The following is a 126,518-nucleotide window of genomic DNA, read 5'->3' as shown; positions in this document are numbered from 1 at the left end:
CTCCGTAAGACCACACACCAGGAGTGGAGCAGCGAAACCTCTCTTCTTGTGTGTTTTGAGTATCTTTATTTAAAAAAAAAAAAAAAAAAAAAAAGATAGGGTCATTTATTCACGTTATCCTACTGGGTTACAAGCCCTGGCCCTTCTCCCCCACCCCCTGCAGCACACATGCGCACCTCACAGTGGTAAATACACACATTGCATCCATGGGAAATCAAAAGACACAGCACAACAGGTCTCTAGACATGGAAGCTGTCCTCGGGTCGTGCACACCCCTGACCCACCCCCAGGTTGGCGGAGACCCAGGCCCAGGAAATGCAGAATGTCCTTTACCCTCCTGGGTCGCCTCTGCCCACAGGCCACTTGATACTAGGTTATCAGCAATAGGGGAGAAACAGGGAAAGGCACAGCACAGGACAACGTGGTGTAACAATGTGGTGAAGGTACCAACCCCGCAGCTCTGAAATTCCCATGAGGAAATGGCCTACAGCACCTCTGGCCCAGGCCAATGTCCAAGCCTATGGGCACAGGATACCTATAAAAGGTTTATTTTTATTTATTTGGAAGGCAGAGTTAGAATGATCTATCCACTGGTTCACTCCCCAAATGGCCGCAACAGCCAGGGCTGGGCCAGACCAAAGCCAGGAGCCTCCCAAGTGGGTGCAGGAGCCCAAGGACTCCAGCCATCCTCAGCTTTCCCAGGTGCACCAGCAGGCAGCGGGATCAGAAGTGGAACAGCCACTCGAACCAGTGCCTATATGCGATGTCCACATCACAACATAGCTCTACTCTACCATGCCAGCCCCTTGAATATCTATTTTAAGTCTATTGATAGGCAGTGAGAGAGAAAGATCTTCCACCTACTGATTTACTCTCCAAATGCCTACATAGCTGGGGTTGAGTCAGGCTGAGGTCAGCAGCCAGGAGGCGGTTGGTACTTGGGCCATCATCTGTTGCCCCCCAAGCACACTGACAGGAAGCTGGATTTGAAGTGAGGGTGGGACTGGATCCCAGGCACTGTGATAGGGGATGCAGCTGTCCCAGTCGACTGCTTAACCTGCTGTACCACAATGCCTGCCTCTTGAAAATGTTTGTATTCTGTGTCATACTGAGAATTCTGCAGTGAACACAGAGAGGAGGTTCTTATGGAGGACAAACAACCAAACCCAGATTCGTAATCACAAACTGACAAAACCCTGTGAGATAAAAAGTACAAGTCCTCTGATAGTACTGGATTAATCAGGATGGGATGGGAATTAGGAAGGCTTCCCTAGGAACTGTCTTTTTGTTCGAGCTCCGGGGGAGTTACACAGGTGACAGGGAGGCAGCAAGTATCCTAGGCAGCAGATAATAGTGTGTGCAAAGGCCCTGGAACACCCTGGAGCTTAAGGAGCTGAAGGGACTCCAGCTCGTGAGCGGAGAGCATACGGATGGCATGGGGCTGCAGAGGCAGGGGAGTCCTGAGCAAGACAGCATTGCGGGCCGGCGCCGTGGTTCAATAGGCTAATCCTCCGCCTTGTGGCACTGGCACACGGGGTTCTAGTCCCGGTCGGGGCACCGGATTCTGTCCCGGTTGCCCCTCTTCCAGGCCAGCTCTCTGCTGTGGCCCGGGAAGTGCAGTGGAGGACGGCCCAAGTGCTTGGGCCCTGCACCCCATGGGAGACCAGAATAAGCACCTGGCTCCTGCCTTCGGATCAGCGTGGTGCGCCGGCTGCAGTGGCCATTGGAGGGTGAACCAATGGTTAAGGAAGACCTTTCTCTCTGTCTCTGTCCACTCTGCCTGTCAAAAAAAAAAAAAAAAAAAAAAAAAAGCAGCAAAGGCTTTCGGCTTTACCCTAAAATCAAAGGGAGACTGTCCGCCGTGTGAGACGCTCAGAGGAGAAAACTGCTGGCCAAAGGCGGGGGCGCGAGACACGCTGAGCCTCTGTGGTCATCAGGCAGATGATCACACTGTGACGACAGATGTGGACGCAGTTCCGAGGCCTGGGGGCCGTGGGCGGGACTGACAGTGCTCAATGACTCTGTCAGGCCTCCTCCTCCTCCCTCTGCTCTCGGGAGTGCTCTCCCTGCTTCACTTGATGTCCTCACCCTTCAGGTAAGAGCTTAAGGTTCCATGACCTAGGGCCGGCACTGTGGCTTAGTGGGTAAAGCTGCACCTGCAGTGGGCCGTATGGGTGCCGGTTCTAGTCCCGGCTGCTCCACTTCCAATACAGCTCTCTGCAATGGCCTGGGAAAGCAGTAGAGGATGGCCCAAGTCCTTGAACCCCTTCACCCACGTGGGAGACCCTGAAAACGCTCCTGGCTTTGGATCAGTGCAGCTCCGGCTGTTGTGGCCAATTGGGGGAGTGAACCAGCAGATGGAAGACCTCTCTGTGTAACTCTTTCAAATAAATAAATAAACCTTAAAAAAAAAAAAAAGGAAGGGCAGCAGGAGGAAGTCCAACTGAAGACTTCCCACTATTCTGCTAGATGGGCAGAGACAGAGACCTGTCATCCAGTCCCCACAGATCTGCCAAGGCCTAGGGGAAGCCATGAGCCGGGAATTCAATCCCAGTTTCCCGCCTGGGTGGCAGACGCCCGGCTCCCTGAACCTTCACTCACTGCCTGCTGCGCATTAGCAGGAAGCCGGTACCGGGGCGGAGTCAGGACTCGAACCCGGGCACTGCCCTTCCCAAGGACATCACCACTGTGCCAAGCATCTGACCCTTAAAAGTTTTTTTTTTTTTTTTTTTTAAAGATGGGGCAGATTAAGTGTGTTAAGCCACCGGGGTCCACCGGGCGAGGAAGGATGGGGCTCGGCAGGGGCGCCCCCCTTCAGGAGGGGAACCTGCTGTCAGGTGGCCTGGGTGAAATCCCGGCCCTGCCGCTCTCCCTGCCTGTCAGGGCAGTCGGGAACGGAGCGGGTACGCTGTTCCTCCGGCCCCAGCGCGCTGGCCGAGCTGGGCACCCCGGGGCGTGGGAACCGGAGGCCGCCCTTACCCAGTGTCCACAGTGGCGTGCTCGTGGACCTGTCCCCCGCACGCCTGTCTCCCTCAGCTCCCCGTCAGTCCCGGAGCTGCCCGGGGAGCCTCCGCTGCGCTCGGGAAGCCCAGGTTCGTCTGCGGCCGTCACGAAGGGGGCCCACCTGGCCAGCTTCCTCACCAGACCCCCTCGCCCTGCCACCCTCCCTTACAGCTTCTCATACATTCTGAAGCGAAGTCAGAAACTCTGACGGAAACTCACGGTTTCTAGTCAGAGAACTCCGCGGGGGCCCCAGGGCGGAGCGGCGAGCGCCACCTGCTGGTCCGGAGGGCAGTGAGCAGGGCTGGGGAGGAATTGCTCGTGCGCCTTGGAGTCTCCGAAACCCGTGGGCGTGTCACCAGGGGGCACCAGAAAGTACAACCGAACCGAACGCGCATGCGTAGTCTGCGGGGCGGCCTGCAAGCTAGGCGCATGCGTGGGGCTGCGAGCCACGCTAACGGCGGCGGAAGCGACATTCCTCAAAGTCAAGTCCCTGGCTGTGGCGCCACCTAGGCGGCGGGCTCGGGAACGGCCGCACAGCCCGGTCTAGAACTGGGTCTGGGGTCACTGGGAGCTGGACCGAGGGGCTGCTGAAGGATTTGAGGGGCTCTCGGATGACCTGTGCAGGCCGCAGGGACAGCTGCACCTGCCAGAGCTGGTGGCCCCCCGGCAGGCTGTGCCGGCCGCTGTGGTGAGGCGTCCCGCGCCCCCCAGGCCCACCCAAGCCTCCTTACATCCCCCTGCTCCTGGGGGCAGGAGTCTTAGTCCGTGGACAGCCTAGCTGTTTCCTGATCCTCGGTTTCCCCATTAGTACACAAGACCTCAGTTTACCTCTTGCAGGGAGGTGGTAAAGTGGGCCCCAGATGTGAACCCTTGGCCCAAGCATGGCACCCCTTGGCACCCCTTGGCGCCTTGTGACTTGCCCCAGGCTCCTAACACCTCCGGTTTGGGTTTGAACTCAGCTGCGTCCCCTCTGTGGCCCCACTGTGGTCACTCAGGAGTGACCCCTCAACCCCCGCTACTGTTGAGTCCCCCAGGCCTGGCCCATCTGTCCAGCCTTGGCCACGGCGCTGGACCCCAGAGGCCCAGCCCCGGCATCCTCCACAGCTGCAGCTTTGGGATGTTCCTGCAGCCGCGGGTGACTGGCCGCGTGGCAGGCGCCCGGCCCTGGACAGCCGCCTGCTGCCCAGCCCTGGACTCAGAGAGTGGAAAACGGGGCTGGAGAAGGGCTGGGTGTCACCTTCCCTCCTCCATTTGTCTTGGAGGCTGACACTGGAGAAAACCCCAAAGGACCAAGTGTGCCCTCACAGTTTCACCACAAGTATCCTGACCGGGTGTCTGGTGCCGAACTGATAGTGCAGGCCCTGGCCGCAGCCCCGCCGGAAACCCGCGCTGCCAGCGGTTGGGGGCCGCAGGCTCTGACAGGAAACGCCCCCAGGGTGTACCCCAGGGCCCATGACCTCCACAAAGGCCTGCTGCTTTGGACGAGGCCTGGCGCCATTTTGATCCTGGGCCTGCCTCTGGGACGGGTGGCTTGAGACCCAGGGACTGCTCTGTCACCTGCCTGAACAGGTTTGGAGGATGACAGAGGGGAGAGACAAACTCCTGACTGGACCAGGCCTGAACTGAGCCGGGGGCAGCCTCTTCCCCTACCATGGCCAAGCTCTCCATGGCGCCCCCAACCCAGCCCTTCAGTGTGCCAGCTTGCATTAGGTCGTTGGTTCTGTCTGTGCCCTGCCAGGACCCAGGACCAAATGCAGAGAACACAGAAGTGTGCGGAACAGCAGAGGTACCAGGCCTGGGGACATGCAGCCCAGCCGCGGGAGCTGTTAGGAGGTGTAATAGTGGGGTCTGAAAGGCTTGTGGGGGGATGGGGGAGGAGCCAAGGTTCCAGCTGGCTTTTTTTGACTTCCACTCGTGAGATGGAATTCCTTTATATAAAGATGGATGTCGCCTGTTTGAGCTGCTATAACCAACTACCATGGACTGGCCAGGGACTAGGTTTCAGGCTGAGTGGGGGCAGGAGTGGGACTCAAGCATTCGGCCCGTAGCAATGGCAATGCCAGGAGCCTGCTGAGGCAATGGGGAGGGCACGACTGTGGAGCCAGGAGAGAAAGGTCGATCCGCGGAGCCTGGGAGAGCAGGGCTTGGGGGGGTGGAGACTCAGGGTCGGCTCTTAGCACCAAGCCCGGGGCAGGCTTTGCCTCCGGGGTGGCCTGCTCTGCTGCTCAGGTGGGGCCCAGGCATCCCTGCCTTCCATCGCCAACACTGCTCTCTGCTTGCCTCCCTCCCTGGGAGCTCGTTCTCAACACAAATCTTCACTTGGTGTCAGGGCAGCAGACACGTTCCAAGTCGGAAAAGGCTCATGGAACTTTCAGAAAGACAAGAAGCTGCAAAATCCATCCTTGTAAGTAGCAGTAACTGCTGGGAAGGAAATACATACAGCAGGGTGGTTTGACAAATGGATTCGGTCTGAAGGATCAGGCACTCGTAGAAGCCAAGAAGTGGGCGTGGGGGTGCAGCAGGGTGTGGGCTGTGACAGCCCGAATCCTGCTACCTCCTCCCCACCCACACCCTGCAGAGCCTCCTGCCTCCAAGTTGGGGTTCCTCACCTGCTCCAGGCAGTCCCGGGCTACCCCAGCCTGGGTATGAGGGAGTTGTCACACCCTCACCAGGCCTTGTTTCTCATCTCTCAGCCTCACGTGGCACATCTGGAGAATGGGCATTACGGCGAGATGAGGCCCGGAAGGGCCGTGTGACTTGATGTCCCCGAAAGCCTCACCCAGTACCAGCTCCGGGAGCAGACGTCTCTAGGGTGACCAGCGGAGCCTTTGCTCTGAACTGAGCGTCACTGGTGACACAAGACTTTATCAGTGTCTGTGGACTCACTGGTCCGGACAGCAGACGAGGATCTCAGGTGAGGAAGGAGGACCTGGGGCCGGTCCTGCTCCGTAGCCAGCACCTGTGTGACCCTGGGCAGGTCCCTGACTTCTCTGGGCCTCAGATCTTACTGTGCAATGACAATGTCCGGAGGGCCTTTGGATACTCTGGAGCCAGCCACACAGGGAGAATCCTTGTAACAGTCTCCGTCCAACAGGGGAGGAAATTTTTTTTTCCCTCCAGATTCTGGTTTCTTCCCAGAGCTGAGCTGAGCTAAAGCAGGTCTGGAGTCCCTGCTGTGGGTTTCTTGTTTGTCAGGGAGCCAAGGGGGTACAGGATGTGATGGGCTCCTGGCTGGCCCCGTGACCAGTGCGTATGCCGGGGCCCTCTGTCTCACCTGCACCGTCGTCATGGGGCACAGGGCTTTACAGCCACACACAGCCATTCCACTAGTTAGGTGTGTACAAACACTCACACATCTGTGGCCATCATGGAGCAGAGACGTGTGTACCCGCAGGTGAACACACTTGGCACGCTGCTGCCAGGTAGATTCACGCATGGCAGGCACTGACTAGGCAACTGCTGGGTGCTGTCCTTGGCCCTGGGGATACAGAAGGGAGCGGCCACATCCTCACCCTCAGGGACCTTGTGGAGCTGCAGAGACACCTGCACATCGTAATGATGAACGCTTACTCTGCCAAGTGCTGCTCTGGCCGCCACTGGCTGAGCTGAGACTCTGATTCCCTACATGCATGGCAGTGACCTTGGCTTGCTGGCCCCACAGGCTGTGCTTACCCCTGGGCTGTATCCATCTCCCACAAACTGCTCACGCACACATACCCACTCCCAGAGCCACGCAGGGGCACACAAGCTGCTCCCCGGGCAGGTGTGTGCTTCCTGCATCTCAGCCCCAGCTCCTGGTGCTCTGAGCCAGCCAGCCTGCTTGGGCCTGGCAGCGAAGTCCCCATGCCCGCTGGTCTTTCTGACCACCTCCCTCTGCCAGCCTGGGTCCCAGGAGCAGGGCCTGGATCTTGTGCCCAGCACAAAGTTCTGGATCTGAAAAGACAGGGTCTGGGCACAGAAGGTGCAGCCTCCCGCCCTCCAGCCCTTAGGGATCCCAGGGTTTCCTGCTCCCCAGCTGAGAGGGTGCTGTGGGGAGCCAGGAGGGAGTGGGGCCAGAAGCCAGGTGGCTGCAGCAGCATCGGGTTGGTGGGATAGGTCAGAGATGGGACCCTGAGGAGGAGACACTGTGAACTTGACAGGGCTCGATGGGGGCAATTTGGGAAGTGAGGCACGGGCTGGCAGATCTGTGCACACCCAGGAAGACGCTATACTGGGCTGTGACCCATGTGTCTGTGTGCACGGATGCATGTGTCTGGGAATACTTTGTGTTTATGCACATGTGTGCCTCTCTGTGTCAGTTCCACATGTGCATGTCTGGGTATCTGTATGGTGGTGGGAAGCCACCTGGGACGGTTGGGGGGGGGGTCAGCACCCACAGGGATTTGAAGCCTGCTCCTGCTGGCTGGGAGACTTTGAGGCCCAGCGCTTGCTGAAATTCTTCCCACCTGTTTTCCCAAGCAGTGGGCCTGATGTGGTCAGGATGCCAAACATATGGGTAGCCACGTCGGCTCCACCACTGTGCTTCAGGACACAGCAGCGAGGATGTCTCTGCCAGCATCCGTGTGGTGGTGGTGGGGAGGGGGGAGTTCATCAGCATGTGGGAATCCCAGGTCCAGGTAGAGCCTGCCTCAAAGGCCCATCCCAGCATGGCTGTCCTGGGACTCCAGGGATGCTGCCCACCTGTGCACATGGAGCCCGCAGTCAGACACAGGCATGGGGGAACATGGAGATCCCACCCACAGGAGCCCTCCTGACAGACAGAGGCACCAATAACCCAGCACAGCCTTCCCAGGGTTCATTGCTGGGCCAGGGAGACACAGGGATTCACAGCAGGCGCTGTGCTGGGCATTCAATTATTTTCTCTGCTTTCAGCGTTTCTCTCACTGCTGTCTGTCCTCATGATACCTTCCTTTACCCTGGCCCTTGCTGTCACCTCCCAGCCCACTGACAGCCCATCCTGTGTATGTTCATAGACACGTGCGCTCCCCAACAAACTCTGTGCTGTGTGTTCCTCTGTGTGTGTATGTCTGTTTGGCTGTGGCAAGTACTCCTTCTGCTGGTTTTCTTGGTCTGCTCTGGTTGCAATAGCAAAATACCCACGACTGGACAGCTTGTCCCACGAGGTATCCATTTCTCATCCTTACAGAGGGTGGGAAGCCCAAGAGCAGGGTGCTGGCACTGTCGGCTTCTGTTAAGGGCCCTACTCTGGATTCTGGACATGGCTTCTCACTGGGTCCTCACCGGTCCGAAGCGACCAGGTAGCACTCCAAGGTGTCTCTTATCCTGATGCTAAACCCAATATTGAGTGCTCTGCACCCATGGCTGCGTCACTTCACAAGAAGCCCCGCTTGCCACCACTGTCACCTTTGGGTTAGTACAGTCCTAACTTAGGATATCAAAAAAGGAATTTTGAAAAACGTAAGATTCAGAAAATGCATGTCTCAAGTACTATCCACATCCCCATTGCAAATCCAGGCAATCCTCTGACCCTGATAGATCCAAGAGTTTGCCTTCCACCTTTTTTTAAAAAAAAATTATGTACTTCAAAGGCAGAGTTACAGAGAAAACACACACACACACACACACACACACACACACACACACAGATCTTCCATCTGCTGGTTCACTCCTCAAATGGCAACAATGGCCAGGACTGGGCCAGGCTGAAGCCAGGAGCTTCATCCATGTCTCCCACGTGAGTGGTGGTAGCCCAAGCACTTGGGCCATCTTCCACTGCTTTCCCAGGTATGTTAATAGGATGCTGACATGAACTGGTGTCCCATGGGATGCCAAGGTCATAGGCAGTGGCTTAACCTGCTGCTCCACAGTGGCCGGCCCCTCGTCTTCCACCTCTCGCATCTCACCTCTCACTCCCCAGGGTGGACAGCCTCACCTCTGCTTCCCTCCCATGCCCACTACAGGAATGCAGGGACAGGGAATAGGGGAGGCGGCACTGGGTTGCAGTGAGTCAAACCCCAGAGGCAGAGGGGCAGCTTCCAGGAAAAACCACCATTGGTCTGCCCCCTTTGACATGTGTCCAGAGCACCAGGCTCTCCAGGCAAAACAGAATAACTTTATTTGATTTAAATTCGATTTGCTTTATTTAAAGGCATGGGGCGTGCAGGTATTCATTAGGAAGTAAATTGAAAAAAGGAAGAGCTAAGACTGAAGGTAGTCATTACAGCTGCTGGCATGGCCTCAGACTCCAGGGCTGGGCTGCCTGCGCTGATGGCTGGATTCACACTTGCTCTGTGTGTGACCGTGGGAAAGACACAGCCCTACTCTGAGCCTCTATTTTCCATCCATAGGCGCTGACGCATGGAAGCCAGGCGATCCATGTACATAGGGCAAACGACAGCGCCTGTAAGGACAGTTCTGGCTTCTTCCTCCAATTTGTCGGCAGATACGTTCTGTGGCCCGAGAAAAGTTACTGTCCCGGTTTTGGAGCCTTGGTTTCCCCTCTGGGCACCTGCTGTCCTCACCTGGCTGGAGACTGGCAGAGGCAGTGGGGCCCTGGAGTCCTTGGGCACCAGAGGGCGCCCCTGCCTAGGGCATGCACACCTCTCCCTGCTGAGTGGGGAAGCAGGGGACCTGCACGGAGGGGCTGGGGGTGACAGCCTGGGCCCTGGTGCTCAGACCTCAGAGGCTGGGTTGCCTTGCTAGCCTTAGTTTCCTTATCTGTAACCTAGCATCTTCCCTGGAACTTCCCACGGGCTTCTCTGAGTATTGAACAGGTTGGTGGCGATCAAGAACTTGGTGCTTTGTTACTGGGCTCCTGTTCTGAGCCAGGCCATGACGGGAGGTGACGTCCCTACACCACCGTCCTCCCAGTTACTGTGTGAGTGGAGGTTCCTCTTCAAGAAGCTGGAGCTTGGAGAAGGCATTTAAAGTCCCCCTCAGGGCGAGGAGCACAGCCTGGGCTCTAACCCAGCGACCAGGGCTCCGTCACACTGCAGTCAACCGCCAGAGCCATGGGCCCAGCTGGCTTTGAGACTGCAGCGTCTGTGAGCAGTGGTGGACTGCTGCTCCTGGTCCTCTGAGCGGTAGCTCTGGGCCAGGTCCTCTGGGGGACCCAGGAGCGTTCCTGCCTGAGGTCCCTGTTCCGACGTCACTGTGGTACCAGAGCTGCCACAGCGAGGCTTGAGCCCTAGGGTGGTGTTTGCGCTCCACCTCGCCCGAGGCCTGGCTTCTCGGGGAATCTCTCCCAGCTCCCAGGCTACGTCGGCCCTGAGTGGGGCAGTGAGGGTCCCACTTGCTTGCTCATCAGCAGCTCCTCAGACACTGTCCCAGCCAAGATTAACACTCCCCGCACAACAGAGGAGCAGCGAGGCACAGAGAGGCCAGGTCCAGGGCCACACACCATATAAGCGGCAGCACTAAGACTGGACCCCAGGTCCCTACCCAACTCTGCTGGGTGGCTATGGTCCAGAAACAGAGTGAGCTGGCAGGAGAGGACCTTCCTGGAATCACTCCCACACTCCACGGCTCCTACACATCTCCCTCTGCATTCACCCCCTCTCCCATCCAAACCTCCTCCACCCTCCAAGGCCCAGCTGAGGTGCCCCCTCCATACTCCACAAAACCTTCTCCAGGGAACCCCACAACCACCACAGCCTTGGCCTTCGACAAAGCCTCCCTCCTTGTCTGTCTGGCAAAACCCCTACTTGTTCCCTAAAACCCAGCCCCCAGAGTTGCCCCTGGGAAGGTGCCCCTCCCACTTCCACTGTCTCTCCTAAAGGGAGACCCTCACTGCCCTGCTGTGCATGTGGGGGTTACAAAACGGCAATTACCATGTGGCGGCAGCATGGGTTCTGCATTCAGGTTCATTCACAAAGGTGTCTTAAAAGTGGCCTGGGTCACAAGCTCACAGCAAGCCGTAAGCGATTGAGCAGATCGGGGCGGGGGGTGTCACCGGAGCAGTGGCCACCCCCACTGTCCCAGCAGCCCCCAGATGCTAGCCTCCCTCCTGGAAGAAAGCATTTTTGCGCTTTCTTCTGAACTACTTAGCAAATCCTCCACGCATAGACAGCATGTTCACACTGTTTCATTTAATTATCTCCCTGTGCTCGTCCCCACGCCTCGTTCCCTGAGGCCTGGGCTGTGGCCTGACGTAGCCTGGCCCCAGAAAACATGCTCAGAAAATGCTGCCCTGGACAGTTTGACTTTTTTTTTTTTTTGACACTGCTTGGCAGGGGACAGCCTGGGTGCTGGTCAGTCTCCTTGCTCTCCTTACAGAATGCCAAGAGCCGAATTCATCGCAACGTTTAAAATTCAGGAGGTCTTCCTGAAGACTGGATTTTCTATGGCTTTTGAAATGATCCAGGTAACAGGGCCACGTCTGGACACTGCAGGAGCAGCTGCTCCCCAGGGGACCCTGGGCGCTTTTCTCTGCAGCCTCAGACGGGCCCCACTCCTGTCCCCACCCTGAGGTCCATCCCCTGCCTGGTCCCCAAGCCCTCTTAGTCTGTGACTTCCGTCCTTGGCAACCTAATGAGGAAACAGATGTGCATGGGAATGGTCAGTGACAACCAAGTGTGGCAGCTGAGTGCCCGAGCAAGGTGAGAAGAACGACTGAGAAGGAACCTGATCCAGAGAGGAACGTCCCTCGCCCTGGGTCACAGGGGGTCCAGCAGGGGGTCCTCCCCTTCCGGCCTGTGGCACTCAGGACAGACATAGTTAACATCCTGGGGCCTCGCTGATCCATGGGTGGTGGCTGGCAGCACCTGCCCAGCCACCAAGGCCTGTGACCCTTGTTGGCCTGTCCCAGCCCCAGGGCATCTGTGCACATGTCTGGGTTCAGAACACACGGGGGCAGTGGTTGAGGGCATGAGGAGAGGACTTGTTTGAAGGCCTGGGGAGCAGGGACAGGGGACACACCCTGGGGCAGGGACAGGTGTGTCGTTGCCGGCTGTCCCCTACACTGGTGAGGTCGGCAGACAATTACCAACCAGAAGTCACATTGGCTGCAGAACATAGCCCGGCAAGGCAGTGCTGGGCCTGTGGCAGGGCAGCTGCTCTGATGCAGGGGTGGGCCGTGAGGGACCCAGGCTCAGCGGTGTGGAGCTGCGAGAGCAAAGTTAGGGATGCAACATGGGAAGGGGGCCCTGAACATGCCCCTGCGAAGGCCCTGTGGTGGGCCCTCTCTGCGGCCTACACCCACCTGGCGGCTGCTTGCTGGTCCCACCCTTTGTTCAGAGAAGAGGTTGCAGCACGGCCCTGACAGGGAATGGTGTTTGCTTTGCGGGAGGAACCCTCATCAGCCTGAATCTGTCCAGCGCTGTGTCGCCCCCAGCGGTACCAGCCCAGAACCACCCCGCAGCCTTGCTCTGCAGTCCAGACCTGGGGCCTCTGCCCAGTGACCGGAATAGAGGGATGAGCTACGGCCCTGCGAGGGGGTGCGAGCCACGTAGAGAGTGGGACCCCCGTGCCAGGCAGCCAATGGGACTGGGGAACGAGGCCCAGGGTTTGCAAGGACGCTCAAGGGTCAGTTCTAGCCGTGCGAAGTTGCCGGGCAGAGGGGACCCAGCTGGCTCCCACCCACCTGCCCGTACAGCCAGAGCCTGCTGGGGAATACAGTGGGCCACCTTGATGCGTGCTTGGCCTTGCTGGCTTCTTCCTAGCGCCCGCCAGGGCTGGGCTGCAGCAGGCTGGGGCGGCCAGGCCGAGGCTGGATGGGCAGGGGTGCACCGAGCTGCCCTCTTGCCTATCTCTGGCTGAGGCTCTTGTGCCCTTCCTTTCCCAGCCGTGCCCCACCCCCCTCGCCCCTGCTCCGGCCCCGCTGCCCCATGGGGGTGCCGCGTGGGGAGGTTGTTGACAATTTGTGCATTAATCTCTCTGCCTGGGGCCTCCTGGTCAGGTGGCGCTTATCAGGGCAATGCTCCTGTCAGATGGGCCTTCCGGAGCCCGTGGGCGAGGGGGGGGCAGCAGAAGCTCCTGCTGCAGGGCCTGGAGGCCACCTCCCCATCCCGGGGCCTTCACATCCCCTCGACCCCTCCCGCGGGCGGCCCTCTTTACCACATCAGGATACAGAACATTGCATGAATTCCGGTCTCAATGGAATTATTTCAGAATTCTGGTCAACCGCAAGCTCGGGGTATTTCACAAACTATCTATCACTGCTGTGTGGTGGGCAGAGCCTGGGTTGGGGGTCAGTAACGGATGCAGGGAGGCCTTGGCTGCTGTCTGTGGGCGTGGCCCACCTCTGCCCACCTTGCTGTCCCCCATATTGGGAGGAGGGCTTGGGTCTGGGGTGGGGGCTCAGGAATAGCAGCGTGACACTTAGGCTCCCGCCCATCCCTGGCATGGGAGGGTGGCTGGGAGGAAAAGTACCCAGGTTGTGGCTGGCTCTGCCACCTGCTAAAGTCTCAGTTGCCACTGCTGCAAAATGGGTTGCATTGCCCACCCTCTCGTTCGACAGATACTGAGAGCAGCAAGACTGGAGCTGCTGCTTGTTCCTGTCACATGCTTTGGGTCTGCGGCAGGGAAAGCGTCAAATACTGGCTAGCGGCCGGCGCTGTGGCATAATAGGTAAAGCTGGTGCCTGCAGTTCAGGCATCCCATATGGGTGCTTGTTCGAGTCCCGGCTGCTCCACTTCCGATCCAGCTCTCTGCTTTGGCCTGGGAAAGCAGTTCAAGAAGGCCCAAGTCCTTGGCTCCCTGCACCCACGTGGGAGACCTGGAAGAGGCTCCTGGCTACGGATTAGCGCAGTTCCGGTGGTTGCACCCATCTGGGGAGTGAACCATCAGATGGAAGACCTCTCTCTCTTTCTCTCTGTGTAACTCTGCCTTCCAAATAAATACATAAATCTTTTTTTTTTTTTTTTAATTCTGGCTAAAGGGAGGTGCTCAGTGGCTGACAGTGACAAGAATGACAACAACAGCTCTCCTATGCCCTCTCCCCAGCTCTCTGCAGAGGGTCATGTGTGCAACTTAGGGCAGGCAGGCTCTGCCCCAGCGTGGTAAGCTGTGGTGGGCACACCGCGTGTCTCCCGTGTTTCACTGTGGCAGCCAGCAGATCTTCCATGTACACTCCTTCCTTCAAGCTTGGAGAGGGCCTCAGAGTCCTTCTCATCACAGTGCCAGGTGCACTAGCAGCCGAGCAGAGTCAGCACAGGAAAGGAAGCCGCTGCGTGGTTCTGGCCCCTGCTGACGAGAGTGGCCATTCTCATCATCGCCTCGGCTTCCTGCTCCCCAAAATCTTCGGAAAGTTCCAAGCTGCTCCTGCAGATCCCTGGGGCCCCACTCAGCAGGGAGCAGCCACTCTAGCTGGGCAGGGATTGAGGGGCCAATCTCGGCTCTCCCTCTGCAGGCTTTCCACTGACCACGAGTGATTAGGCCCCGGCACTGGCACTGGGTGGGACTTGATAGAGGGGCCTGGGCTGGCACAGCCGCCCTTACCACAGAGTCCGGGCCCTGGGTCATCTGTCCAGCAAGAGGCTTGCAGGCAGCACTGCCCAGGTGGGGTGGGGGCATCTGGGGCCACTGCAAGGGCTGGAGCCAGGAGGAAGTGGGCTCTGGGTGCTGAGTCTGGGAGAACAGGCCTGTCCCCCTCATGCAGGGAAGCTATGAAAGCCAGGCCAGCAGGGGCCATGTGGCTGCATGCCCAGGCAATGGCGAGATCTTTGCCAAGCCCTCCCTGGGGACTCCCGGCTGACTGTTCTGGAGGGGATCAAGGCAGGTGGGTTGGGGGCAGGTGGGTCAGAGATCTGGACCCCCATCCTTGTTGTAAGGATGTGAAGGGCCCTAGACTTTGTGGCAATTCCTGAGGGGTGATGACCTTATTCTCAGTGCCCCACCCCAACCCATTTCTTTTTTCCCGGTGATGACCCCCCCAGTCCCACTCTTGCTGCCACCTTGCCAGCACTGCCCAGCCCATGCTGGCTGGCCTTGCCTGGCTTTCTGGAGATGGTACACATAGGTTATATTTGTCTGCCATTTTTTTAACTTTTTATTTAGGCATATATTCAAACTTGCACAAAAGTTACTAAGCAGCATACGGCGGTCCCTGACCCAGTCCTTGTTAACATTGTGCTGGCCGGCGCCGCAGCTCACTAGGCTAATCCTCTGCCTAACGGCACCAGCACACTGGGTTCTAGTCCCGGTCGGGGCGCCGGATTCTGTTCCAGTTGCCCCTCTTCCAGGCCAGCTCTCTGCTGTGGCCCGGGAGTGCAGTGGAGGATGGCCCAAGTGCTTGGGCCCTGCACCCCATGGGAGACCAGGAGAAGCACCTGGCTCCTGGCTTCAGATCAGCGCGGTGTGCCGGCCGCAGCACGCCAGCCACAGTGGCCATTGGAGGGTGAACCAACGGCAAAGGAAGACCTTTCTCTCTCTCTCTCTCTCTCTCTCTCTCTCTCCACTCTGCCTGTCAAAAAATAAATAAAATAAAAATAAAAATAACATTGTGCTGTGTCACCCTCCCGCTGTGTGTGTCTGCATGCTTGTGGGTAGGTGTCGTGTGTATTGTGCACACATCACAGGCAGATTTTGGGGGGCATTTGAAGATAAGCTGTGTACAGCCTGGTTCTTCACTCTAAAGACTTCACTGTGTATTTCCTAAGAGCGAGGGCTCACAACTCAGCTGGAATGTCTGTACACCACTTCTCTCTGATCTACCAGCTGCTCTGTCACTCACCCCAATAATGTCTGTAACATCACGTTCCCTTGTCAGACACAGGACCCAGTGAAAGTCAGGTATTGCATTTCATTATCATGAGATTAAAGAAAAAATATTTACTTGAAAGGCAGAGAAATACACACAGAGAGCGAACTCCCATCCTCTGGTTGACTCCCCAAGTGCTGGCATCAGCCAAGTCTTTGGTAGAGCCAAAGCCAGGAGCTGGGACCTCAATCCTGGTCAATGACCTGAACCATCACTACTGCCTCCCAGGGTCTGCATTAACAGGAAGCTGGAGTCAGAAGCTGGGGCTGGAAATCGAACCCAAGCACTCTGTATGGGATGCAGGTGTCTTAACTATACCCAGATTCCAGGACTTTTTAAAAAAAAACATTTATTTATTTATTAGAAAGGCAGAGTTACAGAGAGGCAGAGGCAGAGAGAGAGAGAAAGAGAGAGATAAAGAGAGAGAGGTTCCATCTGTTGGTTCACTCCCCAAATGACTACAAAGGCTGGAAGCTGGGCCTACCAGAAGCCAGGAGCTTCTTCCAGGTCACCCACATGGGTGCAGGGGCCCAAGGCTTTGGGCCATCCTCTACTGCTTTCCCAGGCCATAGCAGAGAGATGGATCGGAAGTGGAACAGCGGGGACTCCAATCGGTGCCCATATGGGATGCCAGCACTGCAGGCGGCTACTTCACCCGTTACACCACAATACCAGCCCCTGAGTTTTTAAAAGTTCTAGATCATGTACAGCCCTCATTGCTGGAATCATCCTGGTGATGGACATTTAAGATGTTCTCTGGGGCCAGTATTGTGGTATAGTGGGCTAAGCTGCCACCGGTAGCACCAACATCCCATGTAGGTGTCTTCAATTCCTGGCTGCTCCACCTCTGATCCTGCTCCCTACTAATGTGCTTGGAAAGCAGAAGAAGTTGGTCCAAGTGCCTGGGCCCCTGTACACATGTGGGAGACCTAGAAGAACCTCCTAGCTTCAGTCTGCCTCAGCCCTGGCTGTTGCAGCTATTTGGGGAGTAAACCAGCAGGTGGAAGATCTCTATCAAAAAAAAATCTTTAAAAAATAAAATAAAAACCAGAACATGATAGATAGGACATCAAAAAAGAAAAAAAGAGGGGGCCGACGCAGTGGGTTAAAGCCCTAGCCTGAAGCACGGGCATCCCATATGGGCGCTGGTTCTAGTCCCGGCTGCTCCTCTTCCAATCCAGCTCACTGCTATGGCCTGGGAAAGCAGTAGAAGATGGCCCAAGTCCTTGGGCCCCTGCGCCCACGTGGGAGACCTGGAAGAAGCTCCTGGCTCCTGACTTAGGATCGGCACAGCTCTGGACATTGTGGCCACCTGGGGAGTGAAACAGCAGATGGAAGACCTCTCTCTCTCTCTGTCTCTACCTCTCTAACTCTTTCAAATAAATAAATCTTCAAAAAATATTTTTGTTGGGGCTGGCATTGTGGTGCAGTAGCTGAAGTTGCTGCTTGCAATGTTGGTATCCCATATTGGAGCACTGGTTCAAGTGCTGTTTTGCTTCTTTTTTTAAGATTTATTTTTAATTTATTTGGAAGACAGAGTTACAGAGAGAGGTAGAGACAGAGAGAGAAAGAAGTCTTCCATTTGCTGGTTTACTCCCCAAATGGCTGCAAAGGTCAGAGTAGAGCTGATCTGAAGCCAGGAGCGTCTTCCGGGTCTCCCACATGGGTGTAGGGGCCCAAGGAATTGGGCCATCCTCTAGTGCTTTCCCAGGCATACTAGCAGGGAGCCAGATCAGAAGTGAAACAGCCAGGACTCTAACCGACATCCATATGGGATGCCAGCACCTCAGGCCAGGGCTTCAACCCACTGCACCATAGCCCTGGCTGTTCTGCTTCTTATCCAGCACCCTGCTGATGAGTCTGGGGAAGTAGCAGAAGACGGCCCAAGTGCTCGAGTCCCTGCCATCCTCATGGGAAACCTGAATGGAGCTCTAGGCTCTGGGTTTCAGTCTGCCTTGCCATGCCATTGCAGCCTTTTGGAGAGTGGACCAGCAGATAGATGATCTTAATCTTTCTCTCTCTCTGCCTTTGAAATAAATAAAATAAATCTTTCAAAAAAATGTTCCTGTCTTTTGTTCCCCCCTTAGCAAAGCTGGGGAGGAGTTCCTGTGTAAATGCACCTTTCAACTGATGGGACAAACACCCGTCAAGTATCTTTCTAGAAGACACACACAAAGTATCTGCTGCCCCTGGCCAGAAAGCCTCTGATCTCCTCTACACCAGCAGGGTTAGGCGGCACCTAACCCACAGCCTGCTCCACACAAGATGTGAGCACACCTCTGGGCTTTGGGTCTCTCTCCATCCTCATAGCAGGTGTCTGATCCAGGTTCCAAAAGTCAAAGATTACAGAGTGTCAACTGTTGCCTCTATATGTATGTCTGAGCCAACTATGAGATGGACTTCATGCATTGCTAGTTTGCCGGTGGTGGCCATGTGTTCTGATAATGGGGGAAAGGTTCCCGATTTTGGAGGCATGCCCTGGGCTCTGTGGTGGTGCAAGTGGACATGGTGTCTGGTTCACTTTGGAACATGTCAGCGTGACAAACCAAATGCGTACAACTTTCCTCTGCTGTTGAACTTTAGAGTTTCTTATCAGTGCTTGGAGAGATGATAGCCATCAAGCTGGGGAAGGCCGGGGAAGATGATGGCTCAGAGCATGCGGAAGCTGAGGGGGAAGGGCAGAAGGTTCTGGTCAGAGGCAGCCGGCCGTGGAGGGTGAGTGACAGCAGTGGCTTACTGTGAGCCGGTACCCTTCCTAGTACTTTTACGTGTGTTAACTTATTTGGTCCTGGCAATAATGACCCCACGTGGCCCATATTCCTACCTGTCAAACCCATTTTAAAAGCAAGGAGACTGGTTGGGGTGGGCGTGGTAGCACAGCAGGCTAAGTCGCTGGTTGGGACGCCTGTATTCCATGTCAGACCGCCAGTCTGAGTCCCGGCTGCTCCACTTCTAGTCCAGCTTCCTGTTAATGCACTTGGAAAGGATAGATGATGGCTCGGGGACTTGAGTGCCTACCACCCTTGTGGAAAACCTGGATGGAGTTCCTGGCCTAGCCCTGGCCATTGTGGCCACCTGGGGGGAGTGAACCAGTAGATAGAAGATCTCTCTCTCTCTCTGCCCATCTCCCTCCCCTCTGGGACTCTTTTAAATCAATCAATCATCAAAGAAAAAGAAGGGAGCTGAGCAGAGTGGTAATGGTGGTTACCGAAGGCACCGGCAAGTGAGTGGAGGAGCTGGGTAGCGCACGCAGGCAGCTGGCCTGGCTCCTTGCTCTTAACTATCAGCTTCATGGCCAGCTGAGGGCACAGGTGATCTGAGACCCTAAGGCACATCCTGTTTCACGACACATGTCCTTATTTTGATCAGAAAAGTAGTAAGACGCGGCACAAAGTCTTCACAATAACAAAAGATGAGCAAGCACAAGCTTTCCCCGGGATACCCACGGCCACGAGGGCCAGCTGCGTGGGTTCCCGCCCAGTGGACATTCTCACAAAGCACAACTTCTTCTTTCCCTTCTCTCTTTCAATGACTTTTTAAGGCTAGAGTCTCAGAAATGGGTGACCAGGGGGAGCAGATCAAGAACGTGTTTTTATGGTTCCTGGCAGATACGGCGTGAGGCGCAGTCTTAAACAAAGGCATTCCCACTTGTGGAGGCCGACTGTGGGCTGTCACAGATCAGATCACTTTTGAGAAGCTCGTGGGAAGCGCAGTTGGCCCGAGCACAATTCCTGTCATTATCACCGACGGTCATCTGGTCATCTTCGTTGTGTTTATCTACAGCACTTTCAGGAAGTGCGAGAGGGGCTCAGAGAGACACACACACACACCCACACACACCGCCGCCACTGACCAGCCTGCCTTGGGGCTTTCCTGCATGGGAGCAGAGCACGTGACAGAAAGACGAGTGTGGGACACACAGGAGGACATGTTCAGACCTGGGGAGGTCCTCACATGCCCACCTTGGGGGGACAGACTGAGGACCCTGAGATCTGAGGTTACCAATGCCAGCAACTGTCATGGAGACATTGGTCTACACTGTCAAACAGGCGGTGCTGTTCCTGCACACTTGGACCACTCAGTGTCCCCCAGGGATCAGCAGTAAGGCCGGCTGGACAGGACAGGCATCTGGAGAGTGAGCGTGAATACGCTTCACTTCTACTAAGTACAGCTCACAGCCTTTTCAAGTTTATTGTCTGGGAAACAGAGAGAGACAGACAGACAGACATATTGGTTCATTTCTCAAATGCTCACAACAGCTGGGGGCTGGGCCCAGGGCTGGAGACAGGAGCCAAGAACTGAATCCAGGACTCCCAGTGTGGATGGCAGGGACCCAACCACATGGGACATCACCTGCTGCCTCCCAGGGTCTGCACTGGCAGGAAGTTGGAGCTGGGCATCAAATCCAGGCACTGATGTGGGACATGTGGGCGTCTTAACCATGAAGCTAAATGCTTGCCCCACATCCTGTTCATTTACCATCTGCGTTAGCATCTGATGGAGCTGTGGCAAGTGGGGAAGTATGACAGCATAATAAGGGTCTTCAAAAATGAAAACAATGGGATCAGTGTTGTGGCACAGCAGGTTAAGCCACTGCTGGGCAAGGCCACATCCCATATCCTGGCTCCGCTTCTGATCCAGCTTCCTGCTTATGTGCCTGAGAGACCCTGGATGGTGGTCCCAGTGCTTGGGTTCCTGCCATGCACATTGGAGATCTGGATGGAGTTCCTGTCTTCTGGACGGAGTTCCTGTCTTCTGGTTTCATCCTGGCCCAGCCTTGGCTGTTGTGGGCATTTGGGGAGTGAATCAGCAGATGGAAGGCTTCTTTCTCTGCCCCCCCGCCCCTGTCACCCTGCATTTCAAATAAGTAAGACAAATCTGGAAAAACCAAAAGGGTCAATAAGAATAGGAGCAAACAACTGTTGCAGTTCCCAAGGCCCTTCTGTCTGTAGCATCTCATTTAATCCTCACAACTGTCCAGAAGAGGAAACTGAGGCACAGGGGGGCTAACTGCTGGACCCACGGTCACACGGGCTGCAGATGGCTAGGGCCCCGCACTGGGAGGGCTGGAGAGTGGGCTCTGGAAGTTGTCCTCCATAGGCTTTCACGTGAACCAGGTCTGTCTTCCTGGGTGTTTGCTTTCAGGGAAGGGGCTCTGGGAGCAGGTGGGGGAAGCAACCCACGGAAGACTGCAGCGCTCCACTCTGGGATCACCTGGGATTGCCCCTTTGTGCCAAGGGGAAGGAAACCACATTTCCTGAGCATCCAGCACATATCTGCAAACGCTCCAGGCCCCATCCCAGGCATTGGAGCCTGCACCCCTCTCGCCAGACCAGCAGGCCCAGGTGCAGAGAGCCTAAACCCTTTCAACAGCGTAGGCCTGCCTCCTGGTGGACTCTGGTGTTCCCACCGCACCCCCCAGGGAATGGAGACCTCCTGCAGGTGCCCTCCCTTACCCTCAGCTCTCATGGACGCCACTCCCCTTTGAAGCCCTCCTTTCCAATGGGAATCTGTTTCCTAGCCCATCATCTGTATCTGGCATTCCACTTTCTCTGTATTTACAAGTACATATGAGAATATTCTAGCCATTTTCTTTAAAACAAAAATAAAATAAAACAAGGATTGAGGGGCTGGCACTATGGTATAGTAATTAAACCTCCACCTGCAAGGCCTGCATCCTATATAAGCACCAGTTCAAGTCCTGGCTGCTCCACTTCCTGTCTAGCTCCCCGCTAATGCTCCTGGGAAGGCAGCGGAAGATGGCACAAGTGCTTGGGTCCCTGCACCCACATGGGACATGCAGATGGAGTTCCTGGCTCCTGGCTTTGGCTTGGCCCAGCCCCAGCCGTTGTGGCCATGTGGAGAGTGAACCAGCTGATGGAAGATCAAGGGATCGTTCTTGCTGTCTTTACCTTTTAAACAAATACATCTTAAAAAACAAGAAACAGCAAAACAGATGGAACAGCACTAGACACACTCTTTTCGACTCATTTTAATTGAATCACTGATCGTGAGAGAGAAGGAAAGGGGAACAAGAGTTTTTTTATTCCCTCCCTTTAAAAAAAAAAGATGTATATACTTTATTTGAAAGAGTTTCAGAGAGAGAGAGGGAGAGACAGAGAGAGAGATCTTCCATCTGCAGTCAGGCTTATTCCAGTGTTTTTTTTTTTTTTTTTTTCTGTGTATGTGCTTAGAGAAAATAGAGTCTTTAAGAATTATTTATTTATTTGAAAGGTAGGCAGACAAAGACAGAAATACCATCTGTTGGCTTTCTCTAAATGCCCACAACGGCCAGGGCCAAAGCTGGGAGCCAGGAGCTTGACCTAGATCTCTGATATGGGTAACAGGGACCAAGTACTTGCGCATCACTGCTGTCTCCCAGCTCCTGCAAGAGCAGGAAGCTGGAGTCAGGGGCCAGAGGCAGGAATCAAAGGCAGGTACACGTCGGGGCTGTATTAGCTGCTATAGAACCTTCAATGGCAGAATTCCAGGCACAGAAAGATTACCCAGACAGAGGCTCCCAGTGCTGGTGGGCCCCATGTCCACCCGAGGTTAGGAGACCTTGGAGCCCCGGGGATCTCAGCCTGCCTGTCATGGGGACACGGCCCACGTGTGGCTGCGCTTCCTTCCCTTGGCTCTGCAAGCCTACCCGTGACTCTGCAGGCTGGTGACTCAGAGGCGGCTCAAGACCGATCTTCCATTGCCCACCATCCTCACCCCTGCCAGCCTCTTCTCTTACAGCATCCACCCGCCTGATCACTGGTGCCCGAGATGAGCCCCTGTGGGGACGCTGGGCCTTAATGGGTCCAGAAATTGTCCTGAACCAGGGCTGCGACAAGGCAGTTCCTGATTTGGTTTATTTTTAGATAGATGGGGGGAGCTGAGAAAATGTGCCCAAGATTTTCTTTCTGAGACCTCATGCTCAGCGAGCTGGGGCTGCCTCTGGGCCCGCTGGTACAGCGTCACCATCCTGCCTTGACCGTGGGCGAAGCTTTGTGAACCAGGAGAGGACTCACGCCCACAGAGACAGGCGGGGCTCCGGGCTGGCTTCTTTGGTTGTTTTTGGTGGTGTAGGGGTTTGAAAAGGAAACGGGGAAGCAAACAGTCTCGGGGACTATCCTCACACCGGCCTGTCCTGCTGAGTCAGGGAATATTTAAGTGAAGGCTGCCCCCTAGAATGTGACACCCTCTCCCTGGGCGCCGGGACCAGGAATGCTTTACATTGGGAGGGTGGGTTTTTGAAAGGTCTCAGTTTCCCAGAAAGGGTGGCATAGGTGAGCATGGTGCACCTGACATTGGCATGGGCTCACTGGGGTCTGCCAGTGCTGTTGTGGACAGGGCTGATGGCCAAGTGACTTGCCGCACGGGCAGCGCAAGAAGGACCCCTAGTGACAGCGTCTGAATTGCGCGGTCTTCGCTGGAGCTTATCTGAGCCAGCTGCCTCTGGGGTCCACCTGTCCCGACAAGGTTGGCAGGCGCTCAGCCTGCAGGACTTCCCAGGCTGCCACGGGGACAGCAACCTCCCTGGGTCTCCCAGCCCGTGCCAGGCTGTCTCCTGCTCTCTCCTCGACTTCCGGTGCCCCTTTCCTCCCTGCACACGCTTCCCTGCATGCCTTCGGCCGCACCTGCGTCTCCCTTGAGTGAGTGACGTGTCTCCACAGGCTCAGCCTCAGGTCTCCCACTCCCTCTGGGCCACATCAAGCTCTTTCCTGCACACCCTGCTTTTCTCTTCAAGAACACTGGGGGCATGGGGGTGGAGGAGGGGTGACCCCCACCTGCTTTTCTCCTCAAGGACACTGGGGGCATGGGGTGGAGGAGGGGTGACCCCCACCTGCTTTTCTCTTCAAGGACACTGGGGGCATGGGGTGGAGGAGGGGTACCCCCACCTGCTTTTCTCTTCAAGGACACTGGGGGCATGGGGGTGGAGGAGGGGTGACCCCCATTGCACCTGGTGGGTCTCCAAATCTCCTCGAAAGAGGCTGGGTATCAAGAGGAATACAAATACAAGCCACAGGATGGGAGTCGGTATTTGTAAAAGCGCACCTGGCAAAGCATTACTACCCCAAATAGACACAAAACTTTGCAACCCAACAATAAAATAAACAACTAAAAAAATAGGCAAAAGACCTGGGTGCACACCTCACCAGAGAAAATTTATAGATGACAGCAAAACATATGAAAATGTGTCCAGCATCCTATGTCATGAGGGAAATGCAAAGTACAACCATGAGGTACAGCCACACACCAAATGGTAAAACACTGACACCCAGGACGCTGATGAGAATGTGGAGCAACAGCAACTCTTTTTGTTGCTAGAGGGAAGCAAATGGTGTAACCTTCCACATTGGAAGGCAGGTTGAAGGATTTTTACCAAACTAAGCACATTCTCACCGTACCACTCAGTAACTGTGCTCCTTGGTGCTCATCTAAAGGAGCTGAATGAAAACTTATGTTACACAAAAACCTACAAGGGTTGGCTAGAGCCACTCTATTAATGACTGCACAAACCTGGAAGCCACCAAGGTATCCTTCGGTAGGCAAATGGACAAGCTGTGTTACAACCAGTCAACGGAATAGTATTCCGTGACAAAATGATACGAGCCATCAAGCCGTGAAAAAACATAGAACTATAAATACACACTACACAGTGAAAGACACCATTCTGAAAAGGCTATACACTGGACAGTCCCAACCACATGGCGTTCTGAAAGACGTAAAACTACGAGATAATAATAATAATAATAATAAACAACCAGGGGCTGCCAGGGGCTGGGGAGAGGGAGGGAGGCGTGGAGAGGAGAGGAGGTGTACGTCTCAGGGCAATGTAACTGTCCTAAAGGATTCTGCAATGGAGGTCACAGGTCGTCTCATCTGTGTCAAAGCCCACAGGGTGAAGGCACCAAGGGGCAGCATTGTGGTGCGATGGGTGGAGCCACCCCTTGGTACAACTTTATCTCCTATCAGATGGCCTGGGATTAAGTCCTGCCTCTGCTTCCGATCCCGCTTCCTGCCAATGTGTCTGGGAGGCAGCCCCAGTACTAGGCTTCCTGCCACCCTGGAGGAGACCAGGATGTAGCTCCTGGCTCCTGACTTCAGCCTGGTTCCATCCTGTGTGCTCTGGGTCAGTGTCACTTCCCTGACTGAATCCAGCGTAGGACTCTGCTGGGGGACCTGGTGCACTGTAGGGCAGGGGCGTAAGGGAACTCTCTGCAGCTTCTGCTCAGTTCTACCGTGGACCCAAAACTGCTCGAAAAATAAAATTTACTTTAAGAAAAAGTTAAAGCACCAAGGAGGTTGAAGCTAGAACCAGAGATCCACGGACAGCGTTGAAAGAAGACAGACTTTCTCATTCAGCTTTAAATGCAAGCTCCCGCACCCGCTCCTTGTAGAGCGGCACCAGATTGCCACATGCATACGTTCTTACATAAAATTTCTAATTATTTATGTGACCATGATTACACTGCAGCCTTCTCTCCCCTGGCAACAGCTTTCATGTGTTCAATGGAAACGCTTTAAATATCCGACCGCTTCCATAACCATGTTTGGCATTTCCTTGATTTTAAACAAAGTCCTGGTGGCCCTCGCACATGGAGGTAGCTAGGGCCTGACCTCTGTCCCCTCCGCAGGCGACAGATGTGTCATGCCTCAGCCTCTTCCTCACCCTGTATGCGGCCCTCACCCGACACGTGGTCTCTACACAAACCCCCATCCTGTGAGTGCTGAGCTGGGTTGAGTACCCCCAAAAGTCCTCCATCAAAGGCCTGGCCCCTGGGGTGGTCTTAAAGTCACTGGTAGATTCTTGGCTCTCCCTCTCTACATAGAATTCTTCACACAGAGCTGCTGTAAAAGCCGGTACTTGGCCGAGCCTTCTCTCTTTCTCTCTCTGCTCCTTTTCTCTTTTAGAGAAACATGTACAAACGAAATGCTGTGACCAGGGGCATCTGCCACAAAATACCACGGCCTGGGTGGGGTGGGGCACCAGGCAGCCGCAGTCCACGAAGGAGCTGCTGGCTTTGGGTTGTTGATGCTGAGTGACCATGAGTCAGGGGTCATTACCGCATTGTTCATGCTTATGGGGGCTTCAGGTCTTTGGTAAGAAAGATAAAACAAACAAAAAGAACAAGCAACAGCAAAAAGATCCTTCCTGGCCTGCCCCGCCCTCCAGCTCTCCCACGCTGGCCTCCCAAGGGCTGCCTGGCTGAGGCGTCCCTCCCCTGCTGCCCCAGGATGCTGGCCCCACACAGCCTCCCAGAGGCTGCCCCATCGCCAGAAGCTTCCTGTGCACCCAGCTGGCACTCCCCTCACTCCAGCTGTCCCCTGCACAGAGACGGCGGGGCCAGGCTGCCTTCGCCCTCACGGGGGCAGCCACTGCTCAGGGAAGAGAAGCCCAGCAGGGCTGCAGGCTGGAGCCCAGCCCTGTGGACGCTGCTCTGGTGGCATCCTGATGGCCTTTGATGGGGGACAGTGGCTGGGACTGAGCTTTTGGGAAGAGGAGACTATGGCATGACCACACTTCCATCAGCTCTTTCCGGGGGGCCTGGGCCAGCACGAAGGCAGGGAGGCCACACTGAGCAGGGGAAGGAGATGCACAGGCAGGGAGTGCTCCCTGAGGACCTTGATCTCCATGTACAGAGCCTTCTAGAACATCAGACAGTGACAAGGGCAAGGTGGCGTCTGGTGTGTTTCCCCTGCATGGGTAAGTCCTGTAGGAGACATGGTGTACAGTGACTAGAGGTGTGACCTCACGTGGAGGTAATACAAAAAGGTCTTGGACCAGCACTGTGATAGGGATGCTTGCAGCGCCAGCATCCCATATGGGCACTGGTTAGGGTCCAGGCTTCCGCACTTCTGATCTGGCTCCCTGTTAATGCACCTGGGAAGGCAGTGGAAGATGGCCCAAGTGCTTAAGTCCCTGCCTCCCATGTGGGAGACCCTAGATAGAGTTCCAGGCTCCTGGCTTTGGCCTGGCCCAGCCCTGACCTTTGCAGCCATTTGGGGAGTGAACCAGCAGGTGGAAGATATTTTCCCTCTCTGTCTCCCTTAGTCACTCTTTCAAATTAAAATAATAATAAAAACACTTGGTATTTAAAAAAAAAAAGTCGAAATCCAGGGTCCTTTGGGAACATGATGCTCAGATGAAATGGCCCTGGCCTCTTCTAGGGGCCTCACGGACCCCATCCCACTGGCTCTTCACTCTCTTTCAAGGGCTCACACAGCGCGGCACAGCCCCAGGCCTCCCCCCAGGGCTCCTTCCTAGCTGTCGCTTCCTCAGTTGTTCCATCGGGCCAGGAGTGAACCAACTCCTGGGAGCTAGCTGTCTGCTTTTCTGCCTCTTCAAAGGCCAAAAAAAAAAAAGTCCCCAGGTGAGTGCAATGGGCAGCAAGAGGAAAGGTGAGTTTCCTGCAGATGACTCAGGTCAGGAAAAGGCCAGGGGCCGGGGAGGGTGGAGTGCTGGTGGAGAATCCCAACCATGGTCAAGAAAACTCATTACAGAGCTTCTCGCACCTTGCTAGGTATTTTTTTTTAAAGACTTACATTTATTTGAATGTTAAAGTTACAGAGAGAGATATCTTCCATCCTCTGGTCCACTCCCCAGATGGCTCCAACAGCCAGGCCGAAGCCACGAGTCTGGAGCTTCATCTGGGTCTCCCACATGGGAGGCAGCGACCCAAACACTTTGGCTGTTTTTCTCTGCTTTTCCCAGGCCATTAGCAGGGAGTTGGATCAGAAATGGAGCAGCAGGGACTCGAATCGCCTCCTATATGGGACAGCACCATTGCAGGCGGCAATGCATTATATTTGTAAATTTTTCTTTGAAAGGCAGAGAGAGAGAGAGAGAGAGAGAGAGAGAGAGAGATTCCATGTGCTAGTTCATTCCCCAAATGCCTGTAGTAGCCAGGGCTGGGCCTGGCCCAAGCTAGAAGCCTGCATCCCTATCCAGGTGTCCCACACGGATGGCAGTGGCCCAAGCACTGGAGCCATCATTTGCTGTCTTTCCAGCACAGTCACAGGAAGCTGGATGGGAAGCGGAGTAGCCAGGGCTGGAACTAGACTTTGCAGTGTGGGATGCAGACACTCCAGCCGTGGCTTCATCTGCTGAGCCACAGCGCCTGCTCCTGCTCTGAATATCTTAAAGCTTTCGAAGGGGAACTGAGGAAACCTGAACGTAAGGCGAGTCACTATTGCTTAGTATTACCTGCTGGCACCCACCGAGGGACCACGCCAAGAGAAAAACCCCGACATTCAGTCAACATAGAACTGGCGACTCTTTGCCCCGAGATCCCCTGCGGTCTGCGGTTACCTCTGATACTTCAGCTTGGGCGTCCCGGGCTGCCGTTCCTCTTGCTGGATCCACGGGGTTGATTTCCTGTTTCAGGAACCGAGTACTTTTCACTTGGGCCCCAAACATTGCACTCACTCTGATGCTTAGGGCAGAAAAAAATCCAAGTGTCCCGAGACGGATACTGAGTCTGGGTCACCAGCACCAGGCTCCTTCTCCTGGAGGGAACCAGCTTTCCTTAGAAAAATGCCTTTCTAGAATATTCTGGGAGGGGAAGAGCTGTGGTTTGGAAGGCAACGAAAAAAGCTCTCATTTGGGACAGCTGAGGGCTGAGCAGACAGGGGAGGGGATGGGAAGAAGGGGACACCAGGGCCATGGAAGAGGGAGCCACCAAGGGACCAGGTCGCCGTCAACTCACAGCAAGAGGAAAAGGAAGTGAGTGGGAGGCCCTCTGGCTCAGAAGAGGCCTCCTGGGCTACACCTGCCACTCAGCCCTACTGGGCTACACCTGGGTTATACCTACCACTCGGCCCTACTGGGCTACACCTGGGTTACACCTACCACTCGGCCCTACTGGGCTACACCTGGGTTACACCTACCACTCCACCCTGCCCCACTTCCCAGATCCCTGGTAGTTGGACTGCCCACGGGTTCTGTTCTGTTGCTAGAACTGAATGCCACAGGCCGGGTGATTTATTTTATTTTATTATTATTATTTTTTTTGACAGGCAGAGTGGACAGTGAGAGAGACACTTTGCTGTTGGTTCACCCTCCAATGGCCGCCGCGGCTGGCACGCTGCGGCCGGCGCACCACGCTGATCCAATGGCAGGAGCCAGGTGCTTCTCCTGGTCTCCCATGGGGTGCAGGGCCCAAGCACTTGGGCCATCCTCCACTGCCTTCCCTGGCCACAGCAGAGAGCTGGCCTGGAAGAGGGGCAACCGGGACAGAATCCGGCGCCCCGACTGGTGTGTTCGGCTCATGGCTCTAGGGGCTGGAAGTCTGAAACAGGCCGACTCGTGGCATCCCAGCGAGGTGGAGGGCATCCCCGGGGTGGTGAGCTGAAACCACTCACGGCATCGTGGAGCCCTTGTGGGGCCCCAGCCTCTGAACCGCACCTGATCCGAGTCACACCCTGAGGGCCTCACCTCTAAAGGCCATCAACATGTAAACAAGGGGATTAACGTGAAATCTTGGGGAACACTCGAACCGTGGCATCATGTGACCCTGTTCTGGCACCAGCGGTGCCGGTAGGGAGGTGTGCAGGCAGCGCTGCATCCCTGGGACGTAGGATGATGGCCAAGGCCTGTGCTGGCCCTTCCTATGTCCATCACTGGAGCTCCCGCCACCGACTCCCTAGCCCTCTTCTGACTGAACCAAAGCCAGGCCTCGGAGTCCCTGCTTGGGGAAGGGCTGCGTGTTGCTGAACCGCATGGGTTAAGAACAGGTTTTTAGGGAGCAGGCATCTACCCTAGCTGTTGAGTTGCTTGCATCCCATACTGGAGGGCCTGGGCTGGATTCCCAGCTCTGGGTCCTGACTCCAGCGTCCTGCTCGTGCAGATCCTGAAGCAGTGGTGATCTCTCAAGTAAACGAGGTCCTGGCTCCTGGCCCACTCCTGGCTGTTGCCGGCATTTGGGCAGAGAATCAGCAGACAGGAGGAGCTCTATCTCTGTCTATCTCTTAAATAAATAAATGCATTTTTAAGAAAGAATGTGTTTTTAAATTAAAAAAGAAATGCATATACCTAATATAAAAATTAAGATAATACTCAAATACCGAAAGTCTTCAAAAAGTTCATGGAAATGCATATTACAAAAAATAATGCAGAAGTTTTGCACCAAAATCAACTTAACATTTAGTTGCATTTTCCCTATGAACTTTTTTTCAAAGATTTATTTATTTATTTGAAAGGCAGTTACAGAGAGGTGCAGAGAGAGAGGTCTTCCATCTGTTGGTTCACTCCCCAGATGGCCACAATGGCTGGAGCTGTGCCAATCTGAAGCCAGGAGCCAGAAGCTTCTTCCAGGTCACCCACATAGGTGCAGGGGCCCAAGGACTTGGGCCATCTTCTACTGCTTTCCCAGGCCATAGTAGAGAGCTGGATTAGAAGTAGAGCGCTGGCATACAGGGTTCTAGTCCCGGTCGGGGTGCCGGATTCTGTCCCGGTTGCCCCTCTTCCAGGCCAGCACTCTGCTGTGGCCCAGGAAGGCAATGGAGAATGGCCCAAGTACTTGGGCCCTGCACCCGCATGGGAGACCAGGAGAAGCACCTGGCTCCTGCCTTCGGATCAGTGCGGTGCACCGGCCACAGCACGCTGACCGCAGCGGCCACTGGAGGGTGAACCAACGGTAAAGGAAGACCTTTCTTTCTGTCTCTCTCTCTCTCTCACTGTCCACTCTGCCTGTCAATAAATAAATAAGTAGAGCAGCCAGGATTCAAACTAGCATCCATATGGATGCCAGCACCAAAGCACTGGCCCCAAGGTTTTTTTTTTTTTTTTTTTTTTCCTCACGACAATCCTAGTACTTGTGGCCCTGTGATTTGTGGCCTTCACTATGACTGTCTTTGTGGGCTGACATTTAGCAAGTGGTCATCTCTGGGTATGGGATAGGAGTGAACACGATCCTGGCTGGCTGGGTGAGATAAATACGTCAAGAGATACCGTCACACGCCTAGACACCAAGCGAGGAGGGCGAGAGAAGCTGGGGCGGCCGGCTGCGTGCTGTGATCCTCAGCTGGTTCTGGAATTTGGGGAGCCGGAGCTGGGGGGTTCTGAGTCAGTCCTGGAATCTGGGCAGGATTCTGAGGAGAGGATGCAGGGTGGGAGGGCGTTCCAGGCGGGGAACAGCCTGGCCGGAGGTTTAGAGGCGGGGAGAGCAGGCAGCCCTGGCTCTCCAGGTGTGTCCAGGAAGTGTGGCTCTCTGTGACAAAGGTAGAATGAAGGTGCCAGCACTCATTATCTGGCCTTTCTCAGGGCTCCGACGCTCAGCCCTGCTTCTGCGGTGGGATTTTTTTTCTTCTTTCTCATTTTTTTTTTAATAAAAATAACTCTGAAGGGTTCAAGGCTCCACTCTCGACATCGCAGCACTTAGGTCCCTGCAGCGCATCGGCGGCAAAGAATGTCCCCTGTCACCGCGGCTGCTCGCCTTTATTTGAAGTGTCTGGCTGAGCTATCTCCCCGTGACATGCTTCTTTCAGAGCGAATTATTCATTCCCCACGGCCTGCGCTCCCCCAGCCCTGGGCTCTGCGTGTCCCGCAGGTGTGAAGACAGGCCCGGTCTTTGTGTGTGAGGAGCCGGCCCCTCCCTGGCGCTCCCTCCTGGACCCCCTCCAGGCCTGTCAAGAGCCCCCCTCTCCCCCCAGGCTGGGCGGCAGGCGGCGTGCCGGGCTGACGTCTCCTGTCAGCCCTGTGAGGGCCGCGCAGCCTCCAGCCTGCCTCTAATCTCCCCCTCCACAAAGGGCAGCCCTGTCACTCAGGGGCACAGCAGGCGAACCTGCATCCGGGGCCACGCGATACTGCGTCCCCGCCACCACCATGGGTGGGAGGCAGCACCTAGGGGAGGTGGCCATGGCCCTTCAAAGGGCAGGCTGCTGGGGCACAGCGAGGGGGAGTAGAGCCGTCCTGAGCCACCAGAGAGCTAAGATTACGTGGGAAAAGTGTGGTGGCACAGCTCCTAAAGGGACACATGGCAAGTGGGCTGTGCTGGCAGTGGCAGCTGGTGGTGAGTGTGGGTGAGGGATAGGTGACCATCCCAGGGTATCCTAGTGAAAGGAAGGCAGGGCCTGGACAAACAGGGTCAGGGTCAGCATCTGCCGCCCAACTCCAGTCTTCCTCCTCTGTCCTTTGATGGATATGGCGGGGACCCAAGGAGCTACCTGGCCTGCATTAGCTGAGACCCCCGGGAAGGGGGGTTGCTGCCCTTTTGAGCCTGAGTCTGCTTGGAGCACAGTGCCTGCCATCTGTGGAGGATCTGAACATGCTGACTGGGTCCCGGTGGGGAGGCGCTGGCTCAGCCCCCTATGATACAGCAGGTACTCACTGTCTACAGTGGTCTGGTGGCACAGGGCAGTGGAGGAACGCAGGGCCCATGGGCAGCGTGCCATCCAGGGATGAGAAATGCACTGAGTTACTAGCATGGACAGTGTGGTGATTCCTTGGAAGAGTCTGGCCACACTGGACCCACCTTACTACCAGACTGCAGAGGGCTGGAGGTAAGCAGCAGAGCCGTTCTCCCCTGGAGATGGTGCAGGGTCCCCTTGTCCTCCTTGACGCCCACAGCTTCCTGCCGTTGCAGCCCTGTGAGTCTGAGAGCTCAGAGACCTAGAACAGACCCAAGTGTGCATCCCACCACTTCTATCCACGACCTGGGTGCCTCACATCTCTGGAGGGCAGTTTCTTCATCTGTAGAATGGGCTCACAATACCCACCAAATGAAAGAGAGGAGTGTGTGTGCACCACCCAAGCCTGAACATGACAGGGAGTGAGCAGATACCCAGGAGAAGGCAGGATGCTGTCACTTGGGGTTCGTTGCCATTGCTCCTTATTGGCCACTTTGGTGTGGACCCCACAGGGCTAAGCCTCCCCCCACCAGATGTCCTGGTTTGGAGGGTAGGAGGTGTAGAGTTGAGGGGGCAAGCTGGTGCAGATTCCCAGAGCTGCTGCTGGAGTCCAGAGCCCCATGGGGAGGGGGGCAGAGGCAGTAGCTGAGGGCTGGGGTTGGGGGGAGCCACATCTGTGCAGAGGGGACCCCTCCTGAAACACCCCCAAGCCCGGAAGCTGGCCTCTCGGAGGGGAACACAGGTGCTGGCGCCAACTCCGAGCTCCCCGCCGTAAATTAATCCACCCGAGCAATTGGGAACAGAAAGTGCTTCCTGTCCCAGCCTGGGACAATGGACAATAAACGCAGCCAGGCCTCTGGGCCCCGGCCCCTGACCCCGGAGCTTCAGGAAGAAGTCCCCCACGCACACACCTGCAGCGTGGGGAGCGCCTGGCATTGTTCTCACTTGTGGTCCAGCGGGGCCCCTTTCTCTCTGGAGCCTACAGCACTTTCTGGAACAGAGCCCTGGGGGCCTTCTCTGCTCCCCAGACATACACGCCGTGGAAGGAGAGCCCCACTGATGCTTCCTTTGGTTCGTTTGCATTTCATGCATGCATTTTACATTTTTTATTAACTTGAAATGCAGAGAGAGACAGATCTTTCATCGGCTGGTTTGTCCACCGGATGCCTGCGACAGCCAGAGTTGGGCCAGACAGAAGGCAGGAGCCAGGAACTCCACCTCGGTCTCTTACATGGGCGGCAGGGACCCAAGAGCTCGTGCCATCACCGGCTGCCTCCCAGGATGCTACATTAGCAGCAAGTTGGATCAAAAGTGGAGCGAGGACTCGAACCCTGGCACTCGGTTATGAGGTGTAGGTGTCCCAAACAGCATGTTCACTGCTGTACCAAGTACACGCCCTGTGCATATTCTTATAGGCCCTGTAAAGCTCAGGACACCACCGCGAGGTTTCTCAGCAAAGCTGCTGTTCTACCTGGAGCAGACGCCAGCACGCAGGTCTGAGGTTTCCCAGTGTGAGGCTGCGTCCCGGATGGGACACCAGCTGCCATCGCACCCACCCTGGAAGGCTCCGAGTGGTTCTGGTCTCATAGCACCCACCACGGAGGACGGTTACCCAAGGCTTTCCTGACAATGGTTTCTGAGCACCAGGCCAATAATTCCGGAAGCTGGACTCCGGCCTGATGGTTTGCTTGGGCAGGCACCAGCTCTGGCGCAGGCGGGCTCCTTGAAGAGAAGGGGAAGACACCAGAGGCTCTTTTTGAATTTCCAAAGCCGATAACCATGGCTGTGGCTGCACCCTCCCAGAAGGCATGATGGGCCCGCACACGCCCCAGGCACTTCCTCACTGGCACATGTGTTGTCTTCTAAGGACAAGCAGATTAGCATATTCCAGCAAAGGAAAAGAAGAGATTTCTTGTCTGGGCTAGAGAGGCCCTGGGAGATTGGTGCCAAAAGGCTTTCGGTGGATCGAGGCTGGGTAAATCTTTGAATGCGTGGCTCTCCCATTTTGCCTGCAGCAAATCTGAGTGATGGCAAAGCCAAGGGGACTGGCCAGCTCCTGAGCAAGGCGGTGCTGGTTTGGCCTCCCTGTCCCAGGAAGATTCAGCAGGAGTCCCTGATATAAGCCAGAGTAACACACCCAGCTTCCTTCAAAGGAATTTTATCCTTGGAAACCCGAACTACCCACAGAGCGGGGCACACACACACACACACACACACGCTCAGCTGCTGGGGGTGGGAGGAGCCGGGCAGGTGCATGGGTGAAGCTGCGGGCTCTGCCTCCTCCTCAGGGTGGTGTCCCCAAAGCTGGGCTTCTCTGCTCTCAGCCATCCGCCATCCGGGAGGTCCCACGTGAAGGGCCAGTTCTTCCTGTCCCCGCCCTCCCTCGCACAGCTAATGAACCACTCTCTCTGTCTTCCCTCTCAGTGACTGGGCCGTGGGAATCAAAGAGGCCCTCTGGTGATTCAGCCGTTTCCCATTGCCCTATTCGAGCATCCTCTACTCTTAGCACGGAGAGTTTTTCACGTCCTATTTGGAACTGATAGGAAACCCTTTCATTGTTTCGCTACATGGATATTAGCACTGATGAAGGAAGCGCTCCATCAGATAATCGGCCTCGGCAGTGAGCCGCTTTCCAGCGCTGGCTGCCCAGACTCTCTGGCTCCCGCTCCCAGGGACCCCAGGAAGCTCAGCGCCCCGGAATCCCTCAGCCAGGAGGGACAGGGGTTTCTGGGCAGCCAGTGCTTCTGCAGCCGAGAGATGTGGGGGTCCTGGATGATGAGAGAAAGAGAAAGGACAAAGCGAAGGAGGGGAGTCACTGTTTCTCTGTGAACCTGGCCTGGGCTCCGCCACCCGCAAACACTTCCTCACCTCTCGCTCCCAGCACGGTTTCCAGCTCTGTTCCTTGAACTGGCTCTCCCTGGAGACAGCTCTGGGGCCTCGGAGCTGCTTCCCTTTGATCTGTTTTCCGTGACCTTGTCCTGTGTCGGTTTCAGTCGAACAAAGCGTTCTGCTGCTAAAACAGTGTTGGAAGAACCATGACCTGACCTATCTAAGGTAGATGCTTTTGTTTTGCAATCAGACATTTGCATTTTTGGGGGTGGGGTTTGAAAGCCCAGCTCTCCCATTGGCCTATCCGCCAGCGATGAGGAGATGAGGACGGGGTCTACCAGCTCACTGTTAGCCAGGGCCCCACTAGTAGCTGCTCAGCGAACGTCCCCAGGATGGATGAATGGCTGTCACCATGCTCTCCCTAGTTAGGGGCAGACACTGCAGTCTCAGAGTGGCTGTGTGGTTTTCTCAAAGCCACACAGATGGAATTGGAATGCCAAGTGAGCTGTGTAAATTTTGTTTCTATAGGGAGAGGCGCCAGTCTGGTATAGATGAGCTCAGGCAGCAGGCATGGGATGGTGAGGGGAGAAAGTGTGTGTGGGGGGATCCCACAGCACCACTTCCTTCGCAACTTCTGTTCCATGTTTCAGAGCTAGCGTGACAAGCCATGTTCACGGTACAGGCTGAAGGTGCTGTCCTCCAGGGAACACTTGTGCGCTTTGGGTCGACCCATTGCTGAGAAGCTGTGGAGAGCAAAGTGCTGAGCCCCTGGGCTGCTCTCCGCTCTCACCTGCCTGCCAGTGCCAACAGGTTGGTCTCTTCCAGGCACTCAAATCCTAACCGCAACTACGGCCTACTGAGCATCTATTGTGTTCTAGTCGCCACCCCGGGTGCTTTGTGTGCGCTACTAATCCTCAAAATAAGCCCCACACAACGTGGCTGTTTCTGTGCCCAGCTCATCGATGCAAAACTGAAACCCGGAGAGGCCAAGTCGCATGGCAGGGAGACGGCAGCAAGTTGTGAAATCAGAGCTATGGACTGAAAGCTTGGGTTCTTCTAGCCCTCTGAGCTGCCCAGCTTGACACTCTAGCAGGTGCATGGCGAGCATGTTAAAAATACACCCATGGGCCGGCGCCGCGGCTCACTAGGCTAATCCTCCGCCTTGCGGCGCCGGCACACCGGGTTCTAGTCCCGGTCGGGGCGCCGGATTCTGTCCCGGTTGCCCCTCTTCCAGGACAGCTCTCTGCTGTGGCCAGGGGGTGCAGTGGAGGATGGCCCAAGTCCTTGAGCCCTGCACCCCATGGGAGACCAGGATAAGTACCTGGCTCCTGCCATCGGATCAGCGTGGTGCGCCGGCCGCAGCGCGCCAGCCGCGGCGGCCATTGGAGGGTGAACCAACGGCAAAGGAAGACCTTTCTCTCTGTCTCTCTCTCTCACTGTCCACTCTGCCTGTCAAAAAAAAAAAAAAAAATACACCCATGGAGCTTCTGACTTAGCAGCTGGGGGAGGATCCGGGAACCTGCATTTTAACAGGCTGTCCAGTTGGCTGCCATGCACACAAGCAAACGAATGGCCTGCTGTCTCACCAACCCTGCAGCCTGGCCAGGAATCTGGCACTTTCTTTTGACTTTTTAAATTTATATTTATTTGAAAGAGAAGGAGAGACAAGAGACAAAGACATCTTCCATCTACTCGTTCACTCCTCAAGTGGCTGCAACAACTGGAGCTGGGCCAGGACCTAGGAACTCTAAATGGGTCTCCCACATGCGCAGCGGGGGCCCCAAGTACTTGGGCCATCTTCCCCATCTTCTGCTGCTTTCTCAGGCGCATTAGTAGGAAGCTGTATAGGAAGTGGAACAGCCAGGACTCGAACTAGTGCACCAATATGGGATGTTGGTGTCATAAACAGCAGCTTAACCTGCTGTGCCACAAGGCTGGCCCCCTGGCTTTTTTTTTTTTTTTTTTTACAGGCAGAACGGACAGAGAGAGAGAGAGAGAGAGAGAGAAAGGTCTTCCCTGGCTCATTTTAAAACTCTTGGTTGATTGATTCTTTTGCCACCTTTCCTTACTTGAACTATTTCAAAGCCTCAGTTTCTCAGTGTATGCGCACGGGTACGGGCGCACGCCCACGCACACACACACACACACACATGGCTTGCCCTCCCTGCATCGTGAATGCAACCTTGACCTCATATGCCCATCTTTCTTCTTCCCCTGGTACCTGTGTCATTTAGATCATACAATGGCTATCAGGTGAGGGAACACCTGAACACTGGGACTGGAATTTTGTGGCTGCCCTTGGCTAAATGTGGCTATGTGAGTTTTTGAGATGACTGTCCAAAGTACAACGCTCTGGGTGAACGAGCCAGGTCTGGAGACAACCTATGGGCACAGCCTGTGCAGTGTCGTCTGAATTCCCCATGGGTTGAGCAGAGCTACTCGGAAAATCCCACATCTGAAATGCTGCGAAGTCTGAAAGCTTTTGGGTCTGTGGACAACTCCACAGCTGACCTCACATGAAGGGGGTGGGCAGAGCACAGGTGCAGACAGCAGGCAAACTACCTTCAGGTTGTGTGAGTTGTACATGAAACAAAAACCAATTTCATGATTAGCCAAGGCCTCATCTTCAAGATAATTCCTTTTTAAAAAAGATTTAAGTATTTACCTGAAGAGCAGAGAGAAAGAGAGACAGAGACAGAGATCCTCTATCTGCCAGTTGGTTCACTCCTCAAATGGCTACAACCGCCAGGACTGGTCTAGGCTGAAGCCAGGAGCCGGGATTTCCATCGGGATCTCCCACATGGCTGTTAGGGGTCCAAGTGCCTGGACCATGTTCTGCTGCTTTCCCAGATGCATGAGCCTGGAGCTGGATGGGAGGCAGAGCAGCCAGGACTTGAGTTGGTTCTCTGCTGTGGTTTGTCACAGGAGCAAGTGGACCACAGTAGACCACATTATGTATGCATGTATGCAAATATCCCCCAGTGGGGGGGTGGAATCTGGAATCCAAAACACTTGAGGTCCGCAGCATTTTGGATAAGGAATACTCCACCTGCATCTATTGTGCCTCCTAGGTTTCAGCAGACTTCAAGGCTGCCCTGGTTGGCTGAAGCGGCCCCTCACCAAGGCCTTCTGTGACAATGAAGTAGGAGGGCGTACAGGCTCCCTTTCAGCTCCCAGTTCGCTGCAGGGCGGAGATACTGGGAAGGGTGAGGTGGGAGAGGCCCATGTGTTCTGAGCAGGGCTCAGTGCCTAGCCTTGGGAACTGCTTGCTTTTTTTGTCTTCTCCAGACACTGACCTTGCTGCACTTACATTATTTTTAACAGTGTGAATCACCATTCAGCGAGCACTTCCTGTGTGCCAGGCGCTCGGACCTGGTGTTTGCTGGGAGAGGTGCAGGGTAGGGGGCCACACAAGTTGGGTCCAGCCCACTCCTCGGAGTCTGCACCATCCCCACCATCAGATCCAGTGTTCTGGGGCACGCTATCTCCTTCTACCAGTGGGAGGGAGCCGGCTTTGAAACCAGTTCCCAGGATGCCCCTTCTGGGGCAGGCGCTTCCTCCAGCAGCCAGTGTGGATGACCAACAGTCCCCCCACCTAATCACGGTTTTCCTGCACTGTTCGGGACTGCTGTCTAGCCCAACTTCGTTCTGTTCCCTTTACTGTAAGTGTGTGGAGGTCCATCGGGTGTGAAGGGTGAGCTTCACACAAGCCAAGGGGCTTGTGGAGTAGGGGGGGTGGGGCCCCGGGGGGTGGGCCCCCAGGGCCATTTATAGCATTGTTTACGTGGAGCAGCGGTCTGTCATCCAAACAGCAGCCTCACAAAGGAATTGCAGGAGCACAATTAGTTCGTAAATTGAGAACTTCCTGTCTTTGTCCAAGTGGGCTGGGGAGGGGCACGGTAATTCAGTTCCAAACACTAAATGAGATAATACGGAGAAAACTACTGTGCTGGAGTGAGTGCAAGGACCTGCTCAACACCGAACAATGCTCCTGTAGTCATCACCGTGTTCTTATTAACATCTCACATGAAGATAACAACTGCGTGATGGTCACTTTCTTCCCTGCTGTTCCCAGTGGGAGGGAAGAGTAGTGAGCCCCTCCCCCCATCACTGCGGGTGCTCCAGCAGAGGTGACTTCCTAAAGAAGTGAACGTGCAGGGTGCAGGGAGGTTGAAGGACAGGACCCTGAAGGTTCCACCCTGCCCTGGGAGATGCTGTCTCTCCCTAGAGCCAGCACACATGGTGGCCGTGCTCTGCCAAGGGGACCCAGCACCTGCGATGAATGTCTGTGTTCTAATAATTTTTATTTACTTTTCTCTGCTTGAAAGGCAGACACACACACACACACACACACACACACACACACAGATCTTCCACTCACTGATTCACTCCACAAATGCCCGCAGCAGCGCTAGAACAGCCCTGGCAGGAACTACCACTCACTACCGCTCAGCTTCAAGGAACCCCCAACTCCAAAACTGGATTCAGGATTGCAGGTGCCCTCAGCCTCCAAGAGTAGCAGCATGACCCCGTTCTGGACGGAGAGGAGAGCGTTCTAGACGCTGAATCACTTTACTGACAAGGTTTGAATTTTTTTTTATTTGTACACACACACACACACACTCACACAGGTTCACTTCCCAAGTCTGCAATGGCCGGGTCTGGATTGGCCCTGGAACGGAGATGTGGGAACCGAGCCCAACTCTGTGTGGGTGGCAAGAACCCCGTCACTTCACTGTCACCTCCGCCTCCCAGGGTTTGCACTGGCAGGAAGCTGGAGTCAGGAGCTGGAGCTGGGACTCAAATCCACGTCTTCCGATACGACATGTGGGTGCCTCAGTTACCAAGCTAAATGCCGGATCCTTGCTTAAAATTATAACGTGAAGCAGACAATAAAAATAACCAGAGATGGGCAGAGACAACACGCATGAAAACCAGAGGAAGCAACGGACAACAGAAAATTATAGTGGGTGGCATTAACATACTTCTGATCTCTCTCAGTAACTTCCACAACAAGCAGGCAAACGTCAATGGGGTATGCTCACACCAAGGTGATCACAATGATCCACGAATCTGACCTAGTAGACACGTGTAGAGCATTGCATTCAACAACTACTTAACAACATGTCCTTTTCAAGCTCACACAGGGAAATTTACCAAAATGAACTGTTACAGGGAAGCAAGTTTCAAAACCATCTCAAAGAACTGAAATCATGGAAAGTACATCCATGGTGCCGGCGTTGTGGCATAGCACATAGCCACCGCCTCCAACATCAGCATCCCATATCCGCAGTAGTCTGAGTCCTGGCTGCTCCACCTCTGATCCAGCTCCCTGCTATGGCCTGGGAATAGCAACGGAGGATGGCCCAACTGCTTGGGCCCCTGCACCACATGGGAGACCCGGAAGAAGCTCCTGGCTTCGGCCTGGCCCAGCCCCAGTCATTGCGGCCATCTGGGGAGTGAACCAGCAGATGGATCTTTTGTCTCTCCCTCTCTGTAGCTCTTTTAAATAAATAAATAAATAAATCTTTTTTTAAAAAAAGTATATTTCACAACATAATTTAGAAATGATCATTAAAAAGATAACTAGAAAGTGCTGATGTTTGGAAATTAAGCATTTATCTTAAACAAAACAAAACAAAACAAAACAGAACAAAAACACCAGAGGCTGGCAATATAGCGTAGCAGGTAAAGTCGCCGCCTGGAATGCCAGCATCCCATATGGGTGCCGCTTTGAGTCCCGACTGCACCATTTCTGATCCAGCTCTCTGCTAATGTGCCTGGGAAAGCAGTAGAAGATGGTAAAAGTCTTTGGGCCACGGCACCCGCATGGAAGACCCGGAGGCAACTCCTGACTCCTGGCTTCGGATAAGCTCAGCTCCGGCCATTGCAGCCATTTGGGGAGTGAACCAGCAGATGGAAGACATGTCTCTCTCTCTCTGTCTACTTCTTTGACTCTGCCTTTCAAATAATAAATCTTGAAAAACAACAACAAAACCCCTAAAACCTTAGAAAAAGGCTTGATTGCATTTAAAATATTTTCAACAAATGATAATTAAAATAATACACATAAAAACATATAGAATGCTGGGGCCAGTGCTGTGATGTAGTGGGTAAAGCTGCTGTTTGCAGTGCTGGCATCTGATATGGGTGCTTGTTCGAGCCCCGGCTGCTCCACTTCCAATCCAGTTCTCTGCTATGGCCTGGGAAAGCGGTAGAAGATGCCCCAAGTGACTGGGCCCTTGCACCCCCCATGGGAGACCCGGAAGAGGCTCCTGGCTTCAGATCCGTGCAGCTCTAGCCATTGCGGCCAACTGGGCAGTGAACCAGAGGACAGAAGACCTCTCTCTCTCTCTGCCTCTCCTTCACTCTCAGTGTAACTCTTTCAAATAAATAAATAAATCTTTAAAAAAAAAAAAAAACATTTGTAGAACGCAGTTAAAGCTATACTTAGAGGGCCAGTTATAGCCTGGGTGCATCTGTCAGAAAACAGCACAGACTGAGAATGCACAAGCCGCACAGTCAGCAGTGGCTTCTTTCTTTCCCTGGTTTGTACGTTGTCCTGGGAGGTCTGGACTTTGCACACAGGGCATGCTGTACTGTCCTGGCATCTTGCCTGAGCTCGGCTGAACATCTCTGTGAGGCAGAATGTTACACACATCACCACGGAGGCTCTCAGCTAATCTGACACTTCGACGGCACTGAACAGGTCGCACTTTCATTCTTACAACTCTTTTGGCAAGGTCTTCTCTGCTTGGTTTCCAGGCGGTGGTGAGCAGCAGCCAGCTCCTATCAGTTTGCAAGAGGTGATTGGTGCACAGCTCTCCAGGCCATGGTCCACGACACCACGTTGCTGCTTGAAGTGGGCCACAGTGGGAGTGTTCATGTCATGGCTATCAGCAAGCTCCATGGATCAGGGTTTGTGCTTATTTGCTTGCAGAGAGCACGGTATGGCCTCGGGAGGCCTGCTCTGGCTGTGTCCCCTCCTTGCGGCTGGCTGCTCGCCATCAGTCCCCCCAGAACCTCCTCTCCGGTCTCACCCTACTCCATGTGGACATCGCTCCTCTGCTCACTGGTGGCTTCCAGACACTGTCTTCAGCCCCTCAGTCTCCCCTGCCTCCCGGCTGCCAGCTCCGGCTGCCGACTCCGGCTCTCAGGCAGGTTATCCTTGCAGCCTCCAGTAGATGCCCAGGCAGGCGTGCGGCGTGAGAATTAGAGAACACTCAAAGTGACTCGGGGCTTCGGCCTGGACCCTGGCAAGGGTGTAGTTGCTGCAGATCAGGGTAGGAGATCTGAGGTGGCACAGGTTGGGAGGGTCAGGGAGATTAGCAGCCATCCCCCTGTGGCGGTTAAAATGTGCTGAGACTCAACTGAAGGTTAAGTCTATTACTTAATGTTGAGAGTGTGGGACCAGTGCTCTAGGAGTATGGAATGATATAGGCAGTTGTTTAAATTTGTCTTAGTACAGGATTTAAAAGATAGGGGCCAGCAACGTGGCGCAGCAGGTAAAGCTGCTGCCTGCAGTGCCAGTATCCCATATGGGCACCGGTTCTAGTCCTGGCTGCTGCACTTCCAATCCAGCTCTCTGCTATGGCCCGGGAAAGCAGTAGAAGATGGCTGAAGTCCTTGGGCCCCTGTACCCACATGGGAGACCTGGAAGAAGCTCCTGGCTCCTGGCTTCAGACTGGTGCAGCTCCTGCTACTGCAGCCATCTGGAGGAGAGAACCAGCAGATGGAAGACCTCCCTCTCCCTCTCCCTCTCTCTCTCCCTCTCTCTCTTTCTCTCTCTCTCTCTCTCTTTCTCTCTCTCTCTCTCTCTCTCTCTGCCTCTCTGTAACTCTGCCTTTCAAATAAATATATCTTAAAAAAAAAGATAGTGAGGGGGAAAGCTTTCATTTTTCTAACTTTTGAAAATGATTTATTTATTTCATAGGCAGAATGACAAGATAGGATGGAGTCGGGGGCGCAGCTCCCTTTTACGCCTCTGCTCCAGTTCACGCCCCGAATGCCTGCAGTGGCTAGGGCCGAAGCTGGGATCTGAGAACACAATCCAGGTCTCCCACATGGGTGGCAGGAATCCAGTTACCTGAGCCCCCTGTGCTGCTTTCCCAGCCTCACTGGCAGAGAGCCGGTCAGCAGCAGAGCAGCTGGGACTGCAGCCTGCATGCGTGTGGGATGCCGAACTCACTGTGCCCCATCGCCAGGCCCGCTTTTTTCTTCTTAGCCTCCACAACTTAGAAGGTGCCATCGCCCTCTCAAACTGGCAAGGATGCGAAGGCTGAGGTTCTGCCACGTGGTAGAAGGCACTTAGAAACAGCCCCAAGCATTCGCAGCTGCTGGCGCCATGATCGGAGCCACACGTTGGGAGAATCCTTGGTGACAGCTTTGCAAATGAAAGATGCTCATAACCCCCTCATCAACGATTCCACGGAGTGGGCGGAGCACTGCAGGGCCACACCTCCCATCTGCCTGTGAAGCTGGGTGTGGCCAAGGCGTGCAGCCTATCCCAGCTGAGGCCTGCACCGCTGGGGCGTGTGGCCATGGATTCCCACCCAGCTGCAGCTGGGCCTGCCTGAAGATCGTAAACGCATGGTGGCCTCGCCCTCTCGCCACAGCCCAGCGGCAGGAAGCTTTCCAGGAGCACCTGTTTCCTGAGGACCCCGTCAGGGGCTCCCTGGGCACCAGCTGGGCCCTGCCCCACATGTTGTTTGCATTAGGAGTTTAGAAAAACAATGCGGCATTGACTCATCGCTCTTTCATGTTCTCAAGCACAGCCCAAGTCTCGCCCCCGCCCCACTCTCGCGTCCTCTGCCCGAGATCCCTCTCAGCTGTTCAGACACACACACACTCCTATACACAGATGCACAGTCATGCATGCACATTCACACACACAAGCACTCCCCTACACAGATGCAGCTCACATGCACACACACGTACCCCTACACAGATGCACACTCAGGCTCTCCCGGATAGATGTGTGCTCACACATACACAGACTCCCGTACACATGCAGACACACACACGCACTCCCATACACAGATGCACACACTCCTGTACGCAGATGCACACTCACACACATGCACTCCTATACACAGGTGCACACACTCCTGTACGCAGATGCACACTCACACACATGCACTCCCATACACAGATGCACACTCCTGTACACAGAGATGCACACTCATACACAAGCACTCCTATACACAGATGCACACTTCTGTACGCAGATGCACACTCACACACATGCACCCCTATACACAGATGCACACACTCCTGTACACAGATGCACACTCACACACATGCACTCCTATACACAGGTGCACACACTCCTGTACGCAGATGCACACTCATACACAAGCACTCCTATACACAGATGCACACACTCCTGTATGCAGATGCACACTCACACACATGCACCCCTATACACAGATGCACACACTCCTGTACGCAGATGCACACTCATACACAAGCACTCCTATACACAGATGCACACACTTCTGTACACAGATGCACTCACACACTTGCACTTCTGTACACAGATGCACACACTCCTGTACACAGATGCACACTCACACACATGCACCCCTATACACAGATGCACACACTCCTGTACACAGATGCACACTCACACACATGCACCCCTATACACAGATGCACACACTCCTGTACACAGATGCACACTCACACACTTGCACTCCTGTACACAGATGCACACACTCCTGTATGCAGATGCACACTCACACACATGCACCCCTAAACACAGATGCACACACTTCTGTACACAGATGCACACTCACACACACGCACTCCCATACACAGATGCACACACTCCTGTACACAGAGATGCACACTCATACACAAGCACTCCTATACACAGATGCACACTCTCCTGTACACAGATGCACACTCACACACTTGCACTCCTGTACACAGATGCACACACTCCTGTATGCAGATGCACACTCACACACATGCACTCCTATACACAGGTGCACACTCCTGTACACGGAGATGCACACTCATACACAAGCACTCCTATACACAGATGCACACTCTCCTGTACACAGATGCACACTCACACACTTGCACTCCTGTACACAGATGCACACACTCCTGTACACAGATGCACACTCACACACATGCACCCCTAAACACAGATGCACACTCTCCTGTACACAGATGCACACTCACACACACGCACTCCCATACACAGATGCACACACTCCTGTACACAGATGCACACTCACACACATGCACCCCTAAACACAGATGCACACTCTCCTGTACACAGATGCACACTCACACACATGCACCCCTAAACACAGATGCACACTCTCCTGTACACAGATGCACACTCACACACATGCACTCCCATACACAGGTGCACACTCCTGTACACGGAGATGCACACTCATACACAAGCACCCCTATACACAGATGCACATTCAAATGCACACTCCACACACAGATGCATGCTTACACACACACGCACTCCTCTACACAGATGCACACTCAGATGCACACACACTCCCATACAATGCAGGTTCACACACACTCCTGTACACAGATGCACACTCATAGGCACACACACTCCCATACACCGATGTTCACATGCACACACCAACATGTACTCCCATATAGATACACACTCACACATATGCACTCCCATATACAGATGCACTCTCTCACACACACACACACACACACTGACCTGGGTACTCACAGACCTGTGCTATTTTTTGTTACTTATTTGAAAGGCAGAGTTAGAGAGAGAGAGATCCTCTACCAGATGGTTCACTCCCCAAACGTCCATAACAGCCAGGGCTGGGCCACGCTGCATCCAGGAGCCTGGAACTCCATTCAGGTCTCTCACATGGGCTGCAAGTGGGCCAGCTTCTGCTGCCTTCCCAGGTGTGTTAGCAAGGAGCTGGATTGGAGGTGGAACAGCTGGGATTCAGACCGGTGCTCATATGGTTTGCTAGGGCGATAGATGTGGTGGCTTAACCTACTGTGTCTTGACGGTCCTGCCACGCCCTCTTAGAATGTACACACATGCACGCAAGTTTCACACTCACATTCACTCTTGCAGCTCACATTCAATACACACACACACACACACACACACCACGCCCTTTCTCAGTCCTGAGGAGTAACCTGCGCCCTGCTTCCAGGTTAAGGACCTTTCCCCTTTGGAGTTGACAGGGGTGGGATCACGTGGAGGCAGCAGCCGGGGATCACAGACCAAAGCCAACACCGAACTCAGAACTCCGTGCCGCCACCCAAGTGTTTTCCCCCCAGGTTTTCTGACCGCAGGGCTCGGAGTTGGTCCACAGAGACCGAATGTTTCTTGTCTCAGGGATGCCCTTGCTTTGCTACTCTGAGCCCAGAGAGGTTAGACTGCTTTCCTGATGTCACACAGCCTACTGGAGCTTTCACTGTGACTCATTCAGAGACAGTCCCCAACACGGCGCCCAGCAGGTGGGGGTGGGGGTGCTCTGGGGAGAGGAGGGAACTGGGCCGTGGAAGGGAAGGCAAGAGGGCCGGTCTCTTGCAGACAACAGGCATGGCCACCAGAAATGGGGTGGCCCCAGGGAAGCCTGCCAGCTGTTACCGTGGCCTGTCCAGCTGGACTGGGCCCAGTTTCCAGGCGGCTCCAGGGCGGCGAGGCCAGGGCGGGCAGTGGCGCCGGTGGGTGGAGGGAGGTTGCCTGGAGGAGGGCAGGCAGGCACCATGGGGCAGTGCCTGGGGCCTGGGGCCTCTGGTGGCTTCCGAAGGCCTTGCTGCGGCTGGCCCCTGCCCCTGCCCGGGTCTGACGGCTCTAGGCGTGGGAGAACAAAGCGTACTGCAGGAATTCCGGCCGGGTAAGGCGATGGGGGGGGGGGGGGGAGGCGTCCTACCCACCAGGCCTCCTCACCACTGGGGGGCTTGGAAGTCACCCTCAGCGCTTAGGATGGCAAAGGACCCTTGGCCCAGCTGCCTCCACATTCCACAGCTGCTCCCACGCGCACCTCACCTCTCCCCTTCCTGTCCTCAAAAGTGCTTGCCCGCAGCGGCCAGCGAGGGCAGCAGGAGGGGTGGCTTCCTGGCTGGGCTGAGCCGAGCCTCCCAGACAGCAGCGAGGGTTTCCTTCCTGAAACACGTCAGCCCCTGCTCTCAGAACCTCTCCAGAGAGGGCCCAGGCACTCTGGGCCCACGAGCGGCGGTGTCCCCGGTGGGGGTCACAGCCCAGCCTGCACGGACGAGGCAGCCCCTTCCTCTGGGTGGCTCAGCCACCTGCCTGGCCCTGCCCGGGTGGCGCTGCGGGTACCCACAGCCTGCCGAGGCCCACGCGGGGTCCAGAGACATCGCTTGACCTCCTGCTGCGTCCAGGTGTTCTCGCGTGGGGATGAGGCTCCGGGTCCCTCACCCCTCCTGTACCCATCAGCCTATGCCGCCAGCGATACCTTCACTGCGCACCCCACACCTGCGGCCTGCCAGGCCCCTACCTCTCCCTACCACGACCTCTCCCCACATGGTGGCAAGCAGGATCCTGCCCCGTCGAAACCCTCTCCTCCGCGCTGAGCCTCCGCCGTCTGTGGCACTCACTTCCTCCACTCAGCCCTAGGGGCCTCCTGGCTCCGCAGCCGACAGCCATGTGACCCCTTTTTCCTGGAAGGCCCTGATTTCCGGTAACTCCCGCGTGCGCTGCCTCACACCCTCTGAGGGGCTACTCAACCGTCTCCATCTCCAAGCCCCCACCCCCACCCCACCCCGGCCTGCCCGCTCCATCGGTCCCACAGCTCCCAGATGATCCAGCTCACCTCTGGGAGCGTCACTGTCGCCGCGGGGCCCTCAGCAGGTGCTTGATACTCAGTACTCACGTGCTGCGAGTGCCTGCTTTCGGGGACTGTGATGGAGACAAGGCGACATGTGCAAGGGACGCAGAGGGTCCCACATAGGCTGGGGACCTGTCCCAGAGCCCCTGCTGGGACAATGTGTGTTACTGTCATCGTCGGCAAGGGCAGGATGGTAGTTTAGGTCTCTTTGCTGGAAGTCCTTGGGGGGCCAGCATCTGCCCCCTCTTGTTTTAATAACGGACCCTGGCTCCCTGGGGGCTCTCTCAACCACGCTTAGCCCAGGGGATCTGACAGGCCCTGGGGTGGGTCACCCCGGCGAGACACTCCCTGCTTCTGACGGCCTCGCCGACTCCTGCCACCATTCTTCCTTCTCCGTCTTCCGCTAGGCCATCCCACGCAGACCTCTCACTTCTCTGCAGCCCGCGCCGGCCCCCTCTTCGCCCGCTGTCTGGCCAATGCGCTCCAAGTCCTGCGGGGCGGCCTGGCGGAGGTGTCCAGGGTGAGCCCGGGGCTGCGGCACAACGGGCCCGCTGGGACGGCCCTGGCTTCTGCCGCGGGTGGGAGCCATGAGGGACCCACGGCCTGGCCCGTGCCGGCTGAAGAACACGGCACCTCAGCGGCGGTGCCGGGGCCCGACGCCACTGCGGGCGCTGTGCGGCTGACGAACACCCAGGAAGCCGGAGCCGGGACCTGAGGCACCCCTGCAGAGGGACCCAAGCTCCCCACGGCCTGGGGTACCCACGGCCAACCCCCAAAGGCTGCCGGGAGACGGCCTCTTCCCTCCAAATCACACATGGGTGCCCCTGATTGGTGGAAGCCAATCGGCGCCCTGGCCGTAGAGGAGTCTGGGAAATGTAGTTTGTTGTTTCCTCCTGACCGGCGTCCTCCGGGTCCAGCCTGGGGCAGCGTGGGCTCTGCGCCCTGTCACCTGCTCTCGCGGTGGTCCGCGCTAGGGGCTGGTGTGTTGGAGGCCCCGCTTCCCGAGAGCCTGTGAGGCAGGGGCCAACCACGTGGTCCTGGCTCCCCGGACCCCGGGGCCGAGGGTGAAGGCGCCCCGGCAGGCGGTGTAGCCAAAGCCCTCCACTTCCGCCGACTCGCTTCCCGCTCCTTGCGCCTGCTGCGGCTCCCACTCACTGTTCCCACCTGGGGTGAGGGGTGAGGGGTGCGGGCCTCGGCCCGTTTAACTTCTTCACCTGGGTCTCTCCAGGTGCCTGCTAGGTTGCCGCAACTTCATCCTTTCAGTTATGAAGACTTTTATTTTTATTTATTTGAAAGGCAGACATGGAAAGAGAGAGAAAGAGAGATCGCTTTCCTTTGCTAGCTCACTTCTCAAATGCCTGCAGCAGCCAGGGCTGGGCCAGGCCACAGCCGGGAGCCTTGCACTCCATCTTGCATTGTGGGCTCAGCGTTGACAGCTCCACGAAGAAACAAGGAGGCACTTGGCTTAGCGGCAAAGATGCCCAGGCTGACTGTTCCGGCCCCCACCCCAACCCAAATCCAGGCTGGGTGAGCCAGCCCCGAAAGCCCCGTCCCCTCCCTTCCCCTCTGCTCCACAGCCCTCCTCCCCCAGGCCTGGCATGTGCCAGGAAGTGCCACGGATTCCCCGTGTCTGAAGCGGGAGAGGCCGGGCCTCTCTAGGCTGCCCTTCCAGAAACTCTCCGGCCCCTTCCTGCCTGGCTTCCTGCCCAAGCGCTTCCTGGAAACCCGGCCCTGCCTGCCCCCAGCCCAGGGGCCCCTATTTCCATGGTCTGATTCACCGGACCCTCCCCAGGCAGGGGAATATGGAAAACAACTCCGGGGAGGAGCGAGAAGAGCCCAGGCTGGAGAATAGAATTTCTATCGTGTTTAAACACACATAGCCACTTAAGAAAAGAAAAACATTTTATTTGTTGATTTAATTAGTAGAGAAACAGAGAGAGAAAGCTCCCATCTGCTGATTCACTCCCAAAGTGCCTGCAACAGCCAGGGCTGGGCAGGGCCAGAGCCAGGGACTTCATCTGAGTCTCCCATAAGGATGGCAGGGACCCATCACCACGGCCTCCCAGGGGCTCATTAGCAACAAGCTGGAATTGGGAGCGGCGCCAAGAGTTGAACCCAAGTGCTCTGATGTATCCCAGGCGACATCCTAACTCCTAGGTCAAATGCCTACCCGTAGAATTCCTGCAAAGAGGAATGAATGAAGCCTTATGAATATATAAAATTCAAATAGTGTTGTAAAATATGTATTTTATGAACAGGTACATGGGGATGGGAGAGCGTGCCACAAAGTTTGGGGACCTTCAGTCTAGTGCGTTTCTTCTCGACTCCCAGCACGAGCTTGTGTCAACTCTCAGTGGGAGAATGGGCGGGAGGGGCAGCCTGACTGGCAAGGAAGGGGGAGGGGCTCTCGTGTTGCACGGGGCGAGGTGTTAGGAATGGGGGATTTTCTTGCTTGAGAGAGGAACAAAGCTTGTGCCTGGTAAAACAAGGAGAACCCTGACTTGTCTTTTTATTTTTTATTTTTTTAAGATTTATTTATTTATTTATTTATTTGAGAGGCAGAGTTACAGACAGAGGGAGAGACAGAGAGGTCTTCCATCTGCTGGTTCATTCCCCAAATGGCCGCAAAGGCCAAGGCCGGGCCAGTCTGAAGCCAGGAGCCAGGAGCTTCTTCCAGGTCCCCCACATGGGTGCAGGGGCCCAAGCACTTGGGCTACCTTCCACTGCTTTCCCAGGCCATCAGCAGGGAGTTGGACTGGAGTGGACCAGCTGGGATTCAAACCGGTGCCCATATGGGATGCGGGCATTGCAGGTAGAGGCTTAAACTACTATGCCACCGCGCTGGTCTCCTGAGTTGGCTTTCACGGTTGATCAGATCCAACAGGTCTGTTTGACTGCATGTGACAGAAACCCAACTGGATGCTTCAGCGAACAATGGAAAATTCTTCCAGCTCCAGGAATGGCCACCTCCCGCGCCTCTGTGCGAGTTTCACTCTCCGTAGGCTTCTCCTGGTGCTGGTGAGAGGGTTCCCAAAGGCTTCAGGCTCATAATCAACCTACTCAGCAATTCCAGTGGAAAGAAAGCGTCCCTTTTCCCGTTAGTCCCAGAAAAAAAAAAAAAAAAACCCATAAGGTTGGCCAGGCATTGGCTCGGACTGGCTCACGTGCCCATCTCTGAATTATCCTTGGTGGCTCTGATTGGCCAGGCCTGTGCGAGGGAGGACGTCCACCCTCCCAAAATGTTTTAGGAATTCCCCTTCGGAATGGTCTGTTCCCCGAGGAAACAGATTTGGGGTGGCTGACGTCCCACACTCGCGCAGCCAGCTCTCAGGGTGTGTGGTTGGGCTTCCTCTGGGAAGCTGGCAGGAGCAGTGCCCCCAGTGGCATGTGTGTGGACAGCTGAGTGGGGTTTGGGGAGGACCATCGCAGAGGGCTAGGTGTAGCCCAGGGCAGGCGCCCCAGGGCATGTACTCCCTGGAGAAGGGGCAGTGTGGGCTTCCCATGGTAGCCTGGTGCTGGTCGGATGACGACCAGGGTAGCTGTAAAACCCAGTGGGGGAAATTGTCCCCCATCACTTAAACTTGGGATCAAACCCAGCTCTGTCACCATTGTGGATGTCCTCGGTGACTTATTCTTATCTGCTAGAAATAGGTGGAGTCCATCTGCCCACTCCTTGTATCTGGCTTTGGGCTGTGTGATCTGCATGGGACAATGGACAGCAATGAAGGTGACTCGGGCCCAGAGTTAAGAAGCTCTCAGTTCTGGGGCTCGAGCGTCCCTTTCTGGTGTTCCTGTAGCACAAACGTGTGCTCAGATTTTGGATGCAGTGTCCCAAAAATGTCAATATTTTTCTGTAAAGAGTTGCTTGTGAATATTTTTGGCTTTGCAGGCTGCACTATGTATGTCGCAAATACTCAGCTCTGGTACAATAGCACGAGGGAAGCCATCAACAATATATATATATAAAGGAGTGTGCATGACTGTGTACCAATAAAACTTTATTTACAAACACAGTGCTCTTAGGCTTGTTGGTCCCCGTCTCTATGCTTGTTCCATCAGTTTAGGAGAGAGTGTTTGGAAATCTCCAATCATAACTGGATTTCTCTATCTTTTGTTTCATTTATTCGGTTTTTGCTGCATGGATTTTGAAGCTGTGTTGTAAGGTACATTAACATTTAGGATTGTTAGCTTTTCTGGACCAATTAACCCCTTTATCATTGTTAAATGTCCCTCTTTATTCTCGGTAATGGTCTTTGTTCTGGAATCTACTTTTTATAGCCAGCCAGCTTTTTTTTTTTTTTTTTAGTAATTGCAGAGTACATATATGTTTCCATTCTTTTATTTATTTTTCCTGATCTGTAGTTTTTGTATTTAAAGTGAATTTCTTGTAGGCAATGTAGAGTTAGGTCATTTTTTAAAAAAAATTCTATCTGAAATTTGCTGCCATTAACATTTAAAATGATTATTGATGTGGCTGAATCTAGCACACTGCTAGCTGCTTCCTGTGAGCTCTGTCCCATCCGTTCTTGTTTTTTCTTCTATTCCTGCCCTGTTTCTCATCTGCAGTGTCTAATGTGCCGTTAATCTTATCCACTGCATTTTTCACTTGTGCAAGTTTGAGTTTTTTATATCTTAATTTTCTCTCTTCATCATGTTCATGTTTTATTCTGCCTTCTTGAACATAGTGAACATGTTTTTAACAGGTTTTTGAAAAATTTTCTATATCTTCTGGGGCTGGTGTTGTGGCGTAGCAGGTGAAGTCATTGCCTGCGATGCCAGCATCCCATATGGGAGCTCGTTGGAGTCCCAGCTGTCCCACTTCTGATCCAGCTCCCTGCTAATGCACCTGGGAAAGCAGCAGAAGGTGGCCCAAGTGTTTTCCCCTGCTTCCACACAGGAGACCCAGAAGAAGCTCCTGGCTTCTGATTTCAGCCTGCCCAGCCCTGTTGCGGCCATGTGGGGCGTGAACCAGTGAATGGAAGATCTCTCTCTATTTGTAATTTTGCCATTTTTTTCAAATCACACATAAAATAGTGTTTCCTCTTGGTTAATGTCTGTCTTTTCCAGAAGACTGAATCTGAGGAAGGCATCCAACACTTGGTGCATGATAAGTGATTTGGTGTTGAAAATAATAGGATTTTCCTAGTCAGAACTCTTGATTTTCCCAAGAGTTTGTTTTTTTTTTTTTTTTTTGCAAGTGATGGAATTGCAACTCAAATTGCTCACACAAAACCAAGGCAGTGTGGCTGACGCAACTGGGAGGTACGAGGCACTGAACAGAAACAGAATCACACAGAGCAGTCTTTCCATCCGTCTCTCTGCTCTGCATTATGTGGGCTTTTCCCAGGTGGCACAGAAGTCCTTGCGCGCTCGGGTCTCATCTTACCAGCTGAACCACCTTGTGGCAGAAGACTTTACTTTCCCGACGGTTCCAGCACAAGTCCCAGATTTGCTCTGATTGGCCCAGCCCGTGCCACAAGTTATCCAGTCGCTGAAGCCAGGGGCATCTAGCACTGTCTTATACTTGGAGTGATAGCTGAGTGCACCCTGAGCTCAGGATGTAGGAGCTTTGTGAAGGTGGAGATGAGGAGAGGGGCTTTCCAGGCAATGCTTGAGGGCGGGTGGTGTCGGGTGGGGGAGGGGAAGGTTGGAGGAGAAAACTGAATTCCTTACACTGCCTCCTAAATGTTCTTCCACTCACTCCTTCATCTTCACTGTCAAGCGCTCTGGCTGAAACCCCCACCAGTGGCACAGTCTGTTGATGCAGGCCAGCTGTTTCTTTGAGAATAACTAGCATGTTCAAAGCCATCTTGCTGAAGAGCTGCTATGGCAATGAGGGGTTGAAGGCCTAGAATACAGGACCCCCAGAGAGGTGCACCTGCCATTTGGCACTGTGTCTCTCTCCAGGCACTTACTGGTCCTCAAAGGCTGGGAGGTTAAGAACACTAAGCTCTTAGCAGATTCTTGAGCCCAGGAAGATGAAATTTGGAATTCAGAGACTTCCAGGGAGAGGGGAGGTTGTAGTGGGTCGACAAGAAGAAGCTAGTCCACAAAAGAGGGTGTTGAGGGGGCAGAGGGTCCCAGAAGCAGGAGATGGCCATGAAGTGGTCCAGGAGGCAGCCGCTGGAGAGCAGATCGGAGGGAGGGTGGAGGCAGGAAGAGAGAGGGTCCCAGGCCTGATTCACCAAGCACTGTTGCAGCAGGAGACAGACTGGGTCTTGGGCCACACGGCTCTGCGTTATTAACCCCATTTTCCCATGACCTTTTTGATGCTCCACTACCTGTGAGCACAGGTCATTCGAACAGTTCGAGAAGGCCCAGGCTGCCATCCCTGGAGGCGCTGAGGGAGCCCAGGGGTGAGTTTCCTGGGAGGGTGGAGGCGGGCAGGTGGTGCTGGAACTCGGGCAGTGAGCCGGCTCTCACTTTTCGTCCTCAGAGAAGCCAGAGGCTGACAGAAGGTAAACGGCTGACCTGGGGCCACGCGGAGGCTGCACGGCAGAGCAGGGACTCAGCTCCAGGAAGGTTGGGTCTTGAAGTGCATGCTTGGTCCACTACTTCCTGGCTGAGGGAGAGGCGGGGGCTCTGGGGAGCTGGAGGGAGGGGACGGGGCTACTGCTCACCTGACTGCCTGCTTGGATGGCAGGTTTCCTTCCACCCCACTGCTGAGCAGCTCTCCCGGGAATGGCCCTGGAGAGAGCCCTCTGTGATGGGCACAGCAGTGCTTAGGCTACCTGAGGACGCCGCCTGCTGCTGGACCGGCGGCCCCAGGAGGAGGAGGGTTCCGTGTCCTCCGTGTGTCGCGCTCTTTCCAATACAGAACTGGACCTCCTGCATCGACGTCTCTGCAAGAACATCTGTCACTCAGCCGGCGCCACGCCTCAGGACACCGACGCCGACCCCGAGCCTGTGGCCAGGGTGGCAGAGCCAGGCACCTCTCCTCCTGGGGAACATCGCACGGTGGTTTCCGTAAGTTGGCGGCGATTGCATAACTCCTTCACCAACTGCCACGCCGGATATGTTTTGCAACCCAGCCCGCCATGCCACATGTGTCAGCTGGCATGGGCCAGGCCTCCCAGAGAGGCCGGAGCAAGACTGAGAGGGAAACTCGACTGATCGTGCCTCCCAGGAAGCCAGCAGCCTCAGGCCCCTGCTCCTCACTCTGCAGGCTGAGCCAGGGCCCCTGGCCAGGGAGAGCAGGAGGGTTCCAGGAACTGCCCCGCCCCCCGCCATCCTCCCATCAGAAAGACATGAGATCCACCCAGGAGGGTATGGTTTTCGAGAAGCCATCATTATATGCTAAGAGCTCCTCTTGGGGTTCCGGTGCCCTGAAGTCAGAGTGGAGAGAGATCCTCACCCATCAGTCCACGGTGGGATCCCACCCAGGGCATGAGCCTTGAGAGAGCTTGCAGTGCCCTGATTGGCCGTGCCTAAAACTCACCTGTAAATATTTGCTGAGTGCTAGGCCCGGCCACAGCTTCTTGGGTTACAGAGATATCGTGGTCATTCGTTTGCCCTCAAGAACTCGCTTTTTAGTAGGATAAACGGGCTTAAAACAAACTTTAAAAATAATCCACTATCCGATTTGATTCACACAAAGATCCTGCAAGAGAGACTGTTAGATACATTAGCTTATTCTGCAGATAAGGAGACAGGGGCTCAGAGAACTCCATGGTTCACATGCAGCTTAATGGACTGCTAGATGCCTGATAAATACCAGCCCTAAGAGCAATGCAGCCTTCCCAGCCCTCAGCATGCCTGGCCAGAGAGACAGAGAGAGAGAGAGAGAGAGAGAGAGAGAAAGAGAGAGAGACAAGGACTGGCGATGCCGGAAGAGCCTGGCCCCGTGCACCAAGGCAGGAAGAAGCCGAAAAGTGCTGACGCTTCCTGCAGCACAGAGCCCAGATGGTTTGGCTGGGGACCCCTGAGTGTCTGAGTGCGCTCCCAAAGCACAGTCCTGCGGCCAGAGCGATGCTGCCGTCCACCGTGGGCTGCACACACACAGCAGTCCTGTACGATTACCATGGAGCTGGAAAACCCCTGCCACCAAGTGACTCACAGCCACGGCGAGGCGTGGCACAAGGCATCGCTCACGGGTGTGGGGACGCCGCCGGTGTGAACACACCTGGTGATGCACGGCCACCCACATCAGCAGCGTTGCGGACACTTGCGGGCAGGCTTCGTGCTGCAGGAAGATGATGTGCCAGGAAGTCGCTGGCTTACGTATTCGCTGTGCTACACTTTCTGTCGTTATTTCCGAGTGGACGCCTTCTACTCTTTTTAAGGCAAGGACTGTGTTGCGCCGGCAGCAGCCTCCTTTCTCTCCCGCTTACCAGGTCTCTTCACTGCAGCACTGCCTCTTGGATTTGATTTTCATCTTTGTGTCATTTCGTTCACTGTGGTCCTAGGACCATAGGCTATGCTATCGCATATGTGTGAGGATATCTCAAAAATCCATGGCAGTGTGTAGTACGAACAATTAAGCATAGTTTTCAAAAGTATTTGCACCCGGCCGGCGCCATGGCTCACTAGGCTAATCCTCCGCCTTGCGGCGCCGGCACACCGGGTTCTAGTCCCGGTTGGGGCGCCGGATTCTGTCCCGGTTGCCCCTCTTCCAGGCCAGCTCTCTGCTGTGGCCCGGGAAGGCAGTGGAGGATGGCCCAAGTGCTTGGGCCCTGCACCCGCATGGGAAACCAGGAGAAGCACCTGGCTCCTGTCATCGGATCAGTGCGGAGCGCTGGCCACAGCGCGCCGGCCGCGGCGGCCATTAGAGAGTGAATCAACGGCAAAGGAAGACCTTTCTCTCTGTCTCTCTCTCTCACTGTTCACTCTGCCTGTCAAAAAAATAAATAAAATAAAAATTAAAAAAAGTATTTTCACCCAAGTCAATGTATCTTTTCAACATTTATTTATTTATTTGAGAGGCAGAAAGACACAGAGAGAGAGAGACAGAACACTCCTGTCTACTGGTCTGCTCCCCAGATGCCCAGAACAACACCAGGAGCTAGAAACTTTTTCTTTTCCTCCTTCCTTCCTCCCTCCCTCTCTTTTCTCTTCTCTTCTCTTCTCTTCTCTTCTCTTCTCTTCTCTTCTCTTCTCTTCTCTTCTCTTCTTCTCTTCTCTTTTTAGGATTTTTTATTTATTTATTTTAGAGGCAGAGTTACAGGGAGAGACAGAGAAAGGTCTTCCATCTGCTGGTTCACTTCCCCAAATGGCCTCAAAGGCTGGAGCTGAGCTGATCCAAAGCCAGGAGCAGACAAAGAGAAAGGTCTTCACTCTCCAAATAGCCACAATGGCCGGAGCTGTGTTGATCCAAAGCCAGGAGCCAGGAGCTTCTTCCAGGTCTCCCTTGTGGGTGCAAGGGCTCAAGCACTTGGGGCATCTTCCACTGCCTTCCCATAGCAGAAAACTGGATTGGAAGAGGAGCAACCAGAACACGAGTCGGCCCATACGAAATGCTGTTGCTACGGGCAGAGGCTTAGCTTACTATGCCACAGCACCAGCCTCAGGAGTTAGAAACTTAATTCAGGTTTATCACAACAGCATAAGGAATCCAATCACTTGAGCCATCCCTGCTGCCCTCCAGGGCCTGCCTTAGCAGGAAGCTGGAGTCAGGAACCAAAGCCAGGAATTGAACCCAGGTACTCCCACAGAGGACACAGACATCTTAATCGGTTGGCTGAACATCCACGCCAAACTTGTCTTCTAATTCCAGGCTCTGAATATTTTGCAGCTCCTCACAGACACCCCATAGCCTAGGTCTGTGGTAGGCTGTACTGTCTAGGCTGGGGGAAGGGCACTTTCTGATGTCTGCACAATAACCAAATCTAACGCTGCGCTTCTTGGAACCTAACTCCCTATTTTTTTTTTTTTTTTTTGACAGGCAGAGTGGACAGTGAGAGAGAGAGACAGAGAGAGAAAGGTCTTCCTTTTGCCGTTGGTTCACTCTCCAATGGCCGCCGCTGCAGCCGGCGCACCGCGCTGATCCTGGCAGGAGCCAGGAGCCAGGTGCTTTTCCTGGTCTCCCATGGGGTGCAGGACCCAAGCACCTGGGTCATCCTCCACTGCACTCCCTGGCCATAGCAGAGAGCTGGCCTGGAAGAGGGGCAACCGGGACAGAATCCGGCGCCCCAACCGGGACTAGAACCCGGTGTGCCGGCGCCGCAAGGTGGAGGATTAGCCTATTGAGCCACGGCGCCGGCTTCCTAACTCCCTATTCAATGATGCACAACTGTGATTAGAACCTCTCTGTTAGAGAATTTCTTTGGCTACAGCTGCTTCTGTCCGACAGTTACTATCTCCTGTCACAGGGAGTCTGGTGGTAGGCGTTCTTGGTCTGGCTTACAGAGTGGCTCAGGGGCATCACCCAGGCCACCTTGGCTGTATGTCTGTCCCCTCTGCCAGCCGTGACAAATTTGCTTTCATCCCCAGGATTGGCTCTTCAAGGTCGGAAAATGGCTGCGTCGACTCCAGGGATCATATCACAGCAACGTCCACGGAACAGATGTCCCCAAGGCCCCACCTGTGACAGATATGCATGCCTCATCTATGCCGGGCTCAGGTTCCGTGGCCGTCACAAGCATCCCGAAGTGACAGCGGCTTTAACAGAGGCACTGTTTAGCTCTCAAGGGGCAGTCCAAGTCGGGGCTTATTTGTGGTCCACAATGAAGAGGACCCTGGTGTCTCTGCCTGTCCCATGAGCCCTTCCTTTGTGAGCCAAGATGGCTGTGCCAGCTCCTGCCATCATGGCTTTCGTTCGTTCTAGCCGGCTGGAAAGGGGGCAGGTGCTGGACACCCCACTTCCTCTAAAGGCATGACCTGGAGGTTCAGAGATAACTTTCGCTCATCTCCTTCTGGTTCAACTAAATCAGCATCCATTCTGAAGCACAAAGAGGCTGGCACTTCAAGGCTTCGTTCTGGACAGTTCTGTGACAAAGGGGAGAAGTGGCTGTTGAGGATCCGAGAACATTCTGGCCCAGAGCGGAGTTCTGATGAGGAGCAGACTGAGCAGGGCCCACTCCGTGGGGCTGGGAGACGGGAAGCAGCCCTGGGCATCGTCCCGCCCCTCCCCCCCCTTACTGAGGGTCTGCAGGGGCCCACGCACTTTGGAAGGCACGGGTGTCCAGGGGGCAGACGCCACTTCAGTGACCCCCCAGAAACCACACGATGAAGAAGCAGGAGTGTTAGAATCTGAACCCAGAAAGGCGTCCAGCTGGGCCTCGCAGGGTGGGGCCTTGAGCGTGGGCTTTTCCCTCTGGCCCGAGATTCGGCCGCGTCCTGGTGTAGTGTCTTCCAATGATCGCTGTTGCTGCCGGAACTCGTTCCCGCAGTGGCTTCAGACAGCACCAGCCACCTCTGACTTCTGGGCCCTCTCAGAGGCGTCTCTGCCATCTCAAACTCGTCAGCTCCCAGCGGCCACCTGCTCACGACCCCTCCCTCCCTCATCCTGCTTCCGGCATTGTGGGGGCTTCTCCCCGGATTCCCCCTCTTCCCACCGCCCTCTCACAAGGGCCATGGTGAGCCCATGGGGGATAATCCAGGATAATCTCCCATCTTAAGATCCTTAACTTGATCCCATTTGTGAAGCCCCTTGGCCTTGGAAGGTGACATATTCCTGGCTTTGGGTGGTAGGACGTGGCCTCCAGGGAGGTGGCCGTTACTCTGCCTACTGATGGCTGAGTCAGGCTGTGTGCTTGCCCAGTGTGTCGATCCATTCACAATGACACGTGTTGACATTCCTTTTCTCCGAGAAAGCAGACTGTACTTTAAGGTAAACAAAGAGATTTTTAAAAATTAAAATATTTTAAAAGGATCTCTTAATTAGCTTTTTTATAAAAAGTTTTATTGATTTATTTAAGAGGCAGAATTACAGAAAGAGAAGGAGAGACAAGAAAGAAGTCTTCCATCAGCTGGTTCAGTCCCCAAGCGGCCACAACGGCTGGGGCTGGGCCAGTCCAAAGCCAGGAGCTTCTTCCAGGTCCCCCATGTGGGTGCGGGGGCCCAGGGACTTGGAACATCTACTGCTGCTTTCCTAGGTGCATTAGCAGGGAGCTGGATTGGAAGTGGAGCAGCTGGGACTTGAACTGGTGCCCATATGGGATGTCAGCACTGCAGGCCATGGCTTAACCAGCTGCACCACAGCACAAGCCCCTAAAGTAGGTTTTAAAATAATTTATTTTTAAAAATAAATGTATTGGCCGGCGCCGCAGCTCACTAGGCTAATCCTCCGCCTGTGGCGCCGGCACACCGGGTTCTAGTCCTGGTCGGGGCGCCGGATTCTGTCCCGGTTGCCCCTCTTCCAGGCCAGCTCTCTGCTGTGGCCAGGGAGTGCAGTGGAGGATGGCCCAAGTGCTTGGGCCCTGCACCCCATGGGAGACCAGGATAAGTACCTGGCTCCTGGCTTCAGATCAGCGCAATGTGCCGGCCGCAGTGCGCCAGCAGCAGCGGCCATTGGAGGGTGAACCAACGGCAAAGGAAGACCTTTCTCTCTGTCTCTCTCTCTCACTGTCCACTCTGCCTGTCAAATAAATAAATAAATAAATGTATTGAAGTGTAACTGACATAAGAAAAAATTCTTTCATTTTAGACACAGAGTTGGATGAGTTCTTGTAGTGGTACTGGCCATGCAGCTTCTACCACAATCAGCCTGGCCAGTCCCATCAGCCTGGACTTCATCCTTGGTCTCTTTGCAGTTGATCCCTTCCCCAGCCCAAGCAACCCCTGATCTTTCTGTTACTGTATCTGTACATTTTCTAGAATTTCATCAAACTGAATCATACAGCATCTGATCTTTTAAGACTTATTTGCTTATTTATTTGACACACAAAGAGACAGAGGCGTATCTTTCTTCTTCTTCTTCTTCTTCTTCTTCTTCTTCTTCTTCTTCTTCTTTTTTTTTTGGATAGGCAGAGTGGACAGTGAGAGAGAGAGACAGAGAGAAAGGTCTTCCTTTTTGCCGTTGGTTCAACCTCCAATGGTCGCCTGCGTCCAGCGCGCTGCAGCCGGCACACCACGCTGATCCGATGGCAGGAGCCAGGTACTTATCCTGGTCTCCCATGTGGGTGCAGGGCCCAAGTACTCGGGCCATCCTCCACTGCACTCCCTGGCCACAACAGAGAGCTGGCCTGGAAGAGGGGCAACCGGGACAGAATCCGGCGCCCCGACCGGGACTAGAACCCGGTGTGCCGGTGCCGCAAGGTGGAGGATTAGCCTAGTGAGCCGCGGCGCCAGCCAGAGGCGTATCTTTCATGTGCTGGTTCACTCCACAAATGCCTGTGACAGGCAGGGCTGCACCAGGCCAAATCCAGGAGCCAGGAGCTCTCCCACATGAGCTGTCACTGCTGCCTCCCAGGGCGTGCATGAGCAGGAAGCTGGGTCGGAAGTGGAGCCGGGACTCCTATGTCTAATGCAGGTGTCCCAGGCACCCAGGGCCCACCCCCAGCTGATGGTCTTTCGTGTTTGACTTCTTTTCCTTAGCTTGATGTGTCTGAAATGCATCCACGCCATTGTGTAAATGGATATTTCATTCATTTGGTTTGTTGAATACTATTCCATAACACGGATGCGACAGAACTTGTTCATCCATTTCCCCAGCTGATGAAACCCGGGTCATCATGTCCTGTTTGGGGATATTGTGAGTGAAGCTGTTTGAACACCATTACACACAGGTCTTGTTTTCATTTTGTCTGTCTATCTATCTATCTATCTATCTATCTATCTATCTATCTATCTAAACCTGGGAAGGAATGGCTGGATAGCATGGTAAATAATGGCTAACTGTAAAACACTGCCATCCTGGTTTCCAAAGTGGCTGTCCCATGTTGCATCTCCACTAAGTATGAAAACAGCAGGTGCCACCCCCCACCCTCAGCACTTGCTGTGGTCGGTCTTCTACACTTCGGCCTCAATGCATTTCCCTGATGGCACCGAGCATCTTCCTGGGCTCCTACTGGTCTTTCACAGATCTTCCTTTACGAAGTGACTGTTCACATAGTTTGTCCATTTAAAGTAATCAAGTAGGTTGTCTTATGGTTGAGTTGTAGTGCCCCCCCCCTTTAAAAATTCTGGATATAAGCCTTTACCAGATATACTTTTGAGTATTTTTTCAGATTACGGGGTTATCCAAGCTCCAATCTTAAGACAGTTAGAAGGGCCGGTGCCGCGGCTCACTAGGCTAATCCTCGGCCTGCAGTGCCGGTACCCATGGTTCTAGTCCCGGTCGGGGTGCCGGATTCTGTCCCGGTTGCCCCTCTTCCAGGCCAGCTCTCTGCTGTGGCCCGGGAGGGCAGTGGAGGATGGCCCAGGTCCTTGGGCCCTGCACCCGCATGGGAGACCAGGATAAGTACCTGGCTTCGGATTGGCGCAGTGTGCCGGCCGCAATGCAATGGCCGTAGTGGCCACTTGGGGGGTGAACCAACGGAAAAAGGAAGACTTTTCTCTCTGTTTCTCTCTCTCACTGTCTAACTGCCTGTCAAAAAAAAAAAAAAAAGAAAGAAAGAAAGAAAGAAAGTAGAAGAATAACAAACTAAGCAAAAAGTAAGCTGAAGAAAAGGAAATTAAAAAGCAGAAATCAAAGGGAAAATAGAAATAATAAAACATAAATAGAAGAAATGTTTTTTAATGGCAAATAAATTGATAAGCCTATCTCTTAGACTAAATGGACCAAGAAAAAAAGTCACAAATTACAACTCATCAAAATCAGAAAACAAAAGAGGGAACAACACCACAGATTCTTCAGACACTTAAAAGATGATAAAGAAACAATATGAACAACTTTGTACCAGTAAATTTGCAAATTCAGATGAAATAGACAGTTTCCTTGAAAGACATGAATTACCAAAACTGATCCAAGAAGAACCAGAAATTCTGAATAACCCTAAACCAACTAAAGAAGCCAAATTTGCCACTAAAAACCCTTCCACAAAGAAATCATTTAAGGAAAACTATTTCATAATTTAGAAAAAGGGGGGCCGGGGCTGTGGTGTAGCGAGTAAAGCCGCTGTCTACAGTGCTGGCACCCCATATGGGCGCTGGTTCGAGTCCCGACTGCTCCTGTTCTGATCCAGCTCTCTGCTATGGCCTGGGAAAGCAGTGGAAGATGGCCCAAGTCCCTGGGCCCCTGCACCTGCATGGGAGACCCAGAAGAAGCTCCTGGCTCCTGGCTTCAGATCAGCATAGCTTTGGCCGTTGTGGCCAATTAGGGAATGAACCAGCAGATGGAAGACCTCTCTCTCTTTCTCTCTCTCTCTCTCTCTCTCTGCCTCTCCTCTCTCTGTGTAACTCTAACTTTCAAATAAATAAATAAATCTTTAAAAAAAAGAAGGAACACTTTTAAACTAATTTTATGAGACAAGTATTATCCTGATACCAAAACAGACAAAAGCATAACAAGAAAAGATAACTATGGACCCAAATCCCTTATGAAAAAGTCTTTAACAAAATTCTAGCAAATTAAATACAGAAATATCAGAAAAAATAAAATGCATAATTTCTAGGTAGGGCTTAACCCAGGAATACAAAGTTCATATAATATCCAAAAGTCAACCGATATAATTCACTGTATTAATACAACAAGAGGAGAAAGCTGTATTATAACTATTGAAAGATGCAGAAAAAGCACTTGAAAACCTTCAACACAGTTTCGCAATAAAAATTCTCAGCAAACTTGGAATAGAAGGAAATGTACTCGGTCTGATGATAAACCTATTTGTAGGGTTTTGAAAGTTTATTTTTTTAGATTACAAGAATCCTATGCTTTTTGTAATGCCATTACAATTCAAACAGTGCCACTCAGAGACACCCAACATAATGTACTTTTATACAGCATCATATTCTGTGTGTGTGTGTTTTAATACAAATGGAACCACAATACATCCTTTATTCTATAACAGGGATGGGGAATATATTTTCTCTGAAAGGCCATTTGGATATTATAACAGCAGTCACAGGCCATACAAAATGATCAATGTAAAAATAACCTGCTACAGATTGACTGAATTTCGAGTCCCTCCTGCGGTCGCCGTGGCAGGGCCAGAACGAATGATTTTGCAGCTCTCAGGGGGCCTGTGGGCTGGATGTTCCCCACCCCTGTTCTGTAACTTGGTTTTTTGGACTTAAAAAGGGCAGTTTCAGGATCTCTGCAAAATTGGAAGGGAAGTACAGAGATTTCCCGGGACCGGCTGCCCCGCGGGCATAACCGCCCTCACTCCTGCCCCCTACCTGCATCTGCATACTAGAGGCGTCTGTTCCAAAGGCTGTGGGTGATTGTAGAGGCTTGTTAACTGACATGGATGCCGCTTTGGTTACTGTTGCCACTTTAAGTGATGGCCGGGCACTAATTCTCCCACGTGCTTGCACCTCTGCGTGCTGTATCACTGAGCGCGTGTTTGTGATGTGAGCAGTTTAAATTTAGATCCTGCTGCCCTTCCTAAGGAGCTGCGTCAACTTTCACTCGCACCAGCCGTGTCCAAGAGAACCTGCTTGCTGTCGCCGTGGGATGGATGACGTGGTTCTTGTTATTTATGCAAATGGCTTTTGCCAATCTGCCCGATGAAAAGTGGTGTCTCCTTAAGTTTCCACTTATTAGATCAGAAATGAGGGCATGCTTCCTTTTCAAATCTTTATTGACCATTCTTTCTCTTCTCGTGTGAATTGCCTGTTTTTCCATTGGGTTATTTGGCTTTTTCTAATTGATTTTTAGGAATGCTTTGCATTTATAGATACGGCTGTTACTTCATTATAGACATGGCAAATACTGTGTCGATCTATTGTTTGTCTTTTAAATTTGTTTGTAGTATGTTTTATGAGGCAGAAGTTGGAATTTCTGAATAGTTCAATAAATCAATCTTTTTTCTTTATAGCTTCTGCTTTCCTTGCAACACTTATAAAATTCCTTCCCACTCCAAGGTCACATATTTTATCTTGGTATGTAGTAAATTCCTATGCTTCAACTGTATTGGTGAGACTTGAATACTGAAGTTAGCTGTTGGGTACAGAAATTTTTAAATATTATTTTATTTCACCTTTTGTGTACCTCAAATATTTTGCAATTCTTCAAAGATTTAGTTATTTATTTGAAAGTCCGAGTTAACAGAGAGGCAGGAGAGACAAAGAAAGAGAGAGATCTTCCATTCACTTGTTCACTCCCCAAATGGCTGCAAATGGCTAAGGTTGGGCCAGAACAAACCCAGGAGCTAGGAGCTTCTTCTGGGTCTCCCACACAGGACACTGGCACAGCAGACCGCAGCTTAACCTGCCGGCCCCTGCAATTTATTTTTTAGAAGTAATAAAGAGGGGGATGGTGCTGTGGTGTAGCAGGTAAAGCCTCTGCCTGCAGCGCCAGCATCCCATATGGGCGCTGGTTCAAGTCCCGGATGCTCCACTTCTGATCCAGCTCTCTGCTATGGCCTGGGAAAGCAGTAGAAGATGGCCCAAGTCCTTGGGCCCCTGCACCCGAGTGGGAGACTCGAAAGAAGCTCCTGGCTCCTGGATTCAGATCAGTGCAGCTCCAGCCGTTGTGGCCATCTAGGGAGTGGGCCAGCGACTGGAAGACCTCTCTCAGTGAGAGAGAGAGACAGACAGAAACGTCTTCCTTTTCTGTTGGTTCACTCCCCCAAATGGCTACTATGGCCGGCACGCTGAGCCGATCCGAAGCCAGGAGTCAGGTGCTTCCTCCTGGTCTCCCATGTGCAGTGCCCAAGGACTTGGGCCATCCTCCACTGCCTTCCTGGGCCACAGCAGAGAGCTGAATTGGAAGAGGAGCAACCAGGACAGAATCTGGCACCCTGACCGGGACTAGAACCCGGTGTGCCAGCGCCGCAAGGTGGAGGATTAGCCTATTGAGCCGCAGCGCCAGCCTGTAACTCTGACTTTCAAATAAATAAATAAATCTTTAAAAAAATAATAAAGAGGGGAATATTTAAATTTTTGATTATGTTACGCTATCAGAAAAACTCCAAATCTGGCTGAAAAAAAAAATCCCCTCTCCAATTTTTTAAAAATTAAAACATTGTTTAAAAATATTTTTTAATTGGAAAGTCAGTGAAATAGAGAAAGGGATAGACAGAGAGAGGGATCTTCCATCTGCTGGTTCACTCCCCTAATGGTCACAATGGTCAGCGCTAGACCAGGCCAAAGCTGGAAGCCAGGAGCTTCCTTTGGTTTCCCACAAAGGCAGCAGGGGCCCAAGCCCTTGAGCCGTCCTCCACTGCCTTCTCAAGCCATTAGCAGGGAGCTGGATTGGAAGTGGAGCAGCCAGAACATGAAGCAGCGCCCACAAGGGATGCTGGCATCACAGGCAGCTTTACCTGCCACAACAAAATGCCGGAACCCCAAAATGAAAACATTTAAAAAATTTTCTTTGAAAGGTAGAAAAACATAAACAGACAGAAACAGAATCTTCCGTCCACTGGTTCACTCTCCATGTGCCTGCTACAGACAGGAGCCCAGAACTAAGTCTGGATCTCCTAGGTGGGTGGCAGGAACCCAGCTACTTGAACCACCATCTGCCGCCTCCCAGGGTGTACACCACTAGCAGGAGCGAGAACAGGAAGCAGAGCCAAGACTCGAACCCGAGCACTCCAGCATCCCAGGCAGCGTCTTCGCTTTCCGCCTTGGTTAGGAGCACTGCACACACGTGGATCACACACGGCCTTTTGTGCCCGGCTCCAATCACGTAGCATCTCCAAGCGGTCCTGAGTGTCAGGTCACTTTCGCAGCTGGATTGCGTGGACAGCCCATCGTATGGACAGGCCACGCTTCGTTAACCCATTCAGCAGCTGATGGGCACTTGGGTTATTTCCACTTCTTAGCCGTTATGACGAGCCCTGGGCACACACATTTTCCCGGGGCTGTGTTTTCATTTCTCTGGGTGGATACCTAGGACTGCACTGCCGGGCCCCGTGAGCGTTCAATGTCTTGCATTCCCTGGGATTCTCCCAGCAGCCTCTGGATGTGCGCCCAACCGGAGCCCACATTCCTGGTCCCCAAATGCGGTCCCATTCTCAGTGGCTGGGGTGGGGTCTAGGTTGTGGGCAGGTCAGCTTGGGGTGAGGGAGGACACAATTTGCCCAGTGACGTGGGGAAAAAGGACAACAGGCCTCCAATTGCTCTCTCGTCCAAGAGGAGGCTCATCTGTAGGTGCCACCGGGCAGCTGTGACAATCCCTGATTAAGTCGCCAGTGTGGTAGCCAAAAGCTACACTCCCCTGTGCAACGCCCCCTCCCTGCCTGGTCTCTATCCACTCCTAAGATAAGGGCCATCCGCCAAGGATCCTGCTGAACACCTGCCACTTACTGTACATGAGCCCGGAGTCAGGCCACGTCCTGGGATCCCTCCCGGCCTCACAGCAGCCCGCGAGGGGTCATCTGGGCCAGGTGAGGAACTGCACATGTCCCGACACTCCCCAGGAGGCCAAGGCCAGCATTGCTCTTGAAGACCCCCAGGGGTCACCCCCTCAGTGTCTGTGCCCAAGTTTTGCATTTGCAATGCTCTGTACAAACGTTGAGTGTGAAAATACAGAACGCAGAAATGTCATACTGACTTGTAAACACGATTAAAGTGAAATCATGGGGGCCAGTGTTGAGGCACAGCAGTTAAAGCTGCTGCTGCACTTCCAATCCAGCTGCTAATGGCCCAAACACCCCTGCTGGCGAGGTGGGAGACCAGGGTCACACTCCTGGCTTCTGCCTGGCCCAGCCCATCTGGGCCATCTGGGTCTCCCACAGAGGACGCAAGCACGCGAGCCCTCGCCTGCCGCCTCCCGGGTTGCCCACTCACAGGAAGCTGGCTCGGAAGCAGCGGAGCTGGGGACTGAGCCAGGCACTCCAACGTGGCACGTGAGTGTCCTGGGCGACGGCTGAGCCGCTGCACCAAACGCCCAGCCCATGGCTTGCTTTCCTTTCTCTCGGCACCACTGGGGAGTTGGCATTGATTGCTGTGTGGTGCTCTCCTGCATGGCTACAGTGATTCCTTTCTCCACACGGCTGTGCCACACCTGTGGGCCGTGTGTGGGCGTGTTATCCGTGGGCCAGGTCATTTCTGTGGCTGTTGTGAGTCCTGTGGAACTGCCGAGCTGGTGCGCACACGTCTCTTTGCTAGGGCGGCCACACCCCTGCCAAAGTGTGGTCCCCAGCACACACGCCCACCAGCCATGTGCATGCCTTCTGCTCTGGTGCCAGGCCTCCCTGCCGGCTTCAGGGCCTGTCCGCCCATCCTTGGGCTTCCTCCTGCGGCACGTGCATCTGGACGAAGGCTTCCCCACTTTGCCAAGGGTGGGAGTCCCCTTAGGCACACCTAGAGCTTTTCACAGCCTTCGCAGGCGGGCTGCACCCTGCGCAGTTTCGAAGGCAAAGCACACAGAGCCCCAGGTCCCCGGGGAAGGGGCTGAAGCAAGAGGAGCTGACGCTTGGATCCCGGGCAAGCAGGACCCTTGGTGTCGTCATGGTCCCCTGAGAGCCCCAGCCCCAGCCTGCGTCACGCTGGGCCAGGTCTGCAAAGCTCCGGAGTTGGGGGTGGAGGAGACATCCGAGGTCCCAGTGCCACCTCCTGGGTCTGGTTAGGGTTAGTCCTCAGTCCCGCTCGCCCCCACCTCCGCTCTGCATCACGGGGACCTACCTGACAGGTGGATTCAGCCAATGGGAGCCGGTGCAGGAGACCAGGCGGGTGGGAGGAAGGGGGCAGCCAGGGAGTTTCCGCTCAGCTCCGTCTCGGGTGGCTCCGCCGGCTGGCTCTCTCTGCTCTGTGGCTCCAGCTGCCACTGGAGTGGATGCTGCGCTTCTCTCTTTCTAGCCCTGGGGGAGGGAACAGCTTCCTTTACTCAGTTCTGTGCTGCCCCTGCCCGCCTGTTCTCAGCAGCTCTACCTCCTGCACAACCCTGTCCCCGAATGGAAGCATTTCAATTACATTTCCGACTTTCCAGTGGTTTCTGCTTTCCCGGCTGGGCCCTGGGGATCCGGCCTCTTCTTCACACTGTGTTAGACGGAGGTGGATGGATGGTGGACAAATATGGAAACTCAGTTGCGACAGGTGCCCTGCAGAGGACAGAACAGGGCTTCTTCCTAGAGGTGAGACCCATCCTTGCAGGGTGGGGGCAGAGAAGGGCCACTGGAGAGAGAGGCAGGACAGGCAGCCAGAGAGCAAAGGAAGCCAGCATGGACTGCGGGTCTGCTACTTTTATGCATGCGCCAGCCACCTCAGCCACGTCCTGTGCGGCTCAATCTGGTGATCAGCTTCGTGGGAGCTGGCACATGGCGGGTGTTCAGAGCCAAAGGCTTTCAAATTAATACTAGTCGTCACAAGGATGGAGGGATTTGTGGTAGTTTCCAAATCCATTCTTCCCCCTCTCCCTAGGATTTTAGCTGAATGCGCGGCCTTGGCCCTGGACCACGACATGTTCTGGATCTTAACATTCACTCCTGGAAGGGCAAGGGTGCTGCCTCCATCTTGTTAGGGAGCTGCAGGAACCTGGAGATCAGCCCCACACCTGACGGCTGGCTCCAAGGCTGCTGGTTCTTTTCAGCCGCTGCCTGGAGACAGCAGGGTCTCTAGGAACCATCTGCAGCCTGCAGTCACCCACAGCTGACGGGGAGAGGCTCTGGGAAGGCAACACATCGGAGGGGACCTGAGGTCTATCCATCCAGGAGCCATGTGCCTTCAGGGGTAAGAGGAACAAGTGCAAACGTCCTGGGGTGGCCATGTGCCAGCTCTGTCCGAGAAACAGGAAGGAAGCCAACTGGGCTGGAGTGGAGCAAAGTGAATGGAGTGAGATCAAAGAGGCAGTGAGTGATCAGCTCATGTGGGTTCCTGAGTGAGCCCGGCACTCACGTCTGCACAGGAGCCCTCTGGCTGCTGGGTTTGGGGATGCCGGGAGACTCCTAGTGGGGAGGCTGTGGCGGGAACCCCGGGGAGAGATGATGGCAGTGTGGGCCGGGGTGGCCCCAGTGTTGGTGGGAAGTGGTGAGACGCAGGAATGGCAGATGTCTGGGGGGTGCAAGAAGGGCAGGGGGAGGGCCCACATGCCAACATAAGTGATTCCAGGGCCGGCGCCGTGGCTCAATAGGCTAATCCTCCGCCTTGTGGCTCCGGCACACCGGGTTCTAGTCCCGGTCGGGGTGCCGGATTCTTTCCCGGTTGCACCTCTTCCAGGCCAGCTCTCTGCTGTGGCCAGGGAGTGCAGTGGAGGATGGCCCAAGTGCTTGGGCCCTGCACCCGCATTGGAGACCAGGAGAAGCACCTGGCTCCTGGCTTCAGATCAGCGCGATGTGCCAGCCGCAGCGCGCCGGCAGCAGCGGCCATTGGAGGGTGAACCAACAGCAAAAGGAAGACCTTTCTCTCTGTCTCTCTCTCTCACTGTCCACTCTGCCTGTCAAATAAAAAAAAAATGTTAAAAAAAAAAATAAGTGATTCCAGAACACTTTTTTCTCCTTCTTAACAGTCGCCACATTATTTCCATGGGACTCAGAACACACATAACCAGCCCTTGGTACGCGTCATCTGGGGAGTAATACAAAGTTTGCCTCTTGGAAATAATTTGTAGCATAAAGACATGCACTGAGAGAAAGAAAAAGAACCAGGGAGCCGCACAGGGGATCCAGAGACACGACGAGAACCTCTATAGATACTGATGCGCCCCGACCCCTGCGCTCCCCACTCGCCCTGCAGCTGCGCCCTCCTCCCAGCCGTGGGGGGGGGGGCCTCCTGTCGACCCTCTGGCCTTGGCACGTGCTCTTCCTTCTCTCGGAATCTTGTTTTGCAAGATTGTCGTCAGTCATTTTAGTTTTCACATGGAAATTTGTAACCCATCTGGAATGTGTTTGAATGCCTACGAGATGTCCAGCTTTATTTCCCTGCACATGGCCTTCCTGGTGCCAGCAGGGACCTGCTCGTCCGCCTCCTCCCTCCGAGTGAAGCAGCACCTTTGTCATACAGCACACGCTCACAGATACCCGCATCTACCACCTGCTCACAGGCACTGGGGCCTATTTTCACATTCTCCATCCTTTCCATTGTCTATGTCTCTGCCAGTGCCATATTGATTTGATTAGAGTGGCTTTAGAGTGCCTTCTTATTTCCGGTAAGGCAAAACCCCCACGCTATTCTTTTTCCAATTTTCCTTGGTTATTCTTGGGCATTTATTCTGCCACATAATCTTTGAGGTCATTTTATCCAGTTTTTTTTAATTGTCCTCTTGGTATTCAATTTGAATTACATTACATTTAAATGGAAAATATGGGAGAACTGACATTTCCTAAGTTTCCCAATCCAAGATCTTGTCCTGATCTTGTTTTAAAATCTTCTAGAAGGTTTAATCCCATTTGTGTTTCCATGCTTTTACTTCGTTTCCATAAACAATATATTCGTGGTTAAAATTCTGCCAGTCCTCTCTCCGACGGTGACATCATATCCCTTGCACCTCTCCACACAGACACACACAATGTCACTGCCACACGATTTCTCTTTTGAAGAATGTGCCACCATCATCTGTGTCTCCAGCACCCAGAGATGGGTCAGCAGCCTGGGTCCAAAGTTCCTTTCTTTGTTTGTTTGAAAGTTTATTTATTTTCATCTACTTGAAAGGCAGAGAAGCATAGACAGTGAGAAAGAAAGAGAGAGAGAGAGCGAGAGAGCACTCTTCCACCTGCTGGTTCACTCCCCAGCTGGCCACAATAGCCGGGGCTGCAGCAGGCAGGAGCCAGGAACCAGAAATTCTCTCTGGGTCTCCCATAGGGGTGGCCAGGAGCCCAGGTACTTGAGCCATCCTGTGTACCTCCTAGGCATACTAGCAGGAAGCTGGATGGGACACCCAGCAGCCGGAACTGGAGCCAGGCACTTCCATACGGGACACAGGTGTTCTGAGTGGGAGCTTAACCCGCCGCACCAAATGCCTGCCCCACATTTATTCATTGCAAAGTTTTTGCTTTGGATTTTAACCTTTGAACATAGAGGCTATACATGTAACATGTATGTGTGTGTGTGTGTGTATCTACCTACCGACCTCTATCTATATAATTTCAACACTCATCAAAGGGGACACAGGCGAATCTTCCTCCCACCTAGGCCCAGTGCCTTTTGTAGATTTCAACCACTGTCACCAGCGCCTCTGCTTTTCTATCAAGAGAGTTCGTGCAAATACGTCAGCAACCATTTGTGTATCACTCCTTCGGCCGCTCGTCAGGACGGCACCCCTCACACCTGTGCTTTCGCGCCAGTCCTGTCTTCCCAACACCCCGCGGCAGCACACAGGGCACCCGCCCTCCTGCTCCACACTAGCGTCCCCTGCCCCTCCACACTAACGGCTCCTTTCCCATCTTTGGTCACAGCCTCGGAGCTCCTGCTGCATTTCGCAGATGTAACAGCGCATCCAACCAAGTTCCATGATTGAATTCCTTTCTCAAAGGGACAACAGGGGCTGGTGCTGTGGCATAGCGGGTAAAGCCGCCGCTTGCAGTGCCAGCGTCCCATATGGGCGCCGGTTTGAGTGCTCGCTGCTCCTCTTCTGATCCAGCTCTCTGCTATGGGCTGGGAAAGCAATAGAAGATGGCCCAGGCGCTTGGGCCCCTGTATCCGCGTGGGAGACCCAGAGGAGGCTCCTGGCTCCTGCCTTCGAATTGGTGCAGCTCCAGACATTTGATGGAAGACCTCTCTCTGTCTCTGCCTCTCTGTAACTCTGCCTTTCAAATAAATAAATAAACCTTAAAAAAAAAAAAAAAGGACAACAGATCTGAAAGTTTGACAGCGTCTCATTGCCCACCCACTGGGAGTGTGCCAGTGGACGCCCCCACCAGCCTGCCCCTCCCTCAGCCCCTTTGGCACGCAATACATCATCGAATGTTTTGACATCTGTTAATACTGACAGGTATAAAGTGATATCTCAGTGGACTTCATTTTTTAGAACAGTCATACTGTGGTGTAGTCATCACAATGTAAAAGTTCACTTGTGTTGTGTGTACACCAGTGAGCTGGAGTAAACTCATAGAGTTACAGCCACCACCACAGTCTCCCTTCACCTCAGCTATCTCACGGTATTTTAAAGTTTCACATCTCTGGGTAACATCAAATACATTTTCATTCGAGAGCCATTTCTATTTTCTTTTTAATGAGTTTTCTGCTTGTGCCCTTGGCCCATTTTGTATGTATATTTTCTTAGTGATTTGTGGGTACTCTTTGCATATGATGGCCTCAGTTTGGTGTCACAAGCACCCTGCAGTCCCGGTTCTCAACGGCTGGTATTCACAGACTCTACTGAAGTGTCTGCCTCTGTACTGCTCTGAGCTGTCGACACATGGTGACTGCACCCAACTTTATTCCACACCACACTGCCCGGCCTGGGGCCTGTCCCATGCCTCTGCAGATAAGCTTGCATTCAGGCGCTGGTGCTGTGGCATGATAGGCTAAGCCTCTGCCTGTGGCACAGGCATCCCATATGGGCACCATTCAAGTCCCAGCTGCTTCTCTTCCAATCCAGCTCTCTGCTGTGGCCTGGGAAAGCAGTAGAGGACAGCCCGAGCCCTTGGGCCCTGCACCCACGTGGGAAACTCAGAGGAAGCTGCTGGCTCCTGGCTTCGGATCGGTGCAGCTCTGGCCATTGCGGCCATCTGGGGAGTGAACCAGTGGATGGAAGACCTCTCTCTCTCTGTCTCTCCCTCTGTTGGTCTGTAACTCTGCCTCTCAAATGAATTTAAAAAAAAAAAAAAAAAAAGCTTGCATTCAACACCAGTAAGTACAGGTTCTTTGCCCTTGGAATTCTTATCATTTGTGATCAGTCATTGATCTGGGTCGTGAGTCAGGTCGGGCTCCTCCGCTCCACTGACTGCGCCACTGGGGCTGTATCCTTGGAGGTCCTTACAGTGTGGCCTAGCACGTAATTTTAAAATGCTGCTTGGATTATTTAATTAATTAATATTTTACAGGATCTGGAGGGAGAAAGACGTTATATGTTCTGCTAATGGATGTGGGGAAGAAAGCCTGAACCAACCCAGCCACAGTACCCAGGGTCTCCACGAGGGACACAGTCCCTACCCCGGGGCCAGAGGTGTGTGGCTGGGGACCTGGGGCACCAGCTCCAGGGGTCGGGGCCACAGAATTCAGCCTTCTGTTGTGGTATAGGAATGCAGGTCCAGCGTAGCCAATCTTACCATGTTTAAAGAAGATTATTCATTTGTTTATTTGAAAGGTAGAATTAGAGAGAAATGAAGAGAGATTTTCCACCCACTGGTTCACTCCCCAAATGGCTGCAATGGCTGGGGCTGGGCCAGGCCGAAGCCAGGAGCCAGGACCTCCATCTGGGTCTCCCATGTGAGTGGCAGGGGCCCACGCAAGTACTCAGGCCATCATCTGCTGCCTTTTCAGGCACACTGGAAGCTGGGCCAGCAATGGAGCGCCCAGGACTCAAACCAGTGCTCCTGTGGTATGCAGTGGCTTAACCCGCGGCACCACTACGCCGGCCCTCAATCTTAGCAATTTTTTTTTAAGAGAAGCTGAAAATGCAGTCTGTACTTGAAGCTGCACTTCTCAGGCCCCCAGACTCAGGCCGCCAATGTGCAAAGCCTGGGCTCCGGACTCTTTCTGTCTCCTCGCTCCTGCCTCACTCTCACAGCAGTCCTGGGGGGAGGTTTGCAGAGGCGCAGCCTGAGGCTCCGAGCGGGGCAGGAATCTGCTTTCGGCCTCCACCAAGGCAGGGCCGTGTGTGCGGTGTGGACGGGAGTGGAGGCCCGAGGCCCCGTCTGAGCTATCCCATGACAGAATTCCAGGGGAGAATCAGTCGAGGCATTTCTCAGGAGCGCCTGGCCAAGGCCTTTCCCAGGGTTCGCCCCAAGCCTGTCTGGGCAGGGTGAAGCTTGGCCTGGCGCCCACTGAGCCCCTTGTGGTACAGAGCCGGGCAGGCGAGCTCACCTCGAAGCCCAGCCAGGCTGCCGCGTCTCTGCTCTCTACGGTTTGCTGTCCGTGCCCCATGCACAGCAATTAATCATCACAGCCGAATAACAAGCCTGGGATAATTATCTTGTATTATGAGTGACGTCTCGCCCCAGGGAGGCCGCGGCTGCCTGAGAACTGGCCACCAAGTGTTCTCTGCCTCTGGGAGCGTGGCAGGTGCAGAGGTCCGGAGGGTCCTCCGTGGCTCGCTGGGGTGGCTTGGTGGGGCCAGGCACAGCAGGACAAAGGCAGGGGAGATGGTAGGAGCCTGGCACTCAGGGCAGACACAGGCAACCCCCCCCCGGGGGGGGGGGGAATTCCACCTGTTTTGAGATGGGAAAGAAGGCCGCTACCTTTGGGCAAGGAAGGGCCACTACATAGTTTGGCTTTTATTCTAAATTCAAGGGGATGCATTCTCAGAAATGATTCACTATCAAATAAGCTGTGGCATTTGGCAGATGTCCCCCCCTCTAGAATTTCCTGCTCATCCATCCATCCTTTCAACACGCACCTTTGGAGCACCTACTGTGTGCCCGTCTAGCCCTGGGAACACTGCAGTGACCAAACAAAGCTCCTATGCCCCGGAGAGCCCTATACCCCGAGGAAGGGACCCCCCCCAAACCCCGCCCCAGGCTGCCGGCTCTCGCACCCCGGACTCCGGGCGTCCGCGGCCGCCAGGTGGCGCTATGGGCCTGCGCATGGGCCGCAGCCCGGCCCGGGGCGGCGAGGGGGTGGTGGTCGTGGGGCTGAGACCCGACCCCGGCGGGGGAGGGGCGGCCGGGCGGGGGGCGGGGCCCGCGCCGCAGGTTGTGTGACTTTGGGTTTGACCTGCCTGGAGATGAGCTAATCCCGCCGTATAATAGACTCGCGGGAGATAGGGAAAATGGCTGCGGCGCTATCTGCGTCGCCATGGGGACCATCGCGCGCGCACGGGCGGGGCGCGAGCCTGGAAAAATACAGCCTTTGTCGGCGGCGCGTGTCACTCACGGCGCAGGGACCCCGGGCGGCGGGGCTCGGGGCCTGCGGAGCCCCAGCGGGGAGCCGCTGGCGCCAGGGCCCTGGGGCAGCCGCATACCCGGGCGACTCCCTTGCACCCCCAGTTTTCTACCCCAGCGCTCGGCTTACACCGCACACGGCCCTCGGCCGCCCCAGCGTCTGTCACACTGCCGGCTTTGAGGCTATACGCGCAGGCATAAGGTCGGACCCCCGACGGCCCCTCCTCGACCCCCGGCAATGCACCTGGGCAGAAAGGTACCCGAGGCCACAAATGTCCTCATACAGTCCCACGCACAGCCCAGAGAAAGGCTCTACATGTCAGGAAGTTGGACCCCCGTGGACCCACCGCAGACGCACGTGCACGTGGAAGTGCAGGCTCCCCGAACACATGGTGGGGCGCAGGCGCCCGCCTGCGAACAGCGTACTCGCTTCCCCCAGCCCGCACTCTTCAACCGCCTGCCCAGGGCGGGCGCTTGCACCCGCGCCCCTGTGCATCCGCGTCTCCCCTCCCTGGGACGCCCGTGCACCCCGCGTGCCCGGTCGGACAGCCACGCCGGCCCCGGGCACACACGTCCACCACGGGGGAGCCCCTGGGCGCCCACTCGCTGCCCGCTTGTCTGATACTCGCGCGCGCGCACCCCCCACAGCCTTGCTTGCTCGGTGCCCACGCACCGGCACGCCCACAAGTGCATCCAAACCCGTCGGGCACACCCGAGGGCGCACACACTCGGCGGCCCGGCGGGCGGGCGGGCGGCGCGGGCCCCGGGGCGCCCGGCGTGCCCCCCGCGGACGGCTATCTGCCGGCCCATCAGCGCGCGGATCTGTGGTGGTAAATGATGCATTCGATGGCGGGCGCATTTGTTGTGCGCGCTCTGAAAGGGCTCCGATAATCTGGAAGGCAGAGATAAGGAACACCATTTATTCCGCGGCACTTTGGAAACAATTCCCAGCCCTGTACAACCCCATTCTCGGGCAGCCTCCGGGAGCCGGGCAGATAACGATTGGCTATTCATTATCTTCGCCGGGAACAAAGATTAGCCGGCCGAGATGAAAAATTACCCCGGACAGCGGCGCAGCCCCGCGCGGACCCCCCTGCCCGCCGCTGCCGCCGCCGCGGCCGGCCCGCGGGCTCCGCGCTCACGCCCTGCCCCTGCCGGCCGCCGCCTGGCGCTCAGCTCCCCCGGCTCTCCTTCGGGCTCAGCGGTCCGGCGTCCCCCTCTCAGGCCGGCCAGGCCGCCCAGCCCTCGCTCCTTTGTGTCCCGACTCTGGTCTCCCCGCCTTTTGGGCCTCTGCCCTTCCCCTCTGAGCACTGGCAGCCGCTCTGGGCTCTCTACTCCTCTGTATTTTTCATCCTGGCTCGCTTTCTCTGTCTCTCTCGGGTCAGCAGTCCTGTCCCCTTAATCCCATCTCTCTGACCCTTCTGCCACTTTCTGGTTGTTTGTCCCTGAGTGTCTCCAATCCTGACCCCCGTTCCCACCAGTACTTTTGTTCTTCTCTGTCACTACTGCTGTTTGGGAAAAAAAAAAAAAAAAAAAATCTGTCCTTGGGTCTCTCTGGGTGGCTCCATCCCTCTCACCCCAGAGGTCCCCACTTCTCTGGGTGTCATGCTGGGTGCCCATCAAACCCGGCCCCTGGCCGCATACCCAAGATGGGTAGACTCCTGCCAGCTCTGGCCTGGTCAGCCCAGCCCAATAACTGGCAGACAGCAGGTGCGATTTGGGGGGAGGGGTGGATGCAAGGTCAGGAACCCCCGCCAAGGAAACGAGGCCCCATAGACACCAGGGCCCTCCTGGCTTGGGAACGGGCTAGGGGGCTGGCTTGGCCGGCCCTCCCTTATGAGGGGGGTGCCTTGGGAGCGGGTGGTCCCAGCGAGGCCACCTCATTACAGCAGTTATTCAGCATGGCGCTGGCGACAGCAGATAAGCCTTATCAGCTCATCTTCCCCTCCCACAGACAGACAGAAAGTGCCCGCACAAATGGCACCCTGGAGCTCCGCTGGCGGGCTGCCCTGCTGGTGAGAAAGGGTGATCCCAGGGGATGCACCACGGTGTGTCACCCAGGAACGGACTCCTCCACAGACCACAAACACAGGTAGAGAAATACACCCCGTTCAGGACACAGCCGTCTATACAGACGCCCAGACCACAGCCAGCCATCCCTGCACACATCAATTCACTCCCAGGGTCATGCGCAGATGTTCAGACACACTTGCACACATCTCCCCTTCCCTGCCACCAGTTCAAAGTTACACTGACACACACCCATACCTATGCTGTTAAAGACAGATGCACACATGGGCTAATGCTTGTCCAGATACAAACACCGTCCCCCCAAACAGTTATCAATTAGTAAGTAGAATTATACATGGCTATCCAGACACACAGTAACACACTGCACACATGCGGACACAGCCAGGAATATACTAGCAAACACAGACACAGTAGCATGTGCCCAGATACGTGTGCACATGTGTAGCAAAAACACCAATTCAAGGACACAGGGTGCCCCCTCCCTGCTCCACACACAGACACACGCATTTACACACAAACACTTGGAAATACCTACTCTCCATGACATGATTCCATAGATACACAGGCACCGGGACACACACCCAGTTCCATAGTTCCTTTGTGCAGTCTGGGGTCAAGGTCCAGCGCCCTATACACAAAGCCTGAGGAGCCCACGAGGAGAAATGGGCACAGTGACACATGTGGCGGGCACTGCGTTGTGCTTATGGGCACAAGTATTAACCACATACACGAAGCTTATACATAACACTTATCAATGCCGTCACCACTAGATCCAAAAAGACCACAGACAGCAGGTGCCACGGGGTGGGGTGAGGTGGGGGACACAGGCACACTCTTCTCTGGGGGCACACCTGGGCACCCAACTGTGGACACCGGACACCCGAGTACTTTCAAGGCAAAGCACTTTCTCTTCTGGCCCAAGATCCCCAGGTCATTCTTCTCTCTCCCTGGGCAGCTGGAATGGGATTCTCAAATTCCTGGTAGGGACTCCCACCCTCAGCCCCTGCCTCAGCCGCTTCAGAACAAGCCCTCGGCATCCCACTCCCTCCAGTGCGGGGATCTGCCTGGGAAGCTCCACTCCTAAAACACCCAGGCCCGCTCTAGAATTCGGAATTGGAGTGGAGGTGGAGAGGGAGAGGGGGTGGGTCTACACTTAGCCAAACTGGCCAGGGAGCCAGGGAGTTGTGCGGGTACCAGAGTGTGGAGCTACCCCTTGAGTGTGCTGATGCCCAGATGGCCTGTCCAGGGATCTTAACCCAGCATCAGCTGTTTGCGCAGATGTGTGCGTGTCCGTGAGGGCATCAGTGCTCGGTACCCACGGTTCGCGAGGGTCCTGGGGGAGTCTCAGGACAGAGACTCCCGGAAAGCAGGGGCGCACGCTGGCGCTCCCGACTGGACGGGAGTGACCTGGAGCGTGGAGGAGCCGATGAGTGCTCCCCGCGTGCTCGGAGGCCCGCGGGCGGCCAGCCTGGTGGCTGGACGGGGCATCCTCCTGCCCTCCTGCGGCGCTCCCGCCCCCTCAAAGTGATGTCGAAATAAAAAGCTGCGGCCAGGGGGGAGGGAGAGGCGGCGAGAGCGCGAGTGAGACTGCAAGGCCAGCGCCTCTGGGGTTCGCCGCTCAGGTCTCTATCTCCTGGCTGCCGTCACCCCCACCCTCGCCGACCAACAGCGCCCAGCAGGCGGACAAAAGCGGCCCGCTGCGCGCTATGCGGCCCCTCGGCTCGCTGGCCCAGCGCTGCTGGTGAGCGCCGCCATCCCGCGCCCGGGCGCCCCGGCCCGCCTAAGCCACGCACCGCACCGTGCTCCTAGCTCCTCCGCTCCGGCCCTGTCCGCCCGGGGGCGCCGCCCACCGCACCGCGCTCGGTAAGTTCTCTCTACTCCACCCGGCTGGCCCGGCCCCAGCCTTTCCCGTCCCCGGCTCTGCCCGCTGGGCGCCCAAATCGGACGGTCCATTTGGCCCTGTGGTTTCCGTATTTGGGGCTCGTCTTGGCCCTGCTAGCGACTGGCACTCCCGGGCACAGGGACCTATGCCCAGGGAGAATACTCGGGGCCCTGGGGCCAGGAGGCCTGCCTCGGGCCTCCTGCCTGGCCATTTCTCCCAGCCCCAAGCCGACAGCCCTAGGCATTTCCAGAGCCTCGAAACGCTTCCCCCCTCCCGGTCCCCGAGCAGGGGCCTTTGTTTCCGCCACCCCCCATCCCGGGGCTGCCGAGGCGGATGCGCCCGAGCCGGGCAGCGGAGCGGCGGCTGCACCTGCCGGCCAGTCCCGTGCGCCGGCTTTGCGCGGCTTAACCCGGCTCGCTCCTGCTTGCGCCCCCGCGCGCCGCGCCCCGCGGTCCTTTATCCTGTGAGGCTGGGGTCCGGGTGGGGGAGAGCGCCGGGTCTGGAAGGCTCCCCCCTGCCTCAAGCCGGAGTCGGAATCCGTTTAGTGGGATTTCAATAAGAATGGGGCCGCCGCGGATTCCGGGATCTGCCGCCGGGAAGGCGTAGATGGCGTTTTGGATGCGTCTGGACGCGGGGGCATTTAGAATCCTACGGCGGTAGCCAGGCTGGAACTCGGCTTGCCCCAACCGCGAGGGGAAAGGCCCCGCGTTCAGGGGGCTCGGGTGTGGCGGCGGCTCCTTTACCGGAAAACAAGGAAGGAAATTCGTTGTTTTGGAAAAAGCCACGTCTCCCCGGGTCAGGAACGCCTGGCGGTGACGAGCTGGGGGGGTCTACGCAGGCACCTCGCGTTGGGATTCGTTTACCAACAGGCGAGATTCGAGAACCAGGTAGGGCCAGAGCGGCTGCCCAGGCGTCTGGAGAGCGTTTCCCCAGCAGGGCTCACAAATTGCAAACAAATTGCGTTTAACAAAACGCATTTACCAGTTGACAAGCCGCGGGCCGCCGGGGGCTCGGCGTAAACCAAAGCTGTTGGTGGAGGAGGGAGGAACGCGGCGTGATCCACCGCGGCTGTAACCCAGTAAAAAAGGGGGCGACTGGACTCTCCCAGGGGCCTCGCCGCACGGGGCCGGGACTTCTGGAACCCGGGAATGGGTGTCTGCGATGCCAAACGACTCAAGGTACCAAGGGCCGGGAGCCTCACCTCGAGGCCGAGATGGGGTCTTTTGATTGGGGGTGAGGGGCGAGCTGGACTTGGGCCCCAAAGAGCAGCAGGGACTGCTAGGGAAAGTCTCCCCTTGAGGACCCTTTCGGAGGCAAAGCTGCTGGCAGACAGAGCAGATCTGAGGACTCCAAGAGGGATTCTGGCCCTCTCTTGCTGGGGTGCCCCCACCTTCTCCTTCACAGCCCTCAAGGCTTTATGGAGTGTGAGTTGGGGGCCGCTAGGTTGCGGATTAAACGTCCCCGTGGAGGGCAGCCCCTTGGCTAACCGCCCCTCCACTGCAGGCCAATTAGCTAGCCCGAGGAAAAGGCGAGAAGAATTAGGTTACAAAGAGGGCAAACTTAGGGTCCCAGAGGGCCGCCTGGATGAGCGAACTTTAAACAAAGGGCATAGTAGGGAGGGCAGCTCTGAGCAGGGGAGACCTGGGCAACTCCTAGTGGGAGCCCTGTGCCAGAGCCAGGCACCCGGCACCAGGTACCCGCAGCTTGCAGGCAAAGCGTCCGAGGCTGTCCCTCTGCCTGTCGGGCTGGGATCCCAGCATCACTTGAAAAGGGTCGTTAGGAAATTCGGTTTCGATCTTCCCCCAACAAGAAATCTTGCTCCCAGGCAAGGAAAGCGGCAGCTTTTTAGTGCGATCAAAGGCAACCGCCGGCATTTCCAGCTACCCTCGGGAGCGAGCAAAAAATCGAAGAGGGGACCGTGCCCCTCCAACGGTGTTCTGGGCACCCCAAAGCCCGACTTGGTCAACGGAAATAAATCTGTTCCCAGCAGGCCTGGAGCGCAGCCCTAGATGGAGCCGGTCCTGGGGGCTGCCCCGACCCTCCGGGGACGTGTTTTTTTTTTGTGGCCGAAGCAGGAGAGGCTCCCGCTGGTGTCGGTCGGTCTGACTCCCACATATCCAGGAGCGCAGACCCTCCTTTGCGCGCAGCTTGGCGCGGTTTCTCTCTCCCAAGCGGGTTCGTTCCTACCGGAGAACGCAGCAGTCCCGCGTCCAACGCAGGAGCACCCGCGGAGGCGGAGGCGCGGCCCAGCCAGCAGCCTGCCCGCGAAGTCGCCAAAGCACCCCCGGGAGCGCCCGAGGGACCTGGCGGGACGCCCCCGTCCCCGTCCCTCTCTACGTCCAGGTCGCGCAGGCAGGGCAGTCGGTGCGGGTCTCCCGAGGCCTCTGCCCAAGCACTGCTTCACCGCCCTGCTAAGCCCCTCTGCGCGGCGATTTTCTGAGCTGCCGAGCGGGGTAATTAAATCCCCTGGCCTGCCGTCCGCTCCGCGCCAGGCGGGCGGGCAGCGCAGGGCTTCCGCTCGGGCAGGGGACCCAGCCGGACTGGCCACCTCTACGCCCGCGGGGACCAGGACGCTGCCCCGGAGAGGCTGAGCTCGAAGTGCAGACTCCGCAGACACACCTTGAGCTTTTTGCCTTTTTTTCTTTTTTTTTTTTTAAGCGCGCCTTTGACAGAAAAAGGCGAATTACCTGCTTTGTCGAGGGCCCTGCGCGGCCACTTTCCTGCGATCTGCGGCGCTGGTCGCTGCCGGCCGAGAAGCTTCCGCTCGGCTCCGGCGTTCCCGGCCCCGCGACCGGCTGACAGTGGCCGCTCGGCCTCGCGCGGGGTCCGGGGTTCGAGCTCCGCGAGCGGCCGTGCCCAGCGCGGGGTATCTCCCGGGCCACGGCGTCCTGGAGAGGCTCCGATAGGCTCCGCGGCGATCTCACGTTACGCGCCGCTGGAGGATGGCAAGCGAAAGGCCAGAAGTTAGAAATGCTCGCGAGGCCGCCGGCCCGGCCCTCCCGCGCCGCTTGCGGGCACCGCTCACCTGCCCCGCCCGGCCGCAGAGGCCCGGCTCCCGAGGCCTGTGGCGCTCCCACTCCCGGGTCCCGCGCGCTTTCCCGGGCGGACGCCGGCCCCCTCTCCTGGGGAGCGCAGTTCCGGGCTAGCCCGGCCCTGCGCGCCCCAGAGTGGGGAGGAACGGGAGGAGCAGCGGGCAGCCGAGGCAGGCGGGTCCCCGAGGACCCAAGACGCGCCGGTTCCCAGCCCAATGGGCCTCCGCCCTCTCCCCCCGCCCCCACGCCTTTACCTGCGCCGGGGACCGGACAAATTGACGCCAGACGCAGAGGCCGGGGGAGGCCCTAGCCAGGGCCCGCGCCCCCCTGGGCGCTGCCCGGAGCTGGCCTGGCAGGAGGTGACGGGGGCGCGCCGGCGGAGCTGGGCCCGGCTGGGCGCCCCCCGAGCCGAGGGGACCGAGGGCTTTCCTCCCTCCTCAGATTATTAAAAAGTTCATTTCCTGGCGAATCGGGTGACGTCAGGGGCCCGGCGTCGCGGTGGCGGGGCCGCCCGGCCGGAGAAGCCGCCTCCAGTTACCCAATTACCGACTGTCAATCCCGCCGCCCCTCCCCCAGCCTCCCGGGGGTGGCCCAGACCCCAGCCCTCCCCCAGCACCGGACCCACCTGGGATCCCTCTGGACTTGTGCACTGCGAGCGCTGTGCCTAGTGAGGGGACAGTGGCTGGAGGCCGTCGGTGCCTCCCCCGGCAACCGGCACCTGTCCAGGCTCCCCCCAGGTGTGCGCCTTGCACACCCCATCCTCGGTCTGAGGCTCCCTCCGAGCCCTCGTCTCCCCAATCCGTACAACCGAGGGTGGGGGAAGCAAAGACATCGGTGCGTCCGGCCCCCTCGACCCACGCAGCGGGCCTGGGGGCGGGAGGTGTGCGGAGGGCAACTCCAGGTGACTCAGGGGACAGAGTCCTAAGGCCACCTCCGCCCCATCCCCTGGGTCCGCCTCAGGGACCCGCGGGAGGAAAAAAAAGCCTTCTCCTGCCCGAGGCGTCTCCCTCGAGCCCGCGCCGGCGCCAGGGCCGGCTCCACCGCCTCGCCCCAGGCAGTTCGGCCGGGGGGTCTGCGAAGGCCACGCCCGGGGAGGGGACACCGCCTCCCCCTCTCTCGAGCCGCCGGCCTGGCCACTTCCCCCGGTCAAGCAGAACCCGAGCGGCCGCGTACTTGGGGCCCAGGTGCCTTCTAGGCCCTCGGCTCCTGCTGTCCCGCAGCGGCCCTCGGAGCCCTCCCACCCGCCGCCCAGCCAGCGCCCGAGTTGGGAGAAGGAGCGGTCAGGCTGGGAGCTGGACTCGGACTGACCGCGACCCGCGGTAAAGGAGGTGGGGCTTCCTCCAAGAGAGCGCAGGGGCCGGGGTCCCGGGCACAGGACCCCGGAGCGCGCGCGGCCGGGGCTCCCGGGGAGGGAGAGGCCGGCTTGGTGCTTAGCGACCGGGAGGGGCCAGCGGTCGCAAGACACCAAGAGCCCGCAGGAAGGGGCGCAGGGGCTGGCCGGGGGCGAGGGTCCCGGGCGGCGTTGGCAGCAGGGGCCGCCGGGAGGGCGCTGGGAGGGGGCCCGCCGGCGGAGGGGGCCGGCCACGGGTCAGTCCGGCGGTCCGCGGCCCGGGAGTTTCGGGCGCAGCCAATGGGGGGCGGAGGCTGGGCGGCAGGCGGCGCTGATTGGCTGGCGCTGGCTTCTTAGGCGTGCGCGGCCCCCGCTTCATGTCTGTGCAGGAGTCGGCAGCTGGCGCCAGGGCGGCCGGAGGATGCCGAGGGGCCGGAGCCGGGCGGGCCCGAGGCCGAGGCGCGCGCTGCCCCCCGCCCCTACCTCGTGAGCCCTGCCAGCCTCCCGACGCACGTCCCAGGGCCCGCCGCCCCCCGGCGCCCCCTGCGCTCTGCTCCCGCGTGCCTCCTGTCCCCACGGCGCTGCGCGTGTAAGTTTGGGGTTCGAGAGCCGGCAGGGGGCCTGCGGCTTTCTTAGCTTCAGGGTCTCTGCGGATGACTGCGAGCCGCGCCGAGCTGGTGGGCGATCGCTCTGCTGTGCGTGGGCAGGGGTCCTGAGGGTGTCGCGCACCGGTGCGCTGGGAAGGGGAGTTGGGGGGTGCTGGCTCTCAGCCACAGGCTCCTGCGCGCATTTGGGGCGCCCGGGTCAGCGGTGCGCCGCCTGCGCCGTCGGTGCGTGCGTGTCGCGGGGAGCACGCGGCCCTGCGGGGGGGCCCGGGAACCTGGCTTTCTAACTTTTGGTCCGTGTTTCTGTTTGTGTCCCCGAGGGCGGGGGCCCAGTGTGAGCGCCCGCCTTGGGCGCCACTCTGTGTGTGTGTTGGGGGTCGCGGGCGTCGGGACCAGTCACTGTGCGTTACCCCGAGTGCACGAGTGTTGGGCTCCGGGGCTGCGGGTCACCACGTGAGAGTGCGGGGCTGGACGCCCTCCCCCGCCTTCCTTTCGTTTTGAGCTTTGCGCTGTCCTCGCGCCGGGGGCTGGCCCGCCGCAGGGCTCCGCTGCGGCCCAGTGGCGTGCGGGACGCCGCGTCGTGGGACTTGGAGGGGGGTGTCGGGGGCCAGAGGCACCCCTCACGCTCCCTTCCCGTCGCTCAGGGCCGCCACTGCCTCCACCCAGACCCTGAACCTCGGGCCATGGAGGTGGCGCCGGAGCAGCCGCGCTGGATGGCGCACCCCGCCGTGCTGAACGCGCAGCACCCCGACTCGCACCACCCAGGCCTGGCGCACAACTACATGGAGCCCGCGCAGCTGCTGCCCCCTGACGAGGTGGACGTCTTCTTCAACCACCTCGACTCGCAGGGCAACCCCTACTACGCCAACCCAGCCCACGCACGGGCGCGCGTCTCCTACAGCCCCGCGCACGGTGAGCCCGGGCCCGTGGGTGACCCAGAGTGCAGGCGCCGCGCTCCAGGCGCGGGAAGGGAGGAGGGCCCTGCTGTTGGCTTCCCGGATGTGGGATCCGCAGGGATCGGAGCAGCTGAGAAATCGGGGAGGGAGGGGGGCTGCAGCCTCCTGGGGAAGACTGGGGACCCTCGGGGTTTCTGCCCATTTCCAGCTGGCTCCTGGGGGTTCCCTGTAGGCCTTGGTCCCTCGGCCTGGGCTTGGTAACTCTGATTGCTAGCGGTTGGCGTGCTGTGTTTCTGGTGTTCTTTGGGGAGGGGGCTCCTGCTGGCTGGTTTCTGAGTGGTGACCCTGTGTGTCTGTCTAGGGCACAGCCCAGCCCCCTGCCTCCCTGACCCACTCTCCTTCCACCTGCAGCCAGGCTCACCGGAGGCCAGATGTGCCGGCCACACTTGTTGCATAGCCCGGGTTTGCCCTGGCTGGACGGGGGCAAAGCAGCCCTTTCTGCAGCCGCCGCGCACCACCACAACCCCTGGACCGTGAGCCCCTTCTCCAAGACACCGCTGCACCCCTCAGCTGCTGGAGGCCCCGGGGGCCCGCTCTCCGTGTACCCAGGGGCAGGGGGAGGGAGCGGGGGAGGCAGTGGGAGCTCCGTGGCCTCCCTCACCCCCACTGCGGCCCATTCTGGCTCTCACCTCTTTGGCTTTCCGCCCACACCGCCCAAAGAAGTGTCTCCGGACCCCAGCACCACAGGGGCCGCCTCCCCGGCCTCCTCTTCTGCAGGGGGTAGCGCGGCCCGGGGGGAGGACAAGGACGGGGTCAAGTACCAGGTGTCGCTGACCGAGAGCATGAAGATGGAAGGTGGCAGTCCCCTGCGCCCGGGCCTGGCCACCATGGGCACGCAGCCCGCCACACACCACCCCATTTCCACCTACCCCTCCTACGTGCCGGCTGCCGCCCACGACTACGGCAGCGGCCTCTTCCACCCGGGGGGCTTCCTGGGCGGCCCGGCCTCCAGCTTCACCCCTAAGCAGCGCAGCAAAGCACGCTCCTGCTCAGGTAAAGGCTGGGGCTGGGCTCTTGGTGGAAGTGGGGGTGGTTGGTGCCTTTGGGGCAGGCTGTGAGGTTGGAGAGGGGATCTGGGAACAGGTGATGCTCCTCTCTGACAGCCCCTGACAGACGTCTGCAACCTCAGAACAGGGGAGAGGGGATCCTGAAACTTTGCCCCTTCTTCTTAAGTGTCCCTGGTGGCCGTCAAAGCCCCATCCCCTGCCCCACACCCCTTGCCACCTGCCCTCCAAAGTTGGCCACTGCCAGACCAGAATGGGAATTCCCCCTTGCCCTCCCCAGATCTTAAGTGAAAATTCAAGCAGCCTTATGACTGAGTGCGCGGGAATGCAGGCTGTAGGTGAGAAGCGGGGCTGCGTGTGCGTGTGTGTACATGTGTCTGTGTGCACACGCATATGTGTGAGCTTCAGGCACTCCTGGGATCCAGAGCCTTCAGGAATCTGGTTCTCCAAGTTAATCAGTCTGATCCTGGGATTTTGATGCCTCCTGATCTCCTTGGGAGATCTGCCCCAAGCAAAATCCCCCGGTGAGCCCTCCGGTCCTCCCTCTCGGACGGCTGAGGCTGCGGGTGCCCGCACCCCCTATGCCCGCAGTGACCGGCTGGGGCCAGGCTGAATTTGTCTAGGAATCTGGCCATTAACAAACACCCGAGGCTAGCTTGGGGGCCCTGCTGTTAATAGCTGGCAGGGGAAGATTCCTTAAACTTTCATCCTGAGTACAGGAACCACCGACAATTTTCGAGTGAATCGGGGAGAATTTCCTGGGTCGCCTGTGCTGAGGCTGCTGGCTGTGGCCCCTGGCTCCCGCTGCCCCGACTCCACTCAGGGGTCCCTGGTTCCACTCAGACCGGTCAGCTTGCATTTTCTTAGTCCTTTCTCTCAAGTTAGTTTTCATTTTATTTGAATTCCAGATGGCCTCTCAACAAAATGGGAAAAAAAAAGCACCACTAAACCAACAACAAAACAAAACAAAACAAAAAGGCCACTTAGTTTCAAAGTGAAAGAGCTTCGTTTTAAATTTTGCTTAAAGACTGACAGCTTGGATCCCAGTCCAGGAATGGATCGGAGGGCTTCCGAGGAAGGGGAGAACAGCTGGGGGCAGATAACTTTTCTTTCTGACCCTGGGCGGGGAGCAGAAAGCCCGAGAGGACGGAGGGTGCTGACTGGGGACGCAGACCGGGCGGGAGAAAGGAGAGAGGTGAAATCGCGGGCCCAAAGGTGGCCCCTGGGGCGGGCGCAGCCAGGTGGGGCTGGGTGACTCCCACCCCCGCCCTGCCCTGGGCAAAGTTTGCTGTAAATACTCTCTCCTGGCCCTGACCCCGCGCCGTCCCCCTCCCTTGTTTCCCTTTCTGCCCCGAGGATTTGTCGTGGGGGATTTTGGCCATAAACGGTTCTGGGGACCCTCTCCCAAGTTCTTCCCTCTCCCAGGTCTGGGACTGAAAATCAGCCCAGATGCGGCCTGGCCGGGCGGACCGCATGCCTGAGTGGCGCCCAGCGCCGGCTCGGCTGCCCAGCCACCCGCCCTGGCTCCCGCCCGTGACCTCGTCTCCCCTCCTGTCACCCTCCAGAAGGCCGGGAGTGCGTCAACTGCGGGGCCACGGCCACCCCTCTCTGGCGGCGCGATGGCACCGGCCACTACCTGTGCAACGCCTGTGGGCTCTACCACAAGATGAACGGGCAGAACCGGCCGCTCATCAAACCCAAGCGGAGACTGGTAAGGCGCGGCCAGGCGGGCCGGATCCGGGGCCCGGGGCCGGGGAAGGGACCCCCGCCTGGACGGGTCAAGGGGAGAAAACCCGACTGCCCTGGCAGAGCAGACACTCTGCACTAAAAGCCCTCTGACGTTCGAAGTGCTGCAGCGTCCTTCTTTCTGGCCAGACCTCATCAGCAGCCCACCGGGCACCCCCGAGTCACCGGCTCAGGGATGCCCCCTTGCTGAGTGTCCAGGGGCCACCTCCCGGCCTCTGGCCTCTGTTTAACTCTTTATAAAAATAGGGCCGTGAAGTACTTTTCCCTGTGGCTGGCTCTGGGCAGCCTCCCGCGGCTTTCCAACTCCCAATCTCCTCCCGCTTATTTAAATAAAACACACACACTCATGCCGGCCACCAAAAAAACCTGCCCTTTATTATTTTTCCATGGAGTCACCTATACTGTGTATTTTCATTTGGGTGATTTAAAAAAAATGCCCTTTCGGATCTCCTGCCGGAGTTTCCTATCCGGACATCTGCAGCCTGGAGATAAGGAAACTCCGTGTATCTGTTTCCGGACTCTGTGAGTTGTGAGAGTCTCCCCGGCTCAGTCCTGCCTCTCGCTGGGCTGTTTTGAAATTTCTAATACCCTCCGCTCTGCAAATAATGCGCAAAATGCTAAGAATAATAAATATATTTTTTCAGGGCGAAGTGATTTATGAGGCTTAAATCGTTCCCCCGCTTTGGGGGCCCTTTCTCCCCGCCTGGAGCGAGGGCGGGGTGAGGGCCCGGGTGGAGGGGGGTGGAGGATACGGTGTTGGCCCCTGAGTCAGAATTCCAGCTTCAGGCCGCTTACTCACCCTGCCCCTCCCCGCCCCCGCAGCTGCAGTCCCTCATCCCCCTCCGTGGCCAGGCTCGGGCCTGGGGCCATTCCCGACGCTGCTGGCCTCAGCTCCCTCCACCGCCCCCTCCCCGGGCCTGTGGCCTCCAGCAAGGGGCTGGGGGGGACCCCCGCCTGTGGGCTGTGGGCGTGGGGCTGGCGCTGGTAGAGCTGGGGGCGGGGGTGGGGGTCTGCGCTCTTGGAGAAAGGCTCCTCCTCACTTTCTCCCAGGCATTTCCTGAGGGAATGGGACGCAGAGGGGCTGGGAGGGGGAGGTTTGGGGTCATGGGGCTGGACCAGCAGCCCAGCACCTGGCCCAGCTGGCTACACACGGACAAGTGTCGCCTGCCCACTTGAAACGTGGAGCGTGCAATCGAAGGAAGGGCATTTTAACCTTGTTACGTCGCAGTCTGACTTGGCCCTTGTCAGTGGCTGCCTGGCCCTTCCCCTAGCCACCCTGGGCAGCCTGCGGGGTCTCTGGCCCTGGCCTCCCGGGACCCTGACTCATCCAGGGTTATGGATTCCGAGGGAGGCTCTAGAGCCCGGGGGCCGCCCTTCTCAGGCCCTCAGTTTCCCTGGTCACGGAACTGGATTGCTCAGCAGTTGCGGGAGGGGACGGAGTTCCCCGTCTCGATTCTGCGATCCCCTGGACTCTCAGAGCCGGCTTCTGAGCGCTCTTTCTTCTGGAGCTCCGTGATTCTCGGACTTGAGGAGTTCTCAGATGCTGAGATTCCTCGATCCTGAGAGTCTCCATTCCCCCGTGAGGTTGAGCGCTCCCTTGGCGGAGCGGGTGGAGGCGGTCGGGGAGGGGGGTCGAGGCGGGGCGTGGGAGCCAGCCCGCTGACGCTGCCCGCCCTCTCAGTCCGCTGCCAGGAGAGCAGGCACCTGCTGTGCGAACTGTCAGACGACAACTACCACCTTATGGCGCCGAAACGCCAACGGAGACCCTGTTTGCAACGCCTGTGGCCTCTACTACAAGCTGCACAATGTGAGTGCGCCCCGCCCCGGCCCGCCTGCCCCTCCCCAGGGACCTCTGCTCTTTGTGCTGCCAGGCAAGAGGCCCCAGGCACAATATCCAGCTTGGCTTGGCTTGGGAAGCTTGCTGCTGCCCGCACGACAAGCCCTGGGCGCCAGAAGGGCCTCCCGTAAGAGGAGTCCCTGCGTAAAGGACAGAGCTGGCTGGCAGGGCCCAATAGGTCCAGGGAGGTGGGAGGTGGGAGGTGGGATCTCTGTGTCAAAAAAGAAAAAAGCTGTGGGCAGTGGTTTACACGCTGGAATCCCACATCCTAGTACCCGGGTTTGAATTCTGGCCCCACCTCCTGACTCCAGCTTCCTGCTAATGCAGACCCTGGGCGAGGCCGCGGTGATGGCTCAAGCAGTTGGGTTCCTGAGACCCTAACACTGGGAGACCTGGACTGAGTTCCTGGCTAGGATTGAGCGGGCTAGGCCACTGCGGGCATCTGGCCAGTGAAGCAGTTTATGGCAGCTCGCTCTGTCTCTATGCCTCTAAATAAATATATTTTAAAACTTAAAAATGTATAGAAACTATAATAAAATAAGGTGCTAGGGGTGGGAAGCATTTCAGTTGTCTGGATCGGAGGCATTGTTGGCGGAAGGCTGAGTGAATGCCTGGAGTGGGCCAGTCCTGTCCAGCCAGAGCTGCCCTCCTGACAGGGTAGCGGCTGATGAGGGCAGGGCCGCAGTTTGCATCTGGAGATTGGCCCAGAGGCATGGCCGGTTTCCTGGGGACCCCTAGGCCAGGCCTGCCTTTGCTCCGCCTGTGCAGACGTCCAGCAGGGGGTCCTGCTGGGGAAGGGACCTTGACCCCTGAGCGCTGCCTCTGGTTGCCTCTAGGTTAACAGGCCACTGACTATGAAGAAGGAGGGGATCCAGACCCGGAACCGGAAGATGTCCAACAAATCCAAGAAGAGCAAGAAAGGGGCAGAGTGCTTCGAGGAGCTGTCCAAGTGCATGCAGGAGAAGTCGTCCCCCTTCAGCGCGGCGGCTCTGGCTGGACACATGGCACCTGTGGGCCACCTCCCGCCCTTCAGCCACTCGGGACACATCCTGCCCACCCCGACGCCCATCCACCCCTCCTCCAGCCTCTCTTTTGGCCACCCTCACCCATCCAGCATGGTGACCGCCATGGGCTAAGGACAGCCTCCCGCTGGACGACAGGGCGATGCTGAGGAGGGCGGCTGGCGCACTGAGGCTGGACACTCCCAGGATGGGTGGACCGACCCCTGACTGCCCAGCCCTCCCTGCAGGTTGCTGCCGCTCCTGCCAGCCCAGCCAGAGCCTGGGCCCCTCTCCCTTGAGGGCCCCGCGTCGGCCTGGGGGCAGTTACTGTGAACGCTCTCAGCCGGGATGAGAGGCCGCCCATGTGCGCGGCTGCCACCCAGCCAGGGTTTCCTTGCTGGACAACTCTGTGGAGAGCAATTTAAAAGGACAACTTGGGGACAGAAAAGGAGGGGGCAGGGAACAGATGAAGGAAATCCTATTTTGAAGGAAAAAGGAGTAGGCAAAAATAATTTATTTTGCTCTTGTTTCTAACAAGGACTTGGAGACTCGGAGGTCTGAGCTGTCCCAAGCTCTCCCACTTCTCCCCTGGGCCCGTCCACCTGCCAGGGCCGTGGCGTGGGGTGGCGTGGGGCAGAGGCAGATCTGCGGGACCCCAGCCTGCACCCCCTTCTCCTCCTCTGGCTGCCATCTCCCAAACACCACGGAGGGGCCGGTGGCCGGGCCCTGGAGGCAGAGACAATCGCGGGCGGTCCGGTCCGGCGCAGATTCCCAGGCCAGGGCTGGGTCACAGGAAGGAAACAACATTTTCTTGAAAGGGGAAATGTCTCCAGATCGCTCCCTTGGCTCGGACAAGGCCGAAGCTGGTGTGACCCGTGTCCCCTCCGCGGGCCCAGGTCACGGCCCGCCTTCTGCCAGGCAGACCCCCTGTAAATACTGCCTTTTTCTGCAAATCCCTCCACCCTTCCCCTCTCACTCTGAGACGAAAGAAAAAAAAAAGAAACATTAAAAAAAAAAACTACATAAGCTTAACTCGCTGATGAGTTAGTCGTTTTATTTTTTAAACTTTTTATTTTTTTGGGTCCAATTGTACGGTGCTGCAGAAGTCGCGTTCTGGAAGGGAATCAGACTGCAAACAGGTTGGCGCTTTTGCAGTTACGTTTGCAAAACGTGCTTGGATCCCACGGCCCTAGCAGGGAAGCTGAGGGCCGGGGTCAGGCTGGGCGCCTGTCGGCTGGCTGGCGTTCTCCAAGGCCAGAAGTTGGGGTTACCTCTCGGCTGGGGTCCTGGGGGTCTGCTTCGCTGTGGCTCTCTGGATCTTTCCCAAGGTACAGCTGTACATAGACGAGTCCCGAGCTCCGGCTGTGTCCGCGGTGGTGGCGGGGTGCGGCGGCCCGGGACGAGGGCTGTGCAATAGGGCAGGCTGCCGCTGCGGGAGCACCGTGGCCAGAGTAACTTATTTTGTACTCGTATCGCAGAAGCAGAGGAATCGGCAGTATTTTCTGTTTTTATGTTTTATTTGACCGGTTTTATTTTGGATTAGTGAACTAAGTTATTGTTAATTATGTACAACATTTATATATTGTCTGTAAAGATTGTATGCTATCCTCCTATTCCTCTAAAGTGAATACTGTTAAGAATAATAAAATACTTTTTGTGAACGCCCCGGCATGTCTTGGGAGCTCCCGGGGCTGCTGGGTCCCGGGTGTGGATCTGCCAGCTGTGTGGTGCTGCTCCTGCTGCCTGTCGTGGGGTGCAGGGGAGGGGCTTCTGGAGTAGGGGGTGGGGCCCTGCCTGGCCCGGGTTTGAAGGTCAGATTTCACATGGATGTCCTGGTACCCCTCCTCTGAACTGCTTCCCTGGGGGTCTCCTCCTTGTCACTTCACAGAGGTCCGTGTTGCTGGGTGCCCACTGGGGAGGTGGAGAGAGGGTCTCCAGCCTTTGGCCTTCTCCTCATGGCTCAACAAAGTTCCTGTGGGGAGTGGGGAGGCTCTTGCAGACCCCAACAAGGCCTGACTCCACCCCTGTCCCCCATTCACCTCCTCCCAGTTCTGGTTTCTGGTTCCTGCTCATTGGCCAACCTGATTACCAGCGTCTGTTCACTGATGCCACCGACTGCTGTCATCTGGGGTCGATGATGGTGGCCATCAGAGACAGCCACCATGCCTGCCGTTCCTGGTCAAGACACACTTGACCACCAGAACTCTCTGATCACCAACAGTTACCCACCAGCGTTTCATCCATGCTTCTCATCAGCGATGTGTCTGGTCACCAGCGGCTCCCAGTAGTCGCCACACCACATCTGATCACGAATATCTTTTCTCATCGATGTTTCTGACACCTGTGTGTTGGTCACCATGCACCCTGTCACGCATGTGTGAGGTCATCTGTGTTACCCATGTCATGGGTCAGTGTTCATGATGATGGATCGTGAGCTGTGATCTCCAGCCGCTCCAATCACACTACTGCCCGTCACCAATGTTTCTGTAGCCATGTCCGTGTCACATGACCAATATCTCCTATTGACAATGGCCCTGATTATAGAATCCTCTCTCACCATGGAACTTTCCATCAGCGTGGTTGGTCTCCGGTGACTGGGTACCAAGTTCCCTGGTGTCTGGGATCAGCACCAGTGTCTCTGATCACTAAATTCTAGGGTCATCGTTGCCACGGTCACACACAGCTGCCCTCACCCACTCCCTGGAGCCACGTCTGAAGGCACCGAGTCAGATCACCAGTGTCTCCTGCACGCTTGGGCATCAAGGACCGGTGCACCCCGCGCTGTCACCACTACTGCTCTGGTGCCTCACATCCTCTGTCTCTCACGTCCCCGAGTGCTAGTTCAGGCCACCAAGCCCTCTGAGCACTGCCTCTGGTCATTAGCGCGTGGCACGCCCCTCTCGGGTCAATGCTCCGTCTGAATGACAGCATCTCTGGCTGACTCCTCCGCCTGTTCCTGATGGCCAGGTTCCCTGGCTGATCACCGATGTCTTTGGTCCAGGAGATTTTGCCTTAATCCTGCTACAGACTGCTGGTGTGAGCAGGGTCACAGAGCTGGGGAGGCCACCAGCTTGTCCCAGCCATCAGGATGGAGTGGGATGGACGGCTCTGGGACTCACCATGGACACCTGTGCCCTGTGTGCCTCCACTGCCCTGCCCACTTCCCTCCCTGTAGACTGGGTACCCAGAGCAGACGGCGCAGTGGCCCTGAACCCCCAGGCCCTCTCAGCAGCTCCTCTTCCCCGCATCCAGCTGCAGAGTGAGCGGGCCTCCCTCCTCTGCCAGCTGCAGCCACCGTGAGGGCAGGGATGGTCACCGCTGCAGGCTTGTGTGCCAGGTGACCACGGATTCAAGTGTGCACAGGCACGCGCCTGCAGAACAGCTCCTGGACACGAGGACTACAAAGACAACAGGAATTCCTGCCTCTGAGGAGCTTGGTTTGACGCATTCAGCGAGGCAGCATTCCTGGCCTCCTGGAAACCCTGCTGTTTGACCCAAAGCCCATTGCTCAGCGCCAGAACCTAGAGCCCGGGGTTGAAGGCTAGAATCTGCAGCCTAGAAGCTGAAACCAGGCACCACAGCTCTGTGTCCCAGCACTCTCTAGCCCAGCGCCCCAGACGAAGAGCACAGAGGCCGGCACTTAAATACAGAGCCTGGAGCTTGGAGCTCAGAACCCAGAACTTGGAGACGGAACCAGAGCCTCAACCTAGCATCCAGATCTCAGAACACGGAGTCTAGAACCTGGGGCCCTGAACGTGGAACCCCAAATCTACAACCTGGAGGCTGGTACCCAGAAAACCATAGCTTAACACTAAGGACATGGAGAATGAGGCTGTAGGTCCCAGAGCCTAAAACCCCAAATCCAGAGCTTAGAACTCAGCTCAGGGCCTAGGGGGCAGAAGCCAGAGCCCAGAGCTCGGGATGGACATCCGAGGAGCCCACCTTCTTTCTTGTTCCCCCTGGCTTATTTCTCTTACCCTGTCAATCAGTGTTTTGAGAGCACTGAAGGCCAGGCCCAGTGGTGGGTACCCGGCAGGAGCAGATGGGTGGGCTCCCTCTCCCTGTGGAGGCAGCTCCAAGAATGCAGGGACTGTGTGTTGTCCCTCTTCTGTCCCCTGTGTCCCTCACTGGCTTGTGGGAGGTGCAGAGATTCCTCTTTGTATCCCACAAGTGTCTGTCCATGGGCCCTGTTTGTTCCCAGAGTGTGGGGTGAGAATGACATCCACTGAGACCCTTGCTCTGGTGACAAATTCTGGTAGGCAGGAGCCGTTTCTGACCAGGAGGCATTGGCCAGAGCTGGGAGAGGCAGGGGGAGGTGTGGAGTGGGGCGCAGGGTAAGGGCTCAGGTTTAAGTCCCGGTTACTTTGGAACCACAGAGCCCAGGCTCAGAGGGCTGCTGTTCCCTACTCTGTAAACCCATGAGCTCCCCACAGCACCTCCCACTGTCCACTGTGTAGGGCAGCCAATTTTGATTTTGTGGCCACAAAATGCGCAGAGAGGCCAGGCACACGGGGCAGGTGGTGCGAGCGACTGACTGCCTTTAGCAGGGCGATGGTGGCCTTTATGATTCCGTGGGGCCTGGCGCCAGGGTGGCTGGGGTGGGGTCAGCCTTTGTTCCATCTGTTTGCACCCAGGTGGGGCTGGCCGGCCCACGACTCGGCTTGGGTCCACAGCCCTTCCTCCCTTCCTCTTGCTGGGCCTCTTCCAGGCCTGGCTTCTTCCATTCTCCGTAGGAAGAAACCCAGTCCCCTTTGTAACTCTTACGGTCCAGCCCAGTGCCTTCTGCCCGCCAGTAACTGAGAGAGAGTGAGAGTGAGACAGAGAGAGACAGAGAGAGACAGAGAGAGAGAGAGAGAGAGAGAGAAAGGAACAGTCTTCCTGGTCTCCCAGGGCTGCAGAAACAGGCCGCGCCCCAGGGGAAAAATGTCCAAAGGAATGAGGAATGCCGGCCACACAGGCCTGCCAGCAGCGCTCACCTGAACCACAGGAAAGGGAGCAACCAAGGCAGAGGTAGTCCAAGGTAGGCCAGCCCGAAATGAGTTTCAAGATCAAAGGTATCCCTGCAAAGTGCTGGTGTGTGTGTGGGTGTGTGTGTGTGTATGGTGTTTAGGCAAAATGGTAAAACGGTTCCAACTTTATCTGTAAAAACTCACACGAGACTAGCAGAATTACGTCAGAAAATCAGGAACGTGCATGTGTATGTGTGATGGTTTCCAATACTAAACAGGATTCTGTTATCACAATCGTTCAAACCTTGTGGTTCTGCCATAAGAATAAGCAGATCAATGGGCCAGACTCTATTCTTTACAAGATAATGGATGATAAAGGAGCTTTCCCGAATCAATCAAGGCCGCAGGACCAGCTGGTCAGCATCCCGCCGGGACCATCTCCTCCAGAGACCTAGCCCACCAAGGCACAAGTTCTGTTGGGGCTGTGTGGTGTTTTGCAAAAAAAATGTGAGTGGGTCACAAGTGATTTTAAATTAGGGACTCTCCCCTGAATAGGCAGAAGTCTGGGCCATCTCTGAGTCTCTCTACTCAGATGCAAGGACACTGCTTCCTCCCGAAGTCCTGCTTCCGCCCCTTCACCTGACCCCGCCCCCGTGTCTGCTGGGGTCCTGGGGACACTGAGTTTGAGTCCTGACAACTCCACCCATGTCTGTTGTAGGCCTGAGACAGATGCAGTCTTCACACCAAGCACTGTAACCTGCCCAGCTGGGCCACCCCGCACATGGTGAGAGCGACTCACTGCACACCACGCTAGGCTCACTCAGCCTCTCTAGGAACCAGAGTTTCCCAGATGCAGAGGAGCTGCTGAACAAACCAGACGAGCGTGCTTGTGCTCCAGGCTGAGTGGCAGGCTCGCCTGGGACAGTGCTTCTGCAATCAGCTCGGAGCCCATAACCCCCGTTCCAGGACTTCAGTGTTAGGTTTCCATCCAAGCACCTTTTGCAAGAAGCTCTTGGCACAGATTTTTAGGACATGATTTATAAAACCAAGAGATGGCGTACTATCTCAGAAAGGGGGAAGGGGAGAGTAAATATCCAAAAGAAGTGAAGACAGGGACTCACAGAGATGTTGGCCCACGCATGTTCACAGCAGCACGATTTGCCAGGCAAAAGGCGGAGACAGGGACTGGCGGTGTGGTGCTGCGGGCTAAGCCGTCACCTGGGAGGCTGGCAGCCCCTATCAGAGTGCCAGTTTGATTTTCAGCTGCTCTGTTTCCAATCCCGCTCCCTGCTAATCTAATGTGCCTAGGCAGGAGGCAGAAGATGGCCCAAGTACTTGGATTCCTGCCATCTACATGATAGACATGATGGATTTCCCAGCTCCTGGCTTCAGCCCAACCCAGCCCCTACCATTGGGCCCATCTGAAGAGTGAACCAGCAGATGAAGGATCCTTTCTTTCTCTCTCATTTTGCTTTTCAAATAAATCTATATAAGAAAAAGAGGTGAAGCCCCTCAAAGTCCACTGACAGATGGGTGCATAAGCAAGAGGGGGTCCATCCTTACACTGGAATATTCCTCCGTCTTAAGAAGGAGAACATTCTGGTCCACACTGCAGCACAGAAGACCCCTGAGGGCACGGCACGGCGCTAAGTGAAATAAAGCAGATGCTAAAGGACGGACGCTGTCTGAGCCCACTCGGAAGAGGTCCCTAGAGCACTCAGAGCCACAGGGAAAGCAAGCAGCACAGGGGATGCCAGGGTGAGGGGTGGGGAGGGGGAAAGGTGAGTGACAGCTGCGTGGGGACAGAGCTGCAGTTTGGGAAAGTGGAAAGATTCTGGAGATGGATGGCAGTGATTGTGCAACAACAAGAATGTGCTTTATGCCATCTACCTAAACAACAGTAATTATGGCAGTAATTACGACACTTGAGTGGAAGGAATTTTCACCAAGTATTACCAAACAGCAGTGTCTGTGTGAAAGATGATTTTTTCCTTCTTCTTTCTCCCATTTTCCCAAGGTTTTGCAATGTGGTCTAATAACCTTAATGATTAAAATTAATATTCTAGAATAATTTCATAGCAGAACGAGAGACAGTTTTGCAAAATATGCACCATCTCAGAATGCAAAAATCTACTTTTATTATAAATAATAATAAAAAAAACCCCACCTTCAAAAGGAGAAAAATCTGCAAAATGATACATCAAATGGGGCGGGCGCTGTGGCAGAGTAGGCTGAGCAGCCGCATGCGATGCTGTCATCCCACATGAGCACCAGTATAAATCCCAGTTGCTCCACTTCTGATCCAGCTTCCTGGGAGAGTAGTGGAAGATGGCCCGAGTGCTCAAGACCCTGTAACCAGTAGGAGACCCACATGGAATTCTAGGGCTTCTCTTGGCTTTTGCCTGGACCATCTCGAGCTGTTGTGGTCATTTGGGGAGTGAACCAGTGGATGGAAGATCTGTCTCTCCCTCTCTCTCTGTAACTCTGCCTTTCAAGTAAATAAATAATCTTTGGAAAAAAGAAAAAGGAAAGGACATACCAAGAGGTCAGGCCCAAGAGAAATGTTAATGAACAGCCAGCAGACACTCAGAGCGGGGTTCAGCCTCGCCAATGTCAGACAGGCAAGCTACACAGGGGGGTGCCCCGCTTAGTGCAGAAGCAGACCTGGTTCATACCACCGGCTGAGGAAGTGAGCCCGACTGCAAACGCTCAGTGGCCCGGCCAGCCCTCCTGGGGGATCTCTCATGCAAGAAAAGGATAAGCACTGGGTGGGTGGGGGGCTGCAGAACAACCTGTAAAGCATGGCTCTGGCTTTGCGTAGCCATGGACACATGTCTGGGACCACTGGAAGTTGATCCACAGCAGCTGCCCCTTCTGAGAAGTGTGGTATGCAGGAGCCAGGGCAGGCACTCTTCCCTGGCTGACCGCAGTCTATTATTTTGATGAGATTTTGCCACTTGTGTAGTTAAAATAATAATAATAATAATAATAATAATAAAAGCATTAACAACCACCAGTTTTCTGTCCCATGCCTTGTCCTCTGCGGGTCCCTCTCCCCTTCAGATCTGCCTGGAGAAGCAGGGGCTTAGCTCACCGGGGGCTCCCGTAGGCAAAACAAGACCACACCTTGCAGAGTTGTGAAGACACTGGGGGACACGGAGGCTCCTTGGGGAAGCCACCCAGCAAGGAGACCCTTTCTCATGCCATTTTATCTCCCACTCGTGGCTCAACCTGGGCAGCCCCACTGCTCAGCCTGGGCTCCCAAGCCCTTCTCCACGCCTCGAAGACCAGGGTGAGGGGGGAGCTGGGCAAACTGCCCTTGCTTTCTGTGCTCCATTTCCCCAAGAACCACATGCTGCCAGGGCCTGGGGCGGTGCCAGTGGCATGCTCCTGGTATGTGTGTGGCGGCTGCAGCATCTTCCTCCCTTCCTGCCCCCAACTCTGGTAAGGCCTCACGGGTCATCCCTCTCACACAGCTGGGAAGACAGGACTGGTGGCGGCAAGGATGCGCAGAGGTCTCAGGGACTGGCGGGGCTGGGACAGGATTTCTACCACACATGCGGGCTGGGGAGGGGAGAGGGGAGGCCCTGGGCAGCTGCTCCCGTCCTCCACTCATCTGTCCTCCCCAGACCCCACCCACAGCCCAGCACAGTGCTCCCCTGGGGGCCCTGGGAAAATGTTGTCTGTGTGCCTTTTCCCTGCCCTCCCCTGCCAGGCATGGCCCTGCTGCTTGGGGGTGGGGCTGTGAGGCTGTGGTCCAGGCTTCCCTAGCATGCTGGCCCCTCCCTCTGCTCAGACATTAGGGATGGGGGGGCTTTTCCACGCACACCTGCCCAGCAGCCAGTGAAGCCCCACCTCTCTCCTGTCTCCCAGCCCCCAGGTCTGCTGCCTGCCTCCTCTTTCTTCCGGTGAGACCACTGGAGTGATCTTTCTTCTTTCTTTTTTTTAATTATTTGAAAGACAGAGCTAGAGCTAGAGCTAGAGAGAAACAGATCTTCCATCTGCTGATTTACTCCTGCAGCGCAGGAGGCATTCCATGTGAGTGCCGGTTTGTGTCCCGGCTGCTCTACTTCCTACACAACTCCCACTAATGTGCCCTGGGAAAGCAGTGGAAGATGGCCCAAGGGCTTGGAGCATTTGGGGGGTGAACCAGGAGATGGAAGATCTCTCTGTCTCTCCCTCTCTCTGCAGCTCTTTCAAATAAATAAATAAATCTTTAAAAATTCAACTATGAAATGTCTCAGATACTCCAAAGCACAGCTAATAATACTATGAGCACGGTGCTGTTGCCCATGGTCCGGGAGTGGACGAGGGCTGGCCCTCTCATACGAGGCTGCACTGGGCATGGGCCGGCTTCCGAGTTCTCCCAGGCTCCCAGCAGACTCCGCCCCTCTCACAGCTGCAGGGGCCTGGGCACCCTGGCCCTCCCAGCTGCATCCTAAGTGGTGCTTGGCAACCATGGATGGCGCCGTCGCCTCTGCGTGTGCACGTTCTGTGCGTTGTGTGGAAGTCCCCGCTCCCACCCGCCTTCCAGGGTCGGGGGCAGGGGGAAATGGAGGCAGCTTAAAGAAACATCACAGACATCGTCCATGTCCCCAGCCCCACCCACCCCAGAGGTAGCCAGGACCCCTGCATTCCAGCAAATGTTGCACTTTGGCCAGGGAAAGCACCAAGCACACTATTCCTACTCTGTGTAGTTTTACACTTTACGGTAGTCCTCTTCCCCCTGCCCAGGCATCCGTTCCAACACCCACAGCGTGCACCCAAAGCCACGCCCAGCACCGAGCCCTCCACACACTCTGCTTCTATCCTGCATGGGATGCTGAAGTTCAGTCTATAGATGAGCACAGCGTGGGATGAATGCTAAGTAATCATAAAACAAGGCAGTGATAGCAACAGCCTGTGTCAAAACGGCCAGCATCAGTGCTCTGGGGCCCTGGTCAGCCAAAAAGGGTTACTTGGACAGAAGCACTTGCACACGGCGGCAGCCAGTCTACAGCTGAGGGCCACCGAGTGACTGCCGGGCGGGTAGTGCATACTCGGCTGGCGTGGACATGCCACACAGAGGCTGAGTCACATCCTGGGCCGAGGGAGAAGGACAGCACGAGATGTTATCACGTTGCTCAGAACAAAGCTGACTGACTGTTTATCTTGGGAATTTTCCATTGAGTATTTGTGGCCTGTGGTTGACTGTGGCAGGGAGCTGACACCACCAACACCGAGACCTCGGATGAGGGGGCCTACTGTAGCATCCTGATGGTGGACGCTTCCGGCGGCCCTTTCTGCTCCCCACCTTTCACCTGTATTCAGACTGTCCAGCCCATTCACTTTCCCCTGCACAGCAACAACCCACTGTGTGAAGACCACACGACGCGGTAGCTCATGCTCGCCAAGATGGACACCTCAGGGGCAACAGCTCTTGTCCCTGTGCCCACAAGCGACAGTGCCTCTGCAGCAAAGAAGCCTGGAAGTGGAATTACTGAGATAAGATTGTCACACCCTGACATCTGCAAGGCAAGGCCCGAGAACTGTGCAAACTCGGTGCTCCAATTTCTGTTCTTACCATCGGGGCATAGGAATCCCATGTTCCCACTTCCTTCCAGACTCCGGCCCAGTCCAACTTTTGTACTGTCACCAACTCTGTGAGTAAGGGAGACCACTGTTGAAGGATCTTTCTAGAACATGCAACTGATTCCACCCTCCCTCGGCTTCAAATATTTCCCAGGGTTCCCTGCCCCAGGATGACCCACACTCTTAGGCCTGGCATCTGCGCCCCGCAGCCCAGCAGGCTACACAACAGCTCTCTCTCCACACAGTGCGCCCTGGCTCTCCCTCTGAGTGGCTCCAGTTTCCCAAGAGGCACATACCCACGCAGGTCACCTGCACGTGTTGAGTTCACACTGAACACACCCAGGCCGTCGGCACATCCAAAGTCAGGGCCACACAGTGGTGCTGGTCGGGGACTTAGCTCTCAGCTTCAGCTGCTGACATCTGGGGCGGGGCAGCCCTGTGTGCTCCGGGATGCTGGACCACGTACCCGGGGTGCTGCTAGCAATCCCCCTCCCATCAGGCCACAACAGGAGTGTCCTCAATCACTGCCACATCTCCCGTGGGGACGGAGGACGAATCCTGGGGAGAACCACGGGTTTAGAAAGATGAACTCATCCTGCATCCGAGCGGACAGTCTCCTGAGGAACACATTCCCACTTTGCAACGCTCGGTGCCTGGAGCCAGCCGCCTCATTTGGGAAGGACAGCCGATGTCCGGGTCCATGAGGCAAGTCCTGCTGGGACCTCCCCCTCCAAATGCCTTCCCACACCCCCAGCAGGGGTGAAAGGGCCCCGGGTGGCCTCTCTCCTCCCTCTGTGTGTATACATGCATGCTGCGAATATGTGGGGGGGGGCTCCATCTCCCTCAGCCTGGGGTGGGGAGCACCCTGTGTTGGGCGATAAGGGTGGGGTGACACTGCTATATGCAGCTGTTTCCAGCCACAGTCTAAGCACAAGGAACACTGAATCTAAATTGTCAGTTGCAGCATTCTGGGAGGCAGCAGACGACGCTTGTGCGCTTGGGCCCCTGCTGCTCAGATGGAGATTCAGGTATCCAGCTACAGCCTGGCCTAGCGCAGGCTGCTGTAGGCATTTGCAGAGTGAACAAGCAGATGGCAGCTCTGTCTCTCTGCCTTCCAAATAAAAGACATAAACAATTAGACAAACTTAACAGCCAGTTGTAGAGGAGCCACCCAGACCCTTCCCAGCTGACCCAGATGAGCAGGCTGCAGAGGAACATGGGGAAGCCAGAGTTGCAAGGGGCATGGAGCCAACAGAGCTCTTCAGCGGGGGCTGCCCAGAGCCACCCCTTTGGAGATGCTGCATCCCATTCCGCAGACACAGTAGGGCTGCAGGCACTGTGATCATGTGTGCAGGCATGCACTTGCAAGGGTCAAGGACCGAGCATGCATGAGGCACCACATCTGGAGAGGTCACAGCACACTCAGAGCCCTCCTTCTGCTTTGCTTTTCTTCATGGCACCCATCACTGCCTGACCTTATGTTAAACGCTTGTGTCTCCCCCACCAGAGGTCAGCTCCACTAGGGCAAAGCTCTCTCCTGTTTCCTTGTGTTCCCTAATGCAAGAGACTACAGCTCCTGGAAGACAGCATATGCCTGCACAGGAGCTCAGAACACATGTGGGGTGGAGAGGTAGGTGGGTGGGTGGATGGATGGGTGTGTAGATGGATGGATGGCTTAGTGGGTAGGTGGGTGGATGGGTCAATGGCAGGATGAATGAGCACCTGGATGGATGAGTGGAGGGATGGATGGGTTAGTAGATGGGTGGGTGGATGGACAAATAGCAGGATGGATAGTAGATGGACAGATGAGTGGATGGATGGATGGGTGGGTGGGTGGATGGGTGAATGGCAGGATGGATGAGTAGATGGATGGATGGATAGTGGATGGGTGAGTTAGTAGATGAGTGGGTGGATGAATGGAGGGATGGATGGATGGAGGAGTGGATGGATGGATAATGGATGGGTGAGTTAGTAGATGAGTGGGTGGATGAATGGAGGGATGGATGGATGGAGGAGTGGATGGATGGATGTGGATATGAAGATGGGAGACTGGGTGGACATCTCTGCTGTGGACATGTGCACATGCAAGCAGGCCTTGGCTCTGGAAGACACTTCAGGTTTGTTTACTCTAAACTCCTCCCAGAAGGACCCAGGAGACCCCCCACCCCAGAAGCTACAGAGCTCCCCAGGTGTGTGGGGAGGCTGTAGGGGCTGCTTCCTTCTCGAGGCTCAGCACAATGTCAGAACCCAGGATCACAGCAGCCTTGCCCAGGGCTGCTCCAGGCAGAGGGGCTAGGACGCTGGAGGAGCAGGTAGCCCCTAGCAGGCCGGAGGCCCCCAAAGATGATGCCTATGCACAGGCAGGTCTGAGCCACCCATGGGCCTCCACCTTCAGGGTGCACCTGGGCGGGGGCTCTTGGGAAAGGATCCGGGGCCCAGGCAGGACCCATCACCCCTGGCTGGGAAGCCTGGGCCTGACGTGTCCCCAAAGGTTGGCACCATGTGTGTGTTGGGGACTGAGTGACGTCATCCCATCACCTCTGGAGAAGGCGAGAAGCTGCCCCTGCTGCCCACCCCTCCCTGTCTGGCACTGGGCAGTCAGTCCCTCCCTGCAAGTGGAGCATCCTGCTTGGCCACCCACCCTTCTACTACGCCTGCCACTCACTCGTCAGTCTGCCCTCTCGTCTGTCTGTCCACACAGCTCTTTCTCTGTTCTAAGCTGTCTGCATATCGAGCCTGTGAGGCAGATCAATCATTACCCTCATTTTGCAGATGACATGAGAAAACTGAGGCAAGGCAAGGACAAGTGACTTCTCCAAGAACACACAGCTCAGAAGTGGCAGAGCCGGGATTTGAACCTGGGCCCTCGGGTTGTCTGAATGGATGGGATGATCCCTTAACCGCTGTGTAATCTGCTCATCTGCCTGTCTGTCCATCCGCCCACTCACCCTCAGAGCTGTCCACCTTCAGCCCCTTCACTCACCTGCCACTCTGTCCATCCAGTGGCCCATCCATCCACGGCTGTCACCCATCCATCCTGCAGCTAATGCGGTTAGAGCACCATGGCCCCGAAGGGAAGAGCAAGTCCCGAACTGTCCATCTGGCCGGGCAGGGTGGCCTGGGGGGTGGGGTGGCTGCCCCAGGCCGGACAGGGCTGCAGGGGGCTGGAGGGAATTAGCCGAGTGACTGCCCAGATCATCTAATTAGGACCGCTAGTGATAAGCAGATAGGATCTGGGCTGATTAGAATCCTTTTAAAAAGCCACTCCATTAATTACAGAGACAGAGAGGGGCCTCTGGCTGTTCAGAATACTAATCAGCCTCCATCAGCCGCCCTGGGAGGCCTGCCTGGAACTGCTGTGTGACCTTGGGGGTGCTCTGCCCTCTCTGGGCCTCCCGCACACTGGGTCAGATTCCACCTGTGATCACCTGGTCACCTCAGGTCTCCTTTCTCTTCTCAGGTCATGACTCAGGCGTCTCTAGGGCGAGCCTGAGATGAGAGACAGGGGACATCAGAGGCCAGAAGCCAGGGAGGCTGGGCTGGCTCCCCAGCCAGGAGGAAGTTCCCGGAGGCAAAGGTTTCGCCACCCTACGGGTGAGTGAAGACAGAGGGGCTCAGAGGGGTGAGCAACCCTACAGCCAGTGAGAGGTGAGGGTTCAAGGCCTGGGGTGAAGCTCATACCTATTCCCCTCTGCTCCTCCATGCAGGCCCTGCAGGGGGAACTCAGAAGATCCCCCAAAACTTGAGGGTTTCAAGGACGTGGGTCTGAACCCTTCATAGAAGGGACCTCACCTCTGCATGCTGCCACCAAGTGGCTACCCAGTTCCAAGTTCCACACCTTCCTTTATGGGGAGTTTACCCCCTCCCCCTGGGGTCTCCACCCTCAGAGCACCCTTGACAGGGAGGAGCTACGCCCTGCCTCCACATGTGTCCTACTTGGGAGTCTCTTCTCTGAGCCCTGGGACAGCCCTTGGCTTCGGGGAGAGTGAGGGGGTCTCTGGCTGCGTCTCCAACGCAGCTGACTCCTACAGTTCCACTCCAGGGGCTGGGGGTGGCTCCGGCTGAGCATGGGAACCAGGGTCAGTGCAGGGCAAGGAGCGCCCCAGGTGCTCAGGAAGCAGCAAAGCCAGAAGAACTCTACCAGTGTCTCCAGCAAGGCGGCAATGGGAGCCTGGATCCGGGGTGGGGTGGGGGGCACGGACACAGAATTTTTGCTCACCTTGTTGCCCTAGGCTCCTTGTAACAACCCACACCCCTGTCCTGAGGACATCATCACAGCAACTTAGACGTCACCCTTAGCTACGCCATTGTCACCAGTGCCATCAACACCCTTCATGCTTTCCTCCACCACGGCCACCGCTCCATTCTCACTACATCACCACTGTCATCACCAGGACCGTCCCCACGCCAGCCAGGTCATGTCACTGCCGTGCCATCATCACCACACCACCAGCAGCACCGTCACGACCACTCACCGTCTCCAATCCAACCTGGGTCCCTGCCCCACCACAGTCCCAGCACCACCCACTGCTACTGCTCTGTGGACCTCAGTCAGATCCAGCAGAGCCCCTAACTAAACCCCTACCACCACGGCCATCACCGCCCCGACACATCCAACGCCACGTGGCACCAGAACCAGTGCCATTGTTACCATGCCTGCCTCAGACCACCCGTGCATCTGAGCACTGTTGCCACCGTGCGTGCACGCTTGCTGCCTGGGTCACACGCAGGTGGACGCTTAACGCGAGCCTGCGTGGCCACTGGATGATGTGGGAGATGAAAGGCCAGGAAGCAAGGAGCTGTTGACGGGCTCTGCCTGCAGCCTCAAAGCCAGTGCTCTCCAGAGCTTGCTGGGACGGAAGCGGAAACCCCATGGCATTCTGGGAGCTGCCCCTGAGGACTCAGTCTGCAGCTGAAGCAAGCCTCCCTCTTCACTTTCCAAGTCTCATACACTGGCAGGCCCTAACCTGGAGCCAGGCAAATGGATTCCGGAAAACCCTCCAGAGTTCTCCAGGCAGCAAGGAGACTGCAGAGCTAACAGAAAGTCCGCATCGTCACCTCCATTCCTTCCAGCCACGTGTTCTTGTCCACGCCACTCAGCATCCTCCCCCAGTCATGCTCACAACCCTCCTCCATTCACCACACGATCAGCTGCCCACCCCACCACTACCACAACCACCGTCGGCACCATCTGCTTCTGCCAGGACCCTCATTACTCCCACCTGGACACCCCAGCAGCACCACCTGCCCTGTGTTGTAGAATCTCTAACTCCTTCTACGCGGTAAGAAAACCACACAGAACTTTCCAGAAGGATTGCCTTCCCCCTCCCAAGAACCCTGGCCTTGACAGAGGCTGTAGGAGGCATCCCAAAGTCCCAGCAGCTCTCACTTGCAGCTGCTCTGCCATGAGAATGGGCGTCTTAGGGCCTCAGAGCTTCCCCTGTAGCCTGGGACCCAGAATGAGGAGACCTGAGCAGGCGAGATCCAGCAGCTCACTCTCGGGTGCTGGTGAGTAGAGGGGGCAAGGACTGAAGGCTGGGAGGCACAGAGATGTGGAGAACAGGTTCTAACTACAACGCCTACATTTCCACCACCTTCATCACCGTCACCAGCAGCACCCAGGTCGCCACCCCCACCCCTCCCCACCATTCCTGCGCCCTGACAACAGCCCCTCTACCATGGCCAGCGTCCCTCTGAACACCACCACTGCCACTCACCGTCTCCATGGCAACCACCCCCACTGTCACCGCTGGTATCACCCTCACCATTATAAGCGCCACTGTCACCACCGCCTTCACTCTAACACTGCCACACACCTCTGCAGCTGTGGTGACGCCTTAGCCGCCACCAGGCCCTCTCTACCGTCATCGTGGAGAGCTGTGTGGGCTGAGCATCTTCCTGTAGCTCTTCTAATGGACATGCCTGTGAAGGAGAACAAGTTGTCTTTTTTCAAGATTCGCTTACGTCTGAAAGGCGGAGTTACAGGTGGGGTGGGAGGGAGCAGGGAGGGAGGGAGCAGGGAGGGAGGGAGCAGGGAGGGAGGGAGGGAGGGAGGGAGAGAGGGAGGGAGGGAGGGAGCAGGGAGGGAGGGAGAGAGGGAGCAGGGAGGGAGGGAGCAGGGAGGGAGGGAGAGAGAGAGGGAGGGAGGGAGAGAGAGAGAGGGAGCAGGGAGGGAGGGAGAGAGGGAGGGAGCAGGGAGGGAGGGAGAGAGGGAGGGAGGGAGCAGGGAGGGAGGGAGCAGGGAGGGAGAGAGGGAGGGAGGGAGGGAGGGAGGGAGCAGGGAGGGAGGGAGCAGGGAGGGAGAGAGGGAGGGAGCAGGGAGGGAGGGAGAGAGGGAGGGAGGGAGGGAGCAGGGAGGGAGGGAGAGAGGGAGGGAGGGAGGGAGGGAGCAGGGAGGGAGGGAGAGAGAGGATTTTCCATCTGCTAGTTCACCCCTCTAAATGACTTCAAAGGCCAGGGCTGGGCCACGCTGAGCCAGGAGCTTGGAATTCCATCCAGGTCTGCTGCATGAGTGCAGGGCCCCAAGCTCTTGAGCCATCTGCTGCTGCTTTCCCAGGCACATAAGCAAGGAGCTGGATCAGAAGTGAAGCAGCTGGGGCCGGCGCCACGGCTCACTAGGCTAATCCTCCGCCTGCAGCGCCGGCACACCGGGCTCTAGTCCCGGTCGGGGCACCGGATTCTGTTCCGGTTGTTCCTCTTCCAGTCCAGCTCTCTGCTGTGGCCTGGGAGTGCAGTGGAGGATGGCCCAAATCCTTGGGCCCTGCTCCTGCATGGGAGACCAGGAGGAGGCACCTGGCTCCTGGCTTCGGATCGGTGTAGCGCGCCAGTTGTAACGCGCCCGCAATGCGCCAGCCATAGCGGCCACTTGGGGAGTGAACCAATGGAAAAAGGAAGACCTTTCTCTCTCTCTCTAACTCTGCCTGTAAAAAAAAAAAAAAAAAAAAAAAAGAGTGAAGCAGCCAGGACACGACCCAGTGCCCATGTGGGATGCCGGCACTGCAGGTGAAGACTTAACCCACTATGCTACAACTCTGGCCCCAAAACAGTTTTCTGCTACAGTGACAGAAACACCATAATGCTTCGATCTGCGACTGCCCAGCATCGTTATTCCGCTGTCCCTCTGCCAGCACCATGCATGAGCACACGTGGATGGCTGAGAATGTGGAAGGTGTACGGTGAGACACGCTCTTGGGGACACACAGGCAGTGACAACTGTTCATCACTTGAGCTTGGGTTTGCCAAGCGTCTCCAGACCATGTTACCATCCCTCCTGGCATTTGGGACTCATCAGAACATGCTTGTGCCTGGACCACGCCACCTATGAGCACTGGAAGAAAAGAGAGAGACTGACCCACGGAAAGACTAGAAAAAGCAAGTAGAGGGGCTGGCATTGTGGGATAGCAGGTTAAGCTGCTGCCTGTGATGCTGGCATCCCAGGTGGGCGCCGGTTCGAGTCTTGGCTGCTCCACGTCTGATCCAGCTCACTGTTAATGCACCTGGGAAAGCAGCAGAGGATGGCCCGAGTGCTGGGGCCCCTGCCATCCACGTGAGAGATCTGGATGACACTCCTGGTTCCTGGCTTTGCCTTGGCCCAGCTCTGTCTGCTGCAGCCATTTAGGGGGTAAACCAGCTGATGGAAGATCTCTCTCTCCGTGTATCTCTCCTTCTCTGTAATTCAGTTAAATAAATACACCTTAAAAAAGGGGTGGGGGGAGAAGGGGAAGGAGGAAGGAAAGTAGGGAGGAAGGAGGGGGGAGGAGGAAGCTGTCTCAGTTAAGCCTCTGTGACCCGAGGGTGCGGGTTCTGCATTGGCCCGTGACTGGAGGTTTAGCACGCTTCCGTCTTAACAGGAGGGCGTGAGGTGAAGGTAGAAACAGATGCAAGTCAGTACTGTTTCCAGCCATTTCCAAGTAGGAGCGAGAATTAATGAAATACAAACGCCTGCGAACATGGGGTGACCTCACGCGCCTTACTGGTTTTCTAGGGCTGCTGTATCGAAATACCACACACAGACAGCTTGCAAGAACAGAAGAGCATCTCCCAGTTCTGGAGGCCTGCAGTCCAAAAGCAGGGCTTGCACAGGCCGCACGAGACAGAGAGCCCTTCCTCGTGTCGTCAGGGTCCCGACGGCTGCACCCCTGCACTCTCTGCCTCTTGCCCTCCTCTGAGTCCCTTTCAGGGACACGGGGCATGGGACAGGCTGACCCCGTCGACCTCATCTCCACGGCCTTCATTCGATTGCAAGCAAAGACGCTTCTGAACCTGAACACTAGAGGCTCTGGGGACCAGGGTGGGACCTGTCTCTGTAGGTGACGGTCACTGTGGAACCATGACACTCGCACATGCCAGCTTCCCAGTCTTACCAGCCTTCAAGGCTACCGTCTCCAGCAGCTCCAGGTTCGACTCTCCCCTTCCTTCCTGACTTGATGTGTGCCCCTGGGCACGGTACAGCCATGTCTCGGAGCCTTCTTCATTCAACAAATACTCACTGTGTGCTTGGCACTGGCCCAGATGTTAACAAACACGCCCCCGGCTTTGCGAAGCTCATCTTTGTAATGTGACAAGATAACAGGGTGCCCCTACCTACTCCCCAGGCCGCCTGATCACTACCTGGGGGCTCCTCGCCCTGGCATCCCAGCCATTGAGCTATGTGGACACATTCCAGGGAGCCCTCGCTCCAGCTCTGACCACGGCCATTGACCTCTGTCGCCAGCCTGGGCTCAGACCCCACGGCTGACCCTGCCTCTGTGCCTCGGCTCCCAGGAACCTGGCCAGTCATCCCCACGTGACCCAGCTCCACAGTTCCGGGCCCACTCCCGCAGCTTCCCTCGTCGGCCTGGGCCGGCCAGTTTGCTAGGCTTGGCCTGCTCTGGAGCTGGGGGATGGGGATGGGCCACGCCCGGGAGCTGATGTCATAAAGGGCCTAGGCCCCAGCCCTGGAAGGGGGTCCACCTGGCCTGGCCCCACAGCGGCAGAGTCCCTCCCCTCCCCCACCCCTCTCAGCGGAGGCCCCACCTGTCCCTGAGAGTGGGTACTATGAAAAGGTAAAGGCAGCTGCTGCAGGGACCCCCACCAGCCGTGTCCACCCTGACCCCTGGGGTGGGGCCCATTTCACCGTCTAGACCGCTGGCTCCGGCTCCTGGCACAGCCCCTGGGCATGGCCAACTACTACGAGGTGCTGGGCGTGCAGGCGAGTGCCTCTCCCGAGGACATCAAGAAGGCCTACCGCAAGCTGGCCTTGCGCTGGCACCCGGACAAGAACCCCGACAACAAGGAGGAGGCCGAGAAGAAGTTCAAGCAGGTGTCCGAGGCCTATGAGGTGCTGTCCGACTCCAAGAAGCGCTCCGTGTATGACCGCGCGGGCTGCGACAGCTGGCGGGCCGGCGGCGGCGGCGCCAGCACCCCCTACAGCAGCCCCTTCGACACGGGCTACACCTTCCGCAACCCCGAGGACATCTTCCGTGAGTTTTTCGGCGGCCTGGACCCCTTCTCCTTTGACTTCTGGGACAACCCGTTCGGCAGCGAGCGAGGCGGCCGCGGCCATGGCCTGCGAGGCGCCTTCTCGGCGGGCTTCGGCGAGTTCCCCGCCTTCATGGAGGCCTTCTCGTCCTTCGACGCCCTGGGTCGCAGCGGGGGCAGCCGCACCACCTTCTCGTCCACCTCCTTCGGGGGCTCCGGCTCCGGCAGCTCGGGCTTCAAGTCGGTCATGTCGTCCACGGAGATGATCAACGGCCACAAGGTCACCACTAAGCGCATTGTGGAGAACGGGCAGGAGCGTGTGGAGGTGGAGGAGGACGGGCAGCTCAGGTCGGTCACGGTCAACGGCAAGGAGCAGCTCAAGCGTGTAGACGGCAAGTGAGCGCTGGCCGCCCACCCACCCGCCGCCAGCGCCGCTCCAGGCCCACACACAGGCTCATGGCCAATAAAGTGCCCAGTGTGTTCACTGCACCCTTCGGCCAGCTGTGTAGGGGGTGGGCTGGCGTGGGGTGTGGTGGATGCACACTGGGGCTGCAGGGGTCTTGTAATCTCGTGCGTCCTCCCATCCTGGTTGATAATGTGACAGTCACCCTGTCCCAGTCTACTTCAAGTCCAGCCCCGTGTCCCACTCCCACCATCTCTCTCTAGTGCTGGCCACCGCCATTCCCTTGGGCCTTCCTGCTCCAACCCTCAAGTCATCGCCACCCCCCCCCCCACCCCGCGCCGGCATTCTTCACGTGGCAGCCAAGCCAATTCCAAGGCACATCCCACCTCCTGCCTTGCCTTAAACCTCTCATAGCTCCCTCTGCTCTACGCATGAATAATTCACACCCCAGCCTCACCCTGAGGCCGTGGGGGCCTGGCCTCTGTCCTCCTCCTCCTCCTCTGAGCTCCACCACACTGGCTCCCTTCTTTTCTTCTACTGCACCAAAAGCCTGGCAGCCTCAGGGCCTTTGCATATGCCGTTCTCCTAATGAATTCATTTTGTCCGTCTTCAGGACTGGGACCCACAGGCTGTGGGAGGGAGACCACAGGGAGCAGGTCCCAATAGAATGGAGCAGATGTACAAGTCAGAGGCAAGGGGAGTGAGCTCCCTGTCACAGGAGTTGACAATGCCACAGAAGGAGGGCTACCTGTCCTGGTGACCTGAGGCCCACTGAGGGCTATTCTTTCAGAAATGTGTAATTTTTAAAAAAGATTTATTTATGTATTGCAAAGGCAGAGTTACAGAGAGAGAGAAAGAGACAGAGAGTCAGTCTTCCATCCACTGGTTCACTCCCCAAGTGGCCACAATGGCTGGAGCTGGGCCAATCCGAAGCCAGGAGCCAGGAGCTTCTTCCAGGTCTCCCACATGGGAGCAGGGGCCCAAGGACTTGGGCCATCTTCTACTGCTTTCCCAGGCCAGAGCAGAGAGCTGGATCGGAAGTAGAGCATCCAGGTCTTGAACCGGTGCCCATATGGGATGCCAGCATGGCAGGCGGTGGCTTTACCTGCTATGCCACAGCATCAGCCCCAGAAATGTGTATTTAAAAAAAAAAAAAGATTTACTTATTTGAAAAGCATGGTGATGGGAGGTGGGGTGGGATGGGTGGGTGGAGGCCGGGAGGAGGGAGGGACAGAAAGAGAGAAAAAGAGAACAAGCAAGCAAGCAATCTATATTCCTCCTGCTGGTTACTTTCCAAATGGCCTCAATGGCTGGGACTGGGCCAGGCTGAAGCCAGGAGTCATGAACTCCATCCTAGTCTCCCATGTAAGGGCCCAAGCACTTGAGCCATCTTCTGCTGCCTTCCCAGGCACATTAGCAGATGGCTGGATCAGAAGTGGAGTGGCTGGGACTCTGATATGGGATGGTGGTGTCATCACCAGCGGCTTAACCTGCTGTGCCACAAAGCCAGCCCTGAAATCTACATTTTTAAAGTAAAGTGCTATTTTGAATCAACCTCAAACTGACAGATGTTATCAAGCACTTTCAATTCTTTGTACGTCAGGCCAGACTGGTGGAGTGCCTACGGGGTGCCGGGTGCAGCTGCAGGCGCTGGGCAGATGTGGAGCTAATACTCTCCCCAAGAGCCAGGTGAAGAACAGGTGTGCAGAGCATGGGCCCTGGGGGCACTGAGCGCCAGGGAGAATGCAGGTGGGCACTGTGCCCAGGAGGGTGGCTTGCGGGGAGGGGTAGGACCTTGATTCAGGTGGCCCTTTTTTTTTTTTTTTTTTTTTTTTTTTGACAGGCAGAGCTAGAGAGAAAGGTCTTCCTTCTGTTGGTTCACCCTCCAAATGGCCGCTATGGCCGGCGTACTGCACCAATCCAAAGCCAGGAGCCAGGTGCTTCTCCTGGTCTCCCATGCCGGTGCAGGGCCCAAGCACCCAAGCCATCCTCCACTGCCTTCCTGGGCCACAACAGAGAGCTGGATTGCAAGAGGAGCAGCCAGGACAGAACCGGCGCCCCAACCGGGACTAGAACCCGGGGTACCGACGCCACAGGCGGAGGATTAGCCTAGTGAGCCGTGGCACCTGCTGCGGCAGCCCTTCTTAGGAGGTGGCACCTCTCGGGAACTGGAATGACAGTGAGACCTTAGACCATAAAGCTGTCTCGGGAAGAGCAGGAAAGAGCAGGTGCAAAGGCCCAAAGGCAGGAACAACGGGGAGGCCTGCAAGTGAACAGCTGCTGTCCGCAGAGCGCCCACGACTCTCCCAGAGAAGGGTCCTCAGCCCCAGCTTATACAAAAGGAGAGTGAGATGCAGAGAGGGGAGGGTCATACATCTGTCACATGGCTGACACAGACTTTCATCCCAGAAGTGAATTCCAAAGGACCCGCTTTGAAAATGATGATGATGATGATGAAGGCACCTGTGTGCTTGAGTGCCATCTTCCTCAGGGGCTACAGCAGGAGCCAGAAAAGGAGGTGGTCCCCCGGTTTCAGGGTTCAAGGTTGGTGGGTAACAGGGTCTCGCTCCCAGGCTGGGAGAGGGACGCATTGGCGTGGCCAGGGAAGGTGTCAGCGACCAGGACTGGATTGGATTCTGCTCACCTCTGCCTCCCGATTCCCAGCCCAGTGCCTGGCCTCCAGCAGGTGTCTGACAAGTGATGTGACAAGAGGGGAGTAGGAGGACACCGTGCCAGGGGACAGCAGGACCACGGGGCATGCTCAGAGAACTCCTGGAGTTTCTCTGAGAAGCCCCTAGGTGGCTGCGGACCTAGAGGGCAGGGTAGGACCTGGCTGAACACAGGAAGGAGCCAGAAAGAACTGGTGTGGGTTTCCAGGAGCTCGGCCGGGGCAAGGGGCACCTGTGGGTGTGGGGTGTGCGGGTCCCTCCTGAGAGGTGGGCAGGGTGCTCTCCTCCAAGAGGAACCCACTGAGGCCTCTTCCAGGAAGCCAAGGGGCTTGCGGGGGCCCCTCTGGGGCTTGCTCCAGGCCAATAGGGCACAGCAGGCGACCTGGCTGCTGCAGCTGCATCGCAGGGCTCGGCCTGAGCTCGGGCTCCCTGGGACAGCCAGCAGCTGGAGGCCCCTAACCATGTTACCCCGAGTAAGGGAGTCCTGTGACGCACAGAAGGTCGAACCCCAGCTCCCAGTCCTGCCCTGGGACTAACTTCATCAAAGTCCCCACTACAGCATTAACCACCTGACCTCTGTCCCTGCCGACCTGCTAATTTCACCAATTACTGGCCAGCCGTGGCTGCGTCAAGTGGGCCTGCTTAGCACAGGCAGCTGCTGGGCAAATCGAATTACAAGCCTGCAGCCCAGGCGGCCACACGCTGTGGGCTGGGCACACGGTGGCAATCTGGGTGCTTGCGAGGCCCTGGGGTCCCCGGGGCTGGGGCCACCGTCTGCCCGTGCTCCCTCCTTCCAGCTGAGCCTCACATGTGGAGTGGCTGTCCTCTCCCTCCCATGCCACCCCCTGCTCCAACTCCTGTGGCAGCTAGCAGCCCAGCCGAGCCCAAAACATGTCTCTAGCCGACTCCCAAGTCCACGCTTAGCCCCATTTCACAGGTGGAGAGACCGAGGCCTGAGAGTGGAGGGGCTTGCTCGGGAGCGCCCAGCTGGGGCTGCACACTGTGAGGAAGGCCAAGTGCTGGCTCCCAGGATCCTTCACCCGTCCTTCCCTCCCCCCCAGCATGGACCCTTTCTGCGACACTTCCTCTAGCTCCTGCTGCTGGGCCATGCTGCCTACTCCTCCTGCCTGTTCAGTTCAGCGCCAACGCCTCTGCTCCGTGTCTTGTCCTGGGTGAGGCTCCATCTGCAGAATGTAGCTGCCCACCCACTGCTGCCTCCCGGTGCACGTCCCCGTCGGCGCTCACCTGTAGCTCGTACCAGCCTCCTTCCTTCCCTCTTTGCCCCCTACATCACCCCAGCAGCCAGAGGGATCCTGTGTGACAACCTCACTCGGTGAAATCCAGGGTCCTCACAGAGGTGCACAGGCGGCACCCCCAGCCTCCTACTGTCCTGCGCATACACCCAGCATGTTCCTGCCCCAGGACCTTGGCACTGCCCTCTTCCCCACTTCCCTCTGATCCCGGCTCGCTTTGCCTCTCACTGTGGCCTACCTCAGACCTGGGCAGTGGCTGCCTCCTCCACCCTCCGTTGCTGGCTGCCCTCATCCTGTGAGGGCCCTGACTGAAGGGATTCAGTCAGGCAGGCAGATTCAACGACACAAGCCAAGTTGCCATGGCCAGAGGGGGATGAACCTCAGCTGTGGGGTTTACAGGGCCGGTGGGGGCCGGGTCTGGCACCTGTGCCGACTCTCCTGACATGCTGTGCCAGGCTTCTGTGAAGACTTGGGCGGGCAGCTACAGGTCCTCAACCTAATGGCATCAGGTCTCTGTGAGGGGCGTGGCCTGTATGTTCAACTCCAAGGCTCCCACCAACTCCAAAAAGGGGCATTTCTGTTTGCCCCCATTTTACAGATGGGGAAACTGAGGCTCGGCGGTGCTAGACCCTGCCAAGGTCACCCTGCTGTCCTGGGAGATGACTCTGTCCCTTGGTCCTCTCCCCCTGCACGGGGAGGGGGGTGCCTGGGGTGGGTGGGGCAGGGCCTCCCTCCACTCTCCCTCCCTCTGGCCAGTCGATGTTATCGCAGCTGATTTAATTTCAAAGACGGATTGAGCGGGGCGGGAGGGAGAGCATCTAATCGCAGCCGCCATCTGCCCCGTTGTCATGGGGACGGGCTCCCAGCAGTTGTGCGGGGTGGACCCAGATAAGGGTCTGGGAGTGGGCTGGAGGGTGGGGAGCAGGGAGAGACCCAGACTTGAGAAAGGCTGGGACCCAAGCCACGAATGCAGGGGACATAAGTGAAGAAGACCTCAGGAAGGAGCTGCCACAGTGGTTGCAATGGGGCGGGGCGGGGCGGGGCGGGGTGGGGCAAGCATGCCTCCAGGCTACAGACTCACAGCCCTGGCCCCACAGCCCTGCTGAGCCAGGGACTCCCCGCTTGCCTGCTGGGGCGGCGTCTTGGTGGGACGGGCAGTCCGCCCCAGCGGGCCCCTTCAGCCATGTAGGGTCACAGGCTGCACAGGCAGCTCACAGGGCCCTTGATCTGGCTTTTACACCATCAGGTCCAGGAAGCTGCCCTGGCCACCCTGACCTCGCCCGGCTGACAGAGCGCCCACCTCGTGCTTTGCCCACCAAACGTTCTCAGTGTCGCCAGACAGCCCAGCTCAGAGGGGGTCCTCGTGCCCATTTTACAGATCAGGGTGGTCCCAGACAGGAACTCGGAAAGAGAGCCCCCTGTGAAACTTAGGCAGTGGGCGTTTGTGGTCACCTTGGGGTGTCAGTGCTCGGGAGGGTGCTGGAGACAGCCCCCTTGCAGCCCACTCCCACTCCCCCCACCTGGCTCAGGGCCCAGCGTCCTTAGGGCTGCCCTCACAGCAATGCCTTCTAGGCGGCTCCCCCTGCGGCATCTGGGGAGCCAGCTTCAACCCAGAGATTTCTCCCTCTCCCCCCTCCCTTCCTTCCTCCTTTCTTAAGATTTATTTATTTATCTCTCTATTTGAAAGGCAGAGTTGGGGCTGGTGTTGTGGCACAGTGGGTTGAGCCAAAGCCTGCAGTGCCGGCATCCTACATAGGCACCGGTTCAAGTCCCAGCTGCTCCACTTCCAATCCAGCTCCCTGCTGGTGCACCTGCGAAAGCAGTGGGAGACAGCCCAAGTGCTCGGCCCCTGCACCCACATGGGAGACCTGGAAGCAGCCCCTGGCTCCTGGCTTTGGCCTGCGCCCAGTGCTGGTCATGAAGCAGTAGATGGAAGAAAGACCTCTCTTTCTGTCTCTCCTCTCTCTGTGTAACTCTCACTTTCAAATAAATACATAAACATTAAAAAAAGAAGAAAGGCAGAGTTAGAATCAGTGCTCGTATGGGACGCTGGCATTGCAGGCAGCTGCTTGACCCGCGACGCCACAGCGCCGGCCCCTTCTTTAACTGTTTCTAAGTGCCCGCCTCAGCAGCACGGAGCACACTGGCGATGCTGTGCAGCCGCCGTCGCCGTCCATCCACTTCCTGCACTTTCTCACCCTCCCACACGGGAAACAGCAGCTGCCTGTTCACCTCTTGTCTGCTCTGGGGACCCCATCCAGGTGGGACTGTGCAGCCAGCTTTCAGCAGGTTTCTCCTTTATCACCTGGCTTTGCCTCGCCCCCCGGCCCCGACCTGGCCTCTCCAGCGGTGGGCGGCATGGTGTGGGGAGGGCTGACCCTCGTGTGCCTGGGAGCCAGCAGGGCCTCCCCAACCTCCAGCCCCTAGGGACACGCGCCCCAGGTGCAGGCAGGAGGGCTGTGGTTTGACCTCGGACACCAGGGTCCACCTACCCCTCTATGCCTCAGTTTCCTTTTGTGCAGGGTTGTTTCCTGCCACGTAGCAACCCTCACACCGGTGCTGGGGAGCACGTGGGAGATGGGACATGGGGCAGTGCCCAGGCAGCCCTGTCTCCCCTCAGTGTCCGAGGAGGGGAGTGGGCAGTCAGCCGGCTTCCGGCTGCCTCAAAGGCCACACTCCCAGGCCCCGCCCCGTGACCCCCTGTCATGCTGCCCCTCACCCCGGAGCGCCTGCTCCTCTGCGGGTCCCCTTCCTGAACTTGCGGGTCCTCCAGGGAAGGGGCCGGCAGTCGTCCCTTGGGATCTGCGGGGCGGGGGGTGTAGGGGTGGCGCTGGTTCCAGGACTCCCGCGGATACCGCGACCTGCAGGTGCTAAAGTCCCTCACAGAAAGCAGCACATTTCCCGTAACCTACGACGTCGCCTCGCAAAGCCTCCAGCAGCTGAGGCAGTGCGAGTGCCGTGTAAGGAGCTGTCACTCTGCACGGTTCAGGGAACAGTGACAAGAACAATGCTGGCCCAGCTGGGCGGCAGCTGGCAGGGCCAGGGCCTGTGTGGCCTCTCTGGCTGGTAGCCTCAGGTTGGCCCTGCCTCTCTCTGGGCCTTGCTACCTCCACCTGTAGGAGCTCCCTTGGGCGCTGGCTCTGTGGACACTCCCGTGGTCACCCCCCAAGGCTGTGTTCCTGGCTCCAGAGCCTGGGCCACGGCACTTCTTCCATCCGGAGGGCTTGGTCGCCCTGGGCACGGTCTCAGCCCAGAGTTGCAGTCTGGAGTAGAAGGGAGGCCCTAGGGTCCCCCGGATGCAGACAGGATGCTGGGAGCTGCCCAAGAGCAAGCTCGTCGTGTTTCAGGAAAAGACAAGTCACAACCTCCACTGGCATCTCAGAGGGGTCTGGGCCCACCCAAGGCAAGGCGGGGTCTCCGGCCTCATTCCTGAGAGCCCTGCCTCTCCCTGACCTGGGTGGGGAGGGGCTGGCGCAGCAGACAGACCTCCTCCCCAGGGGGCTCGGTAGCACACGCTGCGGGCAGCACAGGGCCAGGGCCGCCCGCCCGCCAACCACACTGCGCTGGCACACCCCGAAGCAGGAACCCGGCACCGCCAGCCACGTGAGCCCCCAAGGCGCCGTGGTTATGCCTGCGGTCACCCGAGCAGCCGGTCAGGAAGCCCATGGGGTCGAGGGCTCTAGGGTGGCTGCGAGGGTGCAAGCCTTGCTCTCCAGACACCTGGGAGCCACCGGCTCCAGCTGCCCCACGGCCAGAGCATCCGTCCAGCTCCTCCAGTGAGGCCAGCCAGCCTGGGCTTGCCCCGGCGCCCCCTCCTGTGGGACCGCAGGGACAGGGGCACGTCTCCCATCTGGTGTGTTGAGTAGCCTGGGTCTGAGCCCAGCTCTGTGGGGGTAAGGCCAGTCTCTGATCTGTCCCCAGCTTGCACAGCACAGGACACAGACCCCGCCACATGCCTCCACAACCACAGGGCCGAGAACAGAAGACAGGGGCATAACTGCAAGAGACCGATTCCATACTTGTTCCGAACTGATACTGAATTAAAAAGTTAATTATTAAGTAGGCTTATCGATCGGCCGATCACGGACTCATTCCCGGCCAGACCATTCGTGCTTCCCACTGAACTGGGTCCCGGCATGGCCTCTGCCACTGATTTTGCTGCTGAAGGGCCTGGCTCTTCTCCCTGCAGGCCTGGGGGTCAAGAGTGCGGGCGCCGCTGAGCCGCAGGGGCTGTCCCCGGGACCACTGCCTCTTGGCAGCTTGGGCTCCAGACCCTGAGCCTACTGGGCCTGCATTTGTGCATCCTTTCCGGGCTGGCCCACTCTCCCCACGCCCAGCACAGCTCGAGGTCTTCCAAATCTGACCCCTACCTGTGTCCCTTCTCGGTGATGCTTCCCCCGGCCACCCCACTGCATACTCAGGCACCCGGGGGTCATCATGACGCCAGCTAAGACGCCAGGTCCCAGGATTCTGCCCCTGCCCTCTGCCACTGCCCTGGTTGAACCTTTACCACACCTCAACTGAGGAAGCTCGGCAGAAGCTCTGGAGGAGTCTCCCCTGCGGGGAGTACAGCCAGTGCAAAGGCCCTGAGGCAGAGGCACTCTCCAAAGCAGAAAGAAGCCAGTGAGCCAAAGGGAGAGAGGAGCAGGAGAGGTGGTGGGGGCTGGATCACAGAGAGAGGCCTGCGGCCCCTCCAAGGCTGTGCTCTTTGTAGACAAGAATCACTCTGGGGGCCATGTGAAGGAGACTGTTGGAGGAGGGGATATCTTCCATCTCCTGGTTCACTCCCCAGGTGGCTGCAACAGCCAGGGCTGGGCCAAACCAAAGCCAGGAGCCAGGAGCTTCATCTGGGTCTCCTCCATGGGTGCAGGGCCTCAGGCAGTGGGTCATCTTCCACTGCTTTCTCAGGCCATAAGCAGAGAGCTGATGGGAGGAGGAACAGCTGAGACTTGAACCAGTGCTCCGATACGGATGCCAGTGTCAGAGGCAGTATCTCATGTCACAACGCTGACCCTAAATCTATCCACCTTCCACGGACTTCTTGGAAGCCTCCTCATGTATTTGGAAGACAGGAGTGATCGGATTTGCTAAGAAGGGAAGGGTAATTGAGCGGACTCAGCAGGACCACTGCAGCCTGCCCGGCCGGGAGCCCCTGCAAGTCAGCTCCCGTTGCTGTGCCTCCCAACGTGGCTGTCCCTGTGGTCTGTGGAGGGCATCGGCCCGGGGCCTGCCCCTGGGAGGGAGGCAGGGACGCACCCAGGGCAGGTGAGCGCCTCGTCTTGGCGGAAGGACAGCAGGGACGGGAGAGAGCCATGTGTGCTTGTCGCCTGGTCACAGGAAGAGGACTTCCTGCGGCTTCTATTTTTTCTGTAAAATTGGAGGTGAGGTCACTCTCTGAGAATAAAGTGGCAGAGGAGAGGCCGAAGGCTCTGGAGGCGGAGTATGTGGAGGAGGAGACGGTGGCCAGGGGAGCGTCGTGGGCTGCAGGGGATCTGCTCCAAGCCAGTGTGGTCACTGGGCCCTGGTCCCTGGAGCTGCAGGGGGCTGCAGCCTCACCAGAGACCCCGAGTCAGAACCGCCCAGCCACTGGCTCCTGGGTTCCTGACTCACAAGATCCGTGGAAGAGTGTGTGTGTTGCTGTGGGTTGTTGGTTTGTTGATGTACTTATTTGAAAGGCAGAGAGAGAAAGAGAGAGAGAGATCTTCAGTCTACTGGTTCATTCCCAAATAGCCTACACAGCCAGGGCTGGGCCAGGCTGCAGCCAGGAGCCTGGAACTCCACCTGGGTCTCCCACACTTGAGCCATCTTTTCTAGAGCATTAGCAGGGAGCTGGATCGGAAGTGGGGTGGCCAGGAGTCGAACTGGTGCTCCCACAGGAGATGCTGGCGTCGCGAGCAGCAAGCTGACCAGCTGTGCCACGACCCAGGCCCCTGGCTGTTGTTTCAAGCTGCTGACTCCTGGGGTAAATCTGTCACATGCTGACCGACAATGGGGACCCTGGGAAGACAACATGGCAGGGAGTGTCCAGGGCCAGCCCACACGTGGTGGCTACTCTGATCCCGAAGGGGACCCTGAGGAAAATGAGGACGCTTATGGAGCGGGAGACGTTGGCGGGGGGTCCCCGTTAGGAAGGGGGAAGCTGGAGCAGCCAGGACAGGGTGACCGCAGCTGGCAGAGGGGGCACTGAGGGTGCGGGGAGCCCAGAGGGTGTCACCTTCCCACGGAAGTCACGACACACGAGGCAGCCAGGGGCTGGCAAGGCCAGACATTAGGCTCACCAATGGACACGAGACTCCTACAGGACGACGGGCAGCCTGGGATGAAGCGCAGGCGAGGAAGAGGAGCGACAGGGAAGTCCGCAGAGGCGGCCAGCATGCCGGGGAGGGGAGCCTGCGAGGCCGGCCCCCAGAACCCGTCAGAAAGAAAGCTGAGCGCAAGAAGCCCCACCCTACTTTGGGCACTGGGACAGGCAGGGCCGGGGGACTAAAGTCATCACCAAGACCGCGTCCAGTACCACTAGTGTCAGCGCTAGCAGAGCACGAATGTGGCCGTGAGCACCATCACAGCGCACACAGACACCAGCCCCACCGCCACCGCCCCAGACCATCCCATCACCGCCGTGGGAGCAATGCCATCTCCATCACCACAGACGTCACCAATGTCACCAGCAGACGGCGTCCTCTGCTGTCACAGCCGCTGCAAAAACGCTCCCAGGTATAACCACCGCAGCCACCGCCCACACCACCCTGCCATCGCCACCACTGACCATCGGCCGGATAGGGCCGCCGCTCCACCCGCACCCGGATCCCACCCGGCCCATCACCCTGCCCCCGACGAGCAGCCCCCTTCCAGTGCCAGGACGGGCAGCTTTACCCCTACGGTCACCACCGGTACCCAACCTCCTCCGCCACCACCAGCAGGCCTGCAGCCCCCAGGGCAGGCTGCCGACCACAGCTCAGGAACACCGGGAAGCAGCGAGACCACGGCGGCAGAGGCGCCAGGCGCTGCTCCACATTCACGCCCCTTCCTCCTCAGAAACAGGGCGCCAGGCTCCTCCGCGGCCGGGCCCGGGACTGCCGCTCACCTTTCCAGGCTCACCTGCAGGCGCGGCTGCACAGTAGCCGTCCAGGGAGAGGATGGAGGTGGGGGCGCGGGGCCCTCCAGGAAGGCTTTGGGGCGTAGCCCTTTCCGGCCTCCGCGCTCAGCCTTGCCCATGTGACGACAGCCCCCTCCTGTCTCCTGACTCCATGCAGCAACCAGTGTGCTCTGTAGAAGCGCAAATCAGATCACGTGATCGCCCTGCCTAGAACTCACCAAAAGCTCCCAAGAAGCCAACAAGAGCCCCCAGCTCCTTATCCTCAGCCTCAAGGCACTAAAAGGCAGAGTCCCTGCCACCTCTTCATCCCCCTCTCCCACTGATCCCTGAGGCTCATTATTCTCTATGGTTTGCTCCTTCTGCAGTCACAGTCTCTTGTTCGCCACAGGGCCTTTGCATATCCTGTTGCCTTGCCCACAATGCTCTTCAGGCTCTGTTGAAGTAAATACCTGGGGCAGGTGCTTGGCTAGTGGTTAGGACACCAGTTCAGATGCCAGCATCCCACTCTGGAGTGCCTGGTTCCTACTAATGTGATCCTGGGAGGCAGCCGTGACGGCTCAAACAGCTGGGTTCTGGCACCCACATCTGACACCTGGACTGAGTTCCTGGCTTTTGGCTTCAACTGGGATGTACATTTGGGGAGAGAACCCAGATGGGAGCTCTGTCTCTCTCCTTCATAAATAAATAAATAATTTTTAAAAGATTGAGTTATTCATTTGAAAGGTAGCTACACAGAGAGAGAAGGCAAGGCATAGAGAAAGAGAGAGGTCTTCCATTCGCTGGTTCACTCTCCAATTGGCCACAATGGTTGGAGCTGTGTTGACCCGAAGCCAGGAGCCAAGAGTTCCTTCAGGTCTCCCATGCAGGTGCAGGGGCCCAAGGACTTGGGCCATCTTCTACTGCTTTCCCAGGCCACAGCAGAGCGCTGGATTGGAAGTAGAGCAGCAGGGACTTGAACTGGCCCCACTGGTTCACTCCCCAGGTGGCCACAATGGTTGGGGCTGGGCCAGGTGGAAGCCAGGAGCCAGGAGCTTCCTCCAGGTCTCCTACACAGGTGCAGGGGCCCAAGCACTTGGGCCATCTTCTGCTGCTTTCCCAGGCACATTAGCAGGGAGCTGGGTTGGAAGTGGGGCAGCCTGGACATGAACTGGCGCCCATACGAGACTCCCGTGTTGCAGGAGGAGGCTTTACCCGCTACACTACAAAGCCACCATAGCAAATATATAATTTTAGATAAATGAATTAAAAATAAGTAAGTCTGTGAGTGAATCAATGCTGATCCCAACTCTGGATCTAGACTCCTGCCTCAACTGAACATTGTGCTGGCCTGTGCAATGCGTGACGTCCTGCTAGGGAGGCCTGGGGAGCAGCCGCCCATGGAGACTTCAGGGACTCCCAGCTGGAGAAATCTGAGAAATTCCCACTGGGAAAAGAACAAGCTGTCCCCCCGCCCTTCAAGAAAAGGTCCAGCGTTCAGGGGACCCCGGGATTGGAGCTGTAACAAACACCGTCTTTGGAAAATCTGCTCTGACCCCTGCATCAGGCGACTGAAGGGCTGGTCCTAAAACGCCAAGAGAGGGGTTAACGCTGTGGCGTGGCAGGTAAAGCCAACGCCTGCAGTACTGGCATCCCATATGGGCGCCGGTTTGAGTCCCAGCTGCTCTACTTCCCATCCAGCTCCCTGCTATGGCCTGGGAAGGCAGTAGAAAATGGCCCAAGTCCTTGGGCCCCTGCATCTGCGTGGGAGACCTGGAAGAAGCTCCTGGCTCCTGGCTTTGGATAGGCTCAGCTCCAGATGCTGCAGCCATTTGGGGAGTGGACCAGCGGATGGAAGAGCTCTCTCTCTTTCTGTAACTCCGCCTTTCAAATCAACTTAAAGAAAACAAAAGAAAGATGGCCAAGAAAGTGGCATGCCGCCACGTGATCGAAAGGGAGGACTTGGGACCTGGCCCATGCAGAAGCGGACCTGCGTCCTTGGTGGTGGTACTCACCTGTTGCTCCAGGCAGGGCTCCCAAGCTGATGGCAAATGACCGAATACAGAGCCTGCCACCCTGTGACCTCCTCCCTGCCCCCTAGGAAAGGTGACCCTGGGGTGCTGGGAGCCGTGCACACGTGACTTACCGCATGGGGAGGGCAAGGAACCTGAGGAATGGGTCTGGGGGCTCTGGGCAGCAGGCAGGGGCTTGCCCTCTCTGGGGCAGGGAGCCGAGGAGCAGGAAGTTCGGGTTGGATCACAGGACTGGCACAACACGGGGTGTGCGCTCACTGCAGCAGAGAGGTGGCGACAGCAGGGGCAGGACTGGCTCATCCCGCGGCCCCTCCAGACGGGTTTGTGAACCAAGGTGCCCCGGGGTGGCAGGGGTGGAGGCGACTGGCACGTGCTGCTGTTACTGGGCAATGTTCCAGCAACAGGGAGCTCCAATGGGGCTGCAGGGAGGGGCCTGCGCCTGGAGGAGACTGGCAGCCGCTCTGATGGCACGGGGGACACTCTGGACCCTGCCCACCTGGGATATCACCTTCACGCCCTCTGGTTTGCCTGCACGCACCACTACCCCCAGGCCTGGTGACAGTGTTTCTCCAACTGGGACAAGGGACTTCTCACTTGGTTTCTGATCTGGGCTCCAGCGTGCGGAACATGACCCGAGCCATGGCTTTTTCCCGGTGCCGTGGCTCTAGACACAGGAGAGCTGGTAACTCCCCTCACTGTGCACCCACTCAGGCTCCAGTCGGCTGAGACCACACGACCAGCCTGCGGCGAGGGAGTGACATAGCGGCCACAGTCCATGTCAGCGCTCCCGAGACACACCCAGTGGGATGCACACATGGAGACAGGAGAAGGGACTTCTTAGGGGATCGGCTCACGTGATCACCCGGCCGAGCAGCCCCGGGCAGGTCAGGGGGCAGGCTGGAGACTCCCGGCTACTGGTAGCATGGCGCAGGCCACGTCCAGAGGCCTCGGAAGCGGGCAGGCTGCTGGTGTGACTCACAGCCTGAGGCCTGGAGCCCGAGAACCTGGGGCCCCCTGGTAATAAATCCTGGGGGCCCAAGGGCCTGGGCTTCTCATGCCCTGGGCAGGGGACAAGTGGGACCCAGCACCCTGGGGCAAGAGAACCTGCCTGCTCTGTTTTGTCTCTGCCCTGGCTGATGGGACGGGGTGCGTGTGGAGGGGACCCTCTCACCCCGGGCCCTGCTGCCCGAACCCCTACTTCCTGCCCCCACGATCTTCTGCTTGGCCAGATTAGGGGCCCTGGTGGTGATGGGATGGCGGATGTGATACGTTTTCCACTGACCTTGAGGTTCAACTCAGACCACCGCGCGAAGGCGAGCACCACAGCCCCACGGGGCCAGGAGGAGGCCCTGGAGCCCGGGTGTCTCCCGGGGTGTCTCCTTGTCCCCGCGTGTCTGGTGGCAAAGTCAAACGAGCCATCACAGCAACCACGGCTGGACGAGGCAAAGCACTTCCGGCCTCAGGCCCCTCAGGAGAGCACTCACTGTTCCTTAGCAAGGGGGGAACCTAGGGGTCAGAGCATGGGGGTCGTGGGGCTCAGCTCTGGGGCTGCTGCATGTCCGTTGAACATTTAAATAACAAAGTACACCTTGAACCGAGAGCGTAGGGCTAGCGCAGTCAACGAGGGGGGGGGGGCACGCTCAGACCGTCACTTCCGGGGCGGGGCTCCGTGAAGGCACCGCCCCTCCCCGGATTAGCCCATCCTAGGATACTCTCCAGTTGTCCGGGGTGTGCTTCTCAGATACAAACCTGCCCACCCAGGGCCACGCCCTCAACGTCCGTCCCCCCACCCCCAACAGGGTCCCCGCTTCTAGGGCGCTCTTCCCCTGTCCTGGACAACCAGGGCTGTGCACCAGACGGCTAAAGACAGCCCGCGTCCTAGATCCCTGAAATCCCTCCGCCCGGCCCCTCTCCCTCTCCCTCTCCCTCTCTCTCTGCCCGCCGACCAGCCCGGCCCTTCCCCTGTTGGCCCTGCGTGGTGTGCCCCTCGTTCTGGGGCTCTGTGAGTCAGCAGCCGTCTTCGCCATGGCGGCCGGCTTGCTCTACCCCGGGCCATTTTAAACAGGGCTGTCTCCGACGCTTCTGCGGCCACTTCAAGGGCTCGCCCGCCAACTGCTGATCTTGGTCCCGGGCCCCCTCT

At 56.8% G+C, this 126,518-nt stretch overlaps 2 protein-coding genes, 3 long non-coding RNA genes and 1 pseudogene across 41 annotated transcripts; 2 read left to right on the top strand and 4 right to left on the bottom strand.

The window, feature by feature from the left end:
- Positions 1-13,842: 13,842 nt before the first annotated feature.
- Positions 13,843-29,608, bottom strand: LOC149124421 (uncharacterized). Of its 4 annotated transcripts, none has more exons than XR_016215041.1 (3): positions 28,360-28,455; positions 27,963-28,159; positions 13,843-14,145 (listed from the first exon to the last, which is right to left on the bottom strand). It is a non-coding gene; the product is annotated as an uncharacterized LOC149124421 (long non-coding RNA). The 4 variants fall into 4 exon arrangements; XR_016215042.1 differs by having other exon boundaries at positions 27,963-28,086; XR_016215040.1 differs by having other exon boundaries at positions 13,843-14,148; positions 27,963-29,608.
- A 19,919-nt stretch (positions 29,609-49,527) lies between these two features.
- Positions 49,528-83,544, bottom strand: LOC103349169 (uncharacterized). Of its 29 annotated transcripts, none has more exons than XR_016215035.1 (8): positions 82,484-83,076; positions 82,146-82,393; positions 69,463-72,329; positions 68,542-68,607; positions 68,254-68,429; positions 55,082-55,255; positions 54,264-54,485; positions 49,528-49,824 (listed from the first exon to the last, which is right to left on the bottom strand). It is a non-coding gene; the product is annotated as an uncharacterized LOC103349169 (long non-coding RNA). The 29 variants fall into 29 exon arrangements; XR_016215032.1 differs by having other exon boundaries at positions 68,542-68,669; positions 82,745-83,071; XR_016215029.1 differs by having other exon boundaries at positions 82,745-83,070.
- Positions 72,354-78,997, bottom strand: LOC149124420 (uncharacterized; annotated as a pseudogene). Its single transcript, XR_016214599.1, has 2 exons — positions 75,879-78,997; positions 72,354-75,570 (listed from the first exon to the last, which is right to left on the bottom strand). The product of XR_016214599.1 is annotated as an uncharacterized LOC149124420 (transcript).
- On the top strand, positions 79,145-92,630 carry GATA2 (GATA binding protein 2). 4 transcript variants are annotated; one of them, XM_008260327.5, is made up of 6 exons: positions 79,145-79,439; positions 85,070-85,337; positions 85,733-86,374; positions 87,951-88,096; positions 89,813-89,938; positions 90,805-92,630. In XM_008260327.5, exons 2-6 carry the CDS (start codon positions 85,109-85,111, stop codon positions 91,102-91,104), a joined length of 1,443 nt encoding a protein of 480 aa, XP_008258549.2. In that variant the 5' UTR covers positions 79,145-79,439; positions 85,070-85,108; the 3' UTR covers positions 91,105-92,630. The 4 variants fall into 4 exon arrangements, with proteins under 4 accessions (XP_008258549.2, XP_051707740.2, XP_002713202.2 ...); XM_051851780.3 differs by lacking the exon at positions 79,145-79,439 and adding an exon at positions 80,402-80,636; XM_002713156.6 differs by lacking the exon at positions 79,145-79,439 and adding an exon at positions 84,210-84,409 and having other exon boundaries at positions 85,092-85,337.
- Positions 92,247-107,470, bottom strand: LOC138844130 (uncharacterized). Of its 2 annotated transcripts, none has more exons than XR_016215038.1 (3): positions 107,255-107,470; positions 93,199-93,310; positions 92,247-92,941 (listed from the first exon to the last, which is right to left on the bottom strand). It is a non-coding gene; the product is annotated as an uncharacterized LOC138844130 (long non-coding RNA). The 2 variants fall into 2 exon arrangements; XR_016215037.1 differs by lacking the exons at positions 92,247-92,941; positions 93,199-93,310 and adding exons at positions 99,938-101,558; positions 101,786-102,047.
- Positions 107,471-110,531: 3,061 nt separating this feature from the next.
- Positions 110,532-111,470, top strand: DNAJB8 (DnaJ heat shock protein family (Hsp40) member B8). The gene has a single exon (XM_002713085.6). It carries the CDS (start codon positions 110,647-110,649, stop codon positions 111,346-111,348), a length of 702 nt encoding a protein of 233 aa, XP_002713131.1. The 5' UTR covers positions 110,532-110,646; the 3' UTR covers positions 111,349-111,470.
- Positions 111,471-126,518: the final 15,048 nt, after the last annotated feature.

The sequence above is a fragment of the Oryctolagus cuniculus genome, chromosome 10, assembly GCF_051225735.1.
Source record: "Oryctolagus cuniculus isolate XC-2025 breed Fujian yellow rabbit chromosome 10, ASM5122573v1, whole genome shotgun sequence".
In the NCBI taxonomy this organism is placed as follows: domain Eukaryota; kingdom Metazoa; phylum Chordata; class Mammalia; order Lagomorpha; family Leporidae; genus Oryctolagus; species Oryctolagus cuniculus.
The sequence above is the reverse complement of the archived record's forward strand: the minus strand, read 5'-3'. Positions and strand labels throughout refer to the sequence as shown.

Coding starts and splice junctions, on each gene's coding strand:
- GATA2 (XM_051851780.3), top strand. CDS start 80,607: ATGGGTGTCTGCGATGCCAAACGACTCAAG. Junction 86,375..87,950: donor CAAAGCACGCTCCTGCTCAG/GTAAAGGCTGGG, acceptor GTCACCCTCCAG/AAGGCCGGGAGTGCGTCAAC. Junction 89,939..90,804: donor TCTACTACAAGCTGCACAAT/GTGAGTGCGCCC, acceptor GGTTGCCTCTAG/GTTAACAGGCCACTGACTAT.
- DNAJB8 (XM_002713085.6), top strand. CDS start 110,647: ATGGCCAACTACTACGAGGTGCTGGGCGTGCAGGCGAGTGCCTCTCCC.